Below are 121,024 nucleotides of genomic sequence, written 5' to 3' on the forward strand. Positions count from 1 at the left end.
TAAGTATTAAATCAAGAAAATAATTCAGGTTTTTCCAGCTCAGTGAAAGGATTACTGTGACATACAGTGATTAAATGTCGCAGCAATCCTTCTGAAACTGAGGTGCAGTAGTGTTCTGGTGAGGCATCGGACAAATAGGGTCTATTATGATGATGCATTGGTTTGTCTTTTGGAGATTATGATTGAAAGAAATATTGAAATATTAAGACATTTATTTAGAGTAGATTTATTGTTGTATTAATCAGGAATTCAATCAGGTTTTTAGGTTATTTGACTAATCAAAACAATTATTGTTGGATTGAACAATAAAAAAAATAATCGTTAGATGCAGCAATGTCATCATATTTCATTAAAAAAAACACATTAAATCCAGGAGACATATTAGATTTAAAACGTAATCTAGCTAAAAAGTAAACAAGTATTGTTAATGTGTGGACACTAACTGGACAAGTTGATGTGCAAAATGTGCTGAACTACATTGTGAAAAACCTCAAATAAAGCCATACAATTCTTAAAATTTCTTAAATCAAATTCAAAGTGGAAAAAGTAAGATTCAACTTCCCGAAAAAGAGACATATTTATATACCAAAGTGGAAACTAGTGAAGAAACAAACATAAAAGATCCAATAAGTCTAACAGATGATCAGCCCAAGGAGGACATAGTTGTCATATTGAGATAATTGCTACGACCTGCAGCATTAAAAAGCACATTACTGCCTGATAGATAGTTTAAGAAAACAACACTGGAGATTGTGTTGTGCTGATGGCCTGTTCTGCCCGAAGGCTTCTATAGTTTACCAAGCGCAGAGCTGCTCATTGCAGAGCTACAACTTGCTGACTAAGTAGCTTCTGTGGAGCTGATGAACATTCTCTGCCATCGCTTTCTAATAAAATCACATCTGCTGCTTTATTGTTAGCTCCGGATCTGACCATATTGCAGTGTGAAGCATCAGGCTGCTCAATCTAAAGATGATTGGGCCTTTTTTTTTTACAAGTTTTGTATTCATGGTCTTGAAAGACTTGGTTCGGTCGTCCCCGAGGACACAAAGGAGCCCAGTTTGTCCTGGTCGTCCTTCTTTCTCTCCATCTCAGCTGTGAGCTCATCGACCCAGAAACACTTCAGCACAGTCTGTGGCACAATAGATCTGCCCTCGCTTCAGTGGAAACTGGCCATCTGAGGTTATTAGAGGGGAGGGGGGGGGGGGTGTCAATGACAGCGTGACTTGGACGCAGTGAGACAACCTGGCAGAGGTGTTCTTACTGTATACGAGAGAGAGCAACACAATCAACCATCTTTCAACCCTCCCCTCGTTACATACATACTCCATATGCATGCACGTGCACTAATACACGTGCACTAATGCACACAGTTGCTTACGTCTTATTGTGACCTTCAGAGCACCACCCAATGGCGCTGTATGTTTGGAGCCACTAGTGCAGCATGTAGGGTCGTCTGCGTACAAAGAGAGCCCGTAAGAGGTAATGTGAAGGTCTAAATGTCCACGATGATGGATATCACTCCACTTCATGTCCCCCTAAACCTCCAATACACAGTGAACCAAGACTGGTCCAATTATATGACCAACATTTATCATCTAACCATTTTAAACTTTGCAGAAATCCAGCAGAGTAACTGCTACTAAAGCACTTATGCGTCCCTTTGTCCAGTGGAGACGATACAGAGAAAAATGTTTATTGGAACCAATGAGTCATATTCAGTCCGCCAGCTCACACTGAGCCGTAATAAACGTCTGCTATTAAACCGCATTAAATACAAAGCTGGACACCAGTGGAATCTACAATGATTGGACAGCGCGTCGACTCCTGCGAGGACATTCCCAGCTTGCCCAGGGAGCAGAAAATGTCACTTCAGGCTAGTAAATCTAGCGACTCACTTGCCCGATTGGGAGCGAGCTGAGCTGGTCCCAACTCTTTTAGAGGTCCAATGACGCGGTTAAGTGTCAACCAATCATATGTTTTGATTTACCCTGTCCTGTCCTGTCTAAATAAATACTATAAACCAGTATTTCAGTGCTATTTAACAACATAACTACGTCAACGAGGGCTTGAGCAACACTTCAGCGGCTAAAAGCACTAAAGCACATAACCAGTAGTGAAGTACAACTCTGTAAATATACTCGAGTGTTTTTAAGGCATTTGAAAACAAAGCCAGATCTGGGACGACTTTCATTTACACATATTAAGAGTACAACATCTTAAGAGTGATTTTAGGAAACAGAATAAAAGAAAACATTGTGATGCTGGGGTTGTTCAGAGTGACTGATGTTACTGATGTATTACTGCCTATAACTGCAAATTATGAAGTGATTGAAATTAACTCCACCTGACAAACAACAACATTAAAAATGCTGCCTTCAAGTTTATGCATCAGTAAACATTATTGAATAATGTAATATATAATAATATATCGATGTCAAGGGACATTCTGCAGCATAAGCACTTTTACTTTTGGTATTTTGCTGATAATACCACATACTTTTGCTTTATTTAGATTTTAAATGCAGGTCTTTTACTTGTAATTAGGTACTTTTCACTTTACTTTACTTTTATTCACTTAAAAACAAGCAGAGTAAGTAAAATAAATGAATTCACAATTGATACAAACGCAAATATAAGTTAGCTAATAGCATTAGCTAATACAGCTAGCAGCCTGATGTTAGCCTCATAGCTAGCTAAGCTAACGTTAATTTGAATCATTAAAGCACGAAGACGTCCATGTTAGTAATGTGACAAATACGTAATACTTACTTAGTAAACGAGTACTTGTACCCACTTGAAGTGGGTTTGATGCTACATTTTGAAGCTAACATGAGGGATAACCGATGAGTTAATAAACGTCGGCAGGTGAGCTAAACAGAGACGAATCAGAGCGGGTCCTCTAACGTTAGACCGCCTCATCACGACGGGTGCGTTAGATTTACGTTACAGAGTCTACCGAATGTCAGGAGGGGTGGGAAAAAATAAAGAATCCACACCGCTCTTATAAGTATGTATCTGTTGTTATTGATAGGCTACAGCCAGATAACTAGGTTTCAACTTAGGTTATAGCAGCTATAGATCCAAAATGTGAAATGGTAACGTTTTCCAACATTTTGTACTAAAATTGGTGACAATTGTTTAAAATTGTAGAAGAAGCAGCAAAAGAAAAATCTGATTCAGACACAAGTATAAATAAATCATTCTCAAAGCATATGGGTGTGGTTTATATTGACCCTAGGAATACAATAAACTGCTTTTTGTTTTTCGATTTGTAAAATCGTAAAGTTATGATTACAACAGCAAAGAAATATGCAATGTAAGCATGCATTTGCAGTTTTTGCACAAACAAAGACCACACCATTAAGAAGAGTGATATTGGGTTTATTTATTTATTTAAGTAAAATCCTGTTAGTGGAGACTCAGGGTGCTGGTTCCGTCTCCATTGAATGCTCCTCTTATCCTGAAAGAGAGAGAGAGTACATGTAAGGGAGCTTGAAATGGAATTATAAATACAGGAAGAAGTACCAGTACCTCAATATTATATCTACAGTCCTTGAGTGAATGTACTCAGTTGCTTTCCATATAACTGCTGATGGCGGAAGCTCAGTGAAGTTTAGAGTATTTCTCAAGGACACGAGGGAACATGAGGAGGCAGAGATCGAACCAGCGACCCTGTGATTAATGTGTGAACTACTGTACACTCCCAAGTAGAATCAATATCGTTCACACATTAATACCCCATCAAGAGGATGAAGGGAATACAATGAAATCTACACGTCATATACCGTGGCCACACATTCGATAGTGACGATTCATTCAGTGGACATCTTTCCTTCGACTGCGGGACTACAGAACCATGATGAGGGGACATCTTGGCCTCCGCGTTGCTCCACTGCCACTCAACTGGACAAATCCTGTGTTTCCATGGCAATGTGAGAGTCTGGAGACGACTTGCTCTTTATGGAAAGGTGCAGTCGGTCTCTGGTGAACTCTTGTTTTCCTCTGCTGTGTGTGTGTGTGTGTGTGTGTGTGTGTGTGTGTGTGTGTGGGTGGGTGGGTGGATGGAACGGATTTAAAACACAGGCGCACCGCTGAGCGCCTTCTGTGACTTTCTGCAGGGCCAAGAAATACAACCGACCCTTAACCGTTACACACACGCGTGCTTTGAGCTCGTAGACGGACCAACGTGGTGGCGAACAGAAACAGATTTACCTGCACTGTCAGGAGACTCAAGCACCGCGGTAAACGGGACCACGTATTTATATTCACACACATTAAACACCTGGTTTTGGTTGTTAATTGCTGCTCGACATTCAAAAAGAGACGATGGATGTGTGACTACTTCCCTCCTACCTGTTTACAAGTCATTACCAATATATCCCTTTGATTGATCTACAGGGTGGGTCGATGATGCTGCTGGAGCCCTCTCCCCTGGGATGGAGGTCATCACTGGTGGAAGAAGTACACTTACTTAAGTAAAAGGAGTATTACAACAATGTCAAAGTATTCCACTACAAGTGAAGCTGTACTCCTAAAAACACGACAATGGATTTGTTTTATGGATGTTGACAGTTCTGTCCTGAAGATATATTCTAATCAGCACATAATTAATAAGAGAATGCCTGATTTGCATATTCAAAGACACAATTTCTAAAAATATCTCATCTAATAATATCTATTAGTTCATTTCTTTACCTTGTTGACCTGTGGTGTCTCCCCTTCAACTGAAAAGTGACTAACAGCTGTCAAATAAATGCAGTCGAGTAAAGGTGTATAGTAGAAGGAGCATAAAATTGAAATACTCAACCTTGAAAAACTGCAGTCCAGTACAGGTACATCAGTAAATGTACTTGGTGACTTTCCACCACCGGAGGTCACAAAGAAAAAGTGACAATTTTAATCCAAAAAAGAGCTGAAGAGTTGACATCACGGTGGGGTGAGCAAAGGGTTAATGTCCTGTGAAGTCACACATCAAGGTGAGATATAGTGCACAGCAGAGAGCGCCTGCTAGAGGTCAAGTGTGTGTGTGTGTGTGTGTGTGTGTGTGTGTGTGTGGAGAGCGTGTGTGTGGGGAGGAGGGGGGTGTGTGTGTGTGTGTGTGGTGTGTGTGTGTCTGTGAGGGTAGAGTGTGTGTGTGTGTGTGTGTGAGGGTAAAGAGTGTGTGTGTGTGGGGGGTGTGTGTGTGTGTGTGTGGAGAGAGTGAGTGTGGGGAGGGGGGGGGTGTGTGTGTGTGTGTGTGTGTGTGTGTGGTGTGTGTGTGTGTGTGTGGAGAGTGTGTGTGTGTGTGGGGGGCGTGTGCGTGTGTGTGGAGAGAGTGTGTGTGTGTGGGGGGAGTGTGTGTGTGTGTGTGTGTGAGGGTAGAGAGTGTGTGTGTGTGAGGGTAGAGTGTGTGTGTGTGTGTGTGTGTGGGTAGAGAGAGTGTGTGTGTGTGGGGGGGAGTGTGTGTGTGTGTGTGTGTGTGTGTGAGGGTAGAGAGTGTGTGTGTGTGTGTGTGTGTGGGTAGAGAGAGTGTGTGTGTGGGGGGGGGGGTGGGGAGTGTGTGTGTGTGTGTGGAGAGAGTGTGACTCCACATATCCTATTAGAATTATTTCAGGTAATTTGATCTTCATTTGATAGTCGTAGCGCGTGGCAGACGGAGGTCGGTCAGCAGGGATGTGATGGTGAATGTGTTGAACCAGTGAAAGTGATTGAGGTCCAGTAAGAAGATGGTAATCACCTCAGCTCAAAGAAACAAAGAATATGACCGGATCAGGTCATTGAGCGTCTTGTGATTCATAAACATAAAGAGGCGAGGGATGAATTGTCTTCTGGGATGAGATCAGAGACTATACCTCTGCTTAGCAAAATAAAAGTATGACCGTGTCCCCCGCTATGTCTGCTCCCAGCCAGACCAAATGCTGCATCGCCCCGTCTCACAGTCTTGTCTCCTGCTCCCTCTTCTCCATGACGACTCTGCTCTCTATAAATACATAAGGTGCTGTTTCCAAGGTAACAACTCTATGGAGAATTGGCCACCTGAAATCTAGATGGAGTGGAAAAAGAGGGAAACAGCAGCGGTCTGCAGGCTCTCTGATCGTCAGGAAAAGACTTCCCCCCCCTCGTCGTCACTGCGCCACCGTCCGTCCAGCTGTGGCCCTCAGGGACCATCAGTCCTCGTTAGCCCAACATGTCATCAAGCTCTACCTAGTGCACTTTGAAGCCATGAAGAATTACTTATTATTTTTTGAACGTGCATTATGTTTCATTCATTTGTATTGATAACTAACAATAAAGAGATGTTCCTGGTTTAAAGAGGCGCATACCTGCGTAAAGGCAGATATGATGGTATACTATGACAATAACTGCACTTCTGGTGAAGGCCTTTTCCTCTTTTGGTTGCTTTATTTTTAAAGTATGTACCGGAAGTGTCTGTTTCTACTCGCTCTGTATCTGAGTGTACTCAGAATCATGAGTGTTTGCTGCCCTCCAGTGGCTACAGCCAGGAAATGCAAGAAAACATTAAATTTGTGCATTTAAATATATTTATATATCTAATTGCTTACGACATTTTTTATTTTCAAAATGTAGAGCCTTGTTGTAGGGAAGTTGCTTGAGTGAATAAGTTAAATGAACCTGTTTATTGTTTCCTAGAGCTCACAGGTGAAGTCTTTAACTCCACATCAGTGAGATATTATGATTATACTGAGTGTCATTCTTTAGAGGTATCAAAAATAATATTTATATCATTTGTATCTGTATTAATAACACTGATATTAAACAATATATTTTCATTGTCTTATTTTGAAAGTTGTTTCCAGTAGTACCACTTTCTGTGAGTGCTTTCAAAATAAAATACATATTTATGTATCAATTTTCTTAGGACATTATATATTGTTTTTGTTATTCATGATTTAACATTTTAATGAATATATTATATACATTTTCAGTCTGCTTCTCCAATTCGAGCACACTTTGATACAAATCCTTGTTTCTGATCCACACACGCACGCACGGGGTATGTATGGTGTATAGAGGGAGTATAAATACTAGCTTTTAAAGATATAGATGCTGAAAGATTATCTTCTCACTTAAAAAAAAAACCTTCTCATGAACAATTGCAATGTGATCGGATTTAATGATTTATTAATTAATCTCAAAGAAATCAGTAACAAACAAAAACAGAACTCTTAATGGAAACATCCGGCCTGATAAAATAGCCTCAGAGGACAGATGTGGGTTTACATCTGTTGATGATGTTTTACTGAGCAGGAAACGCACATTGTTGACACCCGTCACATCTTTGATAACGTTGAAAATATTGAAAAAAAATAATTATAAAATTAGATTAAATCCAAACTCGCAACTTAAACAGGTTAACAAAATAAGAAATACACATTTAATTTTTTAAGAGCAGTTATGATAATCCAAGCTATGGTGTATCTGCACAGTGACAAAAGTACCTAAATTCAAAATGCATTGACCCTCCCATTGACCGTCACTTTACTTTGACCAAGTATAGAAGAATATAAAATGATTATCTGTGATGCTTTTATTTCTCATGTGAATTATTCCAATGAAATTATAACAAATCATGCTACAAGATGAGCTTAAGACAAACATGTACATACACTTCTCAAAGGTTAAGGCTTTACTTCTGACCGAGGGCAGATGGATGACATCAAGCTAAAATACACAGAATATTACATACATTTGTATTTCACGATGTAGAGCATCAAACGGTAATGATGTTTAAAAAAACACCCCGACGGAAGGACAAAGAAAACCCAAAAGAACAGTCGATCGACCTTAAACTTCCCAAGAAAACATCTGAACGTCCAGCTGGTGTAAAATGTGATATTATGACTTTAGAGTCATCTTCCCTCAGTACAGGGTGTGAACAGCTGATGTATTGAGCGTCAGTGGCTGTGTGTGAAAACTATTGTGTTACTGGGTTAACTGGTGCAACGTTCTAACTGTCTGCTGGTGTAGGACTATGGGAGGGGCTGTTGTTTATGGGGTCTGATGGATTAGCCGCCGTCTTCACAGAGCCCCGTGTTGTGCAAGTCGATGAGGTTGTGCAAACGGCATCAGAGGGACATAATATCAATAACTCCAGGGGAAGCGCCCTGGCTGCATAAAGGGAAAACACCATAAAGTCTGAAGCAACAAGGAAGCCTTGCCAGCGCCGATTCACACTAGCTGGCCAGAGAGAATTTAAAACTACACCAATCACAATGAGCCCTCTCTGAATCTAACCATTTCCTCCTCGAGAGCATTTCACTCCAAAGACTGCACACCTGGCAAGTAAACCAGGTCGAGCGTGCATCAGCAGTAACGTTTCTTTTGAAAAAAAACACAGAAACAAAGAACTGTTTAAGACTAGAAAATAAGACGACCAGGAAATAAAAAGAAAGATTTGGAAGTAGCTGAAACCCACACAGCACCACGAGGACACACCTCCACACATGTAAACATACACTCTATCATTTTATTGCCTTTTCGACACCCAGTCATGATGGATCTTTGTGTAAAACACGAAGCCACCCGGTTATAAAAGAGGGAGAACATGAACTTAAAAGCTGAAGAAATGATTTAACAAATGGGGAAAGATATAAAGTATCCAGTGTTCACTGCAACAGTCGAAACTTAAATGCACCCAAAACGCATTTACACAGGACTTTCCTTTGTGGAGAACAACATGGCTGCTCCCACTCACATTCACCCATCCAAGATACACACTCCCACAGTACATTGATGCTGAGGAGCACTGGCCCAAAGGTCCAAGGCTTCAGAGGAAAGAGAGGAAAGGAGAGAATGAGACCAGGACCAGTACAGAATGAGACCAGGACCAGTAGAGTCTACCGTCACAGGTGGGAGGCGGAGGGACGGATCATTTGCTTTTCTTTAGCTGGGCGGACAGCCAGTCGAGACCCTCGTAGAGACCGTCTCCACCAGTGGCACACGTGGCCTGGATGTACCAGGCTCGACTACGCAGGGCTTGCAGGCCCAGCTGCTCCGTGACCTCGGCTGAATTCATGGCATTGGGAAGGTCCTGAAAGAGCAGCAAACACAATGCTCACATAACAACAAGAGACACCACTATTCCTACTAATCCACTAATCAAGATTTGCACAGATCACTTTTTAGAGGCCACTTAATTAGCATCATTAGCACACTACTGATGCGATATACTGGATGTGTATCAGTGTCAATCCCCTGTTAATGGATCAGTGGTTGATGGATAGTTGATAGGTGTCGGGTTCTCCCACTAATGATGCTCCATTTAAAAAGAACAGTGACACAAAATCCACCTGTTTGTTGGCAAACACGAGCAGCGCGGCGTCATTCAGCTCTTCCTCAGCCAGCATTCGCATCAGCTCGTCCTTCGCCTCACAGATTCGCTCCTTGTCGTTGCTGTCCACTACAAAGATAATGCCTGAGAAGGAAAACAGGTGAGGTTTGCATGAAGGAAGTGGATACAAAAGGTCTCCACGTGTAATGGAGGATTCAATTAAACAGTGGGCTTGAACAACAGACTTTGACCGTCAACATTAGGAAGTGTCTCACCTTCCGTGTTCTGGAAGTAATGCCTCCAGAGTGGCCTGATCTTGTCCTGACCACCGACATCCCACACTGTAAAACTGATGTTCTTGTACGATACCGTCTCTACGTTAAAACCTGCGGATGAAGGGAGAAACAAAGAGATGTTGGGTGGACGGAACAAAGAGGTTCGACATCTTGGCATTGGTGAGAAGAGGAAGAGGAAGAGGGCTCACCGATTGTAGGGATTGTGGTAACGATTTCTCCCAGTTTGAGCTTGTACAGGATGGTGGTCTTTCCAGCAGCATCCAGTCCCACCATCAGGATCCTCATTTCTTTCTTGCCAAACATGTTTTTAAAAAGGCTAGCAAAAGCCCCCATCTTGGCTCACCTGCAGAAGGAAAAGCATTGCGTGGTGGTCAGATCTCTAAAAAAAATATGGATCATTCATCAAGTTTTAATGTTACACATGCTGCTGTGGGCTGAACCCGAGGGTTTCCTGCAGAGTAAAGAGACTTCATTGAGCACGTTTGATCTATTTGGCCAATTATATCCCTCACAGCTCGGTGTATGAAGCACCATTACAACTACTGTACATCACATCAATTAATGTCCAAATACAGTTTACATTTCATTCAGTCATTTAATTTCTCTACAGGGATTTTGCAGGGTTGGAATGGAACTACATAGCACTCAGCTTGTGGTGCTCAAAGTGCCAAAAAAAAGACATTTGAAGAACTCAACAGCAATGTCTCATTACAGAAATCAAGACCCAGGTACTCAAAATTAGTAGTTAACTCAAAAAAAGTTATATAATTCATATAAAAGTCATGCTATGTCTGTATGCAGAGATCTGTGGTTCAGGTTCCCCAGTGAATGTTTAGCATCATTACTGTTTGTTAATCCTTTAATCTATGAAATGACAAGTGGCTATCACAAAATTAAAAATGTCAAAACAGTTGCAGATAGATTTTTTGTTGATCAAGTAGTTGATTAATCGACTAACCATCACAGCTCTAAATGACTTAAACTATAATAAAAAAAAATGTTGCTCTTTGTCCTGAATACAGTCAGAGAATTCTGCATCCTTCCTAGTCCGGTTACGCACCATGACAGGAAGACAAAACAGGAAATGAACGACCAAAAAGATGAGTACATTCCAGAAGTTGTTCAGTGAAAGCGCTGTGAATCCTGTTTTCCTGAACCTACCACCTGATAATAAATACTCTAGTTTCTGTGTCACAGCTCTTCTGAAGAATATGCACTCTGTTACTTATCATGGTGCTTATTGTCACTGCGCTCTTCAGCTGCATGTTGAACACAGCTGAGCAGAACAAGCTGAGACACGTCTGTCGTCTGTAGTTATCAACAGACAGGGTGTCCTCCTACTTAAGCCATCATCATGTGGTGCTGAATCAGTCAGTCACCGTGATGAAATAATAAACTGCCACCTGTGTTGATAATCAATTAATAACTGAAGTAAATTCATCACACAAAACAAAATGTGCTGGCAATTCAAAGATGAATTCACAAAAAGCGAGCTGGTACTTTTTGAGTTTAATTGCAATAAATAAGGGTCACATTTGCGAGAAATATAGTGAATGAGGTTGAGATTAGGATACTTAAACTCTTGGCAGGTGTCCTTAAACACGTGTGTTTAGTCTGTAGAGTCATGACATCATGTCTAGGGTGAATCTTACTGCCTCTGTCTGTCTGAATGAACAGGTGAAGGCCTAAACTCTGTGACTTTGCCCTGAGAAGCTGAGGGCAGACAGAGAGCAGCTCTTGAGCAGATAAGCCTAATGTAAGTATGAAATAGTAATAAGTGAATAAGGTTTTAACCTGCCAATACACCAGACATGTTTTGTATCATTATAAATAGAACATCTTTGGCTGGACAGTAAAAACAAATGGACTGTGAACATGTGATGGGTGTTTCAATATTTGCTCACCTTTTGTTGATTCAGATACTGATGAAAAAAATTGAGAAAAAAAAAAAACTTTCTTGGGTTGCAGAAAATCTTGCACAGTGTATATCATATATTTGACCCACATTAGGATTACATTATTTACTGGTAAATATGTTGGTATGTATGCTATGTGCTATTTAGAGGGTGAGGTTAGTGCCCAGCTTCTCACACTTCTGAGTGTGCTGGGTAATGGCTGCTCCTTTGAGTAAACAGGTATGTCAGGTGTATGATGGCGGAACAACATACCTGAGTGTCATTAGAGGTTTACTTATATTTATAAAGAATTAGTACTATAAATAGTTCTGATAGACGTCTGAGGGGCTATTTAAGTTGTACTTATAGTCAAATACATTTAAAACATGCATCTTGTGTTTTTTCCTAAAGCTCAGCCATAAATCAAAATGCTAACATTAGCAAAAATTACTTTTAACTGATATCATACAGTCACGTTAACTGGATACGTAGTTAACTGCCGTAAAGCAGTGTTAACGTTAAAAACGTTGGAAACTGTTAGCTAGCTAGTTTTAAGGAAGTAACGTTAAAATAGAGATTAACGTGAACAACTCATAGAAGAAATTCCGTCACGTAGCCAACAAAGACGACAGGGACTGATATATTATTGAATAATTTTAACTGATATCAAAAAGTAACGTTACGTTAGCCTGTAACGTTAACGTTAGCTGGATACGTAGTTAACTGCCGTTAGTGAGCGTTCACTCATTTAAAGCAGTGTTCACGTTAAAAACGTTGGAAACTGTTCGCTAACGTTAGCTAGTTTTTAGGAAACAACGTTACATTAACAACTCATAGAAGAAACTCCGTGATGTAGCCAGCAAAGACGACACGGACTGATCATTTAATTCATAATTTTAACTGGTATCAAAAAGTAACGTTACGCTAGCCTGTAACCTTAGCTAGCTGGCTACGTAGTTAACTGAAGTTAGTGAGCTCATTTAAAGCAGTGTTCACGTTAAAAACGTTGGAAACTGCTCGCTAACGTTAGCTAGTTTTTAGGACGTAACGTTAAATTATGGATAAACGTTAACAACTCTTAGAAGAAACTTCATCACGTAGCCTACAAAGACGACACGGACTGATACATTAATTCATATTTACAGATAAAATGTCTCAAAGAAAAAACTCCCTGAGCGAAACTTTAACGCGAAGTGTCGCAGCTTCAAACTTCCGCAATTTACAGCAAAATGACGACGTTAACGAGCTGTTGATCTCCAAATGTATTCGAATAAAAACAATATCTATGGCACACTAATGCCATAAGAACAATAGTTGCACACTAATGCCATACGAACAATAGTTGTACCTTTACTGGTGCTCCTCACGCCGTCTTTCCTTCCTGGTCCTGTTCAACTGTGATCTGGCTTATTTTCCGGTGTCATGGCCCTCTTGTTCCTGTCAGTTGTGTTTGGGGATTACAAATAAAAGTTGCGGTAGTGAAGGTGGGAAATAAAAATATATCAATATTAGCAAAGTTATTCTTAAATATTGAGAAAAAAAGTAATCTCCTGAACTTCTCACCAAAATACCTTTAAATAATAACTTTAATCAATCACTCTCGTTATAGATTCAGGGTATTTTATTTAGGCCTATTTACAAGCCTTTTTTAAAGTTTGTATATAGCCATATATAGCATTGATTAAAGTTCAAATGTGCTTATGGTCTGACTGTATTAAATCGTTTTGATATTATATATCTTCCATAAAACATCAGACACAGACCACGTCAGAGGAGGAAGATATGTCGTCACTGTGTCACGTGTCATTAATGTCTAACGGTGTATTTGTTGCACGTGTACTGGGGGATTAATAACTGAACACATATTTGTTTCCTCCCTATTCCTTGAACTTTGCAATCCTCTACCAACCAACCGGGTTTATACTGAGGAGATTTTTCGCAGTGTTTTTGACATTATACCGAACAAATGATTCACAAATCAATGAAAAAGAATCTGCTACATTTATTTACTAAATTAATTTAAAAAAATCCATTGATGTTCAAAGATTGAATTTCTCTATCGAATCCACTAGATGGGGCTCCATCCGTGGTTGTCTTTTCTCTGAAGGACCAATGAAGATTGAAAGTATGGAGTCAGGATATGTGTCCTTTAATAACATGTTTGTGTCCTTTAATCTCTTTTTGGCTACGTGGATTATTTGACTTCTTCTCTTAAATACTGTGCTTTCATATTTTGTGATGCTTTATTGCAATGAATATATATATTGCACTAACTTATATGTCTAAAATGGGGGGAATTGTCATTTTTGATGTATCCATGGTCAAGGACACTTCAGGGTGCAGGTGTGATGTCCATGTGGGTTGAAGTTGGGGTCTTATGGAGCGATCTGAGGTTTTGGTTCCAGTGCGTAACCAGGTTTGGTGGTAGACGTGAGCATAGTGACGGGTACCCGGGTGTGCTCGACATTTCTACATCACAGCAGGTAAACGCAGTCATGTTGCAGCTTCTTCCACCTGGGTGGCGTTAGTTACAGTGGGAGGGAACATACAGTAACAATATTGAGGGAATCCAATGAGGGTGCAGCAAGATGATGCGCTCCCACCTCCTCTCCCCCAAAGGGCCCTGCCTCCCAGCGGACCGCTGGGCCCAATGCACCGGATTTGAGAGTCTGTGTGCGTGTGGGGTCGCTTAAAGAGATGCGCCGACCAGACGGCACAGACTTTCTCCGTTGAAGAATCAGCGAGATGAAGAGCAGCGCCAACCCGGCACCATGCGCTCCAGGCTCCCACGGACCGCCTGCCTACTGAGACTCGCTGCGCTCTGCATCCTTCTCTCGCACACTGCAGCTTATTTTGGGTCAGCCGATTTTCCTTTTTCACTTCTGCCCATCGCATTAATTGATCGACTTTGTTGTTTTAACCCTTAAAGGGCATCAAAACGACAATCACTTCAAACTTTAGCCAAATTACGCACGCGTAATTGTGCGCAAACTATAGAGGTGCATTGCCATTGCGTTGCTCGAATTTGCTGTAGTTTTGCTAATTTTCGTGCTAATGTGTTGCAGTAAACAATAATCATCACCGGTGGTAATTTAAGATGCATCTCAAACTAATTAATGTCAATCACGTGGCTTTATTGCGTGTTTTCTTGGATTTGTTAAACTGCACTTTATCCTATCCGTAAACGGGTTTCTTTTGTTTACAGTATTATCATCAGCCAGGAAAACTCAAATATAAATAATAATAAAAAATAGCTTTAATTTACTGACAGTTGGCAGGACTCAATAAACCGCGTAAAACAAAGTCACATCTAATATGAAAAAATGATAGAGGGGAAAAAAAAGAAACGCTCACTTACATGCAACTCACCATATTTACAATCTCTTCCGTGTTTTTTTCTTTCCACTCTAAGACTGACAGGTCGGGATCCGTTGGTGTTTTTACCAGGTCCGTTTTCAAATGAAGCTCCGACAGGAAAGGCTCACCTGAAGCAGTGCGAGCAGATGAGTCTGACCCGGCGGCAGAAGAGGCTGTGTCGCAGGGAGCCCGGTCTGGCCGAGACGCTGCGGGACTCGGTGCGCCTCAGCCTCCTGGAGTGTCGGTATCAGTTCAGGAACGAGCGCTGGAACTGCAGTCTGGACGGCCGGGGGAGCCTTCTGAAAAGAGGTGAGCCTGAAACTTCGCCTCACATTTTTTTAGCGTTTAGTCAACCCGTCAGTCAAATCACCATCCAGTCACGCATTAATGCCTTTTTATCTTTATTTGTCTTTATCTTCACGTGCCTCAAATTAGCAGGTACATAGCTGCCCGATTTTTCTTTTAATCACCATCAGCCACTTAGAATGACATGCGGTATGTCTTACACGTCCTGTTGAAGTGTCTCTGAGCAGGACACCAATATGCCACATTTGCCTGCATGTGCCCTGACGCTCGTGGCAACATCACTTTATCTCAAACCCGAGTGATCATCAGCAACAACAAAAGTAGCGAGAGAGAGAAAAATAGGATGAGCCAATTGTTTCTCTCCAGTTGAGCTGTTACGACCTTTTGGGGCCAAGACTGGAGGCACTTATCAAACATGATTACGGTCTGCCTTTAATAACTTATTCATATTGATAGTTTTTCTTATTATTAATGGTGCGATGTGTAAGCCACACGTCAACACAGTGATGTGATCAAAGGTAAACATCTGAAGTTACATTTACATTTACAATGATCAAACTAATATCAGTTTAAAGACGTAATAGGTTACGTCTTTAAGAATATAAATGTAAACAATATAATTAGTTTTTGTTTGTATGGGTTGTTGCTGCCACATGATCACACACTTTATCCACATGTTTCCTTTCTGCCTCACTCATTTTACAAATTAGTTTTAACAACTCAAATCCTATTTAGTCGTGTTGCATCCAGAGAGATTGCTTGTATACGTTTTTTATATTTATTAGTTATTTAAAGTCATTCTTGCATATGTTACAATAACACCAGCTGACTAAATCATTTTTATTTTATACTGTAGTTAAGAAGTCCCTCAACTTGATACAACCACTAAAAAAGGTTTTCTAAAATGTGTGTACTTTAATACTTTTTTAATGACCTGATACAACCATTGATTAGCTTCACTTTGAAGATATAATAAATCACCGTATTGGATAAAGCTCAAGTCCCCTGCAGGTCTGCTGTGCACAGAAAATGCTTTATGCATATGGATATCTGTGTGGGGGAGAAGAACATGAACAGGTCAGCATGGAGGTAATGAGGGAGTAGAAAGCCAAGAAATGTGGTGCGGTGGAGTTTGCTCAGGCCCTGTGGTTATTTTTATCTCGGGAAAGCGCCCATTCCCAGAGGAAAAGGGTGGCACGATTACCCACTTTCATCTGGGAAAATCCTTCCTAGTCAAAATAATAATTAATTGGATCAAAATATACCCTGGTGACGGCTCCGGGTGAAGCAAATAACAGTGTGTAACCGAAAGGAAAAGGTCAGCAGAGGAATTATGACACAAGACAACTTGCAGAATAATATTGAGGTTGTAGTAAACCATGACGACGTTGTGAGCTCTTTGTAAACATTTTGGCTTAAAGGCTTTCTCAGTGGCACAAAAGACATGATGATGATAAACTGTGAATGAATCCCTTAAGCTATACAGTTTATACTCAGAACATGTGTTTTTATTGCCACAAATAGCATTTAAAGCTCTGTAAATATGTCCTAGATAAAACACAAACTGATGTGCATTTTAATACGTTTTCCAGCATTCAAGGAGACTGCCTTCCTGCTGGCAGTGTCCTCTGCGGCGCTGACCCATGCACTCGCCAAAGCGTGCAGCTCAGGCCGAATGGAGAGGTGCACGTGCGACGACTCCCCCGGCATCCAGCACCGAGAAGCGTGGCAGTGGGGGGTCTGCGGTGACAACCTGAAATACAGCACCAAGTTCCTCAAGAAGTTCCTCGGCCAAAAGAAGGTCAGCAAGGACCTGAGGGCTCAAGTCGACGCCCACAACATCAACGTTGGAATTCGCGTGAGTGTGAACAAATAAACCCAAATGTGTTGGAACAGAAATGTTACATCAAATGTGCTTCAGCAAAACAACCCCCCCCCCCCCCCCCCCCCCCTCCCTTCGTCTCTTTATGATGACATCACAAACACATCTATACCTGAGCCACACTTATCTCAATTAGTTGGGCTGAAATTTTACAAAATAATTACACCTCTAGCACACGCCAGCGCAATCAGAGGGTACAGAATTCTAATCCTCACCTGCATATTTTTCCCAGTGCCAGCCAGACAAACGCCCCCTTATTTGGTGCCGTCGTTGTCCTTGGTGGATAACACAGAGGCACAGGGTGAGGCAGCGGAGCGGGGAGACAAGCTGGCTGTGGGATCGCTGGAGCCAGGTGTTCTCAGACATGATAAAGCTTGCTGTGCGGGCCTTCAGAAAATTAAAGGTCTCATGTCGGAGAGAACGATTATAACCGTGGCCTCATTTTAATATACGAGCAAGCGTTTCTACTTGTTGGATCACCGTGCTCTTCATAAATCCACCTAATGTTCATAAGCACCTTTGCGTATAGCTCTGAAATTGCAGGGCCCCCGGGGTCCTACTCCTGCTGCTCACACCTTTGGTAGAAGCGGTGGAGACAAAAAGAAAAACAGGAAGAAGTGAGGGAAGCAATCTTATCTCATCTTCACCAAGTTAAATGTTTTCCGCACTTTATGTGGCCGAGAGGAGACCGCGAGCCGCGTTAACAAAAACATGAAGTGGTCGGCGGCCCCCTCGTCTCTCAGTAATGGTGCTCTGAAGCCCCTGAGGGGTTCATACCTGCAAAGGGAGGAACTGAGCGGCACTTCTCAACCCAGTTACCCTCTGGCTCCCTCTGTGTGACCTGTCTCTGGCCCCCGCCGAGACAGCAGCTCTCAGGCTGAGTGATCGCGCCCTCATCGCTGACCATCAAGCTCAGTGAACTATTAACCTGAAATCACGGTCACCGTTGCAAAACCGCTGCAACAATTCTAGTTTTTGTTTTTTTGGCACTTCTTGCGCAGAAATTCTTCAATGTTCAAAAATCAATGTTTTCCATGAGCAGGCATGTACAAAGAACAGGGTGGAGAGATTCCACTGTCTGCACAGTTTGTCACCTCTGCCTCGGGCTTTAGGAAGGAGAGACAGGTGAGAAGCAGACAGGAGCTAGTTTCAACACATTGAGTTAAAAAAAAAGAAAAAAGAAAATGGCAAAGAGCTGTCCAAGTGAGAAATGTGCGGTAAATGAAATACGACATTCTGAACAGTCCCCCTCAATCCATTATGTCAAAATGTTTGACTGAGGTGGGCTAAAGGCACCCGATCCGCAGACCACCACCCCTAACCTCCTACCCAGCCTGCAGGAAACTGTCTCACTCTGTCCAGATAGATCTCCCAGATAAGAGGCCAGGTAATGAATCAAACTGAAGGAACTGACACTTTTTCTCCCCCCGTCCTATCTCAGGCGGTGAAGAGCGGCCTGAAAACAACCTGCAAGTGTCACGGTGTCTCCGGCTCTTGCGCCGTACGGACTTGCTGGAAGCAGCTGTCTCCTTTCCACGACACCGGGCGGCTGCTGAAGTACAGGTACGACACCGCAGTGCGGGTGTTGAGCGTCACCAACGCGGCCACCGGGGAGACGGAGCTCGCCGGGCCCCGTCGCCACGGCCAGAGCCTCCGCACCACCGACCTGGTCCACCTGGAAGACTCCCCCAGCTTCTGCAGGCCCTCGCGCTACTCCCCGGGCACGGGCGGCCGGTCGTGCGCCAAAGACACCAGCTGTCAGAGTATGTGCTGCGGACGTGGTTACAACACGGCCATGCGCCTCACCAGCCTGTCCTGCCACTGCCAGGTGCGCTGGTGCTGCCACGTGGAGTGCCAGACGTGCGTGCGAGAGGAGGAGGTGTACACCTGCAAAAACGCATAGCAGAGGACGAGATGTAGGCCGTATGCAAAGACTTGATCCATTGGACATATTGGCTGAACTACAAACAACAAACACATTGAGGGGATCTCCCATCAGAGCAGATCTCCGTTCTCACCTGCATGTTATTTGGGGAGGAACACACTACATGTAACATTATAATATTGCTGGTTATTTTGCTAATCATCACCCGATTTGATACGCAGCAGCTCACTGTAGGTGAGGATGTTTTCAAAGCACTCTGCTTTACTCTCGCTGGATGCACTGAAATCCCACTCCTGTGGGACGGAGGGAAATGAGCTCTTAAAACAGGTACTGGACTGGACTGGATGTCAAACCCCCCGTCTGCAGGGGAGCTCTGGCAGTGACTTTGTTGTATTGGCCCCCTTCCACTTGACTATTTATTGTATCAGTCATTGTGTCTGTTGTACTGCTGCTTTATACTTTAACCTTCTTGTTATTGCCACTGAGGCTAAAATGGCCTTAAAAGGAATCCACCTGTCTGTCTTTCTGTCTGCTGTGGAGACATTTTAGGAGTTCATCTCTAAATTAAAAAAAGCACTTACTGTAAGTTGCTCTTGCTACATATGATGCAAAGTTTATAACTAATCGTAGACATTAGAAGAAGAAACATTTTTTAGTCTGAACAGAATCACTGGAAGCTTTGAGGGGTGCCACTGTTATGCATCGTAACATACATTAACAGGGTTGTCGTGTAAAGACACAAGCCGAGTTTCAGTTGCTCTTATGGAAATGTCTATGGAAATCTCTACACGTAGCCTAATGTGTGCTCAAAAGAACAAAGGGAAATGCCCGCGGTAATAGTGAGGGGGGGGACACCAAACACTGTGTTTGAGAAAACAAAAGAATGATAAACGCTTAATTTCTGAACACACACCGGCCCTGCTCTTGTGTTTTCTTCTAAGTATCGAAGCACGCACTGCGCTGTACTTTCAAGTTTAAAATTGCCTGAATGAACCGTTTGGTCTTTTAAGTCTAATTTAGCCACATCTTTGTTCTAAATGCCTTTGAAGTGGGCTAATCGTGCTCCCCGACTTTCCCCAAATTGCTAATCAAAGAAATTCCCCATGTTTACTCACTTATCCTCACATGTGTCCATGTGCGCGGGTCAAAAGTGCACGTCTCACCCAAAGGCTTTATTTTATTGGCCAGTTTGTGTTTTGTTTGAGTGATTCTGAACTGTATATATGATATGAATATAACTCATGTCGGGGCTCCAGGCGTGTGACAATGTGGAATCGTACTTTTCTACCTCACTTCATCTTTTGGCAAATATCAGTAAGATTTATGAGCTATGCAGAGTTATGTCCTGTCCTTTGTTTTAAAGATCGTATTTTAGACTTTTTGTACAGCTCTTTTGAATTTGGTTGTGCATATCACCAGGTCTCAAATGCTTTTATGAAATCTTGTTGCATTACACTCTTATTTAAAATAAATAAGGTTGATAAACGGACATGCATTTGCAAGAGCTATGTGTTTGTTTTGTCATGATCAGTTGGTGCAGGCGGTCACCCTCACACACTCACTCACACACACACACGCAACACGCAACAGCAATACACCTGCCTGAAACCACTTCCTGCTGATAGCGCCGCCCTCCTCTTCATCTGAAAGGACTGTGGTCTTGCTGCATCATCCTCAACCGCCCAGTGAAAAAAGGCGGGTGGGTTAGCAGGACACGCACGCAGGTGTTGTGCCTCTAGCACAACAACCATGATGGCAATCATAATGACAAAAGATGATGACTCAGGAGAATGCCGAGCAGAGCGTTTGACCCCCGATCCATCGTTAGAAAGTAACATCAAGCTGCTCCAGAACCACGACGAGAGCGGTTTACGTTCCATTAACCGTGAATCATAACTTTCCACTCATCTGCAGTGAACACACAGAGGGCTATTGTACGAGGTATTTATAGTGTGCGCTCTGGTGCTTTTGATGTTGCTCTCTAATTACTGTGATTACACATTATTATTCCTTATTAGAACATCAACCGAATACCCCGAGTATTGCAGTGAATTATAGGACAATTTCAAAATTACTAAGCCTTTTTTCCCTCACAGGTTTAATGACTTTAAACATGTCTATAATGGATGTACAGTATATTATATTATGTCTCAGTGTGATTAGTCTGCTGCATGGCTTAGGGGCAAAAATCAGCAAATTTAATGAAACGAAAAAACCGTGATGAAGCTGTGAGATGAGCCAAATGTCACTCAAATTCAGCCGTATTAGACGGGGTTAATAATCAAGGCTAAAAGGTTTTCTTCATGTAAAAGAGAGAATCCTCATCCATCTTTCTATATCTGTCTTGAAATCAAACATTGTTGATTATGTAAAATCCTTTGAAAGTTACTTTTGAACTTTTAAATATTTTTTTTATTTACAACAGAAGACCACATTCCCTGATATGGGATAATAAACAATAAATAAATAAAAAAGAAAGTTTTGGGGGTTTTTTTGGATTCCTAAAATGTGATCATTGCTTTAAATACAAGATAAGAAAGTGAAACAGAAAAGTATTATTATCTTTGAATGAAAATCATATATTTCAAAATCTGGTTATTTTCATTTTTCCAATTAATTGATGGATTCATTATTCATTTATAGGTTGATGTAATTCTCACGCTTCCAAAGTTAAACACACCATTTAAAAAGCCTCTGGATTGGCTGAAAAACGCATTGTCACATTGTTTTTTTCACTGGACAGCTACAACATAAAAACCTGTGCTTGTATCCTTCACTTCGATATTAATTTCCCCTCAAACTTGAAAACTTCAGGTCAGTGATACATAAATGCGTCAGCCGGCAGGTCAGACAAGTTCATATGCCGAGACTACTGACTCACTATATTAACTCCTCATATTATAATAGTGCAGATCAATATTTAACTTTATTCAACATCAATGCTGTATTTTTAAAAAAAGCCAGGGTGGACCGGGGTTGAGATATTGAGGGACGTAAAGGAAAAAGATGAGGATGGAGGGATGAGAGGGGATAGTTTTCGGCCCCAGGAGGCCGATCCCCCGCTGCTGCTGTTGTTGTTTTATAATGAACTCCTAAAGCCTTCATTTCCCTCGCTATCCTGAGCGGGGGGGGGGGGGGTGCAGCGATGGGGGCTGCTGAGTCCACAGCCGGATTCGCACGCACAAGCCCGGAGGGCGGCTGCTTTGAGCGGGGTGGGGGGGTCGGACGGAGCCGGGGTGCAGTAAGCAAGCTCCTGTGTGTGTGTGTGTGTGTGTTTGAAACAGTCCTGACAGGAGACAGGTGAGGGCGGAGAGGTTTTTTGCATATGTGTGTGCATACTTGCCGCTGTGCACACCTGTGGTCACTTCAGTAGGAGTGCGTGTTTGTTGTCAGGTTTTCCTGTGCGGGCAGTCGGCCTGCTGGAGCTGCTGGAGCTTCTCTCCTGTCACCCTGAGACACTGAATGACAGACAATGCAGGGTGACGCTGGTGGTAACGCTACCTCTTGTGTCTGCGTCGGCCTGGTTCAGGTAAAGGTTACCGGGCCGCGCTGCAGCGGAGCACCGCGCTCTGATGGATGAAGACGAATCGGCGTGCCGTGGGCCGAGGCACTTCTTTGAGATATGTATTATACTTGCAAAACCAAAAAAAAAAATATTCAAAGAGACATTCATAGCTTTCAGGTTTATACATCACTCATTTGTGTACGAACAGTAGATGTTAACTGAAGCGTGGGAGGCTTGGTCGATACTTTGCTCAAGGACACAAAGCGCAGTCCCGTCCTGTAATCGGAACCTCTGAGCCTCGGGTCAAACATCTAAACCCTACAAGACTTCCGCCTCTGTAAGAGAAGTTGCTCAGATAGCATCAGTGCCTCGGCCTAATCCCCAAAAAACAACACCCTGACATGTCACCGAGAGAAAATTAAATGATGAGGACGAGGAGCGACGTGGATTTGGTGCAGAAGAAGAGGGGAAAAGAGAGAGAGGGAGACAGAGTTGTGAATACGGCATGGGGTAGGAATTTGGAATGTGAAATGACTAATGCAATTGCTCAACCCACAACAAGAACATGCACTGCCTAGAGCTATGACAAGGCTGAGTGCATACCTCTATGGGGGGGCCTAACGCAGAGGCTCTGGACTGGGATGGTGGCTGAGCTGCTCGCAACGGGCGACGAGACGCATGACTGCAGAGAAGGTGTAAACATGTGTGACGGTCAATTGAGCGGCCAGCAGGGGTGAAATGATGGATTTTCACCTGACGACATAGAAACAAAATAAAAGATTAGACAAGAATACAACTTTATTACGAATATTAATGTAAGCAGACACAAAAAAAATCTAAATGTCCAGAGGCATCCTGTAGTGTCTATCAGAGCTAAAATGATTAGTCGATTCATTGATTTTATTTTGATAATCTTAAGACTTCAGTCCTTGATTTAGAATTTATATTTGAGTGGAAACAATGATATTGTGCTGACAGTTTAGCAGTCTGGAGTCTTTTTGTTGATACATGAGCTTCATATTTTTTAGTATTGTGAGCATAGCTCCATTTGTTGTGTATACGATGGAGAAAAACTGAACTACAGCATTTTTTCCCCCAAGAATGTCGCCCCCATCAGGGGGCCATTTGGTTTCTTTATGTCTCCATTTTAAGCAAAACTCCCAAAATTGTGTTCTTATTAAAAACATAAACATAGGCAGGTTTTGGAGTGTTAGTCGAAACATAAAAAGCAATTTGAATATGTCAGCTTGGGGCTTTAGGAAATTGTGATGGTCGTTTTTTTAGCCATTGCTCTACAATAAACGTCATGTTGATCCAGACTGACACTTCTCAACAACTGCCATAACATTTTCTGCAGACATTCATGGTCCCCAGATGATGGATCCTCCTGACTTTGATGACCTTATACAGCTGTTTGTGTTAAAGATCCAGTTGGCTGTGCAGTGCCGGTCATTTTGCTGCAGACATTAACCCCCTTAGTGAGTACATTCTTTGTGCTTCAACCTCGAGAGATTGATGCCTGCAGTTAAACGACAAAGTGAGCACAGACTCCATAAAAGATCAATAAAACATTGCGAGTTTCCTGAGACAAAAGAGACGCTGCTGGCTCTTATTGAGCACCATGTCAGTATTGCTCTTAAATGTCAGTTGAATGTCTCGTTCCCAAATACTCATAGGACTCTGTCAGGAGCAGCGTGACACGGCTGAAATCAACGCACATGTCTTTTGTCTTTGACACATTCAGTACTAAAAACGATTCACGACACCAAATCTGAAAAAATACTCAACAACAGAACCATGAACCATAGGGAGTTAACTCTCCAGTAAGTGTTCGATACGTACAACAGAGGAGAGAAGACGCATCCCCTCAACTCAGAAAGTTGACCATTTGCTTGTTGAGTCTAAACAACTATATCGATGTCCAACCCAAACTGGTCCGTGAGCTTCTGGACTGTCAGATGTGGCTGTACGACATTAAAGGCTTGCTTCAATACTTACTTAAATACCTGCTAAATATACGACATTCCCTTCAGCCACAGCTGAAGCAGCCAATTAGCAAATGCTAAACATCTGGTTGGAGTTGCCATTGTGAGCATGTTAGCATTTAGCTCGAAGCATTTCAGTGCCTCAGTAGCCTCACAGAGTCTCGCTGCGTTCCAAATCACACTTTTAGTTCATACTGCAGCTGCCCCGACAAAGACACAGACTGTTGCATGACTTCAACTGGGAAATACTCCTTCCTCACAACACTGCACCTTGAACTTTGATCCTCTTGCTCATATACCCGCTGTGCAAAGGATTGTGGGTCTGAATAGCGAGAGAAGCCTGCAAAATGCGACCAGATGCTGCACATCCTGGTACTTTAGACATACTACATTTGACATACTAAGCATTGGGATCTTTATCCGGCATACTATATATAGTTTGGTCGTATTGGTATTGGAACGCACAGTTTGAGTTGAGAGTCTGACATTTAATGGACCAAATAATGAATCAATGAATCCAAAAAAAATGAATCAACAGATTAACGGATACATTAGTTGACTGGTGACATTGACGAGTCGCTAGCTGGATTTGTTAAACAATAAATAAGATGTTTCCAAGAAACGTACTTGTACAAGTGAAGCAAAGACAAGAACAGAAAATGGTTAAATGAGGGCTGGATGCTCGTACAAGAGTGCACAAGTGCTTGTGAATTGATTTCACACAGCGAAGATGCCCCTGAAAATGTTTACTGATATTCCTTTGACCACTCCATTGTGAACCACACACACACACACACACACTGGGAAACTCCTGGGGGAGGCTGTTCCCATGCTGCTCCACAGAAACACCTGCAGCTCAAACAGCAGGGTTTACATTGCAGCAGCTGTGATAGGACATGATAAGACCTCATGCACATTCATAACTGACTCCCCATGCTGAATATATGGTACTCCTCTGCCTTTTCTCTCAGCTGCACACACACACACACACACACACACACACACACACACACACACACACTGACCTCCATTACAACTGAAACAAAACTTTCCCAGATCAACAATATCCGATGGAGAGAAAACACAGATAAAGGGAAGAGCGATGTGTTCTCTCAACCAGCAACATCTGCAGAAAAAAAGGGGGCAGGAATGTCGTCTGTGATTATTTATTTATCTACAGCTTCAACTATTATTTTTACTACATGACCCTGAGTGATCTAACTCATTAAATCATCACTGTCATTAAAAGATTCACAATAATGCGCCATTAACAATCCTTTGAGCTCCGTGAACCGCACACTCTCTGCGTGCCGTGTTGCTGTTTGTGTTCTCAACCTGGCTGAGCCCGTCATCCAACCGCAGGGCTGGACGGCATCTCTCATCCCCAGAGGTCTGGGTGTCACAGGTGGTATGGCCACAGGGCTGCATGTGTGTGTGTGTGTGTCTGACAGCTGTACGATCACTCTAAGCTCTTTGAGGTCAGACTAAATAAAGCTGGGAGGAAGAACGAGAAGCTGGAGACGACAACACTATTTTAAATATTCTAACAGTAAAGAATATCACTAAATAACCACAGTTTGTAACTCCAAACAACCTACAGCCAAGGACAGATTATGAGGCAACAAAAGGCCCCTGGACACAGACATGGAAAGGATCTCCCACCCCTCCTTTATGTAGGATCAAGTCACCAAAACTGAAAGAGAAAACAAAACAACTGCAGTAGTCGTTCAGTGTCTCTGTAGGCGTTTTGCATCATTTTGTGGTAATTTTGCATCTTTTCGTAGTTATTTTGCATTTCTGGAGGGTTATTTTGCATCTCTTCACAGCTGTTTTGTGTCTTTGCATCCTTGTATGGTAGATTTGCGTCTCTTTTTGGTCGCTTTGCATCTCTTGTTTTGTAGGTCTTTGCAGTTATGCATTGTTGGGGTTGTTCTGATTCTCCTAATGTCTGTATTGTGTCTCTTTGCAGTCAATTTGCATCTCTTTTTAGTCATTTTTTGTGTCTTTATAGTTTTGCATTTTTTTTTGAGTTGTTTTACTTCTCTTCACAGCTGTTTTGTGTGTCTTTGTCGTCTTGCAGCATCTCTTTGTGGTTGATTTGCTTCCCTTTTGCAGTCATTTTGCTATTTTTGTAGCTGTTTGTTGTCTCTTTAGAGTTGTTTGTAGTCTCTTTGTAGTTTTGCGTCTCTTTTTTTCTGATCGTTTTGCATCCCTTAGTCGTCGTTGTTTTGCACCTGTTTTGTGTCGTTGTAGTTGTTTGTAGTATTGTTGTAGTTGTCTTGCGTCTTTTTGGGATCGTTTTGCATCCCTTTGCAGTCATTTTTTGTCTCTTTGTGGTTGTTTGACTTTGTGACGTCACTTCATACAGAAGTTCTAATACTAACAAGCCAACTACCTGTCCCCTTCTTACTCTGGTGGGGGGGGGGGGCCATGCCACCCGTCTGGCCCCGCCTCTGGACCCCTTTCCCACCAGAACCCACTGAGACACTGGGAGCTTATGAGTTTCTCCTGTCATCTCTGACAGGCCCTCATTTGCTTTCATTCAGCGTCTCATCACGGCTTCAAAGACGAGTGGATCATCTCCCTCGGGGGGGGAGTGAGAAGATCTGTGTGCCTTCAAAAAATGACTGGCATCCAAAAATTGTGGACCCAAGGCGGTTTTGCTCCTCATAATTGGCTTCTTCACTCTGTCTGTCTTGGGCAATCATTGGAGAGTTATGATGTATTATATTGCCGGGAAAACATGATTAAGTTGTGTAGAAGTGATTCAATAACGTATCATTTTCTCTTGATGAACAAAACAGTGTAATTGAAGGGGATATTCACGGAGTACACTGAGTGCTTTCTTCCTCTACCTAACAACAACTCTGCTGCCACGTCGTCTAACCAGGACAGGGAGACTGATCCAGCGCTTCATTTTGTTCGGTTCCAGCTGAAGCCCCAAAAGGAGCGACGCCTCGCACCAGGAAACAGCATTCTTTGAGGATCCAGGGAGGCGGCCACCAAAGCTGCACAATCCTCTAAATACCTAAACATTCTGCATCTGGATCCTGCAATAGAGTACATTTAATGCTCTGCAATAACAGTCAAATATTAGCATCAATGGTGGAATGTGACTCTTGTAAAGCACTTAAGTACAATTTTATGATACTTTGTACATTTACTCCACTGCATGTGTTTGACAGCTAGAGTTACTTTTTCAGATTAAGATTTTATATTTAAACATGTTAATAGTTTCTAAAATATACATTATAGATTACCAATACTATATATGAAGATAGCTCTCCCTTGACAACATTAAAATACTAACTACATGTTCATGACTCTATAATAATAATTGAATGATATATTATATTTATGAAATGATAATATATGTACCATATATGATAATCTCAATACTTTGAATGGGGCCATTTTGCTTTTGATACATAAACTACTATTTTGCTGATAACACTAGTGTACTTTTACTTTTTAAAGTAAGATTTTGAATGCATGCCTTTTATTTGTGGTAGTAGGAGTATTTTAATACTGTGGCTACTTTTACGAAGATCTCAATACTTTTACACCACTGCAGCTCTAATTCAAGAGGAAATAGCAAAACATCTTGCAAAACTGGATTTGTACCAAAAAGGAATATCTAACTTTACAAAAAGTTAGACTGAAATCCATAAAAAAAAAGAAGGAAAAACACTAAGTTGAGTTACTGATAACTAACAAGCAGACACATGAACACAAATAGGACGTAGCTTCCTTGGTGGAGGCCACAACTGGACAGAACTCTGCACCACGCACGTGCATTCAGCGACAGACTAGGTGTAACCACATGCCATCGCTCGGTCAGTCGGAGTGGCGTGAGCCTGCTCCACACCTGGAGAATGGATTCCAGTTTGTGCCCGTGGTGCTCAGGTGTGGAGGACAACCAGTAAGCTCATCTCATCCTTTCCTCAGGGCTGAAAGATAAAGGACAGACAGAGAGAACCCCACAACCTTGAGAGAGAGAGAGGGAGGTAAACGTGCCTCGTGTACTGTTTGGAAATAGTTTGACGGGGGAGGCCTTGTTTCTCCCTTTCTCTACTCCGTCTCTACTCTGAGCAACAGGTTAAAGCTGTGCACATCCAGCCACTGCCCTGGGGATGTGTTATGACAACCGAAAACGGTGATCTGCGAGAGCAAGAAGTGGCATGAACAGACCTCAAGGTTTCTGACATGTGGGGGTGGGTGAAAAGGACCTCTGTTGAGAAGTGTCTAGCCCGAAGATACAACCATCAACTCAAGCACACATCAGGAAGCCACGGAGAAACTGTCTGGGCCCACGTCTGATCGCTGCGCTGGGTGAGGTAAACAAATACAGCCACCAAAACAGGAGCTGGTAACAGCTCACTGCACTAATTAGGTTGAAGGACGCTTGGATTTGCTTCTCATCGAGAGTCGATGGCGGGTTGGAGGAAGGTGATTGAGATGTGGTTTTGTGTCGATGCCAGGCAGCGCCCCAGGATGCTTTTCTTCCCGCTAAATCACCAAGGAACTATTGTGAAATGTTCACAGCTTGTTCTGGGAAATCCCATCATGCTACTTTCACACAGTCTATACTCGCAACTTCACAAACACACCTCAGACATCCTCCCCACAGTAATCCGTGACTTACTGAAAAAGTTTGATATCTTTAGTTTTTGGTGTCTCTGGCCGCAGGCAAGAAGGAAGCCTCCAGATGGACAGGCAGGAATATTCTGACACCTATCTGTGGAAAAAAAGAGAGGATAGTCTGATGAGACTGAATCAGGGGGAGCTGACAAAAGCGAGCCCCAGGACATGTTTCACAGAGTCTTTCCTGTCACATGTCTACATGTCAACAGATTATGCTACATGCTCTCAGAGTTTGTCTTGGGTTAGTGGGGGGAAAGGATCTCTGCTATCACACCTGTCAGCCACGCATTAGAGAATATCAAATATAATGGAAAATATAGCCTGCAGCCTAGATTTAAATTTGGGAAGTTTACCATCAATTGAACAACCTGGGCGAAAATGTTGACTTGTCCACGATGGGGTGTCAGTGCTAACATTTAGGGTCCTGGTTACTGATGTATCACAGCATTCAAAGTTAAGGACAATTCATAGAGTTTAAATACACGATTGGTACTGCTACTGAGCGGTGTTGACAGTAGGTGGTGTTTCTTAAGCCATTTTGAACCAGACAAAGATCATTAATTTAAAAAACAACACATATCACACAGTTGTAGTTAAAATAGGGCACTAACTATTTTATAAACGACGGGTAACAAACACCTTTAACTTTATTTGCCTCACAAAATTATTTACATTATTTATTTTTAAATTTCAGTGTCTCAAAATCGAGGCAGAGTGAGCCCTCTTCATTAGCTCCACCCCTCTCTCGCTCCCTCAGGTGTTACGTCACTTCCGCTTTCCTATTTCCGTACACAAACGCTCTACCGATGACGTGTACACTCCACTACCGTTAGCTGGCTAGCCAGCTAGCTTAGCCACCTGTCAGATTAACTGTGTAACGTTAATAGATTACGATCCTAACGGGGCGCGAGTCAACACATCGCTGAAGATGGAGACGCTTTACCACCAGACAAACAAGTGAGTGTGTTTCTATTGTGTTGGAAACTGTTTACATTATCAGCTAGCTGAGCTAGCTAGCTAATTAGCGGTGATTGAACTTTCATTCGTAGTTAACTGTAGCACACTGATACCATCATATTGGGGGCTATTGGTCATTAAACTCTCCACACAGCAGATTGTTGACGTATTTAAATGTTTGTCAGGTTGTATTTTGGCATCATGTGTTGGTTCTCATCCACTAACGTGACGTTTTATTTTGGATTAGGCAAATCCAGGAGGTGCAGTCGTATATGGGAGATCTGGAGAAGACGGATCGTGAGTCTGTACACTGTGAGTAGCGACGTTACATGATTTAAGCCACGTGACGCTGTGTTTGAATGGGTTCTTACCGTCTATACAGACTCCTTGTTATGGCTGCCTCTCTGAGATATATATACATATAGTGACTGGAGGGGAGGTGGTGTCTCCCTGGCTGATTGTTTTGTTTTCTGAGGCTGGTGCCAGGACAGGAAGGAGCAGGGCTGGGTGCAGGGACACAAAGTGGGAGGGCTTCTTCTAGATAATGGTTTGGAGCCACTTAGCCAGGCAGTAGACACCCCCGATTCTCCCCCTCCCCATTCCCACATTATGACATCAACATGTGTTTTAACCCAGAGGAGGATGTAGCACTCTAAAGTCTATACGCTAACTAATAAGGGAGGGTCAGCAACCTGAAAACGGAAGTGAAGTTGGAAAAAGTAGTAAATCCTCAAACAGATGTGTTACATTTAACAAGGGCACACTTTTACCTGATCACTGTCTTCCTTCCTGTAACTACACCAATAAATGTTCTCCTTTTTGTGTTCTTTAGTGTTAGAGAACGAGCTGCAGGCTAGAATCGACCAGATCTTCAACCAGCTGGAACGTCTCGAGATCTTGGCCAGCAAGGAACCGCCGAACCGCCGGCAGAACGCCAAAGTGTGAGTTTGGAGTGAGTCAGTGGTGACCCGAGAGCCCACCGAGCGGGCAGGGGGTGATAAACGCAGAGGGTGTAGGAGAGGAGACAGGCAGCTCTGTGAAAACATTTCCTCAGCAGCCACGTCATCACCAGCATTCCTGCTGCGTTGGGCAAAGACTCATTCTGAGCTGGGGAAACAGGCCTGAGGGGACACCGTGCACCCCGTCCCACATCGCTCCTCTGATCTTAGCGGAGCTCTAGTGGGGTCTGAGAGTGACGCTGAGGACTGTGAGAGGCTCTTCATTCCAACCGCTTGAGATCTGAGGGGAAAGAAATGTTCTCATCAGCCAGAGCAATTAGGAATCGTTAGAATCACGTATATGATGCTTCACTTCATACTAAAGGTGAATCAACAGTTTAACTGTGTTCTTTCCCTCAGGCGAGTGGACCAGCTGAAGTATGATGTCCAACACCTTCGGACCGCCCTGCAGAATTTCCAGCACCGACGCTACGCCAGAGAGGCCCAGGACCGAGAGAGGGAGGAGCTCATGAGCCGGACCTTCACTACCAACGTGAGTGAAACGCACCTTTTAAACGGGGTGTGAAGTGAACCGCGTCAGTGTTGCTACAGAGCTCAGTCTTCTGATAACAAGAGGGGTCGGTACAAACGCGATAGCGCTCCGTGAACTTTGACTCTTTGTCAGGTTGACATGCAGGCTAGTTTATCAGGATAGAATACGAATGTCTCAAGCTGAATAATGTGGAATAAAGAAAAAAAATGAACATTTGTTTTTTGTCCAATAGGACGCAGATACCTCCATCCCCATAGATGAGACCCTACAGTTAAACTCCAACTTGCACAACGCACACAGAGGCATGGATGACATCCTGGGCAGCGGCAGCGGCATCCTCAACGGTCTCAGAGACCAGAGATCTACTCTGAAGGTGTGTGCGCCTGATTTAATACAAGATCCTCAAATTAAAAATATCCATCTGCAGAGCACATCACTTCTTATTTCTAGATAAAGGAACCGGTATGGAAGGTAAGGCTGTCATTCAAATTCATCTTTGTCAATTGTGCGTTTTGTCTTTTTTTTTTGGCAAATGAATTACCCTCAAAACACGAGTGGAGAGAGTCTGTAACCATAAGCATGATTCATGAGCTCATATGTGTATTAATTAAAATGATAAGTATCAGTTATCAGCAGTACATCACAACATCCCTGATAGAAAGGTACTTTCCCTGGACAGCTACAGGGTAAACTGTACGTTCCCTGACCCGGTGTTCTGGTGTTGACACCGATCACAATAGTCTTATTGTTGCTGTGCTCGTGCTCAGAGGGTGAGTCCTTGTTTCCAGGGAGGAGACGGTCTTCCTGGTTTCGCTCCGGGCCTCTTATCAGGGTGCGTCCGTGTTGATCGGCTTGTCTCGCCATGAGAAACCTCTGACGGAGCGGCGCGTCGGGGCAGGGTGTCGGCGCGCAACGTCTCCCAAAATCTGACAAATTAAGGCTGAGATAATTACAATGCGTTCTTGTTATGCCTGCATTTTCCAAAAACACTCAAGCGTACTGATGGCTGTTAATAACTCAATCTAACACGTTGATCTTCGCTCTGCTCAGGGGACCCACAAGAAGATGCTGGACGTGGCCAACATGTTGGGGCTGTCGAACACGGTGATGCGACTGATAGAAAAGCGAGCCACCCAAGACAAGTTGATCATGATCGGAGGCATGCTGTTGACCTGCGTCTTCATGTTCCTGGTCATCAGATACCTGGGCTGACCCCCCCCCCCCCCCATCCCATCCAGTCCAGTCGTGGACGTTTCTGCAGCGCATCATCCCTCATGATATGAAAAGTGGCAGAATGCACTTTTTTAACATCAGATTTGAGTCGTTTTTTCTTATAAATCGTGCCATTATAGTTTGTTTTCCACCATTTAAATTATTTTGGGCACCTTTTGCAAAATGGTAAAGGTTGATGAAGACCTTAATAACAGTATTTTATTCCACTTGAAGCTCCGACAGAGCGTTGAACTTTGATAATAGATCTGCCGCTTTCCTCAGATTACTGCCACAAATCCAGAATCTGCTTTATCAAAACCACTGAAACTGTAAATCTCTCTCGTGACCGTTTCCAAAATACTTCAAACTGATCTTTATTCTCAGCTTCTTCCTCCAGTGAACAGCTCTGTTTTCTATCTCAATCTGTCCGCATCATTCTGCCTTGTTGGTTCATAGAGAAATACTGTGTTTCATTACAACTCAAGAATCGTTTGTTTTCTGTGTTATGTGCATAACATGTGGCAACAAGGATCTGTTCATAATTTCTCTTGGATTTAAGCTTCTGTGTAGTCTCACTATGTGAGTGACTTTAATTCTCTTAATAGAATAAAACTTGTTTCATTTCCTCTGACTTCTTTAAATGGTTCTGCTGCTGTAAAGCTGAGGGGCGTAATGACGGCGCCATCTAGAGTTTCATTTAGTCCCTGACCCAACAGAGAGAGAGACACAGATGAACTCAAAAGATTTTATTTGCTGAAACAGTAAGTTCTTAAAAAATACAGAGTTGCTACTGTTTGACAGATCACCATCTTTTCCATCTGAAGCGGGCTCATTTATAAACAAACGTGATAAAATACGTACACGCGACCGCCTTCCTTCCATCTCTTCATTTTCCAAAAACCAAAACCTCTAGAATGTTAACAGGTTAATCTACAGCAGTTTTATTTACAAAATTACACAAAAGCAAAAAACACAGCTCTTCTTTTGAAGAACATTCTGGAAAATAATTTAAAAACAGAAAAATACAATTATTGCAGTATACTACAATCTTATTGTTACATGATGCAAACGCACCACCTCGATGTACAGATTTTCAGTGCAATTTATTCAGGTGCACCCTCACCACGGGGAACATGAGCTCTGCCTCAGAGCATCAGGGATTCAAACCCCCGACGTCGCCCGAGAGAGGACCTTCTTATGTCATACCGATTTGGACACCATAGCTGTAATTTCATATGGTCACCATTGGTGGGATTCTTCACATTACACACTGATATATGTACAAGTTACTGCATTACAAAGAGAGAGAGACTGAGGAGCCAATAGAGAGCAAGTAGTCATATGAAAACAAACAATATCAGTAAATATAAGTACGTCTCTGAAGGTTACATTACAGAGTCGAAGCTGTTCGCCGACCACGTACTCTTAACATGATTCAGCCGTTACGTCTCTTTAGCTCCCAAAATGAGCAAAAACAGAATATTTTTTAACGTGGAAAACAAAAAAACAGACTCCAGTGGTTTCTCTGATTAATCACTGAAACACAAATACGTGTTAATATACCTCGAGCTGGAATAGAAACTAAAGCGTTGAGGAAGTCTTTTTTTTAAATCTACCCCTCCGGTTTACACATTTGGGGCAAAACATGAAAAAGAAAAAGTTGACGTCCATTGTGGACCCAACACAGGCAGCACCACTTTGTGGCTACAACGTCTGCGCTGTGCTGGCCGGTCAAAGGGAAGTTCATCGACAGCTGCCTGTCTCACTGCCTGTCTTCACTGCCTGCGTGTTGCTGCACAGACTTCATCTTAAAGTCCTGAACCAAGCCGGTTCAGGTGAAGTCTTTCTTCCAGTGATGCGGTGCTCGGACTACACTCCTTCACTTGTATCATTGCTCAGGAGCCGTGGTTGGGTGGGTGCTGGAGGTCCTGCCCTGAGAAGATCGGGTGTAGCAGTGGGTGGAGTTGGAGAGCTGCTGCTGCAGCAGCCTGAGACTGCCGGGGTGAGAAAAGGGTGGGGTAGAGGGCTGCATGGGGTAAATGGTGGAGAGCTAAGGGAGAGTGGTGGAGTGCAGACGCTGGGATAATATGGATCGGCTGACCAGAGAGGAAGGCTGTGTGGTGGGCAGGAATCAGCCCGGCGTGTTGCAGCTGGTGTCCCAGAGAGTGGCCGAGGGAGTGGCCAAATTGAGACAGGGAGATGGGGGTAAGGTGGTGGTGCTGGGGAATGTGGTGTACCTGGGCCAACTGGGCATGTGCAGGGTGTGGGTGGTGGGCGTGTGCCGGGTGAAGGCCCATGGCGGCGGCGGTGGCGGCATGGTGCTGCAGGATGGCGTGTTGCACCGTGGTGATCGACGTGCCGGACGGCATGGACACGGTGGGCTGCTGGATGTGGATCTGCTGCATGGCCTGGGGATGAGGAGCCTGGACCATCTGGGCAGCTGCTGCGGCGGCGGCCGCGGCGGCTGCAGCTGCGGCTGCGGAGGGAAACTGCTTGACCTGCTTAGCCATGAGCTGCTGCTGGATGTGCTGCTGCGCCGCCTGCTGCAGCTTGCTGTATTTCTCCATTTCCTCCGGCGTGAACGTGATGGGCTGACTCTCTAGAGGAGCCAGTCCGTCCTCCTCTGCCTCCATGACCTCCTCCTCCAGGGTGGGCGGTGGGTAAGCAGGGTAGGCGTGCATTGGCGGCTGCTGCATTTCTGTCATGAGCGAGTCCATCATGGGATTTTGAGAGGGGTCCTGTCCCGGTTCTACTTGGTACTGGGGCATCGCCATGGAAGGGTCCTGTTCAAACAACGGATGGGGTTCTTGGTGCAGCTGGACCTCTGTAGTGGGATGGGGTGCCTCCTCCTGCACCACTGTGACCTGTGGGGCCTCCTCCACCTTCTGGACCGGCGGAGCCGGAGGTGGTGGCGGAGGAGGGAACTCCCTGATGGGCTCCACCAGGATAACCTCTGGCTCAGAGCACTTCCCTGCTCCTGACTTCTCTCCCTCACTGGGTCGGGTTAGAGGAATCATCGGTTTCTTCGCAGCCTGCAGCTTACCAAAGAGCGGCAGCATGGCTTTGCTTCCCAGGGTCGGCGGTAGTTTGGGACCAAAGTATCCCTGTGGTGGGTCCTTGATCTTCAGCCCAGATTTTGTTCCTGTGGTAGAATCGTCAGAGCTCTTCTTAGACTGAACCTTCTCCAGCAGCTGGCGAGCAGTGAGGCTGTTCTTCTGCTCCCCTGCATCCCGTGACCCTCCTAGCCTCAGAGACTGCGAGCTGGATGAATGAGTGTTGCGGTTAAGGCCTCGCGATGAAGACGCACGCGGAGACTGGGAGCGGTAGATGCAAGAGCGGTTGAAGTCTTTGCGCTGTGCGTCGGCGTCAACTCGAGCCCTGGGGGCTCGTCGGCGAGACGAGCCTTTGGTGGAACTGGAGGAGCGGCTGGCGGAGCTGTGGCTGCGGCTGTAGCTGCGCCTCCAGGATCTCGCGCTGGTGCTGCGGCTCCAGCTGCTGGAGCTTCTGGAGCTGCTCCGATGGTGCCGCCGGTGCCTCTTCCTGCGGCTGTAGCTGCGTGAACGTGAGCGGGAGTCTTCTGAGGAGGAAGAAGAGGACCGATGTCTCCTGGATCGTCTCCGTCCTCGGCTCCCCCTCCGCTCATACTCGGAGTCTGACGAGCGTTTGGAGTGCCTCCGTCTGTGACCCTCTTTGCTGTAGTCGCTGTAGCTGTCCGAGTAGCTCCGGCGGCTGTAGGCGCTGCTTCCCGCCGAGGAGCGCTCGGAGCTGCTGGAGTACGAGTGACTGCGGGAGGCCTGGCCGCGATGGCGTCCGCGACTGCTGCCCCGTCTCTCCCCCCGTCTCGAGGAGCGGCTGCAGGACCGTCGCGATTCCTCACTGTGGTGGCGCCGCTGTTCCCGAGGACTTGACCTGTGGTGACGTGAGCGCCGAGCATTGGAGCCGCCTTCTTCTTCACTCTCGCTGCTGGGAGGTCTGCCGGGACCGGGACTCTTTTGGGCCGAGGTGGAGCAGGAGGCACTTTGAGGTGCACTGGAGTCCGTCTTTTGCCGCTTGGCGCCGCTGTGCTCCTCTGAGGAGTTGACCTTGTTGGTGCCTTTTCCGGCTCCTCCTTCCTCTGCTCCAGACTTGGAAGACACTTCCTTAGCAGCACGTTTCCTCTTCCCCGACTCTACTCCTGTATTTCCTGTATTTCCCGTAGCCCCTCCCGCTCCAGTTGTCAGCGTAACAGAGGAGGCAACAGCTTTTTCTTCTGACTTCGTTTTCTCTTTTTCCTTCTCTTTCTCCTTTTCTTTCTCTTTCTCCTTTTCTTTCTCCTTCTCCTTCTCAACCCCTGCTGCCTCTTCTTGATCCGGAGCCTTGTTTTTGCTCTTCTTCCGTTTGTGTTTTTTCTTCTTCTTGGGCTTCTCTTGCGTCGCCTCAGTCTCGCCCTCCGCATCGTCTTTGGCTCCCTTGTCTTTTCCTTTGCGTTTTGAGCGCTTTGCAGACTTCTTATGCTTCTTCTTTTTCTTTTTCTTCTTGGCGCTACTGCTGCCAGTTGCTAGCTTTTGCTCCTCACCTTCCGGTTGTCCGGGCTCTCCCGTCATCATTGGCTTGACTTTGTCAGCGCTGGTCCCAGCTTTATTAGTCTTATCTCCTTCAGCGGTGGAAGCAGCCAACTCTTTCCCCTTGTGATCAGATTCTTCACAAGGCTTTGGGGACTTTGTCGCTTTCCCGCCACGCACTCCTTTGTTGCGGGACAGCTTGAAGTCAAAGTAGAGCGGATTACAGCTGTAAGACAGGGAAGGCTGGGCTTTTGTGAACTCGAGGAGCTCAGAGGGCCACTGCAGGGTAGTGCTCTCATCTTTACTCAGGACTGGGAAGAAGGGACCTGTGGGGATTTTAGGACCCGAGTTGGAATCAGGAGCATCCTGTGTGCTCTCTGCTTTTTGTGGAGGTGAAGTGGGTACAACGGGAGCTGTGTCTGCCTCTAGCGACGAGACATCCTCCGTCTTTAATTTAGGCGATGGAGGAGCTGGCTCTGCGTCCAGAGATGAAGTGATGTTATCTTGTTCTTTTTCAGTCTTGCACTCTGTGACGTCGGGTTCTGTCTGTTCAGGAATATCTTCATCCTTCTTCTTGTTCTTCTTGTTCTCCTCCTCCTCCTTCTTCTTCTTCTCCTCCACTTCCTTCTCCACCTCCTTCTCCTCTTCTTCTTCCTTCTCCTCCTCCTCTTCTTCCTCCGCCTCCTCCTCCTCCTCGTCGTCGTCTTCCTCTTCCACTTTGATCAGACACTGATCAGTGGCCTTCATGAACAGCAAGAACTGGAAGCGAGGCTTTACCCGGCAGTGAGCCGGAGGTAAGTAGTGATAGTACTCTGGCTCCTGTCCAGCATATCCTTCCTCTTTTTTCATCATCATCTTCAGTTTGTTGAGAGTGGAGGCTAAAGAGGCTCCATCGTCAGGCTGCTGCACCTCCTCTGTCGCCTCCGCCGCCACCACGATGACGGCGCTCTCTCCTCCTTCCCCTCCTTCTGATCCTGATCCTTCCTTCGGGCTGTTTGTGCTGCTGCCAGATGTCTCCTCTTGCCCTCCGGCCTTTTCTCCCTCCTGGCCCTCCTCTTCCTCCATAGCTTCCTCTCCATGATCCGCAAACACCGCAGCGACCGTCTCCAGCTTCACTGGGGCTTTCTTGGCGAAAGAGAAGGACACACTGACTTTGGATGCTCCACTAGGTGTTGGGGAGGTGGCGCTGCTCTTCCCCAGAGAGAAGCTGATGGTTGGAGCTGGCTTCGGGGAGGTTTCCTCACTTTTGTCTGCAAAAGATCCTTCCAGGACACAGTCTGTCAGAGCCGTGCTCTCAGGCGTCAGGTCGCCATCTTCTGACTTCTCTCCATCCACAGCGACTGTGGTAGGTTTGAACATGGGCCCACTTCCTGGAGTACTGAAACACAAACGCATGATGACAATGAGATGTGGCGTCAAGTTTTCAAACTGAAAAAACACCAGACATGATTGACCCTCTGCTAAGCCTCGTCTTCAGTATCAGGATTCAGTTTTATCAACTAAAAATAGTCATTGAAGATGTATTAAAGTAGAGTATTTAACTGTCTTCATTTCAGGATCAATGTCTTCTAGAGAAGTCTAAAGAGTGTAAGAATAATATTAAATCTTTGTTTTGGATGGAACAAAGACCACATAACACAGCACACATGCTATTGTTCTACAACCACAGATACACGTTCACATCCAGCCAGCAGAGGGCAGTCCAGGAACAAATCCTTACCGGTCCTGTTGTTTCCTCTGCTCGGCCAGCTCATGCAGTCGGCGCAGCATCTTTTCATGCTTCTTCCCACCTTTACGGGTCCGGGATGAAACGTTGCGAGCGAACTCTCTCTGCTTGAGCTCTTTAAGCCGCTGCATTAACATGAAAGACGGGGAGAAACAAAAACCCATCAGGATTCTCTGCTCTCACAGGAAACAAAAGACAACAGATCTCCATTACGAGCGGACTGATCATCACAAGTACCTGCTTGTGAGCGTGGTCGTAAGAGTTGATGTGGTTGTCAAATTCCTGGTGTTTGGTGTACTGTTTGTCACAGAGCTCACAGTAGAAATTGGCTCTCAGGTCTTCCAGAGCCTTTGCGATGGCTTTCTCCTTTTCCACCTGGTCCTGTTGTTGATAGGAAATACATGAAGGAACGAGTGAATGTGTTTTTAATTCCACTTTTTAGATTGTACTACAGCGGCCCTACCAGTGTGCGTGATAGAACCAGCACTGACTCTCAGAATAACACACCGCTGAAGGACCTCACCTTGTATTTTTGCCGCAGTTCTTCTGTGTCCTCCTTCTCCACTTCGAGCACTCTTCTCTTCTCTGTGGCGTCCTCTGCATAGTCCAGCTGAAACAGGAAAGACACAGCAGTTACAGCACTCGCCCGGAAACAACAACGCCCAACTTCATCTGATATTCCATTCATGGTTTTAGTAAACCGAGCGGACAAGCTGTTAACGTCGGCACATACGGGCTACCGGGGCTCCGATTGGTCTGCTTTGTGTTTCTGATGCCGACAGATTGCTTCAGTCCGACTGAAATCCTATTTAGTCAGTTGACTGTATCAAAACAAGTCCGTCTACGTAGCCGCATTAATGCACAAGGGATTCACAGAGCGGATATTCACACTGTAGCAGACAAAAAAGAAATTCTGTTGAATTTCAATAGTGAACTCAGATAGATAGATGAATGATATTTACAACAGGGACTGAATTTCCAGGAACGTTTGCATTCTGTAGGCAGCAGATGTGAAGCATCTGCGTGTTTATTGAGGCAGCAAGTGTTACTACATCATATGATAGCTCGTGTTTGATGGGCCGTCCCATCTCTACGGTGTTTGTTGGGGGTCAGGGCTCTTTTAACAGACATCTTGACAAACCACCGTGCTTTGTGCTTTGTGCTCAGGATCACGGTCACGTCGTAACATTGAGCCGTAAGCCGCACCCTGAATCCGTCTCTACTGACCGATTAACATTCGCCACCCATAAATTCATTCAGGTGAGCGCTCTGCTGGCATCCGCCGCGCTCAGATGTCAGGCTGGTGGAGCGTGATTGATCTTTCAGGAGAATGCTTTTCGCCGCTCAACAGTTTAATGCTGCCGAGCTTTTACACCACTCCAGCTGAACACTCGGCTCTGTGCACGCCCGGTGCTCTGCAGCTCAGTTGTGCGTTTTCTGCCACAGATCTTCATGGATTTAAAATCACCCAACAATTCTTACAGAGATTGTTTGGCATGTCAGCACTTAGGTCAATGATCAATGGTTGTGTTACCACACGTTAAAATACCTCTCAGCAATCATTGCAGTGAATTAAGGTTGAAGATTGCATGAAAAGTGTCTTGTCCAACACAAACGTATTAATATTCTATTTCTGCTATTATATTCCCCGTACATGCAACAAGCTGCTGGACGCTGGGTTTGGATGATTCAACAAATATAGATTGATATCGGGGATTAGCTGAGTACATGTTATTCAATAGTCTGCCTCCAAAGAACAAGAGTGAAAACAAGGAGTCAGCATATTTCTACATCCGACTATGAATTAAGGTTTTTTCTGATCGAACCAGAGTTGTTGATTGTTGTGTATTTTACAATGAGTTAACAAAGCAGTTAAACGATCCTTAAGCTAACTTTAGTCATAGTGTACAGTTGTATTTTTCTGTTCAATAACGTAAATAGGTGTGAGTCAATTAGACAAAAAAAAGCTGAAAAGGACACTAATGTGAAGCAGCAACCAGGACATCTAAGGACTGCTGGATGCTTCTACTACGTCCTCTTTAAGAGCGATGGGGATCAAACAAACGGCGTCTTACCTCCATCTCCATGCGTCCCATCCCCATGACATCATATTTGAGGGTGATGGGCACGGGGTCGGTGCGTCCTGAGGGAAAAGAGACAGAGAGAGGACGAGGTGAGTCTCTGAGACGGGGACGGGGGGCCAGCTCGGAGACAGCCTGCTTTTAGAGCATAGGGTGCTGGGGTTAGAGAATTTTTTTTGCCTTGAAGTGCAAAGAGACCAGAAAGCTACAGTGAACCAAACACCAGCCATTCTCACAGCTCACTGCAGCCACCAGGAGGAGACCAAGTTATCCTTTAGCGTACCTTAACACTGGACCCGGCTGCTGATCTGCATTTTGATTTGAGTCAAATTAGCTGCAATGATTTAAGTAAGTGAAGGGGCAGTAGAGGCGGATAAAGTTCACTAGAAACATGACGGTCAGCTTGGAGCCGATCGGTTTACTTATCTTTTCAGTGTGGTCGCACCGCCCACCACCCCTCCTCCTCCACCACCACCACCCGCTCACTGCTGCAGTCCCAGAATACCAAATGTATCAAGGCTTGGGGGGCTGTGCGTGTGTGTGCGTGTGTGTGTGAAGGGAGTTGCAACGGGCCGAGCAGCTGCTGCCACTACTCACTGCGACACCCTCCATGAGGAACAAAGCCTCCCGATGTTATCAGAGGCCTGTTGCATCATCTGGCTGACCCTTTGCAAGTCCTTTCAACTGTCCCGAGTCCCAAATTTGCTCCCTTGCCCCCCCGCCCCCCATTTGTCATCATAACTAGAAGCTACAAAGTTATTTATTTTTCTACGTTACGTAAGCTGTGAAAAGAGCTGGATCGGAAGGAAATTAACTGTAGGAAAATAAACAAACCAAAGACAACCAAAAAAAAAAAAAAACAGAATGAAACATTAAAGATATAAAATATATATATATATTAAAAAAAAAATTAAAAATCAAAACTACTTTGGAGATTGACACAGAATTGCTTAATCCACTCATAAATCAGCCAAACAAAGCAGAGAGAAAGACAAGAGTCAAATTAAGAAAGGACACAAGCACTGAACTACAGCAGAGTGACGTCACAGGCCAGGTATCGCCATGGTGACAGTGCAAGGGATGGGGATACTTACCTGGTAAAACATGGGGAAGGGGAGGGGGGGGGGGGGGGGAGAGAGAGACAGACAGACAGGGGGGGAGGCGGGGCTCAAAACAAAGAAGGCATATAAATAATTTGGACTAGTTCTGCTGCTCCTGTTGCCAGCCAGAGACAATAATCTGATTATCAATTCAGTTTGGTTTCAGTTTTTTTCTTCTTTTTTTTTCTCTCTCCCACATATTTCAATTTGTTTTCTTAATGAATTATTATTGTATGTATACCATTGGGCATATGGAATAACAACAAGCATTGGGCTTGGAACATATACAATCGACGTCTAATTGCTGTGACGGATGAGCCAAGTCGGGCCACAGAGACAACGTGTATAATGTGCTAAATATGAGGCTTTAAACTACGAATTTATGACTTTAAAATTGAGCTACTTCCTCCTACCTTCCAGGACGGAGGAAGGTAAGAATATTACTCAAAGCCAATATCTGTGTCATCCCTCCTCCGTGAGTAATTTTAGTCATCACAGCCCAATGACATGTTCATTGTGAAATCATAGATGCATGGGCATTGGAACATATACTGGCCTAGCTGGACCTCTCAGTCCCACTGCAGTGTCCGTCGGCCGGAGAAGCCGGCTCTTTTATTTCATGATCGCATTGAGAGAACGGATATGTGTGATATCCAGATCACTGATCTACTGATAGACGCGTGCGTGTTCGTGCCCAACAGCGGTAGAGGAGTGAAACCTTGGGGTCTGTGCGTCAGCCACTGCAGTGGTCTGTCTGAATGGAGTCACGAGCCAGGCCCAGAATTAAAGATTAATGAACAATTACAGTCATCCCAAACTATCACCAATCTTTAAACACAGTGACAATACTTCCACATTACCCATTCCAGTGGAAAAGAAAGGGACCAGACAAAAACAATGTGCATCTAAATCACAGGGAGTGAATCACAAGGTTTAAAAATTAAAAAAAAATTAAAAAAAACTGAAAACAAACAAAATGACAACGTTCTAAGAGTAATACATACGCATGATAATATACAAGCAGCAGAATGAGGACTAATACAGAGAGAGTTGTAGCATTGGTGCTCTGATGAGAGGAAAACAAAACAAATGGGAGAAATTAAAAGAAACAATTCAATTGGGGGATAAAATAACATTTACCACTAAGTTTACCATCAGCACAACATGGGCAGGATCAAATCGCTGTAAAAAAGAAACACCAATTGGTTAAGCAGGAAGATTGAGGCACATAGAGAAGGGAGGGGTGGGGTTGGGAGTGTGGTTTAGGGGGGTTTAATACCAGAGGGGCTTCAGTGTGTCACCCTTCAACTCAGGGCTCGGTGCTTACAGGGGTCTCCTCTCACCACTCTCTCCCAACCACTCGTCCCCGTCCCCAGGCTCCTAGCCGGGCGTCGTCTCCACCACAATATGCCCCCCAAGTTACCAAAAACCTTCACTTTTTACCTTCACCGAGCAGAGCCAATCAGAATCCCCATCAGTAGTATCTTTGGAGGAGCTGTACTGGGTGGTGCAATGGTTAAAAAAATAAGTCTGATGGCGTATTAACTCTGATAGGTAAAGGAAAAAAGGAGACGTCTCGTCTAACAAAAGCCATAAATCAAAAGTAACATCTACTTTCTGATTGTCTTATATATATATATATATTTTTAAATATGTGTCCAAAACCACTCTCTTCTCATTTTAGTGGATTCAATAGTGAGTTCGCCATTTTGTTTGCCGCCCAAATGTATGGTGAAAATTATTAGTACACCCTATAGTGGACTCAAAGTACCCACAATGCACCATGAAAAAATAGTGAACAACCGATTGTCACGAACCAAGAACTACGGACCATCATGCAGACGGATGAGAGGAGAGAGAGAGAGCTTCACAACACAAACGCCCACAAAGTATCTGGCGATTTAGGAAAATAAGCCCCCACAATGACAATGACAGCTTTACCACTTCCTTTTTTAAGTTTCACAATAAAAGCCCGAGACATAAAAGCTGCATCACTACTGACCGGGGTGAACTTAAATTCACTAAAATATGAAACTCAAGTAAATATCTAACAACATGTATTTAACACAAACATGCATGTCGGTATTTATCATGTATGTATTGTGTATTTATCATGTAATTATCGTGTATGTATTGTGTATTTATCATGTAATTATCATGTATGTATCGTGTATTTATCGTGTATGTATTGTGTATTTATCGTGTATGTATTGTGTATTTATCGTGTATGTATTGTGTATTTATCGTGTATGTATTGTGTATTCATCATGTATGTATTGTGTATTCATCATGTATGTATTGTGTATTCATCATGTATGTATTGTGTATTCATCATGTATTTATCATGTATGGTCCAACAGCCGACATCGATCCGGCACGTTTTAATTGCGCGACAGCTATGACGTAATTAACGACGCAGAGAAAATGGCCGAGTAGTTTTACTGGTGAGCTCACTATGAAGTCCAACTAGACGTCCACCAGGAAGTAGTGAGTGAGTGAATGATTTCGGACACAGCTGTGGTTTAATATCTAGACTGAGATGACAGACGCCTCTAGGGACGACCACCATTTTCCCCCTTTCAGCTTTTTTTTTTTTTTATTATTTTTTTTAGCAAATCTCCCTGAGATTCTTTCATTTCCTCCTCGCTCGCCTACAGCCAGCAAGCTTGTTTTGGGATGTGCTCGACTCCGGAACAAGTGAACACATGACACACATAAAAATGTACCCGAGCAAAGAGCCAGCAAGGCTTTGAGCAGTGCTTAGAGTGGGGTCTGCGTTGCTAAGTGGCAGCAGGTTTTTAACCAAAGTACACTTGGAAATGTCAACTGTGCACCCCGTGTGGAGCGTTACAGTTCACTCTATGGTGTGAAAGTGGGAGTTCAGCGTGTTACCTCCAACACTGCTTAAAGCCCCAGGTGAGTGTGGCGGATTGAGGCAGGCAGGAGTGCACCTCTGGGACAAACATGCTGTGCAGGAGGGGCAAAGAAACGGGGGGGAGGAAGGGAGCGTTTAACCATGGGGACAGAGACAGTCGGGGGTGTAGGAGGGTGGTGAGATTCTCCCTGTAAGTTGACTCTATGGCCCGGTCAGTAACAGACACACACACACATCTCAGTCCCACATAATGACCACAAACATACAAGTTTCACAGGTTTGGAGGTAGAAACAGGCAAACAAGCAGAGAGGGGGGGGGGGGGGGGGGACTTTGTCTACTCTGCAAGCCATTCAAAGTCTGAGCCGTGGTTACAGCCAATCAGATACCCGACAGCAGCAACGGAAACTCAAAGAGGAAACAATATTAAAAATATATATACGTGGAGACGATGATTCTACGGGATGTGATGGAATCATGGCTTCCTCAATCTACCTTGATTTAAAATGGATTTTTTGTTCTTTGTTCAAATCGAAGCACGTCATTCTCTTTGTGCAGATAGAAATAAAGGTTTAGTGATTATGAAGCAAAGAGGAGGAAGCTGACAGAGGCCATTAGCCTACGGTACACTGTAAAAGGGTGTTACATTGAGGTCAACTGCAGAGTGGGAGAAAGAAAACACACCCACACACACACACACACACACACATACTGACATACAGAGGGGATCCAACAAACCTTACCTAAAAAGGGGCAAAAGGACAAAAGAAGAATAAGAACAAAGTCAATACAGTGAAAAACTTAAAAAAGGGGACACAATGCTTTCACTTCAAAAATGTAAAAAAAGAAAAACCTTCTCTTCTTGCAAAAGAGGACAGGAAAGGAGAGGAAGATTATAATGATTATCCAGCACACTTCAACGTGATTCAAGGGTGCAGTTGTGTTTGTGAGCGGACTCCTAAGTGCATTAATTAGAGGAGCGATATAGTGGGCTCCGGCAGTGGGCCGGTAATTCCTACAAAACAACTGGACACACTTTGCCGCAGTCTCATCTGCCCACAAAGCAGGAAGCTTACATAACCACACATCAGCGGTGCCAGCGGCAGAAACAAGAGCACAGTCAGCCCCTGCAACTCGCTCTCTCCTCCACACAAAGGCTCACATCCTTAGCACATCAAATAGATGCTGCTCAGCCGTTCAAGGCCAGAAGGAAATGTACAACGATGCACACCAAACGCTCACAAATGACTGCCGTGTTGGTACTCTTCATACGGCCTGAGTAAAGCGGCGTCCTGGTCTACTCTGGTCTACTCTGATCTGGTCTACTCTGGTCTACTCTGATCTGGTCTACTCTGGTCTACTCTGATCTGGTCTACTCTGGTCTACTCTGGTCCCTGGCCATCGTCAGGCCGAGAATACCTAGCAGACGGCACCGGGAGCCGAGGCCATATATGCACATGAAGAAGAGGTGCTCGGGCAGCCAGGGAGCAGCTCACCAACACACGCAATAAACATTTAATGTCTCAATGTCTGAACACAGTATATCATGGCTCTCAGATCAGACAATGTGGAGAGCAGATATAAACAAAGATACGAGGTATTTACAAGAAAAAACGGCCCGTCGGACTGTTTCCCCACTGAGTTAAATAAATCCACCAGAGACGCTGAAACAGATAAGTTTCTTCTTCCTCCTCCTCTTTTGATCAGCAAACAACGTAACGAAGCACCACAGCAATCATCTGGTAAAGTAAGGACACGTCGCAGCACGGTAAAGCACTCCGAATGGGCACGTACACAACACTGTTTTAATTTAGTCGAGCACACAAGTCAGGAGGTCTCGTACACAGTTTTCTGCACAGTCTCAGTACCTGAACCACAAACACGAGGACGGCACGGACTGCTCAGTAACCTAACTGCTTCCTACAAATTGAATTAAGCAGAAGAACACGGATAACTTGTGTCTTTAGATTTACCTTGTGAATTTAAGCGACTCACTTACTTTACTAGCTCAGCGTCGGCCCTTATATGTTCATGTGTAAGACTAACTTGTCTTGAGTTTGGGCGTGTGCTTGAAACGGTCCGTTCCTCGTTAAAAATGTCTGATATTGAGCATGCTACAGCCGGGTTTAAAGGGAGAGCGATGCACTCGAGCAACAAAGAGAAACGAAATGGATGACAGTGACAGCGTGAGGGTTATAGGAATGAAAGATCTGAGGTTAAAATGGTTTGGGTTGAGAGGATGGAGAAAAGAAAACTCGGCGGGGGAGGAAAGACAAAACCAAATGCCAGAAATGATGCGCAAAAAAAAACAAGCTGTAATCTTAGCAAACTGCAAGGACACGTTGGGCTGCCAGCGATGGCATCACTCACGGACAATGCTATTCATCACCCTCTGTGGAGAAAGAGCAGGGAGGGGCGAGGCTATGAGCAGGGAGTTACAAAAGTAAGAACGAAAAGGGAGGATAAGAAAGATGAAGAGAGAGGGTGAGGAGACAGGAAGAGGCTCGGTGGAAACACGCCAGGCTCTGCACCACTGCCTCTGAGCCAACGAGCCTCTGAGCACACAGCAGGGTTCAGCTAATGAGGCGCTGACGTTAGCCAAGACAGCCAGCCCACACACTCCGCTCTGCTCAGCCCGCAGCGAGTCAATATCAACCGGGCCATCCGACTACATACGTCTTCAGGAAGTAAACCTCTCTCTAGATGAAAGCACTCTACAGCTTATGGAGTTAATTCATTGTGCAGAGCTTACGGAGCATTTTGCTGCTAACGCTTTCACTAAAAGAGACGGCGATCCTAAAATAAAAAGAAAGGAGAAAGCTTCTAGTGTACAGATCATATTAATAGATTAAAGTAAATGTTATACAGACTCTAGAGATTTGCACAGAGATTGCAAGTCTCGTAAAACCTGAAGACACAATGCAAACAGACCTAAATCCAGACAGTCTCGTGTGTCTTGGTTCTGGATGAGGTCCAGTGTCATTTCCACAGGAGCCTGTTCTGCTAATTGGAAATACAACCGGCCCGGACAAGACGCGAGAGACGCCTCGTACTTTGCATTCCTGCAAAGAGACAACCACTGGCTAACACGTCTGCTGGTTTGTGCTTCCAGAGTAAAACATGTGCTCTTCGTTATCACTTCTGCATCAGCGCCCCGATACCGAATAAACAACCCGTGTTTAGCTCCCGTAACCACGATATAAACCCGGCAACGTCAGCTGATCAGAGGACGTTTGTTTGTAACAGGGTGAGATCTGGAGAAGGTACGAGACAGCAATCCAAGTCCATAACCACTTTTAAATCAAAGCTTGCTGGCTAGAACTGGAAGTAAACATAAATTATGTTTTTGATGGGGGGGCTAACTTTAATCTGAATAGCTGTAAACTAAATGCGTAATTTAAAGATAAATAAACCCCTCACTTCTATCTCCAAACCCCCCCAGGATCCCTGCCCTCAGTCTGAATCCTTTACAAGGCCTCTGGATCGTTCTCCTCCCTCTTATAAGTAACGAGGGAACAGCAGCACGAGAGCGCCAGGAACAACTGGAATGACGTTTGTTTAAATCAAATTTACCCAGCAACAGACACAAAGGGAAAGATCAGAGAAAGAAAGAGAAAAGAAAAGCTGCTGATACAAAAAAAAAATAAAAACCTGGAAACGTGAGGGGGAAAGACAATGGCAGCGTTGTGGCTCAGCACCACCAGCACACATTGAACGTAGGTGTACAGAGGAGGGATCTCTTACCCTGCATGGATTTGCCAAGACCTTGCCCCAACTTCCAGCCATGTTTCTGAAGCAGCTTGTGTCCGATGTTATCCTAGCAGAGAGAACAGAGGAGAAAAAAACCAAAAATATTCCAATAATAAGGAGGAGCTTTTTCCCTGTTCGGGTACTGATCAAAAAACAAACAAAACAAAACAAAAAAACACTCAAAAATCACACTATCATCATCAGCACAACCACCACCACCACCATCATTATCGTCATCCACATCACCTACAGCGTGTAACATCAGTGTCTTCCAGCACAAGGAGTGGTGGTGGGGGAGAGGGGGGAGAGGGGGGGGGACTGAGAGAAAGGGAAGGCTTTCCACTACGATGGACACATGAGGCTATGTGTAGCCTGGAATCTACAGGACAACCTCCAACAATGGGAGTTCAGATTTACTTTTTAAAGTAAAGAAATTGGGCATTTCTATTATTATTAAAATAACACATCAAGTCACATCCACTAACTTGAGAAGTTAGGAGGAGTGGGAGGAAGGAGGGGACAATATATGTATCACACACACGCATACATATATGAACCACTACAGAGCAAGGTCTCTCTGGCACACACATAGAAAAAGGTGACACGGAAACAAGGTATGGAAATCTTGCAATTAACAAAAACGAGGACCAGAAACTCCAAGCTTGCTGTGATTCCGTAATCATGACAAGGGGAGCACCATGAAACATATGCAGCTATCACACAAAAATAAATATAGATATATATATATATAGCGAGAGGAAGAGACAGAAGTGGAGCTAGTGGGCCTTGGATTACCATTACAAGGCCCAGGGTGGACAGAGTGTGCACGCGTGAGGGGATATGTGGGTGTGCAGGTGAAAAAGAGGGCGACATTGTGTGCATGTAGCCCCATTCCATGTGCTACAAAACGGCTATTGTGCACGTTTTTGGACACCTCAAGCATCTCTGGTCTGTCATCAATGGCCTGGTCCCAACCATGTGCACACTTTTGATTTAAAATCATTATTAAGACACCAATGTATGCCTCTAGTTTGAACATTCTCATAGATATCATTAGTATTCATCAAGTAGAAATCATACGTTACAGACCGTCACCAAACTGGAAGGTTGCTTTTTGCTGCTAGGATGAGGTAAAATAACTCTGACGTATTCATTTTCTGCTTTTCTTTCAATACCAATGATTGCTTTGACAAAGTACACAAACACTGTACACGTGGAGACGATCAGGCGACTGACGACACATCACAGAGGCCAGAGGAGGAGTGCGAGAACATGCACAACATTATCTCTCTGGGGCCAAATGTACACGTCTGAGACCGTTATATCACCAGTATGAGTCAGCAAGAAAACGAAAAACATTAAGTGAAATGCAAGACCGTCCCACCACTACACACTACAGTACATCCTCAAGCACAAATAAACAGGGAACAATGAGAGCTCTTAATAAGCAGCGTGGGTGTTTGTTTTTTTTCTGTTGTGATTATAACTATTCCAAGCTTGTCTAACATTCACCAGAGTGCTGCATTCTACCAAAAAACAAACAAACATACAAACCCAAAATAAATATAAATTAAAAAAAAAGGATATTTATAATCACAAAAGATCGACTTTCACAAACAGAAAGTGAAGGGGTTGGAACAAAACAGCATGCGGCTTTTTGTTAAAGAGCTTTAACAAAAAGGATTCGTCGGTGTTAGTAGCGCACTGTGAATGGTACACATACAGAGGGGTGGGGGGGGGTGGAGGGGGGGCGGTGGAACAAAACTTTCAACTTGTGTTAGTTTCGGGTGAATCAGGCACAGAGAGGAAGGTGAAGGCTCAGATAGTTCTCTTTGACAGGACGGGGGGAGGGCAGGCTGAGCCATGGTGGAGGTCACTTTGTGGGGGGGGGGGGGGGGGGGGGGTGAGCTGGGCTTGAATGGGTTAGTGCATGTGAAGGGGAGCGGTAGTCACACACGCAGCACGCACTGCATCTCCGCCAACAAGGCCTCGTTTGGGGGTCCGTTTGAAGTTAGTTTTTGGTTCAGAACAGACTGTTGCCTTCATTTGCCCCATTTAATATATCTCTGGAAGGGAAAAGTATGTCAGTTGTAAAAAAAAAAAAAAAAAAAACTAAAACTGATCACTATCACGGTGACTGGAATAAATCTATCCAAAACATCTGGCTGATGCTTGTCTCCAGAGAGCGAGAGAGAGGCTGAACAGCTTCACTTCCTGTTTTTTTTTCCTTCTCCATTTCGTGGATGCCTGAGCTGTGAGAAGAGATAAGAAAGGAATCTGTGCTGGGCCTCACACGGGTGGCGACGGCCTCCCTGTGTCCACTCATAACCGGGACATTAAAGGCTACTTTAACGTCCCAGAGACGTCCCGGCTGTGTGGCTGACAGTGTGTGTTGCCTCCTGCCTGGTGGACAACGTGTCCCCCTGAAATTCACTGTGGAGGAAAACACTGCAGAATGTGCTGCAGTGAAAGCCTCCCCTCCCACCGACATTGGGTATGCTTCTGTCCCTTACTGCAGCATTATGCTGCAACACTCATAGTGAGCATTTATATTGATTTGGGAGATTAGCTGATCTATGAGGCTTGGAGAAAGGAGCACAATAAAACTCGCCCTAAAGTAGCCGCCTGAGAAATACTCCTGCTCGCTGACCCAGGGCTGTGTAAGGAAATGGTCTGAAAGATTAGAGAACATAAGCTCCTACCTTAAATTAAACATGTTTCCTCTTCCAATTCTCTTTTTCATCTCAGTAAGATTAAAAAAAAATAGATTAAAAACAAGAAGGGCAGGTTGGCAACAGTCGCAACTGCAGACACTAGTAAAGAGATTAGTTTAAAAAAAGGGCTCGGTGAAGGTTCGAGGGCGGAGATGAGGCGCAGGCTGCGTGTTGACCAACAGATGAGTGCACCAAAAGAAGAGACAGACAGACGGATGAAAGCAACGACGGCGAGTCCAACAGCAGTGCAAGTGGAGTGAAGGCATTTCCATACGAACCTGGCTTTAAAATACTGGGCTGTCAAAAAAACAGTCACACGTGACACAACGTAAGAAACCGGCCAAACGCTTTCAACTGCAATTCTGCTAGCTTCTCTAAGTTCTTAACAAATGCAAAACATCTCTCTCTGCTCTTAAACAAACATAGTACTGTATACAAACAGAAAAAAGGTAGGCATGTCAATAAATCCACCAACTGACTGTTAACACAGGAGAAAGGAAAATAGAAAATGTTATCCAAACAAAAGAGATCTAGAGGAGGGATGGTTGGGGGTTTTTTTTTGGCAGAAAGAATATGGGTAAGAAGTGATATGCAGGGGACCCCACCGAGAGACCTCAGAGGATTCAGGAATCAGATGGCTTCAGTCTATGCAGCCATGTGCATGTGCACAGTGTGTTTCTGTAAACAGGCGTATTAATCCACGTCAGGGACTGAACCTAAATTAACCCAAATTACATATTTGATGTGCTCTCCTTTGGATGACCGCAGATCTGAGCTTTTGCATGTTCTGAGAAGAAAAACAGACAAACCCTTTAGGGGGTTACTCATCGTCCTCCCTGGTGTCCCTGAGGAAAGTATTTTGGAGAGTACTGGTGGAGGACATGGCCCCTCATGAACCCGTGCAGCTCCCCCCCCCCGTGTGTGTGCTGCTCTGCACATTCCTGTAGTGATGCAGGTGTGACTAAATGGAAACAACTGTCTCAGTGCATCAAGAACCAAAACGACTAAAACAGAAGGCTCCTACTTGCCGGTGTAATAGAGATGAAGTGTGGAAGTGTCAGATTGAACGTGAGGGGATTCAATAGCTCATCATAAGTGATGGGGGGGGGGGGGGGGATGACAGAAGCAGAGTCCAAATATAACAACTTAGAAATACATACTTACCTCAATTCTGAAGGCCCAAATCATCAAGCGGACGTTTATCAAAGTCAATCAAAGTCTGAAGGAGGTCTCCAACGTAAACAGAGACCGCTAACGCTCGCATTCCCATTGAAGCAAGGTGGTCAGGCAAGGTGCCGACTTTAAAGAGAACATTTGGAGGGCCTCAGCCGTGAGCTAACTTCAGTGACAGCTGGTGCACTACTATCCTAAGAAGTCTCCTTTCTGTGACACAGAAATACACAACAAACGTTTGACGATGAACAGAGTCTTGCGGTGGCCTGTGTAGCGGTGTGTCGTGTGATTTGTGGTGTGTATGTTTGGCGTCTGTGGCTCTGAGGCTGCCCGCTGCATATCGCTCTGGGACCGGGTCGGGAAGGGGAGGAGGGGAGGTTGGAAGTTGGGGGGGAAGAGGACGAGGGAGGGATGAGTCTGGGAGGAAAATCGTAGTAGTGATTAGGACAGACTGTTGAGATATAATAGTACTGAATGCTACCAAGTTAACACATGCAATGCAAAAACAATGTTAGAGAGAAAGAGCAAAGGCCAAAAAGGGGGAAAAGACAGAAAGAGAAAAAAGATCCCAATAAAGTACCACAGACCTCTAGCTGCCTATAGATCACACACAGAGAGTGGCGGGGGAGGGGCTCCGAGCAGCTGGGCTGAAGCATCCACGAGCAGATCACGGATGTGACGCGTGTTCAGGTTCAAGAGGCCTCTAACAGCACGGTCACACACACACACACTATGTGTTTTAACATTTCATGTAAGGTTTCGGTAAATCATCGTCTGCTGCGAGGCTCACGTTGGAACATGCTGCCTTTCGAAGAGGAGCTGCGTCCTTTGTGTCATGAAGCACCTGATGTGGCGACAGGTGAGACCAAATCCCCCTAAAGTTATCTTCAGGATGAACCGTTTTAAAATCGGTGGCAAACCTTCGTGGTTACTTGCCTGTGGATGAAAAGTCTGCCACCTTCTTCACCTTCCAAAGAGACTGGTGTGTGTGTGTGTTGTTTTGTTTCTAAAGATTTGTGAAGAGCTGTGTCATGCTGCAGCGCGGCCCTCAGCGCCCCTCCACAAATAATAGCGCAGGAGCTAAAGAGCCACTCAAGCCAGGTGAGCCGGCCACCACCCCCACACACACACACACACACACACACACAGTGGGATGTTTGTGTGCCTGTGACAAAGTACGTAAAACATAAAGCTCATCCAGGACGTAACATTGTAATGTTCTTGGTTCTCTAGATTTAGAAAGGCTACAAATATGATCAGAAAGTGTGAAAAATACATATATGTAAATGTGTTTTTCCTTTCAAGTAGGACTTATGAATTTTAATATAGTCAGAGAGGACTATTTTTTTTCCTGCTGCTGCTTAAAAACACAAGAATGATTTTAATATTTATATATTTTATGTAAAACACTTTAATTTGTTAGTCTAATCGATTTTTTATAAAAATGTTCTCAGCGTGCTGTTTCAGTTCTTATAATTGTATCTCTGATACCAATCATTTACTTTGGTTTAGCTGTGCTGCCAATGAGTCACATCATTTGTTTGAATAGAGCTCCAACTGAAGAAAAACATGCATTTTTTTTATTTGATAAGCTTTTAATGATTAAGCTATTATTGATCATTACCATGGCTGACGACTGATTACGTTATATAATGCATTCGTTTCAGATTGGGAAAACTACTCCATTATTTTTGATTTATGCTCGGTTGCTGATCCTATCGGCTCACAAAGCTCACCCATAGCGTTGAGCAGAGGTGAGCGACACTGTGTAGGTAGGAGGAGGTTGGGCCGGCTCACCACAGTGCTTCAGAGACAGAGGAGGGAGGGAGGGGGGGGGGGGAGATTGGGAAAGACAGAAAGAAGTGAGCTTCCTGCGCTATTATCTTTGTGCCTCTTCAGCGAAAAAATGCAGTCCCAGTTGCACAAGCACCATGCCAGCACAGAATGACAGAGGGTACTGTACACCGAATCACTGTGTAGTAGGGAGGGAGCGAGAGAGAAGAGGAGGTAGAGAGAGAGAATAGAGGTAGAGTGTGACAGTAGTGAAACAGAGAGAGAGAGAGAGAGAGAGACAGTCAGAAGCGTTACAAGGACCCTAAAGATAGGAGTAAGAAAGCAGAGCGTGCAAATACAAACCGGGTCATTGCTGCTTAGCTAATAGGGGCCAATTCGCTGCAGGAGAGAAATGTCGAACACCCCAAGTTGTGTACAATAAGATAACTGTCCTATAGACACAAACACTAACAACATGAATTCTAGAGCTACATAGACACACACTCATTCAAACACAAATGTAGCCATTCACACCATCTTATGTGCGCTGTCTTGTCTGCTGAGTGGAGTGGAATAAGCACCGCCCCCTTTTTATTAACAGGAAAATAGTCAAGATGTATAAATGTAAACTACATAATCAGGCTGCTTTTAAATCAAAATCTGCCCGGCAACATGAGTTTGTTCTTGTTTAAGAGGGTTTTATTCATGATCACACCCCACACATTTTAAATCAGAGTGGTTGAATAAGTAAATCACCTAATAAATATAATAAAACTACAGGGATCTGTACAGCAGACTCCCTCAAATCTATATCTAGTATCCAGAGTACAATCGTGTCATTACCAAATGTCTTCTGAATGATAGCAAGTAGCCGGTGATGACGGTGCTTTGTCCACTCCACGCCTTCAGAGTCCTCTCATAGTGCTAAGATGACTAACAATGACTAATGAGAGATCAAATGTTTATCTGTACATAAAAACAGGAGGATCTAGCATATACATGATCATTTTAACTGTCACACAGGAAATGGAGTAGGCAGAGGACATGGGAAGTGGAGAGGGGGGGGGCCATTAATGGACATGAGACAAGTGATTCTACAGGTTAGGTGGCAAAGTGTGTTCGAGAAAACACGGGATGCATCTAGACAGAATGAATGGAGTAAAAAGTTGTGGTTCTTATTCCTCCCTGGACCAATCATCCACTCTCACAGCTGGTCCAATGGTGCGGGATGATGGATGCAGCCTTACCGATTCGATGGGCTTGTCCAAGGACGCCTGCTCCAGCTCCAACTGGCCCTCTTCATACTGGTCAAAGTGATTTCCACCCTGAGGGACACACATTTAAAAGGAGTATTTTAGAAGAGCTGAAAGAATTACTCGATTGTAGGGCTGTTGTCTTTTCCTGGCTTTAAAGACTGCGTTAGATTTTCTGATCTTACCAGTATTATTGTTCCATTATTTGTATCCACATTACTGAGGATTATCCATCACAAATCATTGTGTAAATATATTGTGAACGCACCAACAGTCAACCCGACAATGTATAGCTTTCCCCTATTTTCTGACATTTTATTTTCTTCTTTTTAAAAGAAAACATATAGTTTCTTGATAGTATTTAACTCTAAAATGAAAGTAATACACATTACATTAACATACTGTCAGCCTTTACAAAGAAATATTTATGATTTATATTTACTGTATATTAAAACATATGAGAAACATCACAATAAAGCAAAGCAAAGCTCCACACAGCAGGAATATGCTGCAACAGGAAATATGTGACTATGTTCGTCCCATTGTCCAGTTATTATGATATGAAAGAGCCTTTGAGCATCAGTTTATTAAAAGCTTTGATTGAAAATGTTCCTGACAGAGTTAAGTTCTGTCTCTTTATTTCCTGGCACATGTATTCCAGGAGTGACAGCGGTGAAGGACGACTTCCTCCTCGGGCTATTTGTTGCCTCAATTTGAAGCATAGCTTTACTTTTACAAACGTATTTTGAAGTCCGTGCCCTGGGAGGGACAGAGAGTGAGTAATGGGCTTACAAGCCCAACCTAAAGCAGTGTGTTTACACAGCAGCCTGTGCTCTGGACAGATGGCTTCCTCTCTTTAGCGGCAGCGGAGAGACGAAGGTCATGTTTGTGAGTCCGTTCTTCTCCTGACCTCAACACGAGCTGAAAACTGAAAGATTCCAAAAATAGTCTGCGGTATATTATTTACTAGACGCTTGCAGCTACTAGCCGGAGGACATGTCTATTTGAGAGATGGAACACGCGCGGCAGGATATCTGCTTGTATCACTGTGGACTTCTTGATTTACTGCAAAATGCTCTCCGGTCTACGGTTACAGCTGCAGCACAGTGCAGCAGACGTTACTGTAAGAAGACAACGCTAACGCGGGCTGGGCCATGCGAGAGGCTTACGCCCCACGTTCTCTGGGGGAATCTGGTTTTGCAGAGATAAGCAACTCCTCACATCAGCCCACAATAATGAGGTGATTTGATGCCACACTGACAGTCATTAATTCAGATGAGACCGGACCCCTCATCAGCCTGAGTGAAGTCGGGGATTATGACGAGGGGAGATGCGGGGAAAAGGCAGAGGCTTTATTGATGAACAAATCAATGGCTGCCTGCTCTTCCACCGCCATCTCTCTTCCTCCTGCTGCCTCTCTGCTCAGACCACTTACTGTGCCATCAGCACAGCCCTCATCCACCACACCGACTTCTTATTTGCATTGCTGCATCCCCATTGCCCAGACTCTGGCACACAAACAACACAGCAATGCTGCATAGAAGTGACCGTCGCTCTGTTCTCTAGAGGATTACAGGAGCAAATTTGCAGTGAAAAAGTGCACAAACGGTGAAATAGATGCTCCACACAACTTGGAATTAGGAAGTGAGAGAGCTACAGCCAGTCTGAGTCTAGAGGCCTGCAACTCCAAATCAGCTGCATGCTAAAGCTCCAACAACAACAATGTAAATAAATAGAGCAGACAAAGCTGTTGGACTGGTTGTGCAGGAGATATATGAGGAATACCGTCTGTGGGTGTTTCCTGCGCCGTGTTGCTTGGCTGCAGGCTTTAGTCCGTAGAGTCGGAGAGAAACTTTCTGAATACTGAGCATACGAATGCCCTCGCAGCAGATCTCGCACACAGAGCTCCACTGTGCTGAGCCGGAGCTGCTCTCAACAGACTCATTCAGACCACACAGCGATTCACCTCTCTCTGACATAAGACAGCAGAATACTGAGTTCCCATCGGGCAGCAACACAGTGCGTTTAGAGGGGGAAAAAAACGAGCAATTTCCAAAGCAATTACACATGCTTAAACTTGTAATGGGTTTCATTGTAAGTCTGGTAATTCACCTATTTCCCCATGGCGTTTTTACAAGGAAATAAAAGACTGCTCCTAAAACAAACAACTACAGCGATTGTAGTAAAGTTCACAGCTATTTTCTACTGTACCAAAAGACCCCGAAAAAGCTTTCAAACCAAGCCAGCGCATCACTGGCTCCTTGTTCAAAAACACGTGCCATTTTATGATGTGAAAGATCAAACTGCTGTCAGAAAAAGATGTACGGGTGAGGGGCAAATCATTCATCTATGCCCTTCATCTGACCCTCACTGTTCATACAGCCGTTCTTTACTTCCTTTACAAATCACTCGGGGGAAAAAAAATCCACACAAGGTCACACCGATCAATGAAAATGCTACGATGGGCATCAATCTCTGTCACATTATACGTCCACTATCTAGTAATTACCTCAACATTCCTAATACTGATTATGTTTGTACAATACCATGACAACTTTTCTACTTGGACAATGTGATGTGGGAAAAACAGTTCCTGTAAGAAATGTTTAGAAACTGTTGCGACACCTGCATATGAAACAAGAGCCCCCAGGTAATCCCATAACTCCAGACTGAAGTTTGAGGCTGGTTTCATTTGATTAAAACACAAATTACTGCAGAACACTGTACTTATATTCAGAAGGGAAGGATTCTGACACATCATCTTGCTTCTGAGGCAGCATGCGCAGCAGCATGACACCTGTGTATTTGTACTGCCAGTTGGTAGATTACACGCCAACAATAAATGTCAAATAAAAAACATGTTTGGCGGCATTAACAGATCATTATGGACACAAAGTACGACTGATGCTGGGTAAAGCAGGGAGATTATAATGTCAGCTGAGGAATTTGGATGAAAATAACTGAGGATTTTTATGGTGAGAAAGAAAACAAACAAAGTAACAAACTACACATATGGATTAATCTTATTTTTGTCTAATCAGTAATGTTGTGTTTGGCTTTTGCTGGGTGTGGTCGTAGATAACAAGCAAGCGACAGACAAACTGGTCAATATGTGGGCTTGTGAAATTAAGAAACTCTGCTCTGGCACTACAGTTGTAAATACACAACCTGAAATAATGTCTCAACACAAAAATAATGTTATTATTTTGTGCAGAAGGGACGGATTTATTCGTACAAATGATGGTTAACTTCACACAACTTAAGAAAATAAAGATCATTGTTAACATCTTTGTGCTGCTTTGTTTACAATGAAAAATACATTTAACTGGCATTATAGAAACAAACATAATCCAGGTGAGCTAAATCAGCAACGTTACAACAACAACAGAGATTAAATGATGTTTCCTTTACAGAAGGAAAACACAAGTTATAAACAGATATATATATATTCGCAAAATCAGCAAATTAGTGGCTAATGATGTTATTATTACGATATATTAATGGCAGTTGCATCATTAAATTACTGCACCAACATATATCTCGCTGTTACTAGGTAGATTATAACCCTGCTAACTGGCTTCTGTCGTTGTATTCTAGTTGTCAAAATGATACAGCCATTTCTAGCTAGTGCTACTAATGTGCGTACCAGTTAGCTACGTGCTAACGTTAGCTATAGCTATCCACAGTTAGCATATGTCGATAAATAACCAGACTACCCAAGGTCACTAACAAGATAGTTGGACTTTAATATCTGTCTTGCGTGTTGCGTGGCTTAAGAGGGCTGCAAGACAGCTCACAACCCATGGCAGGAACCAAATATAGCGCACAGCACAAACACGGAGACGTAAAGGGAAGTTAAATACAGAAGAGCCGCAGTGCACTAGCGTTAGCTTAGCTCGCAGCGCTAGCTGAGCGTTATCTGGACCGAAATGCACGAGGCTGTTTGAAGTAATACAAAGGCGCACGTGGCGTTTCATTCCGTATTTAAGTGGTAAATGATGGATGTGATACAAATATGTGCAAGGCGTCAATCTGTCTCACATGCATTACCTGGAAATCACGATCTTCGTTAAACCTAGAAAATCTGTCGGCCATTTTCTGAACAGAGCAGCAGCTTCTCTATCGCTCCGTCTGTGTCCGACTGAGGAGCTGAGCTGCTGCTGCTGCTGAGGATGAGGATGAGGAGGAGGAGGGGGATGAGGATGTGCACTTCCAAAACCGATGCGGTCACTTTTAATTGACCCTTTCCCCAAATAATTCCCACCAAGATGTCACAATTTCACATATGGGAATGAAGTGACGCTCTATTAATACTGTAATGTCTGTAAGTAATGTGTACTTCAGTATATTCCACTTGTTTACAATATTGTTCTGCTGACAGAGCTGGATTTAGTTTTTTTTTTTTTTTTTTTTTTTTTTTTTTTAGAAATGGATAAAGAATGGATGAAGGAGGCAACGTCCCGGAGCTCCAGACCCATTGCACTTATTTGATTAATTGCATATTTGTTTGGAAAATTGCACCAGTAAAGCACAATAGCAACAACTGCAGGTCCTGCATTATTATGCAATCTATTTTAATTGTCTGCCCCCTTGAAGGGTTTAAAAATCTAGTTTTAAGATCTTTATTATTCTACTTTATATTGTGCTCACGTGTTGTACATTTAAAAATAAAGATATGCTTATTCATATTACGACTTACCAACTGACAGAGTAGCCTGTTACTCTAAACCTTCTAGCGTTTTATTTATTTATTTGATATTATGTGTCATACAGCCCATGTCCAATTAACGTCATGTGTAGTCCTTTGTGTGACAGGAAGATATATTTCTTGCTATTGATAAGTGGAAGTTCCACATCATCAATATCTTCTTTGGCCACATTCACAAGTGATGCAGACTCAGCACATTTCTGGATGAAGCCGCTTAAACGACTTACAGTGAATCTGTATTGATGTAAGGAACATTGATGTATTTTAGTCCAGTGTTAATTCCACTGCCTAGTTAATACTTGTGGGCTAACTAAGCAAAGACCATTTTAAAACCATGGTCTTTGTGATACATAGTCAAGTTCACTATGTTCATGTTATGTTGTTTTATATTAGCAAACCTGCACATTGTTTATATAACTCCCCAAAAACAGACCGTATCATTCCTTTATTAAAAGTTGTACTAGTGTGAATGAGGTTCCCTTTTACATGTTATTTTCCTAAACTTGAACATGTTGGTCATATCTTCAAATTATTCCCATTACAGTATGATTACCATTAATGTCAGCTACATGTCAATACAGACAATAATACTGCAATATGCCTTTTGTCAGTAGTTTATGACTCCATCTTGTGGTGAATATGTGTCAGTACAGATAATCCTATTTAGAAGAAGTATAATATATGTGTTGAATTCAAATTTAGATATATAAAGCCATGTAAAACCTTTGGGACACTCTAACTTTATTTAAAGCAAAGAATCGTTATCATTGTAGGAGCAGACAGCAAGTAACAGATAAAGAAGGCCTATTGCATAAAAGTACTAAAACATAGATTAGAATCATACATTTAGCAGGGGATTAAAATGGGTAATTTGTCTAATTTATAACAGCACTGGGGCTATAAAAGCGTTTAAAAGTCGCTTCAGTCTTCACACCTCCTCTGGCGAGGCGTTTACCGGAAGTCCAGAAAGTTCAGCTTCAAATTAAAAGCATAACTGTCATTTACAAAAAAAAATGCTTAACATGTTACTAGTACTCAAGATTCTTTAAGTAAACAATTAATAATAGTAAGTATAATAACAGTGACAAATAGTTTGTCTATCATAGGATTTTGATACCTTTATTGTAAAATTGACTTAGTTTGAAATGAGAACCGGAAGTCATAATTCTCGCTACACACTGATCTGATCGCCATCGGCCGACGCCTACTAATTGGAGGATCGGTAAGTAAAAAGTCTCCTGTACATTTATCGTTAAATTAAATAGTTTCACCGCTTTTATGAGCCTCAGTCTTTTATAATCTCCTTTTAGACGACGACTTGTAAAGTCTCAACTTCTTCACGAATGACAAACGTGATGTAAGTTTTATGTGAAATGGCGGTGAATCTAGAAGGAAGTGAGAGAGAAACACTCGCACAACAACACAGCTAACTGGAGGATATAGTTTTTATGATCGTATTTGGTTTGTGACAATAGCTAAACAGAATAAAGGTCCGCACAGTAAACGCTAGCTGCTGTTACTGTAAGTTTAACTCTAATGTTAACATGTTACAACACTTTTTCATAATGGCTGAAGCCAGATGTCTGCGATTAAAACTGCTGTAACGCTTCTCCAGCTTCTACTTTTTCCAGTGTTACTGACTGTATGTCTAAGACAGGACTTTAATAATAATCATAATAATCTTAAAATAAACGTAGCATGTTACAACTAGTGCATGCACAGTTATACACATGTAATAAGTAAGAAAACAAAATAAATGTGTTATTACTAACTACCTAGAAGTTACCATAAGAATAGCTATTAACCTAATTTAATGTGTTCTATTATTTATGTATATTTCATGCCATTATCTGCTCTTTTGTGCCTAGTTGACATATTAGACATTACGCCCTTATTGGCTCATATCTAGCAGATTGAGTTGTTTTACATGTATCACCCTTGACACACTGCACTAATACATGCCGGACCCTTCCTGGTCCTGGTCTAGTGTCAGACTCCTGGTCTAGTGAAGACTCCTGGTCTAGTGTCAGACTCCTGGTCTAGTGTCAGACTCCTGGACTAGTATCAGACTTCTGGTCTAGTGTCATACTCCTGGTCTAGTGTCATACTCCTGGTCTAGTATCAGACTCCTGGTCTAGTATCAGACTCCTGGTCTAGTGTCAGACTCCTGGTCTAGTGTCAGACTCCTGGACTAGTATCAGACTTCTGGTCTAGTGTCATACTCCTGGTCTAGTGTCAGACTCCTGGACTAGTATCAGACCCTGGACTAGTATCAGACTCCTGGACTAGTATCAGACCCTGGACTAGTGTCAGACTCCTGGACTAGTGTCAGACTCCTGGACTAGTATCAGACTTCTGGTCTAGTGTCATACTCCTGGTCTAGTGTCATACTCCTGGTCTAGTATCAGACTCCTGGTCTAGTATCAGACTCCTGGTCTAGTGTCAGACTCCTGGTCTAGTGTCAGACTCCTGGACTAGTATCAGACTTCTGGTCTAGTGTCATACTCCTGGTCTAGTGTCAGACTCCTGGACTAGTATCAGACCCTGGACTAGTATCAGACTCCTGGACTAGTATCAGACCCTGGACTAGTGTCAGACCCTGGACTAGTGTCAGACTCCTGGACTAGTGTCAGACTCCTGGACTAGTATCAGACCCTGGACTAGTATCAGACTCCTGGACTAGTATCAGACCCTGGACTAGTATCAGACTCCTGGACCAGTGTCAGACTCCTGGACTAGTATGTCAGACTCCTGGACTAGTGTCAGACTCCTGGTCTAGTGTCAGACTCCTGGACTAGTGTCATACTCCTGGACTAGTGTCAGACTCCTGGTCTAGTATCAGACTCCTGGTCTAGTGTCAGACTCCTGGTCTAGTGTCAGACTCCTGGACTAGTGTCAGACTCCTGGTCTAGTGTCAGACTCCTGGACTAGTATCAGACTCCTGGTCTAGTGTCAGACTCCTGGTCTAGTGTCAGACTCCTGGTCTAGTGTCAGACTCCTGGACTAGAACAAACAGTGAGACATGAACATTTTCATTTCTCAAAGTTCAAGTTGACACCTTCGGATTTCTTGTATTGTCAGATCAACAGTTCAAACCCTGAAGAAGTTCCCGTCTCACTGATATAAAACAAAGCGGATCACATTGCAGCCCACGTCTCCTTATCTAAATCAGGATTGTCACATAACGTACAGAACACGATGAGTTGAAATGAAATGTCGGGAACCGAGGACTCAGATTACTGTAACGACACCTTTGTCTTCATTGTCGTTAATTATTGAAGAAACAAGAAAAAGGGGAAGTAAGAAGAGACACAGGTGTGTCTGATTAGTGGGGTCATTGCATGTTTTCCTAAATGCTGTGGGAACGCGTAGTCCAGGTCTGTGGGACGTTTTCCTGCGTCTCCCTTCAGGAATGCTCGGCCGTGTGTTTTGTGAGGCCGACTTCAGGTTGAGACCCTGTTCCCATCCTTACTAAAGGCTCAGGAATGTCATTAATCTGTGTGGGTGTGCAGCAGCAGTCGGCTCAGTATAGCCACTGACTGGATGTGCAGTTCTCAGCACAGCTAGATTAATATTGACTGTACCGCAATATGTATTAAGGTTCATGTTTGTGTACTTATCAGGTTATTAGCTTATTATGTCTACAATCTCATGTCGTCCAATGATAACAACTCTATCTGTAAACAAGCAATTTGTTGACATTACTGTGGGAAGATTGTGATGGGTATTTCTTTTTTACTATTATTATTTCTGATATTTTCGAGCCAAACTAGAGCTGCAACTAATGATTGTGTCCATTAGTGATTCATCTTCCAATTATTTCCCCCAATTCATTGTTTGATCTCGACTTTAGAATGTCAGCAAATGGCAGAAAATAACATATCTTATCTTAAAAAGTTAAAATATGTTTTATTGTCTCCAATCCTGCTCATGCAGGGGCATTAAATACAGCTGCAATCAACTTAAAACATGGCGGTACGGTAGTACACCAAAGACTGAAACAGATATGTGAAATATTGCACATGCCGTGAGATAAAATAAATAAATACTTAAGCATTATGAATATTAGGAAATAAATCATAAAGGTCATAAACAACATACAGATGTCTTGTGTAGTCTAACAGTGAAAGATATTCAGTTTACTGTTATAGAGGACTGAAAAAACAACAATATTCACATCTGAGGAGCGTATAGTCGTGATGTTTTGCTTTAAAAATGACGTGAATGATTAATCGATTATCAAAATATTTTGGGATTAGTTCAGTCGATCGACTAAAAGCATCCGGACGGTTGTATCTGCGTCACGTGTGTTTTATCGGCCGTATCTTCCGATGAAGTTTGGAACTTGAGACCTTCCCTCATCCCTCTGTCTCTGCTGGCACTCGTCCTCTTCTCTCGATTCATTCGTTGAACGTGTTGTTGGTTTCGCGGCGGCTTCTCTCAAGTGGTGTCCTTGACTTCCTGTGTGCTGTGGCGGTTTTTATATGACTAAGTTGTTGTTTTTGCTGCCGAGAAGAAAAAAAGCAAGAGAGAGAGAGATTGTTTCAGATAGACGACAGAAGAAAAGTGACATCTCACACGCTTTCTCCTCCATCACAAAAGATTTCCACGAGATCCTCAGAACATCAGAAATCAGACGTCTGCTCGGTTGTTTTGTGTTTTCGTGACATGTCGTATAGAGTGTGTGTGGGTGTGACAGACTCATATATATATATATATTAGCCACAGGGCACACATGCTCATCAGGGTATCAGATCACACGAAAGGTCACACAACTCTCTCACATTTCATTTAGCAGTGTGGGGGACAGTTCTGTGCTGTTTGTGACCCAATTACAGAAGATCTTATTTGTCCTTATTCTGCTTTTTATTGATTCTTCTTTAGAGTGACAGGCGTAGAAACACAGTGCTGCCCACACTCGGTCATCAAAAGCATAAGCGAACATGTTATCCTTTCATCTAGTTAGAGGGAAGAGCAAGCCCCGCTGGAGGGAGGGAGGGAGGGAGGGAGGGAGGTGAAATTTGGGGAAGTGGAGATTCATTTCCCATAAGTCCTTGTCAGTAAGCTCCTCCCCCTCCCCAGGCCTGGCTGAGAGCCAGCATTGAGCAGAGCAGGAGCGACGGAGTCGTGAGACGTGAAGGACGAGGCGGACAAACAGCTAGTTTTACTGATGTAGAGGACCGGTTTATTATACACAGGAAAGAGAGAGAGAGAGAGAGAGCAGCTCAGACTGTCATCTGTCGGTACGTCTACACGCCCCTCTGCCTCACACACACACACACACACACAGAGTTGTTTTTGTGGTTGTGTTTATCTCAGTGGGTTTTTTTTTTCTCTACTTCCTTTCCACGTAAAGTCCTCTGGGTGTGGTGTTACGCCGGGCTTTCTGAGCACCGGCAGCACCTTAAGGAGGAAGTGACAGTTGAGCTGCTTTATCACGGTACTATATCTTGCAGTGCGTGAAGTCGGCACACACCAGGTAATGGCACCACGAAACGGCTTTCATTGAAACATGACGACGGTTTGATGTCAGATCCTCTTTACTTGTGTGAGTATTGTCGGGAGCGTTACCGGGCAGATGTTTTGTGGCAGCTGTGCGATTGTTTTAGTCGAGATGTGAGGATTGATCCTGATAGGACGTCTATGAAGAATATCTATAGCGGCATGTTTATATTGCAGAAAGAGGCAGAGTGACGAGGAAGAAGCTGCGGTTAAGTGTGAGGGACACACTGGTGCAACTGTAGCCCCAGTTTGTGCCTTTCAAACTGCATTTAATGCTCCATGTCACCAGCGCTGAGTGAGCCGGTTTTACACTCCTACATGTTTCCACGTTCTGTAACCTCCGAGCCGTCTGCAAGTCAATCGTGCAAATCTGCATCGTGAATCTAGCCTCGGCCCGTGTGTCTCATGTGCCGCGGTCGACTTCCTCTGAGTGAAACGGAGCACTTTGCATTCAGCAAAGTTTGCAACTGTCAAAACAAGGCCGGGGTTGAGTTTCCTGTCTCATCTGCCCACCGCAAAGTTTCAGTTCAAGCGATCACCGCCATCCAGAGCGCACTCGGCCCAGTCGGAGCGCGTTTAACTTCAAACCTACCTATTAATGTGTAGTTAACCGCGGTATCATCGCAGTGTGTTACCCGTTGACGAGAGTAAACATCTTATCTTAAGTTGACTCAACTGGTGATCTTTGAAAGAACTAAATTAACTTTTCAGCCCCTTAAAACTGAACAAGCATTCAAATTAAATACAAATAAATAAATAAGACTTGTCTTTGGTTGTCACTGTGCAGTGTTTCCTCTTTTTGGGCACCGTCACTCACACATAGTCAGATAGTAAAAAGTCCTCTGTTGCATTGTGGGGAAGTAGTTTTCGGAACGTCACGATATAAAGGTCAGTCACTCAGATGATGGGCAGCAACGTTGTGTTGCATAACATGGAACTAAATGTTGTTTGTTATTGATTGCTGCTGTAGAATATTAACTATTATGAACTAGAGCTGCAGTGATGAGTCGATTGGATGAAAATTAAGCAAAATGTGCTTTCTTGTGTTTCTTGTGGCACATGTGTTTTCTTGGTGACAGTGAACTGAATATCTTTGTGTTTTGGACCGGTGGACGGACAGAACGTGACATTTAAAGAGTCATATTTATAGATGAGAGGATTAATCTAAAGTTGCAGCCTTGTTATAAACTCTCATCAGGCAACATGGCAACTCCATTAATCTACTAATTGATCCATTTATTCTCAGACACACGGTGCCATTGAGGGTTTGGGGAAAGAGCTGCTTCCGGCACATATGATCAGTTATGATAAATATGACTGATTTGACATGAATGATTAATGAGAAAGCACTGGACTTATCAGTTTGCTGTGATCTTCTCTCTCTCTCTCTCTCTTCAGATCTAGCAGATGAAATGGCGGTGAGGCAAAGGATCTTCAACTCGACAGCACCGTTCTCCGGGTCGTCCCAGGCCAAGCTGAAGGGTTCTTACCCGTCCTGCTCGGCTGCGAAGCAGGAGGCGGAGGAAGAGGAGGAGGAGGAGGGCGGCAAGGACAGCAAGATGGGCTACATCGCCTGCCTCAACCCGTTGATCAATAAACTCCTCACACATGGGACCGCAGAGCAAGTGGGAGAAATGCCCCTGAAGACCTCGACCTTCATTGCCCAAGCTGAATGTAAATATGCCCTTTTTTGAGTTTTTTATTTCATAATAAATGAAACACCTGTGTGGACAGAGAGTTGAACCCCCTGTGCTCTCCTCAGGTGAAACCCAGGACTCCCAGGAGTTCAGTCCTTCCTGCTCCGAGCGCTCCTTTCTTCCCTCCCCGAACTGCTTCACCAGCAGGTTTGTTGTTCCGTCTGCATTTCACCCTCCGTGTCAGTTTGCAGAGGTCGTACTGCTTTCTTTGATGCCGTTTTAACATCGTTGCCGCACTTCAGTCTCCCCGCAGAGCACAACAATGTGGCGTGCCCCACCACGGCCTGCACCGCCCAGGAGCCGGGCAGCTCATCGGCACAGCTCAGCCCGAGGAAGAAGACCAGGAAGAGGCAGAAGCGCAAGAGCAAGAAAAAAGTGGAGAAGAAGAAGGAGAGGCAGCGGCACAGACACCGAATGCGCTCCGGAGTCCCTGAACAGGAGAGTGGAAGATCCCTGGTCCGGATCCTGGTAAGAACTCCGGTTATTCTTCACATCTCGTTGAGTCTCACATATGAAAGACATATTGAAACTGCCATTAAGGAGGACTTGTACTCAAAACAACCGAGGGAGCCTGCAGCGTTTTCCTTGTGAATCATCTTCGGAAGCTCGATCTGCAGACATTCCCATGCAAACATGTGTTGTGACAGTGAATCAGCGAATTACGACAACGCTGCCCGTCCTGGCCTTGAGCGTCCGAGCCCTTGAGCAACCTCACCTGAGAACGTCCACATCATGGCGTCTGATCTGTCGGGCTTTTTTGCTTGCTTTGTAGGATGAGTCGTCTCTTGGGGGGAGAAGCGACCTCAGTACTTCCTGCTGTAGCAGCATTGAAAGCTCAGAGGAGCAGGACAGAGGGCCGTCTGTCTACAGCCGACAGGTCTACAACACAGGCTCCAGCTGCTCGCCCCTCAACTGGGGGGACCCGGTCCGCGGACCCCTCTCCGGCCTCCACTCCTACGGGCAGGACAGCGACTCCTCGGACTCCCTCGGCAGTCTGCAGGGAGACTGCTCGCTGGCTCTCGCGGGCCTCAGAGGCAGCGTCAGTCAGGGGGACCCGTGCTACGCGGGGCCCTTTTTCAAAGACGTGGAGAGGGACGTCAGGGAAGAGGAAGGGGAGCGCTCAGCAGCCGACTCTATCGGCACTGAGGGAATCATCTTCTACAACGAGGTACGTTCTGCTTTTACGTCCCGTCTGCTTTTCTGTCTCATGTGCCTCAGCCAAACTAACGTGTTTCTCTCTTATTCTGTCAGAAAATCCAGCCTGTGGACTCTGAATACAAGGAAGGGAGGGAGTACGTCCTCACAGAGTTCATCAAGGAGGGCTCCTACGGTGAAGTACACAGCGCTCAAGATGTCAACACAGGCTTCAAATTCGCAGTCAAAAAGGTAACACAGAGCCTCTTTGTTCATTGTTTTGTCTCCGCTGCCTAGTTTTTTTAAAGTGCGCTCACGCTGTTGTTGCGTCCTCTCCTCACAGATCGCCCTGAAGAGGTTCAGCAGCGAGGAGGTGGGTGCGTGGAGTGCCCTCAGATCTCCTCGTGTGGTGGAACTCTTTGGAGTGGTCCGAGAGGGGCCGAACGTCGTCCTCATCATGGACCACAAATCCGGTAAACAAGCCTCCCGTGTGCCTTTTTTACACACTTAAAAGATTAAGTGGTTTCTGTGAGATGTGATGAATTTAAGTGCAAACACATGAGAATGATAAAGATTACAGAAAGACAGATGAGATGTGGGCGGTTCCGTGAGGCCAGAAATGACTGTTGAGCTTCCTTGAAGCGTAGCGATGGGAGATGCCTGCTTGATAAACACAGCGACATACCTCACACTTTTCCTTTGTCAGCATATTCCAGGCTGTAATAAAAAAGGAATAGTTGAATCAGGCAATGCGTAGAAGTAAATATTGACAAGATATCTCTGACCCGGTCTGACCGTATCTGTTGTTCCAGGCTCGCTGGGCCAGCTGATAGCGGAGCGCGGCCGGCTGCCAGAGGACCTGAGTCTCCACTACCACTCGCAGGTCCTGACAGCACTGGAGTACCTACGGAGGAAAAAAGTGGTGCATCTAGACATTAAAGGTACGTTATACAAGTGGATATTATATTAGAATGTTATAAATCATAGGAAAAATATAAAAAGTCATAACTACAATCCCTCTAACAGATTTTTAAAAACTGACAGACATAAAAAGACGTGTAATGTAGCACTTTTATTTGTTTTGGTCCTGAATCCACTATGTTTAATCTCAAATTAAGCATCATCTTTAGGCTGCGTTAGATCACAAACATCAGTGCTCCCATTCATTTGAATGCGGGTAGTGCGTTTAACCTGCGGCGGTGGGGACGCAAGGGCTGCTGGGAAATAAAACCAGAAACCTTCAGGCGAAAAGTTTAAACTGAATTAAGTTTTGGAGAGAAGCCAGCCGACGTCACGCTATAAGTCCAAAACTGCACAACCCAGCCATGAGGGTAGGGCTTGGAGATATTGCCGAAATCCTCAAACATAGAGGGTCATTGAATGCATTTTATATTAAAATATTTTTGTTCTGCGTTTCTGAAATGCAACAAAAGCAAAGCGAGAAGCAGATTTTGGTACTTTACCCTCCTAACAAACACAGTAAACAGTAGAGCTAAATGGGTCAGCCTTTACTTGTTGGGGTAACTAGTGGAAAACTAAAATAATTCAGATTTCTAATTAGTTCTCATCAGAGGATTTGGTGTCTTAGTGTTGCAGCTGTTGTGTGGAACACAAGTGTCATCGATACAGTAGATCTGATCCTCAGCACCTGTGTTGTGAAACCAGACTGCCACAGTGAAGACGACGGGCTGGGAATTTCCCACAGTGTGACTCACCGCTGATCTTTAGAGGCGGCGCATGTGCACAGAATCAGGAGAGCAAGAAAGAAAAGGGAGAACGAAACTGAGCGGGGGGATGGGACGAGGAGCAGGAAGTAGTTAGAGAGACGGAGAACAAAAGCACGACGACAGAACAGAAAGCAGAGGATGAAAACAAAGTGGAAAGAAGTATGAAATAACAAAAGAAGGAAAGAGAAAAACAAAAATGAGAACTGAGTTAGAGGAAGAGAATGAAAACAGACTGGAACAGGAAGACAAACATGATAATGCTGCTGCAGCTCAGGCGCCACCTGCTGTCTGTTTGATGCTCCACGCTCACTCCTTAATAAAGTGTCTCCAGCAGCAGCTGTCCCTCGATGACATCACAGCTCCCTCTTATTTGTTGCTCCTTTATCCGTAGACTGCTTTGTGTCTGCGCAGCTGCCCTGTTTCTAATTATGTCTCCCATAAACTACACGGCACAAGTCATGGAAATCAGCGGTAACGCTGCGGATCATTGACTCTTGCTTGTTTTCCCTCACAGCTGACAATGTGTTGCTGTCGGAGGACGGCGGAGACGCCTTCCTGTGCGACTTTGGACACGCAGAGAGACTCGACAACCAGGGACAGAGCCTCAGCGGGTCCACCGGTAAACACCGAGCAACTCTAGTGCTTCAGTTAGGAACGTGAAACGCATCCACTCGTGTGTCTTATTGTTTTCCCCCGGTGTAATTCGATGCAGATCTGAAGGGCACAGAGACCCACATGGCCCCTGAGATCGTGAAAGCGGAACCCCGCGGAGCCAAAGCAGATGTGTGGAGCAGCTGCTGTATGTTACTGCACATGCTCAACGCGTGTCAACCGTGGACCAGATACTACAAATGCAGACTTTACCTGAAGGTACGCCTCACAGCGACACACACAAGACACACCACACCCGGCCGCTTGGTCTCTTCACGGCGTGTTCAACGTCAGCCTTTGACCCGAGTCCGTCTTTGCGATGGTAACAGATTGCTAACGAGCCGCCGCCACTGAGGGAGATCCCACCCAGCTGCAGCGCTCTCACAAAGGAGGTTATCAAGGCGGGACTTCAGAAGGATCCGGCCAAGAGAGCGTCAGCCTCTGAGCTCAAAGGAAAAACTGCCAGAGCTCTGAAAGAAGGTAACTAAACCTGCACGAGGTGCATCCATACAGACATCCATAAACACAGTCAAATCTATGTAAATAACACATTGTGGTGAATTTGGTTAACCCCCTTGAAAGCATTGGTCATCTTCAGTTTGTGAAGGCTTCTTGTGTTTGTGTGGTTGCAGTGGGAGGACTCACCAGTCCAGTGAGGGGACCCTACACAGAGCCCTTTTATATTTCCAGCAAGCCTCCCGACTCCCTGCAACGCATCAACAGCAGCGTAAGCTACGAGGAGGATGAGCATCAGGAGTCTGTTAAGGAAGTGATCACAACAGGGAGCCTGGAGGAGGAGGAGGAGGAGGAGGAGGAGGATGGAGAGGCCGACTGTAACGAGTCGAAGCGAGGCTCACTTTTCTGTCCACAAACGCTGATCCCTGAGCCCAACTACAAGAGGGGCCACAAGATCACCACTGTGCCTGAACTGGAGCTGCGTAAACTGGAGCGAGGTGAGGTCCCCCCCCCCCCCTCACAGCTCTGCTTTCTTTCTTCTGTTAACCGTTTGAATTCCGCTCATCGTTTTCGTCTCCGCTCATCTCTCAGATTTCTACCTGAGCAGTCTGTCCCAGCTCCACTCGGCTGAGATGCAGGAGCAGCTCTTGTCGTGTCTCAGCAGCGACCCTATTTCCACCTGGGAGCCGTGGGACAAAAAGGTGAGCCGACATTCACAGTTTATCAGTTTAGGGCAAAAGTTTGCGCTTTAATTGCCATCGTCTTCTTGCAACACGTAGATTAAAATTGTTTTCCTGTTATACATCCCAGTTTTAAAGCTACGCACTGGTGAGATCATGACCGGTTACATTGATAACTTAAACACTTATTTTTTTATCATTTATCTGAGCTGTGCAGAATAAGACATTTCCAAATCTTTATGAAATGTATTAATTTGACCTGTCCAAATACTCAAGATAAGAAAGAGCTTCTTTGGTGTTCCTCCATTTTGGCTGAAGTATTAACAGACTCACTGTTTGACTTCCTCTTTTCTTTTTTTTTCGTGTTATTTTAGGACTCTGGCCGCTGGTCTCTGAGTCCAGGAGAAGACTTCAGCTCTGGTGTCTTCTCCTACAACAGTCAGCCAGACGTGCACGTCTCCAGTATGGACTTGCAGCTACCACCGCCCTGCTGTTTTGAAGGTGAGATAAAACATTAACGTCTCTCTCTCTCTCTCTCTTTTATAAAAACTATTTAGTGCCGTACTAAACTGTAACACGTGCACCTCTCTGCTCTGTGATCGGCTCAGGGGTGGACGTCTGCATCAGAGACTTCAACAGGAGGAGCATCCGCATCAGGGAGACGCGCCGGGTGAAGGTGGGCCACATCGCCACCGGAATCAGTGATCAGGTGAGGAACAGCAGCCTCACACACACACACACACACACACACGTGTCTGCTTCTGTGGTGTTTAAAAGCATCTGTTCACATCTGTTTAATGCTTACGTGTGCTCCTTTTTTTTTTTTTTTAGATCACTGAGAGGGTTTTCACCCTGGAAACCCAGCAGGGCCAGCAGGTAGCTCACGATGAGGAGGTGCAGGAGTCCGGTCTGGAGCTCAGCTGTGTTCCTGCTCCGGACTTCAGCTCCGCCTGGAGGTGGAGGATCAGAGACGGAGTGCTGGAGACCAGATAGACACCACGGCTCCTTCCGTCCATCGGCCGCACTGCCTCCGCAACCGTCCCACACACACATGGCCTTCTGTAGAATTGTTTCAAATATTTGCCTTCAATTTGTCTCAATGTGGGAGGACTGTGCTTCCTTTCATATGGGCCAAAAATAAATCCACCAGTACGTCCTCGGTCTTAAGCACACGTGTCCCGTGTTTTGATGACATATTGGGGGCTGATGTGTTACTTTTTGTCTCTAACGTGCTCATTATTCAGTCACTGTGCTGAGCTTTCTGGACCACTTTCATGAAGCCTTTTTTATTGCAAGTGTGTATTAGTCAATAAACAGCGTTTGGAACTATGCAGTGTGTGTGATACGTTATTGATCTCACTGATTCACGGTCCAGTCTATAATACAGTATTTTATTTAATTAACTCGCAGTGACCGTGATCATTTCTGATGTTTTCTAACTACTTTCCCAGGTTCTAAATACCTTCTGAACTCTATTTCAGCCTGCTGGACTAAAGTCTGGAGAGGACAACTACCGGTCAGGTCTTTATATTTGATACATTACATCACTATTTGAACTATGTGATGACCTTCTGACCTTTCCTCTATCGCCGCTGTGAGAACAGAAATCCCCCTGAACCACAATTTAAAAAGTCTTCCTGAAAGTGACTTTGAAAGTGCGGCAGTGACTGGATTTCCATGACATTTGCACATTTGACATTCTTGAGCCCTTGAAGTTGAGTCTCAGGAGTTTTGGTGACCCCAAAACACAAGCAGTATCATAATCTAACCACATCATTTACTCAGCATATTAATACTCCTATCATGAAGCCTGTCCACTTTAGAGTCTAAAAAACTTCCAACAGGCTATAATATCTTTCTATTCTATAATATATTTACGAACTGCTGATTGTCATTTAATTTGTAGAGCAGAAAATTACCAAATTTACATATTTTATCAACTCAATCAATACCTCCCTCGAGACATATTGTATACTGCTCCACTCATACTGTTAATGCCGTTAAACAGCTCTAAGAATCTACTGCCGTGCTAGCGGCTGTGAAGATGCACTCAGGCACAGCACTTTTTCGAGCTAAATGCTAACATTAGCATGCTGACATGCTGATTAGTTAGTTTATGATCAGGTTTATTTTTCATAGTGATGCCACTGATTCCTCCACAAATTACACATAGCTACAGTCAGCGTTAAAAGATTTATTTTTCATATTACAACAGACAAGATCACAGCAAAAAGATTTCCCGGGGGACTGGAAACTAATTTCAGCTTTACAAATGTGATAGAAAAAGGTGAAAATCTGAGAATATCAAAGTGATTTCATAGTAAAAAAAAAAAAAAAAACACCACCAAGGCACTGACAAACAAGAAGGATGTATAAAAAGCCAGCTGTATTTAAGATTGCAGTTTGAATACCGCCAGTAGGCGTACAGTACTTTGAATCTGTGTGACGTGAGGTAAGCATCTGTGAGCGACCCGGTGCCGTCTGTGTCTGCAGATCATCGTCCACAAACAGGAAACGTCATGAGACGTAGCTTCACTCACACCACAGACAACAACAGGCAGGGCTTGTTTTTGTTTTTAAGTGGGAGCCACATTAAGGTCACAATGCTGGTCAAAATGTCCCAAAAGGAGCATAATGATTAAATGTTGCACAGCTGAGATCATGTGACTGTTTTATTACCGTGTGATGATTCATGTTGAATATAAACATAACTTTGTACATAAATCCCTGTTGTGGCCCTTAAGTTACCCACTGAAAATAAGGCTGAGCTGTGCATTCAAGGGGAGAAATGACTTGGGGTTGTTTTGAGCCCAAATATTATCGTAGATGAGATTCATCTACATCTTCCGGCTTAATCCAATAATTGTTTGCAAAAATAACTTTTCTTAACTCGATGAGATGTGACCACCCTCCAACATTGGCAGCAGATGGTTACAGATTTACACCAGTTAACACTCACAAATACATATGAAAATGGATTCTGTAGCACCTGATGAGGTGGATGGAGAGAGAGGAGATCACAAAAGCAATCCGAGTGGAACAAAAGAGAAATGATGCAAAAAAAGAAAAATTAACTTTAGTCCATATAATCTTTCAGGGCAGATAACATAAATGCCATGTATGTTTTTTGTTGTTGTCTATACCGAGTAAAAAATAAATTACTTAAAATGCATTCCCTGTTAAAGTCGTACAAACTCTCCCCCCCCCCCCAAACACACACACACACTATGTGCATGTAATCATGCTCCGCCAACTTCCTCAGTGGCGTAGGGATTATGGGTGTGACAATGCGTTCAGTCTCCCAGTCCTTGGAAATGAAAGGGAGGCAGAAACGAAGAGTGGCTCTTCGTGTCCAAATCCAAGCTCTCCCTGTACAACTTGTTCACTCTGCCGTTAACTTCTTTCTGCTCACATTCAGATGTTCTTTCACGTGAATGTCCCCATGAACCTCAGGCGTACTTCTTTCCCATCTCTCACATGTCTGCTCATCACAAACTCCTCACATCTTGCGAATGACTAAAACAGTGGTGAGAACTCCGGCCAAGAAAACTCCCACCGTCTGCCATGTGGGCGTGCCCAAGTGGGATCGAATACCCTCCTAAAAAACAACAACAGACACGAATATTAGCATGTGCCATGCTAGCAATCAGGAGCAGAAGCTTATTTACTTAGAATATACAAGTTTGAGCTAGCTTCTTACCCAGCCACCCTGCTCCCTGATCCAGTTGATCACATTTTCCCGGAGGTAGTCCATGGTCCAGCTGATTATTGTTCTGATGATATCAGGAACTTGGGTCACGAGAGCCTGAGACGGTGTGAAAGGGAGATGCGTCAGACTTTGCTCAGGGCTTTGTTATTCAATCATAACTCTAACTTTGTTTTGATTATGAGGCGACATACAACAGAGCTGCTGAACTCACTTTGATGACGAGTCGACAGGCAAAGTAGAACAGGGCAACCACCCGTCCCCAGTTGAACTTTCCATCTGAAAAGATCTCAACGGCAACTTTCAGGAATATTTCTTTTGTGGGACTGAGCGAAGAGCTGTTTATCATTCTGGGGAAAACAACATTTTGTGATTACAGACAGGCTAAACCGGTAAAACACGCTCATTAATAACTCATCAGGCCTGACACACAGGCAGGCAGCTCACCTGCGGAGCTCCACGTTTCCATCCAACTCATCTCCAATCTGCTGCAGGCACATGGCCAGCTTCTTGTGGTTTGGGTCACTCAGCTCCACTCCGCCCAGCTGTGTCCTGGTCAGGGCAGTGTTGCCATCTCCATGCCGCTGAACCCGCTCGTAGATGAAGCTACACAGGGAGACACAAACAGGTGGTAATAAAGTATGATCTGACTTTGTTCAATCATGAGAAGCCCAACCGTAGAGTATATACTCACTCTTTTAACAAAACAGCTCCTAGTTCCAGTATCTGGTCTTTGCTATTGCCTGAAAGACAAAGGTCGGTGTTAAATCACCCAAATACTGATACCATTATACAACCAGTTATCTCAAATCTGAAATAAATGAGGGAAGAATTGAAGAATGTGTGCTGCTGGTATAACTTCAATCTGAATACCGTCACTGTACCGTCAATCTGAATGTTTGCCACACTTTACAGTGACGTCACCTACATTAGCCACACTTTAAATAACAGATCATTTTAAAAAAGCTTGTTATTTTGTTTATAATTTGTGTCTAACTGTATGTTTATTGTGCTGTATTACTCATTATATCCGCTGTGTCTGTGTGTAAAAGAACCGTTTGAGGGACAGTAGGTAGCAGTAGCGTTTATACATTAGTTGTCATCTAAGTTAATTGGTGCTAACGTTAAGTCATTATGAAGTTAGTCAATGTTGTGGCTTCAACATATTTGACGTCTAACGAGCCCGAGACTTTGAAGTTGTCAGTGTGAAAAGACATAACGATAGTTTCCCGATATGTGTGTTTCGGTTTTGTCACGTATTTGCTAACTCACTCTTCTACAGCTATCAGCTAACCAAACTAGCCACCTAAAGCTATATACAAACGACGAGTAGCGGCTAACGTTTCAGTTAGGTTAGCTATGTTGCTAACCTCAGTTCAGCTAATGTTGCTGCTAGCAAAGCAAACGAGGCACAGGCGCAAAAAACAAGAGCTAATTGTTCAAGTGTGAGAGTATCAATGTCTACCACACTGTTGGTGACACTGTCACAGTCAATTTAATTAAAAAAACATTGCCGATGCTAGCTTGTTACCTTGATCGCCTCCTCCCGGGTGTGATGCCATCTTGTTGTCTGTTTAGATCGCTCGCGACTCGAGGCGCTTCCGTGTAATCACGTGACAAAATTATATTTGCGGTAACTGGTTTTCAGACGTGCTAACGGCTGATGTGATATGATGACGTCATATAAGTGGAGGTGATGTGTTTTATAAATATATTTTATAAATAATGAACAATTTAAATGCTACTTTTACATAATTTACCGCGTATATCTGTTGGTGAAGTAACGTTAAACGACACAAAACAAACGTGTTTTGCATTTTTTGAGACCTCGCCCTTTTTTTGTTAACGTCATTTCCTGTTCCTCGCGGTCTTCATCAGACCGTCGCGCGCAACCATAGGCCTCTTTACGACTCGGCAGGCAAAGATGGCGGATGCACAAGTACGTTCGGGAAAACGGCGTGGTGAATTTAAATTGTTATTTTTACCATTTAAATGAACTATTTATCGGGATGTATTAAGTATGTGCCGTTACATGGTCTTACTACACAACCACGAGCCATTTAAAGCCACAGAGAGCGTCTTATATCTGGCATTTTGTTGTTAACGTTCTGCATACCCTCGTGTAGCGTAAAACTAGCCGGAATGCTAACTAGGTTAGCTTAGCCTGCTACCACTTAACGTTAACTCTTAGCAGAACATTGCTTTGTATGTACTGTAAACGGTAAAAATGTTGTTCTAAACCTACCCCATCTAATTGTGTATCAATATGTCGTTTCAGCTAATTTGAGTCTCTTATTAGAGGAAGTCGACGTTGAAGTAGTCATCTTTGCTAGGCCGGGCGGAGTTATATGGATGTGTCCTACCAGCGCGTGAAAGTGCGGATGTCCAAGTTAACGTGCTTCCTGCTTCACGTGGTCTCACCTCGATGATCTCCTTGTTTCACAGACCGAGAAGGCTTATCAGAAACAGCCCACCATCTTCCAGAACAAGAAGCGTGTTCTGGTCGCAGATGGTGGCAAGGAGGTCAAGGAAAAGCTCCCCCGCTACCACAAAAGTGTTGGGCTGGGCTTCAAAACTCCAAGAGAGGTAACTTGAATTGGTCCGAATATTATTCAAACCATGTATAATAGTTGTGCTTTTTTCTTTATTAGCTGCAAATGATGTCTTTCTCACGATGGTCTTCCAAGCCTTCAGGGTTCTGACGATAATGCCTTTGGGCAATGCTGATGCAGTCACATTAGTTATAAAAATCACCTTATAGATATACCTTATATATGCTTTTATAGCAAAGCAATATGCATGGGATGCCACTAACCATATATATTTTTTGCTTTCACCAGGCTATTGACGGCACGTACATTGACAAGAAATGCCCCTTTACTGGAAATGTCTCCATTCGTGGCCGTATCCTCTCTGGTGAGTTTAACACTACAGTATATTTAAACACTAGCCCATTGACACTGGCTTGGGATGCTGCAACAGATAACCTGCTGTCATTTAAACATCACACTCTGCTACAATAGTATAAGAACACTACAAATTAACCTGACGTAAACACAACTAAAGGTGCATACATTTTCTGAAATATGTGCTAAAGGAACCCATAATGGGCATTAGTTTTGACAAGGCGTGACTACATCTAGTGTACAGGAGACTTGAAGTCTCGAGAGTGAAATTGGTTTAAATCCAGCATTCCGTTTGTTACAATGTCCACCATGGTACTGTGAGTATTGATGTCTCAATTGTAACTGTTGAGCACAAGGTTAGCAATGTTCCTGACTGCAAATCAACATATCCTTGTACAGGTGAAGCAACCCAAGCCAGAGCCAGTGTCTTTAACATGGTAACTTACTACAAACTTTACATTGAATTTCCTTTTTTCTTGTCACTGTCGTGCAAATGATGTTTTTCTCACGATGGTCTTCCAAGCCCTCTGGGTGCTGACGACAGTGCCTAATGGCAACACTGATGCATTGCCGTGACAATCCCATTTAAGATGAACTGATTTCAGCGTTCACTGCAATGACCATAGAATGCCATTCAACACCGTTGTATTTAACTTTCTTTTGTGTGTTTGGTCTACAGGTGTGGTTACCAAAATGAAGATGCAGAGGACCATCGTTATCAGACGTGACTACCTGCATTACATCCGCAAGTACAACCGCTTTGAGAAGAGGCACAAGAACATCTCTGTCCATCTGTCGCCTTGCTTCAGGTACGACGCTGCTCACATGCTTTTAATTCAGGGCTCCGCCGTCCAAGCAAACAGTCGTAAATGTTGTTCTCCAGACTTGGAAATGTATATGTTCAAGGTTTGAAAAATAGTGCGCCCCTGGACAAATTTTATTATAAGTCTGTTGTCCAGATGTCAGTTAATGTTTTATCAGCCCCAAAAAGTAGATCATAACTTGCTGCAAATGATGTTTTCTCACGATGGTCTTCCAAGCTCAAGAAGCTGTGACGATAATGCCTTTTGGCAAACACTGATGCAGCTTTGCTAAACACCACCTACTCCATCATGGCTGAATCTCTATCGTCCTGGTCAGATGTTCCCCTACCACCTGTTGACATATTCTTTTTGTGTATTTCTACAGAGACGTCACAGTTGGAGACAATGTCACTGTCGGAGAGTGCCGACCGCTCAGCAAGACCGTGAGGTTCAACGTCCTCAAAGTGACGAAGGCTGCTGGAGCCAAGAAGCAGTTCCAGAAGTTTTAGGCGTGCCGGTGAACGGGAAGGCTGTCGTGAGCCAACTTGTTCCACTGTCAAATAAAGAAAACCTTGTTTAAAATGCTGTCTCTGTGTTTTGTCTTATCATCCCGTAACATCAAACAATGCATGAACATAACCAGCTCTGGTGTTTGACGAGGAGTTGTATATGGCCGACTCATTGGAATAAAGGGAAACAATCCTGATTAAATCTATAGATAATTAAGAACATCAAACTAAGTCTTTGATAAAAGATGACTACAATATAATATCTGGTCTGAACACTTGGAGGAGGACTTGAATTAGTTTTTTTTTTTTTTTTTAATTTGTAGAATATAGGTTTATGTTGGACAGTGGGCAGTACTGGATCTACATTTGCTCAGAGGTAGTGATCGGGTAGCTGTTTGTTAGGGCCAAACTATTAAGAAATTATTTTATTCGTAGACTTAATAGACGTAATATGAATCCCAACAATAGAAAAGCTGTTTTTTTCTTGAACTTCCTACTCCTGACATTGTATTAAATAAGTATAAGCACTACCAAGAATGCAGTAATGCCCAGGATTTGCAAGTAAATACAAAAAGACCCTCACCTTTGTTCTACCCAGATAGTTTGATTTGTATTTCCTTAATGAACACTACCAATTTAAGGCATTATGAATGCTTGGATGATTTGCTTATGTTAGACACCATTACAGAAAAAGACTATCTAGCTAATAGGGTTGGCATAAAACCAACACTTTCTTCACCTGTTATCTGTCAAATTGTGAGTAAAGCGATGTAAAGAAAAGATTTGTTCTACAAAGGCTCAGAGTTGAGACCGCATTGTTTAATGGTGGAGGCTGCATGGTGGCTCCTCAGCGCCTCTTAATGTTTCACAAAATCATTTTTCTTTCTTCCCGTAAATGAAAGTTGTCCAGCAGATGGTGACAGATGACTGTTAGAGTTGAATCCAACACATGATGCATCTGTAGAGGAGCCACTTAGTATATTTGTAAAACCTTGTGAACTAGAAGTTAACTAGTATTGATGTCTACATTACTACAGGTAGTCCTGTGTAAGCATGTGTGTGTAAATGATCTAATTATATTACTTTATTTACTTGGTTTTCTTTTAAGTAATGTGAGACGTATTTCATCTCAGTGTCAGTGAAATAAAGACGCATAAATATGATGGTAATAAACCCAATATGTGGGTCTAAAGAAGAGCACAATGCAGGATTTAACAGTATTATTACAACTATAAATACAGCAGTTATTCATCAGCTGAGTTATTATTATTGTGAACACAATTCTCATGTTGGAGTTTATATTTGAAGGCATTTAAATGTCCTCCGTCGTGAATGAAAGTCTGCTGGACTCGGTGGTCAGAACAGGAGGAGGGATTATTAAGAGAGAATCAACCGGATGGATCACCGTCATGTGTGTGATGCCGTCACCATCAGAAGATGTGACCTCCTTCCTTTGTACACTTATAGCCGTGATGATGCTCAGTCTCACATCCAAATAAACACATGTAAATAGCCTGTCTGCATCAGCTGACTCATTTGCATGTGTCCTTATTTCAGATGCCCCCCCCCACACACACACACTCATTCTGGGCCTCTTGTCTGCTGAGTGCCACAACAGAAGCGTCAGCATTACCATAATGATGCTGTACATGTTGCTCCAGTGAATGTGGACCATATGGTTGATGACGTGAAGAGGAGAAAGTGTTGAATGTGAGCTCAGCCGTGTAAGTGGGCCCATCGTTTAATGATTAGCAGGCTAAGCAGCCGTCGTCGTGAGAGTTTTGCTTTCAAACAACAACCGAGCATTTTCCTCAATTACAGTTTACGCGTTTGTATTTTTTGTTGTGCTAACAGAGATCCCAGCTCTCCACCCCATGCTACAATATTTACATAAACAGCAGTGTCTCGGCTTCTCACCACAAATTGTCCTCTCTTGTACGGGGGCTTTCCCAGCTCCTTCCCTCCGTAGACACTACGGGAGGGTGGGAGGCCCTCTCACGGGCAGACACCCCAGGGAGCGAGGCAGCCCAGCAGGCCACCCAGCCCACATGAGTGCATGCATGCTCCCACATGAGTGTTTGTTTGAGGGCAGAGGTCTAATCCCTCAAAAAGTCCAAGCAACCATAATCAACCCCAGGCTGACAGCGTTGGACTGTGATGAATATGTGCAGTTAGAAAAGCCTGTTGGTATAGCTGGTTATCAGCTCATCTCTATGTGTGTGTGTTTGTTGTTTCTACATTTTAAAAATAAAGATAAGACCATTGGAGCAAATTTGTGGCTTTTAAAAAATGTAACATGGGATATAAGCTTAGAACAAAATTCATCTTTTCACAATTCATTTTGTACCGCAGGCAAAGTCTTGTGGCACAAAAGTGAAGTAAGTGATTTTCTGTGTTTTCAGGTGTTACCAGGCAATAAAACAAACACTGTCTATGTGTTGTGACACAGTGGCGTCTTGCAAGCCACAGAGTTGTATCATTTCTTTATAAAAACTAATTTATTTATGATATAACTCTGATAAACATTCGGCTGCCAGTTGTAGTTTAAACCATTTCATCAGATCTGTGACCAAGCAAATATCCACAGACATCTTTAATCTGCTCCTCAAAACTAAATGATTCAAAGGTTGTCTTTGATTAAAGCAGTTCTGTGATTGTTGAAGACCAGCTTAGCTAACTAAGCTAGCTCATGATAGCTGCCTGTGGCTAATGAGTTGCTAATGCATCATTCTAACGTAACATAACTGTTTATTAAGCTACTGTTGGTCCGACTGTTATGTATGTTGCTCTCTTCCTACTTTTGCCTTTGTGGACTCAATGTGTCTTAGATGAATCACTGTGTTTCCTTCCTATTTGAACTTGGAGCTAATTTGACAGCTAGGTTACGTTTTAGCTATGCTAGTAGCATGAAATATCTCAAGATCTTTTTTATTTAATGTTTGATACTTTATTTATTTATTTTTAATACAACTTTAGTAATTTTTGAACGATTTTTTTTCTTTTTTTCTCTGAACATCACCTGGATGTCAACTGGTAACAGCTGTGAGCATGTTAGCATTCTGACATTAGCATGTAGCTCAAAGCACAGACTGCTGTCATGGCCATTTTCCTTGTTTCTGTGCTGATTCATTTTTACAGAACCCTTTGTCCAACTCTTCTTTATGAAATCTACTCATTTTCTCATATTAAATTAGATAATGAGGAGACTAAAGTAGTTCACTACGATTATCATAGTTTCACTGTTTAATTGGAAGTGTGTTTAGCTCCTTGTACAGCAGTGCACCCACACGTTGATGGCAGACCATGAAATAAATGTGTTCGGCTCTGTGAAATCTGAACAGTTCCATTTATAACCCTTTGATTTTCACCTCTGACTCGGATAAAAATCACCGCCCGGAAAGATTTTTTGGGTTTAACTGCATGTTATCGTAGATTATAATCTAGAATATTCAAACAGCACACTTCCTCCCTCACGTCTTGAAACACGAGCCCTGTGCAGTTCTCCAGGTGGTGATGTGAGTTTCAGTGATGGAGAAGCCAGTCTCTCCCCGTCTCCATCTCCTCTGCTTTATTACTCTCAGTTTTCCATTTGCAGGCGTCGCCAAAAGGTGAAGGTGAACAGCGTAGATTGAGATTTAGAGCTCCAGCCGTCACAGGCCGACGACCCGCCCAGCCCAGCGAGGTCAGAGATACAAAATAAATCTATTCCGTAAAGAGGGAGTAAAAAATGCCCAAACCATCTTTTTTGTTTTTAGCACTTGTGTGTCATGAATCAGAACTCTGTCTGTGGCAGCAGACAAACAGTCTTCTGAACTGGCTCACTTCACTTGCCTCCGGTTTGCCAACATGTTTACCCAGTGTCATGGAGCATACTTGGAGTCGTGCTTACTTGTGTATCTAATGGCAGGGATGTTAGCTCAGAGGGTCAGCTCAATGAGGGTAATGGCCACTATCAAAACAGAGGCCTTCTGGTGGCCCAGCAGGAGGTTTGGGCAGCAAGGGGGGGGGGGGTCGTATAGTCCCATGCTGGACCCTTGTTCTGGGCTGTTTGGAGGATGTCAGCAGCTTTCAAACTGTTTTTCCAGCAGAAGCAGCAGCAGTAGAACTGATGGGCTGAACAGATGGAGGCCATGTTATGTGCGGAGGAGCCTGAGCTGTAACAGATAAAGCCCCTCATCCTCCGGCCTGTTTGTCAGCACTGAACAACGGGCCGCATTTTAGCCAGAAAGTGACATGCGTTCAGAAGTAAAAGTACGAAAGTTTTAACATCAAAATGCACTTAAAAGTGACAAAAGTAGAACTCATTATGCAAAGTGGTCCATTTCAGAATAATCTATTGTTGGATTATGAGGATTAAATCTTTAAGGATCAATTAAACGTTGCAGCTGTTGAAGGTGGGACTCATTTGCATTACTGTATATACTGCTGGGTAGCTTAATCCATGATAATGCCTTAACTTATGTTAAGGTATTATGATCTAGAACAATTATTCCCACAATCCATTTAATGTCGAAAGAGGTGGATCAGCTCAAATGTGAATGAGTTCTCATGCTTTCATTAACACAGATTTTCTTCTGACTAGTTTGTTTGACTGCAATATAATATGCAACCATCAAACCCATCACTATCAGCATCCTCACTGCTGGGGGGGCACAACAGGACCACTGTGGGCTCCATTCAGGGTCAGCGCGGGGTCACCCTCCACATCTGGACGTGTCATCAGCCCAACAGACCTGCACAAAGACTGCCAATGTTCAGTGCACCGAAGACAGACCGGTGTCTGAAAAAATCATATTAAAATAAACACGTGGCATCACATTCAGTCACAAACAAACGGCCATGTGTGAGCTGCACACTGTAGCGACACGTTATAAATGAGGTTTGGTGAGGCCGACCGTCAGGGGGTTGGGGTCAGGATCTGGTGAAAGTAGATATGGAGAATAATTAGCATGTCAAGATATATTACTTTCAGGTTAAGAGGTTGTGGTCACAGTTATCGGTGTCTGATATCTGCAGCAGTGAGCTTCTTAACTGATTGTAAGTGATTCAACAGATGTGGCTCCTGCTCTTCACTCTCACACCTTTTGAGTTGCGTACTTTATGAAAACAAAGTTATTTTAAACTGCTGATTTTGATTCACTTGTGAATCAACGCAATCTGAACCCAGCAGATATCCAAGACCGTCGCTTACTGATTGACCGTTGCTCACCTGGCCTGTCCGGTGAGCCGTGCAACACATCAAAGTTTTGCACGACAGCTCCTAATTCAATATTCTCGTGTTCAGCCGTCTTCGCGCCCGTCTGTCTGGCATGTGTGTGAGTGTGGTGGGCATCTCCAATTTTACACCGTGCTGTCAGATCAAAGCGAGGGGTCTGGCGCTGGCGGGTCACGGGAGGGGTTGTGTTGCACGCAGCGGCGTTCTCGGGTCATGTGTGAACCATCCAGCATGGCTGTCATCGGAGCATCCCCGGGGTGTGCTCTCGCTGACTGATGGCCTCACACTGGAGCCCCGGAGCAAACAGGCAGGATCTGGACTGCATATTTTCCGTTCTTTACGCTGACTTTGGTCTGCAGATGGAATACGTTTGCACACACAGACGTGCTCTGTTACAGCGATAAAAAGCAGAACTTTACATTTTAAAGCACAGAATTACTACAAAAATACCAGAAGTTTTAGTCTTTTGTTCGGGAGGCATTTTCCGAGCTTGTGTTTGAGACAAAGGAACTGTAAAGTGTAACACTTCTCTCTATAAAAGGTAACAGGAGGAACTCAAAGCAACGCCCCACAGCAACAGTTTGCGCTGATATCGAGCAGCTCCTCTCCAGCAGGAGGAATTCACCCTGGCAGATGGCGGGGCCGAGGCCCCCGAGGCCCCAGGCAATGCTACACCCTGGGACCCGGATACCTAATCGCTCCCCGTTGAGCCTCTCACCTGCTGCTCCGCCGCTCACAATGTTATCTCATCTCCCTGACCTATTGTGGCTCCCATCGGTGATAAAGACAGTTGAGAGACCCACGCAGCGCCGCCGCAGAGGCTCGCTCTCCCTGGAGAGCGGCCGGATCATGGGAAACCTCGGTGTAATCGATCTCTCCATCTCGCCTCCTCTGGTGGATCTCATTTCTTATCATGACCCGCAGACAGCTACTGTGTTGTCTGCGTTTAAGGCACAGATTGCTTTGATTTCGGGGAGGCTATTCTTAGATTTGCATGCTCGGCTGTTATTTTTTATGAGCTGGATGGGGTTTGGTCACTCAACCTCTTCGCCCCTTGTACACTGCAGAGGATGCAATGAGAGCAGAGGACTTTTGTAAATTAGCTACTGCAAATTTTTCTCAGACGGCAGAACAAATCAGTGTCTAGTATCAAAAATGACACATTTAATGTTTATTTAAAGTTTTCTGGTGTCATTTCTCAATGGGAGAAGAGTTTCGCTCTTTGACTTCGTCTCCCCACATGAACCGTCAGACCATAAAGTTGCTGCCTTGGTTCACCACAGTTGCAATTTGAAAACCCAGTTCTTAACCAAACCACAGTGAGAATCTTGTTGTTGTTGTTTCTTTTGTTGTTGCTCTGCACTGTTTTAATTTTCCCTGAGAAAACACCATCCAGTTCCTGTGTGACTTCGGTTCCCACCAGCTCAGTCAGATGTTGTTACTGCGGCCCAGTTCTCACTGAGCTTTGCTGAATTATGAATTAGACTTTCGCTGCTTTATTCTGAATAAATATGAGACAAATGACTTTAACCTTTTCTAGTAATGAGGGTCAGAGATAATGGACAGCACAATTAGCTTTTTAGGCCCAGTAAATTAGGCCCATAGTACGTTGCTGTATAACATTAATCCTCCCTTAAAGGTATGTTACTTCTACAAATGTTTTAAAATGACTAGACCTGTGTTATGTATTTTGCTGAGCTGTGTACTTACACTATGCCAAATCTTTCCAACAATTTTCCAAAAAATCTGAAATTTTAATCAAGTTAATTAATTTGGTGACCTGTCAATGGCGTCACATCCCCTTACGCATGCGTCAGCATCGTGGTTATCTGCCAAAAGCTGTCATAAATGGATGATTTATCTAGTTCTAAACCACATTTTTACTATAAATATTTCAGATCTTGGTCATTTTAAACTATATATGCTAACCGGAAGAAGGATTAATTAATCACGTGGTCTGTTTTTAGCGAGAGAGAAAACTTCAGTGGTAAAAACCTCCTGAACAGTGAACACTGAAGGAATCCTAACCAGGAGAAGGTGTTTGCAAAGAAGACAACGCTGCTTCACGACGTCGCCAAACTCCGCGACAAGAAGCGGCAAAAGATTAATTATTGTGCATTTAAACTCGTTGGTAATGCACCTCTAAAAAGTTCACAAGAGACAGATTAAAAAAGGATGATGAAAATTAAAGCAACGGATAATGCCCATAATTTCCCATAATGCAATTCAGTAGCTCAACCGCTTCAGCATGTGGATGACTTAGATCTACTTGTGTGCTGTAAGAGTGATAAAACACGTGCAGGCTACAAATCACACTTGTACCTTCACAACCCTGACAATACAATTACATGAGGATGTATTTTAAACCCTGTTGTGCTCATGTGCTGCAAATATAAAAGGAAAGGAAGTGAAGGGAGTTTCACAATGATCTGTTTCATTACCTGTTTCTATATGAAGAGAGAAAAGAGTATCTTCTGGTCTCGGTCTATTGCAGCTGAAGAGAGAACAAAAGAGATGAAATGCAAAGAGAAACAGTGTGTTTTGTTCTCACATTAGAACTCAAACAGATTCGACCTACTAACCTTCTAACTTTCCCACTTTTGTTTTTGTTTTCAATGTATGAAATTTGTGATTCAAGAAATCTGGAAGATATTTTCTTCCTCCCCAGCTTGGCAGACACATGTGTGTAAGTTTAAAAAATCTTTACATAATCATAAGATTATGAATATTTTCTTTAGTTTAGAAGAGTCTCAAACAAATTCAGAAAGCAGAGATGGCTGAACTTTTCCACTGACAGAAAAAGTTGTTTACAGAGTTGGATTTTCAAAATAGTGAGAAAGCTCACGTTTCCTCTTGATGGCAGCTGTCTAAATCAGGGGTCTCAAACTCCAGGCCCGCGGGCCGAATCCAGCCCGCCACGTCATTTTATGAGGCCCGCCAGCAAAAAAAATAAAATGTAAAAAAAAAAATATATATAAAAAAAAATTAAGTTAGACTTGATAATAAAAATATCCCCACAGTCGAAATTATGAGATAGAAAGTCGAAGTTATGAGATAGAAAGTCATAATTATGAGATACTTAAACACACAGTCATAGAAGCAGCTCTTTGGCTGGTTACTGTACATTTGAAATGGAAATGTTTTGAGAGTACATTGAAGACGACTTTAAACGTGGCTTTACAACACATGAAATACTTCACGTGGGATTGTGCAAATGCACCCTTGAAAGGATTTTAAGCATTGAACATTGTGTTTGATATTTGTCTTTAAAAGTTTGATCTTTGATAGAGTAATGTGGGTTTCTTAACCCTAAATTAAAAGGATTTAAGTTATAATAACAGAAATGTGCTTAAATATATTTTTTACATTTATATAACTGCATGTACAATATTTTTACACTTGAATTAACAATAATCAAATGCAGAGACAGTTATTTACCAATATGTTAGGAGTAGTTACATTTACACAGAATTACATTTACAACCGGCCCTTTGAGGGCGACCATGATGCTGATGTGGCCCAGAGTGAAAATGAGTTTGAGACCCCAGGTCTAAATGGTGTCTTTGTGTGAAAAATGGAAGTGGAGAAAAATGGAGATCACGACCTCCCCATCCTCAGTGGAAGTTACGGCCCCTTGCTAACATGCTTTTTCTGCTGGCAAAACACATTTTGCAGCGAACCCCCTCTCTCTGAGAAACATGGTGGGGGGTTTCACCGCGAGAGGAGCTGGAGAAGTGACACTGCTGATAACCCCGTGCCATTGTGTGCCTGTCTGCCAGAACATCTCTGTTTCACTGCTGTGTGTAAAACATGAGGGAGATAACAGCAAATCCCAAACATTCTTCAAAAGACAAAATAACAAATGATACATTTTCCCCTACCCTAAAACAAACAGTAAACCTTATCTTAAGATAGATTGCATCTGTGAAGACCACCACAATTCAAAGAGAGGGAATGCAGATTGTTTGTAATGTTAAGCCTCTGGGGACAAAGTGGCATTTTGTAATCTTTATGGAAAATATACTTATACTAGATACTAAATATACTAGATAAGACTGATATGCGTTTACAGACTTAATACAGCCTAAATGCACGTTATGGAAATTCCTTAAGGCCTATTAACTGCATCATACACTGGCAAGTGGCAGAGTTAAGCTAGATCCGCTTTAGCTAACGTTAGCCCCCTAATTAAGCTAACGTTGGCTCTGTTGGTTCAACCCCAGAAGTCCTCTTTAAATTCCTTTGCTTGTTTGTTTTTTCATTGTTACTCCACATCTAGTTCCCTTGTGCCTGTCTGTCGGTATGTAGGTTATTGTACTAGTACACAGTTAGTACAAAAAAATAACACTATAAATTGGGAAGAATTACGGTGTACATTTACTAAAACGCTGGGTTGTTTCTACTGTCGGTACTGGGCTAGTTAGCCAGACATGCTAACGTTTGCCGCTCTCATTAGAGCAGACAGACTGCTATCCATTCCTTACACTTCCCATGTTATGTTTTGAGTTTAGAAAGGCTTAGTAAAGATACACCATCCAAACTCTTTACAGGTGCTAAATTCAATATACAGAGCATTAATATAGCAGCAAACACCTGCTAGCTATGTAAAGATATAATGGAGTAATGTTGTCCGAGCTTATCCTTGCTTTGTTGACATAGCCGGGCCGGCCGTGCGTGTTTTTAGTGCATGTGAGCTCGTCCGTCTGGCTCATGGCTGCACTGCGTTCGTATGGCGGTTACAGCTGATAACGCCAACGGCATCGTCATGGAAGCTTAGCACCCATCCTTTGTTTCCCCCTCAGGTAAACACTGTTATCGCTGCAACACCTTTGCCGTTGTTTGCGATGTTGGCGCCGACTCATCCGTCTCCAATGTTGAAAGCTGTTGAGGCAATAGATATGCTTCCAATCTCGTAATAAGCACCTTTAAGAACCGAGTATTGCTCTTATCCAGTGGCGGGCCGTGGATTTTATACCTGGGCCTTCAGTGCTGTTCTCCACTTCTAATAACCTCATTATGACGTCACAGCTATGGGTTATTTGTTTCGTGTAAAAGCCGCGTATTCACATAACACTGCAACATTTGACAAATAAAATAAAATGTGCAGATACATGAATACGAGCATGACGGGACGCTGCATCATTAACGGACAATATAGTCCAAATCGATGTAACACAATGACAAGCTCACAAGAGCAGTCACATATATTCATATGACAACAAAGCAATTAATCAATCCAGCAGACCTGCAGCGGATCCACGCATTCCACCACACGAGCACGAGCCATTCAAATACTATTCATAAAAACGCCACGATAGACAAATGAACAGTAGAGGTAAACAAACGAAGTTCACTTACCAAATGCTGTCTATCCTCCTTTCTTTGTTGACAAAGAGTTTAATCCCAGTACATCAGTTCCAGTAAGAAGTCCAACCGGATCCGCCGCTGGTCGGTTGTCCGTGGTCCGCCGCTGTTCAGTCGTCGTCTTCGACCGACATTCGGTTGTCTTCCGCTGCCGGTCGCTTGTCCGTCTTCCGCGGCCGGTCGGTTGTCCGTTTTCCGCCGCAGTTCGGTGGTCGTCTTCGACCGCGTTCGGTGGTCGTCTTCGGCCGTGGACCGGCGAAGGGCGGGCCGCGGTTGTGAGTTGTAGATCCACTCGAGTCTCTCCAAAAGTACCGACGCTCAGTTAAAATGAAACACATTCACAGCCATAATATGTGCAACGCTTCTCCGACGCTGCATACAAATCCTTTTCCTGGCTGGTCAGGGCTGCTAGCTGTGGGGTCGTTTCTTACTGTCCAGTTTGTTCAGAAATGTCCTTCTTGAGAAAAGCGTTCCCAGTAACTCCGCCACTAAATCCGTTTCTCCTCCTTCCGCCATTTCATATTAAAAAAACAAAGCTAGGTAAAATGTCTTTCAAATATTTCCACTTGAACTCTGTCTGCTACAAAGCTCTGCTAGCAATCATGTTTCGCGGGCACATAGTCACGTGCCCGCCCACTGACCAATCACAGCACACTCTGCACCTTGCTGGCAGAGAGGCATCTGGACTCTGAGCTGACGTAACTAGGCCTGCAAACTGCTCTGGTGGGGCCATGAATCCCAAACTAAAGATCTGATTGGTTGAATCAACAATATCGTCCCCATTCAATTTAAACTGCACATGGCAGCACTGGGTGAGTCTGCAGGCTGGGGCCTCTCTTCTTACTAGAGACACAGAGGTGAAATCTGATTGGATAAAAGCTCTACTTAAAACAAGCTGCACTGGAAGCAGAGCAACTGAGGAGCACAGTAGCTGTGCAATGAGAAAATAAGATAATGTGAAAAATATTTTTATAAATTATAATACATATAAGAAAAAATTAAATGTATTTAAGAAAAAATATTAAATTATAAAATAGCTATAACTTTGTGATTCTGTTTAGGCCAGCAGAGAAGGCTTTGCAGGCCCTGACGGCCCGCCACTGCTCTTATCTCTCTCTTATCTCTCTTATTAGGGCTCCACCGCTTCTGCATGTGGAGAAGCTCAGAACTTGATGAAGCTACGAAAGGACAATCTCTGTTCAGCTCTTTATTAAAGTTTTATATCATTATGATATAAATGTTATATATTGTTTTTGAGTTTGCTGCACAATAAAGTTTAGCCTGGATCTGCTAGAGACACAGAGGTGATTTCAATGACCGTCTTCTTGTTACATGAGCTGAGCAAATGCCCAAACCCAAGAGAATCAGTGTATTGTTGCTGTCATGACAGCAAATAACCTCAACACTGGTCTATCTGACAACACTAAAGTCACAGAGGAGGCTTCCCTTCCATCAAACACATCTCTGTGGTTTATCCAAGAGCCACATCCAGCGCTCCCATCAATAATAACAGAATCAATTTGTTTGCTTTGCACTTATCATGCGGAAAAAAAGTGACTCATTTAATGACACACACATGGAAAGAAAAAGAAAATTAAAGCCACTCTGCATCCTAGCGAGTTGGCCCCAACATAAACAGAGATCTGTGGAGCGGGAATAAACTTCCTTTGCTTGCACTGGTGCACACACTTCCTGAGGGGATTGAGCGATGCATCAGATTGAACCCCGTTCTCCATGAAGGCTGGAAGTGTTTGACTCTGCTGGCAAATGAGCCAACCAGGCAAATTCAAGCCACATGCTGATCCATGTCCTCCTGTTACTGTATGTACAAAACAAAATGGATGTTTTATCTACGGCTCTAGGGAGCCACTAGACTGAAATATCTCAACAACTATTTGATGGATTGCTACAGATATTCAAGGTCCCTAGAGGATACATACTATTGATTTATGATCCTCTGACTCTTCTTGTAGCGCCACCAGCAGGTCAAAATGTTCTCTTATTCAGGAAGGATTGGCAAAACATTTTGCATGTTGGAAGGACTTGGTACCCACATTCACGGTCCTAAGAGAATGATTTGTAATAACTTTCATCTCCTGACCTTTCATCTAGTGCTGTAATTGGTTCAGCATTTCAATTTGTCTAATACTTTGGTTTATGACCAAATACCTGCTCAACTAATGACATTGCTGTCTTCTATAAGCGTCTTTGAATCTTTTCCTCGGTGCTGTTTGCTTAAATTAAAGCAGCCAATGAAACACAGCCATGGCTCGGTTTCCCACAATGATGATTTTCCTCTCTGATACATGATCTCAGCGCTGAGATGTTTGCTGAGAAACATGTCTGTTACTTTATTGTTATGGCGAAAGCGGATTAACTAGCTGTTTCTACTAATTCAGCGTGTTCTACAGCTTAACTTTGATTTCCTGCTCCATCACTGCAGATTATTATCGCCGGTGGCAGCAGCCCAACCGCAACAAAACCTCGACGACGAGGGTCCATAACCTCAGCACCCTGAGAAACACTATATCCAGTCTGAGAAGGCACAGCACCGAATAATTGGAGACATGATTGGGGAACAGTAGATATGTGTGAGTTTTAGCGGCCTGGGGGGAGTCCCACCCAGGGAGACTGGAGAGGAAGCTTTGCAGATGGAGGTCAGAGTTGGGCTGCTCACATCCTACTCACTATTTGTCCTGGTATTCCAATCTCCGCCAACACACAGACAGGATTGAGGATCCTATCCAGGGAATGATCTCAAAAGGTCTTCTTTTTTTTTCAAGCTCTGCAGGAGATTTTTTTACATTCAACACAACTTCATGAGGGTAAAAGCGTGAAATGACATGCAGCATACCACAGGGGTTTAAGAAGACCTGTCAAATTGTGGTTATTGGGGTAAACTTGAGGTCTTATACAAGTCAAATAAAGCTGTACAATTAGAAATAGTTGTTTTCCATCTACAAAGGACTCCGGATGCAACATACAACAGAGCATGAATTGTCAAGTGTTGACGTCCTCAAAGGCTCTGAAGACCCTCCAACTGATGTTCATCATTCCCATACACGACTTCCTCCTGTGATTTATTTGCAGGACTTGTTTTATGTTATTTCCAAGCTGCTGCTGAATTCGGCTTGGAGAAGATAAAGTTGGCCAATGTCATGTTTTTCATGGCTTTAATCGGCCATCCTCAGATGTTAAATGTACTCAGGACTCAGATCAGGAGTAATGAAAAAACTGTGTATTCACATAGCTCTGTGTACGTATGCGATTCAACCAAAAGTCTATTCATTCCTATGGGAACCTCTGTGATCTTTGATGTGTTTGTGCTTATGGGTTTTTTAAATGTAGAATTTGCCTCGAGTATGTTGACAAATTGTAACTTTTGTGGAAGATTTTGGACATACTGGACATTGTGCATAAAATGATAACTTGCTGTGGAATAAGCCGATTGATAACTGATTGGCACTAGTAATATGCTAAACTTTTCACGTTGAAAAAACTTGTCTAACGTTAGACTGAATGGCGAAAAATACACAAAATTAACGTTACTCCCGTATCTGTGGTGGTGTTTCTATCAGTACAGACATGCATTTCCTTACGTTGAACACTATAGTCCTACTATACGGCATTACGGACACGAAACAAAACTGTGTGGTAACGAATGTTTACTAAATACCAACACCACTATGATATGTAGTTTTAGTATTTTCATATTAAAGTAAAAAAAATATCTAACATGATATTTTAAGACATGCAGCTACAAAGATAAAATCAATCTCTTCCTGGTGATGTGACTGTGTTCGCGTTGGTCATGGGGAGACAAGTCAGGCTAACGTATAAGGTCAACACCAATGGAACAGCGGCGATGACCTGGGAAACCAGGATCTCTTCCGTCAATACTGCAGAGACAAAGAGATGTCAGAGGACGACCGACCCTTTCCTGCTAATCAGAGGGAGGAAAAGACTCCTCCCTTCACCTCTGCTCAGACCAGTGATGAGGTTTCCATGTTTGTGTTGGCTCACGGAGGCATGACGCTACCTGTATCCTTTCTGGCAGAAGACAGGGATACAGAGACATATTTTTAGGCTCCAGTCAAGTTTGTTTATCATCCCCTAAATTTTTAGTGAATTTCCTTTCTGTCGGTGATGTTCGATTTGTTTGGGCATGGTACGAAGATAATTGTCGGCGTACAATGAGTGCGGTTATAATTTAGTTTCCTGCCACATTGTTTTGTCCACATTCTTACATAATTTAATCCATAAACAAAGTTCTTGTGAAACACAAGCGACCATACACAAGAAAAACTGTCCCAAATCCATTTCACATCGTCGTGTTTTACCTGCTAGCATGGCTCCACCACTGTGATCAAGAATGAAATACCTCAACAACTACAGGATGCATTGCAGTGGCTGTACGGACATGCAAGGACCCCTCAGAATTAAGACGACATGTCTTGACAACCACTGGATGGGTTGCCGTGAAATTTGGTACGGCCATTCATGTCCCCTTCAGACTTAATTTATGACTTAATACCTGCAAAACTAGTGACACTCGCATCCCTTTATGTTTAGCGCTAATTAACAAACGTTAGCATGCTAACATGTTGAATTAAGATGGTGAGCATTATATCTTCTCAATATTAGCATCGTCATTATGAGCATATAAGAATGCTGATTTTAAACATTTTTGTAAAACTCTGAGCCAGCCTTAAAAGACAAGTGAGAGTCACGAGAATGCAAAAAAAAAGAAAAAGATTAGAGATTGAGAACATGCTCATACTCTTTTGAATCCCTTGATGGATTCACTGATATGATATGAAACTCTTTGTGTCCTCTTTCCTTTATCTTCTTCAACAATAGCTCTATAGAGAGACGACCAGAGACTTTGAGGAGTTCTTTTCAAACATTACGGCCAACCATTGGCTGAAGATGGATATCTAAGTATGATTTGACCTGGGCTTCCTTCATGTCGGCTGAAGTTTAAGATTTTCTTTCTTTCATTTGACCCGATCAGCTTGGCCGTGGGGTGTGACCCCGGTAATGTTATACAAATGTCATGTGTCACAGCACTGATAGGCGGGCCTTTGGCCTGCGAACCACTATCGCAGAGAGGGACCTTTGTAGAAACACAGAGAAACGAACAATGGTGTCTTTACGGACAAGGTCAGGAAGAAAAAAAAACATCAAGACTGTTGGGGAAAGTTTTCTTCCCCTGCAAATTTTACAGCTGAAAGTTTGTAATCTCTGATGCAAGCTATATTTATCACTCGAGTTAGCTCTTCCTTTATGCAATGCTAGAGAGGAACAAAGATCTTTGTGTTGCAGTTCTGTGTGGTTCTGTTTTAAAATGTATCGCATGCCCTTTATGGCCATTCATTCTGTAAGCTTTGATGTTCACGGTCCGATGTTAAAAACTTGAGATTGTGAAAAGGTGTACGTTGTCCCCGACATGCTCTGTGTTAGCGTAAGATGTTGCCACTAGGATGACATATAATCCTGTCCGTTAAGGATTTCAGATACAGTACGCCTATATTGAATAAAAAACACGTCTTCCTAACATTCTGTTGCAATAAGGATGTGAGCAGCTCACCAGAATCAGCAGGATATCCTTTAGCCAATTGAAGCGAATGGTTTATTGCCCATTTAGTGCACACTGAAATAACTTGTGATCAAAGACTTTAGCAGAGAGTCACATTCCTCTGCAAGCGTCACCTCAAAGGAAATGACTCACAGTCCAGCTACAGTAAACAGTGAGGGCAACAAGCTGTGCTTTTTATCTTGTCTTATTTCTGCTGCACCCTGAGGCTTTGAAGCTCCACAGCTGACACCGTCCCCAGACATTAAAGTTTCTTATTATAGTCAATGTTTATTGGTCAAGATTTAGCAGAAAAAACCCCCCAATGTGAGCACGGAATGATGCCCAAATATTGTTCTTAAAAAGTTGTTCAGATTTGCCGTAAATCTGTAGAGATGAATGAATAAAAACAGCAGTTTAATGGTGCTGTGCTTTAATGATGGAAGAAGTATACAGATACTTAGTAGAAGTACCAATACAACTATGTAGAAATACTTCATTGTTAAATAACCACCTTTGTCATCTGACATGACTCAGGCAGAGGGTTCACAGATGAGCAAACAAGTAACACAAGTAACATTAGCTAACAATAGATACATTAGCTAACAATAGATACATTAGCTAACAATAGCTACGAAGAAAGTTCTACACAAATCTTCTTTCATCTTTTGGATTGTTCTGTAATCTTTGATTTTTACAAAATATATTTGATAATTTGACGTCTTTTGGCCTCAAACCCCTCTTCTCTCTTTGGTAGAAAAAACAACTCACAGACATCTGACACACGACACGGGACATGACCAGCCGGATAGCATACTGTTTTTGTAATGGTTTGAAACCACTGATTTAACCTTTTTATAAGATCATCATATGGTTTTTATGTAAAACATGTTGGGAGAGGTATAAAGTACCATGAAATGGAATTACTCCAGTAAAGTACCTCAACATTTTTACTAGTATTTACTTGTAAATGTACTTAAACTGAACTACTGCTTGTTTGTTTGTTTACCTTGGAACCATCTAATATTCAAATTGAACTAAATCTGATCCGGACTCTGATTCTTAAGCGGATTCTGGAGTTGCTGTGCTATCAGAAGCAGAATAAAGGCTTGTTTTGTCACTGATCCCAGAGCCTAAAGTCCTATTTTATGTCCTCAAGAACAGACGGCTTAGTGATGCAGCAAGCTGCCATGGAAACTGGAGTTGTGTGTTGTGCTGTTTGTGTCAGAGATCCGCCCTTCTGCCCTGACCCCTTCCCTCGGTGGCAGCACACTTTCCCCGGGGGATTTCACATACAACATCTGCCCCGTCTCCTCCTTCTCCTCCCGACCCACCCACTACAAAAGCCAGAGAGCTTCTGGACGGGCTTTTCTCAATAAAGGCCATCCTCCACACACCTGCTGAGAGGGTCAGAGGTCATGATCCAGGCACACCATCGTGACCTGGCATGACATTCTCATACAAGACAGCAAAAGGAGAAAACATTCTTACACTTACTGAGAAAAATACCTAAAAGTCCGCTGAGAACAGGACTGACCTGGTATTTATCTGAAACATTACATCGGCTTCTCACAACACTTTCCCTCATGTTCCCAGGTTGTAGCGTCTGGCTGCTCCGTCACCACTGAGTGTGGAGACAGAAGGAGAGGGAGTTCCCTGTGGTGTCTACTCGGGCTCTCCGCGCTGCCTGCTGCCTCGCCGGGCCCTAAAGGAATCACCCGGCTCTCATCAATCTGCCTCCACATTCCACAATATCTGACAAAGGGACTCCACTCTCTCCGTGGCAGATGGCTTCGCCTCGGGCTGTCCACGCCAAGCTCCCATTGTCTGGGCTCCGGGGTTTGATGCGGGGACCTTTGCTCCTCCTCCTCCTCCTCCTCCAGTGTCACAGAAGGATACTGGGGTGCAGAGTCAAACCTCTTAAGTGTTTGGATGGAATCAACAAAACATCTGCTTTTTTTTAAAATATATGTTTTGATATAGCTGCACTGCATGTTGCTGCATTTATAAGAACTTAATGTAAAGAAATCTGTTTGGGTAAATGAATGAAGCATCTGTGCTGTGATCTCCCTGGATTATCCTGATTCCCACAGGAAAACAGGAGGAGAGCGTGGCCCCTGCAGGCAAACAGCAACACGGTCTCACCATTTGCGACTATACTGGAAGTCTTTCGTTGTCTGCAACTGAGAAAACATCGAGCCAAAATACAGACAGATTTTTTAGGAACATTATAAAAAAACATATTTGAGGTGAAGTTTTTTGGTTTTTCAATCCGATCCCACGGCCAGAATCGTGATCTTGGATGGATCGTAGTTTTTTTTTGTATAAATCATAATGAAGCAATAAGACTTATTAGTATTAGATCCGCCTACCTATAGTACAAACAACCCAAACCTTTGGGTTTTAAGATGCAGTTTGGTTAAATGTCTTGTAACAATTTTACGGCCTTTTCTTTGCAGCTCTTCTTTTCCTGAAAGTGGAGGGAAGTGAAGTCTCCTTTATGAAGAAGGGATTGATCCTTGAACGTGCTCACTAAAAGCATGCTGGAGCCTTGACCGACTCCATTCAGCAATTAACATAAAGCTGTCTGTCCATTAGAGAGCATGCAGCCCCAGTTTTTATTTTTTTTGTGTGAGGGAGCCGGCTATGTTTAACACATCTGTTGTCTTCTATGTCTGAGCAACCCACAGACAGGTCTGTTCACAGTGATCCTTTTATTCATGTCTGAAAAGACCTATAGGGGCTCCTGATAGATGGCCTTCCTTCCAATGAAAATGGCAAGCCGGATAATGGGAAGAATGGGGAACCAGCAGTCCAGCACACCCCCGTCTCCAAGCCCCTAAACATCCTTTTAAAGGGCTGCTTTTAAACAGTCTGATGCTGAGCCTAATCACGTTGAAAGGACAAACCGTGTTGAGCAACTTTTATTTCCCGCTTCTAGAGCTGGTGCTTTTTCCTTTAATATCTCAAACAAATTAGGAAACCTTCGTTTGCAAAAAAAACAAAAAAACACTTTAACTTCCCGTACAAATTTAGAGCAAGTCTTCTGTAAAATAAAATAAAAAAGGGTCAGTGTGTAGCTTTTTTTGTAGCTTTGGAATATAATATTGATAACTATGTTTTGATTCGCATATAATCACCTGAAACTAAGAATTGTTGTGTTTTCGTTAGCTTAAAATGAGCCGTTTTATATCTACATAGGGAGCGGGTCCTCTTCACGGAGTCCACCATGTTTCTACAGTAGCCCAGAAGGGACAAACCACACACTGGCTCTAGCAAGAGCCTTTCACCTCTTTATGTTACACTGAAGACCTCCGTAGTCCTCTGACACACTAACTGCGTTATCATGAGCTGTTAGAAACTGTTTCTATTGGTGTTCAGATTTTTCTTTTGTCGATACACCAACTTTTCTGACGCAGCCAAAAGTATAAACATTATTTTTGCCGATATTTTGAGTTTTTTTCTTTGGTGATTGTTGTGCAAATAAAAAAAGTGCATTAAAACAGGTGCAATGAAAAATACTTGTAGATATAGCTAGTTTCCACTGGATCAAAAAGGGCAAGGGGTTGATTCTGAGAACATGTCCTCATTCTGTAGTTTTTTAAATCCTATCAGCAAAACACAAAGTTCAACTCTAACGTCTACAACCGATATCTCGTGTTTGAAACAGAAAATGCAGGCCACATTCTTAAAACAGAGGCCTGGGTAGTGTAACTGAGGATTAAGAACATGAGGTCAGAGTCGATGGGAGAGGAGGGTTCGGAGGGTCAGAGGATGTTTACCGCAGCGCTTCAGCATCAGTGATCAGGACAGCTCTGGGATGGAAAGACAATAGACAAAACAATGTCCTATTTAAAGATGGGTCACTGGTATTTATAAACCAGCGAAGAGGCCAGAGGAGGTGGGATGGAACTTGTAAAACGACATTTAACGCTTTCGGTTTTCAGGAATTGTTCGGTTTATTGTGGTACATTCACTGCTACACCCAGTCTCTAAATATATTGGATTAAAGATATCACAAATTGCACTTTCAGGTGATTTTATGGCGCTTATCTCTCTCACTAACGAGCGCTCTAATGCTCTTATCAGAGTAAATCCAGGGATCCGGCGGTCTCATCCATTTATCCCACTAAGCTCTTATTTTGACATCTCTAAGGGGCCCAATAGAGCTCGTTACACCAGATAAAAACAGAGATAAATTCAACCTGTCAAAACAGCTACAGCAGACATTAGCGTGCAGCCCTGGCAGCTGATGATATCTTTACTTCTTTGATATCAGCAGCAGAGCGGCGGCTCTTATCTCGAGGACGATCCCGACACGCGGGGCTTGTTCATTTTCACGGTGGTGTGCAGTCCCGAATGTGTTACTCCTGCAGACAGAGATATTCTCTTCATTGTCTCTCTACTTGTGAGATCCTTCTTTTAAATCAAAATAGACACTTGTGGACCGAACACAATGGGCGGCATTGTTTCTCCCTGAAAGGGGAGCATGTGCTTTGCTAACGCCGCACTCGCAGTGGCCAAACCTCCGGGACAACTTCGACATTCAGCCTTTGATTAGGCAGCAACGTTATGCATGGATGACTTCCTCCAAGGTGCCTGGAGGTTGTGGGAAAGGGCCACTGAGTAAGTGTGGCCTCAATCGGGGGGCCGGTCCTGCCTCGCTGAATGGCCTACACAGACTTTAATGATACTGGGCCGAGTCCAGCCGAGCCAGCGGGGAGAGGGGAGAGGGGGGCTCACCAGGGATCACATGACCAAGACTGTCGGAACCTGACGGGAGAGACGTAACTCTGCTTCTGTGTGTTTAAATAGACATCTAACCTCACTGCCAAGCCCACCCAACAAACACATTCACATATGCATAAGCACACATTCACACAGTTGGGTGGCATGCATGTTAAAGACAAATAAATAAAGACAAATTTATGTCATGTTGAAGACAAGCTTCTCTACAATATAACGTGGGTTGCGTCCATGGTAATGTGAATAAATGTGGACATTTTGAACATTTTAAGACAACACAATAGCTTTGCAGAACATTTTCACAGTTTTTTTGAAGCCCAAAACAATAGAAAAATCTCATTCTATGTTTGGGGTAAAAATAAATGAATGAGGTCAAACGCAAGATGAATCTCAGCTTGGCTTTCTGACTTCTGTCACTAGAGCACACATTCCTGATAGCATCAAGATCCGCACTGAGGCCTGTTGGCTGCAAACAGACTAACACAAGCTAACAGCGCAGGGTCCTGGATCAGCCCCCTGGTCTCAGCATATCTGCGGTGGCGTGAGGGCTCCGCCGCAGACGGCCTCCTATTAAACAGCGCGATTAGCGCGGCGCCCGTATGGAGGCCTGCGAGGGTGGCGGGTCGGCTGCCTTCAGAAGGAGATTAAAACAGCAGCGCAGGCCGGGACGAGCACCTGCCGTCTGTTTATTCAAAGAATGGGCTCGAGATCTAACACTGTCTGTGTTTGAAGTCCTCAAAATGACATGAAATAACTTGATAGATTCTTGGCTGAGGTACAGCAGTGATGTTCCATCTGACAATGAATCCAGAGTATAAAACATCACACTCTTCATGTGATTTATTCCCTGATATCTGTGACATGATCTCTTCTATCCCAGTCATGCCATGCAGCATTTGGGTCCCCGACCTAACCTGCTCCGGTCATGGATGTGTCCCATGGGAAATCAAAAAGGCTTGTAAGCAGCACTAATGCTACAGTTTCCCACGGATACTACAGGAGCTGGACGCGGCCGATACACTGAGAGGTCAGCTACGAATCATGTTTCTGACACTAGTGTGCGGAAATACTTAAACGTTTCAGAAGCCCCATGGAGAGCGGGCGGCAGGATTTCTTTTCAATGAGCACATGATTTACATTTACAGTTTGAGAATTTTGGCAGACGGGGAAAATGCCGACATGCTAAATCCCTATTCTTTTCACGAGCTCCTGACAGCAGAACAAGGCCTCCGCTAATCCATTTAATATGAGAGGATCAGCCCCAGTTGGACCCCACCGCAAGAGATAAACCGCCGCTCTGTGGGACGAAGGCTAGTCTTGTTCCCCCACGGCTGGAGCTGGGCCAAGCCTGGTGCCGGGAACTAATCCTGGCCATAAAAAGAAGGGATTCCCTCAGCTAACCAGGTTGGACAGTCTGGGAGGAAGGTGCGTGTTTTTGCGGAGTCTGTAATAAAGCAGGATTTCCTGACAGGTGTTCTCTTCAATACACACCATGTGTGCAGCCCCTGCATTGGCCCATTTAGCCATTATCCTTTAATACTGAGTCCTGCTGCTGTCATTTAACACCACATATTAATAGCAATTTACGGATCATGAAAATAAATAACAGCTGGCAAAGCTGGGAAAATGATGAGAGATCACAGACAAATGACACAAAAGACAAGATAAATAAACATCTGTTCTAACTTGTGTATTAAGCGCTAAATGTTCACCTATTTACCAGCATTTAGCACATCGTCTCTCACTGTTTTCACATAGCAGTGAAGTGATTTAACGGCCCCACAGTCACATCTGCTTTTCATTGTCATGGCTCCTTAATGTTGCAGTATATCAGCCCGCTCCGTAAACAATAAGACCACGACTGAACTTTGCCGCTCCGCGTTACCAAAACATGAATTGAAATCCACACGAGTCTTAAAAACAACAAGTAAAAAAGGTTGAAATCTTGTAGACGGTTAATTTGATCTCACTGGTTGCTAATAGACCTCTGGCTGCAGAGAAAACGTGCATTCAAATCCTAACTAGATGCAGATGGAGTTGTATCGTGGAGATGATTGACGGAGGGTGTCACAGTATCAGAAGAGCATATTGTGATAAAAGCTCAGGGGGGGAACCAGGCACCTCAGAAATGTCCGGGCCTTTCCTGATGGGGAATGTTCGCGGTAGTTTCCTTTGGGCCCGCTGGGAGAGACCACAAAGGCCCCGAGGCCCCGAGAAGCGAGGAGGTCGCAGAGGGTTGGTCGTTTCTAAACAGATTAAGTAACAGGACGCTCTGATGAGGGAGACCCAAGGGAGTCCACTCGCCTTTTTCTTTTACCTGTGGAGGAAATGTAGTGTGAATGGAGGAATCACAAAAGCCTCACTGCACCGACGCTCCATGTATCCTATGACCGAGATAGTATTCATTGTTTTAGAGATGATACATAAATTGCATTGTCACTGTGTTAAACATTCAGCCCGTTTGCCCATAGATTATCCATTGTTTTAATCCTCAGGGACGAGCAAAGTCTTTTCTTATTTCATAACTCTGCAGCTCAATGATTCACTTCTGTAAATATTTGACTCTTGTCAGAAGCACGAGGGCGTCATGGATTTGAACCAGAGACGTCGTGATCTGCAGTCAAATGCTCCACCACCACCTCTGATAACTTCCCTGTGATAAAGGAAGTTGAATACTGACAAAAACTCTGCTCAAGCGAGTTAGATCCTTCACGGAAACTAGTTTTCTCCAAAGAAGAAGTGAAAAAGTGAAATAACACAATGTGTGTAACGCCCATATCCATCTCTCTCTCTCTCTCTCATAATACACTCACAGATCAGAGCTCTGCACCTCTTCTTGCTCCACAACACAAAGCCTCACTGGGGAGAAAAGAGATCAACAGATAGGGAGAAACCATGCCAGTCTCATAATTTGGGGCCTATTTACCCCCTAAATGGACCTCAGTTTGAGTTGAAAGTGTCGACCAGCGTACGTTCCTAGAACAACAAGAGGAGGCACAAAGACAGAGAGAGAGAGAGAGTGCTGGGAAGCATTAGGCTGACGGAGTGGAAGTAGGGCAGGAGCAGGGGGTGACGAGCAGGTCTGAACAGTTATGCAAATAGCTCGTGTTCGCCTGGTTATGGAGAGAAGAGTGAAAAGGGAACAATTATAAGGTGGAGGGGGGGGGGGGGGGGGGGGGCACTTTAAAATAGGACATCAACCACCAGCCGTGAGTTTCCTGTTGTCTTTGGATCTAAAGAGTCGTGTCTTTCTTCTCGACTCGGCTTATTTATTTAGCCTAGAAATTAAGAGTAAACTTTATCGCTGCCGACACATCCTCCGAAATATCTGAAGTCATCCTGTGCAACTACATCCTGTGATTACAGAGAAAACTAGTCCGATTATGCACACCGCCTCTGCAATGGCTCACCCATTTCTATTTAAATGAGAAAGGGCCCGATGAGAGAACTCCACCACAAACAATTAAAAGTACCTCCATGCCCCTTTTCTTTGTCTGCTGAAGCCTCCCATTGTTCATCTCAGTGAGGTAGCTACACCGGCCACAGACAACAAGAGAAAATGGCCTTTACTTCAACACAAGGGACCTTTTCACAGGCTTGTTTCTAACGTACATGCAACCACCAACCTCTTCAAATTCACATTATAAAATGGAAATAAGTCAAAGTTGTGAGCAGCTTTTAGAGGTCCCATGAGTTCAGTGAGCTCTTAGTAGAAGCTGAAGGTCTCCAGTGAATATCTAGTTTCCAACACGTGGTTCTGTAGAGTAGAGCGGTTTGAGCTGTTGTGAAACAGAGAAGGCTGGTACCTGATTTATTTGATTTCTGAGTGGCTCACAGATGAATTACAAATTAAAGATGGCTTACATGTCTTTATATTATTACTGAACAGAATAAATGACGTTCAACATGCCCAGGCTTGTCAGCATGTAACCTGACACTCTTCAGCTCCTGGTTGATCATTTACAGTTCAACTAAATCAAGCTGCTTTACAAAACTAAAGGAATTTGCCACAGTAAATAAAAACAGTACATATGTGTATATTTCTGTGACCGTATGAGTGTCGCTGCCGTTTTTATTATATAACTGTTTTTATAGCTTTACAAAGTAAGGTTTTACACACAAAATACACGATGAACTGATGATCTGTTGTTATAAATTAAACCAAATAACAGTATAAACTCTCTCCACAATGACCTCGTCCAACAATAAAATGCTGCTAACACACAGATGCATAATGGAATAATAAACTTATACTCATACTTAATTAAGTGACACTTTTTTTCCATTTGCAGTATTGCGACTTATATTTCAGTATCTGAATACTTCCTCCACTGCAGCATGATGCAATATTGTGCAGTATTGATCCTTCAGATAGAAAGAAGAACACGTATGCAGCCTTTTGCATCATCACTATCTCATGCAATATGAAGTTTTATCTCAACTGCGTTTAGCTGAAGGAAGTCCATTCAGACTCTCTGCAGGTCAATGGGAGCCGGGGGTATTTATTTGTCTGTCGGGCAGCTGAAGCGTTCTCAGCCTTCGGTCCTCAGAGAGTTTCCTCTAATGTTGCATGAGGAGGGAAACTGACACCGAGATCTGAGGACGACGCTCGGTCCCCTGGCTCTCGCTTCTGGTGTGAGCTGTAATCCAATCAGAGCCGGTGTGTGCATGCTGGGAAAATAAACAGAACCGCAGACTGATCCCGGTTCGCGGTGCCGTCTCATTCAATTTGTTCTTTAATATATATATCACACTTTTCATCATGTTGCTTTAGTTACGATGAAAAGAAACGACCGTGACTTATCCGGACATGCGTTAAAGACACACAGCGAGTCTCTGAACTATCTTTAAATTAATGAAACACACGTTTACATTAAGTTAATGACTCTAAAGCTCCCTGTTTGATGTTTTACAGAACAGTTATAACTCTTACATTTAGTTAGACGCCCTGAAACACTCATGTGATCCTGTATGAAGGAAGGAGATATGGCTATATTTAGGAAAGGATCCAAGAGTCTAGCATTGCAGGAGACCTAAGACTCATTAAAATATGAAAGGCTGCAATTGAGTAGATTTGAATCCGTAATAAACAAAAGCTTCAGAAACGTACTGGGGACCATCCAGCATGAGGAATGTTAAACAGACAGAAGATAAACGGAAACATGAGTTGAAAAGAACGATGTGGCTTCCAGCTAATGTCTTCCATGTTGGATCCTCAGAGTATCGAGTTATAACTGACATCTCACAGAGCTCAGTGCGCACATGTGTTCTCGGCGAATAATAAAAGATATTTAGTGCTGAAACGATGCTTTCTGGACAGTTAGTGGGCTGCTGTGACACTGTGGTCCCAGTGCATGCTGGGAATCGTTTACCTGCTGTAGGCTATGTGCATCACACACGTCAGCGTCTTTGTAAAAGCAGGAACTATAAATAGCTTTACAGACCGCTCAGATCCCCCAGCGTGCTGATACGATCTGGGGGGGAAGAAACCAAGCACACTGGGGTGTTTATTCGTGGGTTTGCGGGCTCTCTGGTGAGGAAGTGGGCTTGTCTGAAGACGCTGGATTTAATCCAGCAGTAATGTTAGATGGACGGGCCGTCAAAGACGAGGTTTGGGTGATTTTCAAAAGGGACAAGAAAGCATTTTTTCTGCTGGTTTCTGTGGAGGAAGCAAAAGGCTGAAATAAACTGAACAGAGAGGGAGGTTGGAGCCATTTTAACAGATGACATTGTCTCCACAAGTCCAAAAGGACCAAAAAGAGTTTCTGAGGGGCGACGAATGCCCTGCAAGAAAGAGAAGAATGAAGGCCTCGGAGACAACCCCCTCTGCCTGGTTTCTTATACTTGCCTTTAGAAGCCTTTCTGTGCTCAGTTTTAAAAGAGGCACAAAAGACCTTGTCAGCAGCAACAAAGCTCAGAGGTAACTTATGTCCTGGATGTCCCACAACTAAAAGAATGAAACACCTGCTGTGGAAAATACATTTATTTATCTTGCAAAAGATTTGCTTAATATTTCAGGTGCAGGTAAAGACAGAGGAGTTAACATGATGAGTTCAAATAGACATGAAAGGTGTGACTCAGCCTCAGTATCGACTTTTTAGGAGTTGATCCCAACATCTAGATTGAGACCAAAATCATCTGTGTTTTCGGCAGCTTTTTTCGACCTTGTGCCAAACTTTAAAGACGTCTCTTTAACCAGACATTTGTTGCCCGGCGTCGGGGAGGTTATTGAGGCTCCACCAGCTGCATGTGGGTCTAAATGGACTCTCGTGTCTTTTGGTCGGCCTCCCGGCACCAGACGGCACTCGGGTTGTGAGAGCCAGAATTTGAATAACAAGTGTTTTCAGGAATGGCCAACTGTTTAGAGTCCTCACAAGGTCAGTGAAGAACAATAGAGCCCGTTTCTCTGGTGAACACCCGGCAGAATTCAAATAGCTTCACCTTGAAAAGAAGAGAAATGCAAATTTAGATCTGGAGGATACACTTTTTCTTCCTCCAGGTGCATTTTGAAACACACCTTTCCTCGTGACCACCTGCAGCTCTGTGTTCTCTGGGTCAATCTTTTACTCCTATTATCTCTGTAAAAGCCAAACTGAACTCTGCAACACACCCACACACACCCACAAGCACACACACAGACAGACACACAAACACACGCACACACATACACGCACACACTTAACCACGCCCTGTTGCTGTCATGCTGCATTCAAGGCCCTCCCACGAGGCGTGGCCAGCATAGAAGCTGATATATTCTCCCCTGTAACAAATTACTTACTTGCGATTCCGCTACGCACACGGACGGATCTGTTCATCCTTTTCTTTTATTGAGAGAATAAAACACCTTATGGACTTTGCATTGGGGATTTGTTGCGCCGCTTCATAGTTTTTTTTTTTTAGTCTTTTTAAAAAAAAGTTGAATCATGTCGATGAATAGCAATAAGAAGACAGCCATCTCTGTCACCAGCACAGCGTGCCTCTGCCTGCTGCTGCTGGTCCTGGTCGCCGTGCAGCATCACCGCGGTCAGGTGGACGACGAGGCGACCGGAGGGGACGCCGGCACGCGCTCTCTGCTCCAGGACGCCGCGCGGGGCGACGAGAGCGACGCGCAAACTAAGAAGGGCTTCTCGGCGTACTTCACCAAACTCACGCGGGGTCGGAGGGAGGCGGAGCAGCCCGCGCGCTCCTCCGCCGCCGAGCCGCCTCCAGCCGAGGACATCAGCGCGGACGACGTCTTCATCGCCGTGAAGACCACCAAGAAGTTCCACCAGTCCAGACTGAATCTGCTGCTGGACACGTGGATCTCAAGAAACATGCAACAGGTAAAGGGAAATGTGGGATGCATGTGTGCAGCTGGAAGTGTAGATGTGCAGATATGATGGGGGGGGGGGGCTTGTTTGGGGGCTGGCGTCCTTGTTGCCTGGGCTGCAGAGCTGGACAATAGGTGATGCAGGTGATGCCCGTTTGATGGCTGCTTACAGTGCTGCATTGTTCCCCCTTGTCACCACACCACACACTGAAATAGCCACACAAGCCCTGTTAACCGTGCTGAGTCTCCTCGGCTCTGTCACTTTTTATTCTCCTCTGAGTGATGTCCCTGAGAACGAGAGGGAACCGTTTCAGGACTCCCACTTCTCCCTCTCTCACCCCCCTCTCTCCCTCTCTATTATCCCTCCTCTCTTTGGGTGTCCCTGTGAATGCCCCCGGTGCAATGGATGCTTCACAGCACCGACTCCAGCGCTGTCCCCCTTCCAGCACTAACAAAGCGTCTTTCTGAAGGGGAAAGAAAAGCTTTCCCAGCCCCTTGTCTCCCCTCTCTCCATGGGAACGTGGGAGCCGAGTCTGGGTCAAGCTCACTGGAGGGATGGGAAAACGGGGGGCTTCGTTTGAGGGGATGCCTGGGACAAAGGGGTGCGTCTATAGGAGAGTTTATGCGGCACGCTGAGTGTGAAAATGTGGCCTTGAGAAGCAAGAGGGTGCACAAAGACACGCACGGCTATAATGTGGAGGAAACAGCTGCTATTCAAAGTGATTTTCTCCTGCTCCCAGATGTGCATTTTCAAAAGTCGTTTTAATTGGCCTCGGCCGCTGTCACACACAGGTTCTCCTCTCTGGTAAAGTTTGGGGTTTCTTCTCTTGTGTCTGTAAAGATCACCTGCACGGCTCACGTTAATGCCCAAACCTTGCACCGCAACATCTGCTCGGATGCGAGTTGACTGTGCTAATTGGTTGTAATCACTGCACTGGATGATGTTAGTTAACCCAGCCGACAGAGTTAACAGCAGGGCTTGCGGGCGGGCAGCTGGTGGGTGGCTGCGTGGACAAAAAAAAAGAAAAGGACAGAGCGGGACCCACAATGCAAGAGGGAGTTCCTGGAGGAAGGGTGCCAGGTGGTCAGGAGAGACGGAACAAAGGACGGCCCTAATGCCAGCCATATGATGCTGCCGAGTTCCCACCGTGTACATATGGCCATCCTCGTTCGATTCTCACGCTCAGCTGATGGACATCTGTGGAGTTTGGATCACTTTTGTAGCGGCGCACACGAGGGACAAAAGTCTTATTCATGCAAACGGCCCTTTAAAAGACTTCTTGTTCTGCTCCTCTTCCGCTCAGAGGGACATCTCTTTCTCTCGTGTGCAGATGGAGCCGCTATCTGCTGCTGTTTACATGAGAACAGAGAGGGAAGATTATCTCCACGATAGATGTGTTGACACAATAGCGCCCGTGGCCTCCTTAATCTTTGAGCCCATTCAGAGCGTTAACAGCCTTTTTTGTAGTGTCTTTATGTAAAAGATTACCCTCTGAGGCTATTAAACGCCAGACCCACTTTATCTGTGAAGTGGTGCGTTTGAAGCAGAAAGCCTCTTTCTCATCAAAAGTCATTATATGACTTTTTCTTGTACAAAACGCCTTCCTGTTTTCTATGAATCACCCTTGAGCAATATATGACTTCGTACTGAGAGCATGGGCCATAAAACAAGAAGAAGAAAGTGGATCACGACATGTCCAGAGAGTAGATCGGATTGATTTGTAAAACCTGCACGTACAGTCTTCAGATGCATTCAGCAGCTGGCACCGGCGTCTTCTTGGTGTGCCATGCATTCCTCTCTCAAGAGTATGATAATTAGCCAGCACTCCTGACAATGGGCGCTTTTTAAAAATGTCTTCGCTGTGAAGTACAAGTGGGAGGGTGTCATTGATGAGGACAGATGGGTTTAAAAAAATGTGACTATTATGTGCACGCCATTTAGTCCATCCTGTACAGCGGTGCTACAAATAATTTGTCCTGATGAAATGGGCTACAAAGGCTTTGAATCGGGGGGGGGGGGGGGGTCTGATGCCTTTCCTTCCCGTGGAGCTGGAGACAGCCAGCCAGGCACCACGTTCAGCTCAGACAGGACCGTGCCAGGTCTTCCTGTGGTCAGGAGTGCAGCTCTCATCTCCCTCCTCTCCTCTTATCTCTGCTTCACAGACGGCCATCTGGTGGTTTTTTTGTGGTATGAATTAGTATTCAGTGAAAGTAAGTGTTCTCTTTAAGTTTCAGGTCAGAAACAAAGACGGAGGGGGAGAAAAAAAGCCTTCCCAGGGAGGTTTCTCTTTAGTTAACTCCTGCAGCTGTATGCAAATGCTGGCAAACATATTTAGACTTTACCCAGTGGAGACTTTACCCAGCATGAAAACTCACAGCATTGTTCTATTCAAGAGGCTCTGTCCGTGTACGTGGGCCTAAGGGAGGGGGGGGGGGGGGTTGAATGGCCACACACGGTTTTCAATTTACTAATCAGCAGTGAGATTCCTCCCCTCTCTCCCCCCCTCCCTCTCTTTCTGTCAGTGCCCTGGCAGCTCTGGCAGCTGCCTCGGTGATTAGGCCGTCTATTCAACGGGCTTTAAAGCAAACAGCGCCAGCCTCTGATCCCTTCTCCTCTCAAACCACCACTCTTCCTTAAACAAATACCGGCTCATGGCTTCAGCATCGAGCAACATCTGCTTCCACGAACCGTTCGGGGCGGCCCGGGAAAAGGAAAAAAGTAGAAAGGATGAGTCTCTTCATCCGAGGGAAGTCAGCGGGCCTTGTTTCTGGATGCAGAGCACACACGTCACAGTTGCTCGGGCGGCAGCAGGGCAGAGAAGTTGCAGGAGTGCGAGTCATAGTTGACACAAAGTTGACACCGGGGCGTGTAGGGGCACGTGGCTCAGATAAGGTAGCGTGACGTTGGGCAGGTGCTGCCTCACCTGAGGTGAAGAGTAAACACGAAGCTCGGGGCCCCTTTTCAACATCAGTCGCCATTCACCGGCTTGCACCTGCTCAGTGCGAGGCGTCATAAAGAGGAGTCTAATCCTTTTGTTGTCAACTCCTTTTATGAGTAACTGCTACATTTAACAAGCGCCTGCAGTCTCGTGGCTCGATTCACGGGTTCTGCCGGTCGTGCAGCGGCGAGCACACAGAGGATCGTGTTGGTAGTTTATCTGCTGTTTGCTTCTGTTTTAGCTGCATTCAACACGTTGAAGCCCGGCAGCAGGTCCGAGGGGGGGGGGGGGGCTCGGCATGGGATACATGAATGGGGTGTGTGTGGGGGCGGACAGTCTGCCTCCTGCTTTGTTCCATGTCTGGGATGCTTCGGGGCGGCAGCACAGTTGCCATGGAGAGAGTGCAACGCGGGACAAAAGGCCTTTCTTAGAGCCGGGGTTGTTTAACTCGATGTGTTTTCCGCTGCATAAAAGGCATGTTGATGGATGCTAATCACAGCGCACTGGATGGACGTGAGGAAGGAGGGCTTTGGACACACCGTCGAATTTGATCGTGTGACCGGGCGCATCACATGATCGTCCAACACGCTTCTCGTTTGTGTGGATTTAACGACCACTGATCTGAATTCTCCCTTTGTTTGTTTACAGACGCACATCTTCACAGACGGAGAGGATGCGGAGCTGAAAAAGAAAATTGGTGAGCATCATGCTGGGAACTGAGATGCTCTTTGTTTTATTAGAAAGGGCACGCTGAATTAATGAGAAATCTTATTTTTAGAAGGTCATTTTTCTGTGAAAGCCTCCATTCATGGTGTCATCTTTCATTAATAACCCGTTTCTTGCATTGCCGTCACAGGAAGTCACGCAATCAACACAAACTGCTCTGCAGCTCACAGCCGACAAGCTCTCTCGTGCAAGATGGCGGTGGAATACGATAAGTTCATAGAGTCGGGGAAAAAGTAAGTCCTTGATATTTATTTTAATGTGATTTTTATTTATTTATTAGTGTGAATATCTCAGGAGCTAACGCTTCTTCTGTTTCTTAGGTGGTTCTGTCACGTAGATGACGACAACTACGTGAACGTTCGTTCTCTGGTGAAGCACCTGTCGCAGTACCCCCACACCCAGGACATGTACATCGGTAAACCCAGTCTGGACCGGCCCATCGAGGCCACAGAGAGGCTGGGCGACAACAAGATGGTACGCAGAAGATTCTTATATTTGTTGAATTGTAAACTTCAACGTCATACAGGCTCGTATTTGTCGGATGATTCTGCATATTGACCAACTTCTCCGTGTCCTCATAGAAACCAGTCAACTTCTGGTTTGCTACTGGAGGAGCAGGCTTCTGTGTGAGCCGAGGTCTGGCGCTGAAGATGAGCCCGTGGGCCAGGTGAGATACCGACACACACACACACACACACACACACACACACACACACACACACACACACACACACACACACACACACACACACACACACACACATCCTGTGTTATCAGCAGAGAGCTCAGTCTTGAGGGTGAAAACAGCAAAACTCAGCACTGACCAAGTGTGTATTTTCTGTCCCTCCAGCGGCGGCCACTTCATGAACACGGCGGAGAAGATCCGGCTGCCCGACGACTGCACCATCGGCTACATCATCGAGTCGGTTCTCGGGGTTCCTCTGACCCGCAGCAACCTGTTCCACTCCCACCTGGAGAACCTGCAACAAGTGTCCAGATCGGAGATACACAAGCAGGTGAGAGGCTTATTAAATACACAGTCCGTGTCCAGTATTCTTGGGTGTTTTTCTTCTTCTATGTTCTAAGTTTCTCCTGTAATTTCTCTTCCAGATCACCCTCAGTTATGGGATGTTCGAAAACAAGAGTAATATCATCAATTTCAAAGGGGCTTTTCCTGTGGAGGAGGATCCATCGAGGTGAGAGATTGTTCTGGATTTAATGACACAGATTTAAAATCAGTTTCAACACTTTTCAACAAGTCTGACTCCACCACTGTATTGTTGTCTTCCAGGTTCAAGTCGGTGCACTGTCTCCTGTACCCAGACACCCCATGGTGTCCCCCTCAGGTTGCCTTCTAGGGCGACCGCTCCTTTCTCATCCTCGTCCCCGTCGTGCCTCGGTATCTGAAAGGCTCGCGGGGACCAGTGTTTGTTGTTAGACCGCACGGCTGCTGTATTGTTGCTGTGCGGTCTTTAATAGTTTTACTGGGCTGCTGTGCGGCCCGCCTCGGGACTATTCCTTCCTGTCCGGAGCCAGGACCTCGCCCCATTATGTTCTGGTGGAAGGACCCCGGCTCTCGGCAGGAAGTAGCTTTCAGCGTTAAGCTTTGCAGGCAATCAGTTGAGCTTTGTGATGTATATGTTGCTTGTAAATGTATCTGCAATTCTCATAGAATGTATTGACATATATTCAAGCCTTTTTGCCAGCTTCACATTAACATTTTATTTTTTTTTTGTCGCTTTTTAAAAATGCAAAGCCATACAGGTCTTTGTTTGTAGGCTTTTGTTGGCTTTTATCGCATATAATTGGCTTTTTTGTTTAGATGTTTTTATTCCGATGACTCCGGACAAATGCGCTAATATGAAGATTTTGTTGTGCTTTTAAGTTAACAGTGTTATTTCTCCCATGAACTGAGCTGGCAGACTCCCTAATGCATCCTTTGGTGACCTAATCTGAGGTATATCAGGACTAAGCACTTTTCCCTTTGCGATAGTTTTTTGGTCAACTGACCTAATTTACGTCCTTTTTAATGACATGCCTCAGATTTATGTCCAAACTATAACAAAGAAAAGAGAACTAACCCGTCAAAATCTCGTATCCATTCATGTTTTTGATAACACTCCTTGCATTTGTTACAAAGGAGGATGAATAACGAGTGGAAGAGATTTTGATTCAGGGTTACAATCAGCTTTCGAATTGCTTATGAAATGTTTTTTATTGTTGTTGTTGTTTGACAAATTGCACAGCTGAGTTTCAAATGAGCTGATGATTGCTCCTGAAAAGTTGCTCACCTCAAAAACAAAAAAACAAAAAAAGGTTCAACAGTGAAGAATTAGTGAAAAGCAAAGAAAGAAACAATGGCATCTAAATAATGACCACGTGTGTAACGTGAGCCACAGTCTATAATAGTTTGCACAAAAGACTGCTGTTGTTCTCAACATGAATGTTCTTTATTTACACATAATATTTATGGGCTGGTTGCCGCTGAGGTGAGAACTTTACAGGAGCAACATGAGTGTTTTGTTCATGGAGGGGTCCGTTCCCTCCGTGTCGTCTCTCACCCATATTGGGTGGCCCTGTACATTTTGACTGCAGTATTGTGTACTGTGCCCTTTTTGTTTTAAATTCATAGTATAATGTGTAGGATGGAATTTCCCCTTCGTGGTTTACATATGCGTTTATTGACCCGGACATGATATTTTTGTACTGCTTTGAACTGCGTTGAGTGACTGTGGTGTTTATTCTCCAGTATCTGGAGGGTTCGAGCGGTTCATTCCCAATACTGGCTTCTCAGGGATTATGAGCTGATCCTGGTATTAACTACCATGGGACCCACGGTGGGACCGACAACTTTGAATAAAAGTGCATAACCACTGAGAAACATTACATATTTGTTCGTGTTTTTATTTGACTTTGTCTTCCAAGTTCAAAATGATGGATCTTCTTTTACTGTTATTGATTTAATGCAGTGGTGGGAAGTAACAATAGCCTACATTTAGTAAAGCACTGACTGCTATATAAATAAAGTTATTACTGTTCTTAAGTATTTGTACTTTAGCATTTCCATTACATGCTTCTTTAGATACATGTATGTCTACTCCACTACTTCATTGGACAGTTGCAGACACTAGTTACCTTTAAGACAATTTCACATAAACATGATAACCTTATAAAACAATGCATTAAAGATTAAACAACTCTTTTGAGTGACGTCACCTTTAAACCGCAGGTTCAAAGAAGCAATAATTCAAATTTAACACAAAAGAAATGTAACATCAGTGATTAGTCCAAAAATGCTAACTTGTGTAGCAGGACTTAAAAATTAAACCTCCTACATATTTCATATTCCAACCTGGACTAATATCACTGTATATAAATGATTATTCACTTTCTTTCATTCTGGTATTTAGATTTTTGACTATTTTATGCTTCTACTCTGAGGAAAGTATTCTACTATTTACTCCACTACACTTATTGGAGAGTGTAGTTACTAATCTATTCGCTGATTAAGAGTTGAAATATCTGTATTAAACATAGAAAATATGATTTCTTTTATTATACAGTAAAGTAGCCAACGATCAATAGAAATGGGTGAAATTTGCTTCACAGCAGACAAATATAACAAAACACTGCTTACATGTTAATGCATCAATCCTATTATATAATACATGATAAAGTAACACTGTCAATCCTCTGACTTTTACTTATAATGGACTACGTTTCCACACTATACTATCATCTCTGAATGAATTTTAGGGTTGAATTTTTGGTCGAAATAACGGCCTCACAAGATGTTACTCTGTCGAGAATATAATTCTGACTAAAAGACAGATTACTTGCAGTTTTACTAATTATCAGCACAAAAGTGCAGTTTAAAATGTTATCATCCTGCATGTGCAAATGCTGGCTGAACTCTGACACACAGAGCAGAGGATCCATCACCAAAGCCTCGCATGGGAGACAAATTACTCGGCGCAAACATCCTCACCACAAACCCATAACCACAGCTTTGCCTTCCAGAGACGTGAATTGGGAAAAACTGCAGTCTTTCATCTAAATCTCATGTTCAAACAGACATCTGCAGCCTCTCTTCTCTCTGTCGACTTGTATAACGTTTACAAAAATCTGTGCAGAAGTTTCCAATCATACATGATATGACAAAGAACAATGAAAGCAGTCTGAGCTATAATCACCTTGTATTCGGTGGCAAACGCTTGATCAGCTTCACAGAATAGGAAGAGAGAGAGATGCCTCCTCTGGCACTGCACCCATGGGAAAGAAGGGCATGAGGCTTAGGTTAAAACTCTTGTCTTATTAAACTGGCAAGCTGCGGATGTGCAAACAGTAATCACATCTGCAGCACATTGATCTTTTCCTACAAAAGATAAAGGTTTTTACATACATAACAAATCATTAAAGTGTTGGTCTAACGTGCCTCTAATCTAATTAAACTCAAAACTGGCACTTGGATGTAACATTTTTAAAATCATAACAGAAGAGATGTGCACACTATCACAGAGTTAAGAGTGTTTTTGTTCTCTGGTAAAACATTAAAAAGGCAAGTTTGTTTGTGTACTATTACAAAGAGAGGAAATAAAGTATATAGTCTGAGATTTAAATTAGCCTAAAACTGTTTCCTCCCACTCATTTCTAATCCCTCTGTGTCAGTAATCATTCAAACACACTAATCTGTCACATCTACGAGTCAATGAGTTATTATGTGATTACTGTATTCTGGTGCTTTTCCACTGTTTATCTTTTCTTAACGTTTGCTACTGCAATTATGACTGTTTCCATACCAGAAGACGCAGAATAACATACAGTAGGACTGAGCTTTGAAGTGTAGCTACGCTATTAGCATTTCAATTTACACTCCGAGCTGAGGCCAAGATTTCAGCTTCACACAGGGAGACATGGCAGCATTTCTATTACTGGTAGTAGAGTGAATCAGTTGCTAGTATAGATACTTAAATTAAAGTACACAAGTTTGTTAACGTTATTAATTCATACAAACTGAAACATGTGTTGGTCTGGGCCCAGTTACCCAATGACCAGCTGCACATTAACCAACGAAAAACAGCCAATTGATGTTTTTACATTCCTATTTTTATGGCGGTTTAACAAGCAAGATACAGCTTTATAATTAGTGAGCTTTAATGGTGCTAACAGGCCGTTTTCTTACCTTTGGACAGAGCCAGGCTAGCTGACTCCCCCTGTTTCATGATGGCAAACTAAGCTAACCAGTTGCTAGCCGTAACGTTAGCTTAACATTTAGCGAGCTAACTGACAGATCTTATTTCGCTACCATGTTTAACTATTCCTTGAAGTACATTTTTTAATGGAGTATGTTAACATTGAGGTATTATAACTAAATTAAGGTGTTTCGGTAGTTCTTCCACGGTAAATTGCATTGTTTTAGTATATATAGACAGTGTAAAATATGGACGTGAAGTCTGTGTTAGTTTTTAAACGGCGGTTGTGAGGCTCAAAGTGGCTTGGTGCGGTTGCCGCCGCCATCTTGGCAGTTACGACGAAACCCAACTGTCACTCAAAGCGGCCACGCCCACAATTATGCCTAACTTTAAGCCTTTCATTTTATTTAAACGGGTGAGCTGTCTAAAAAGTCAACCCCCGTACAGTTGTCATGAACGGGGATATTGGCTGTAGAGGCCAAACCCGTTTTTTGTACCAGTCTGTTAACGTTTATTTCAGTTGTAGAGTTGGACATTTTAACATGGGGGTCTATGGGGATTGACTCGCTTTTGGAACCAGCCTCAAGTGGCCATTAGAGGAACTGCAGTTGTCGGCACTGTCTTCACTTTTCAGCACAGGACGCTGCCGCATGGTAAAAAGTTTGTATATTGGTAAAAAGTATAACTCAGTTTTAACGTCTCCAAAGATCTGTCCTTCAATGGACTGATTTCAATATTTCCAGCTGTTTTGCATACAAGACAGGTGAGAGATTAAAAGAACACAAACAGCCAACTGCAGACATGGCTGACCACCTAACTGTCAGCGAGCCGCACATGGTGAAATATGACTGGAGGCTGTTGCTGATTATCTTCCAGTGATAAAGGATCCAGTACCCAAAAAGTCAATCATGTTCTGTATACAAAACATAAAAAGTCCTGCATGACTTGTGTCTGTCTCAGTTTGAGTCACACTTGAGGAGAAATCTTCCCGCCTACAGTTTTCCGCCTCAGGGAGAAACCAGGTCTGTCACCCATGTAATGACCCGGCAGCCTGAACGCCGTTAGGAATTGAGTCTTGTTGTGACTGGTTGTAACCCATGAGCAAGAGTAAAACTTTAAATCCAACAACAGGATGTAATAGCTCGCTGACATTACAACTACATTTATCTGTGCAAATACCAAAAAGTGGTGTCAGAGCAGGAATCTGATTGGCCACCACTAATGCCTGCTCTACCAGAGTCAGGTGGTGTTAGTTGGCTTGTTAATATCATGGACGGATTACTGAACAGGTTTATCAGACACCGGGCCAGCGGCCCCTGGATCAGAGTCTATATACAGTATATGAGGTGACTGTTGCTGGAAAGTCAATCAAATAAACCACAAAGTCATGCAAAACAAGAGGCAAAATGATTAAAAGGGATGCAAAGTCACTAATGAGACATTAAATGACTGAAGAGACACAAAATAATCACAAAGAGGCGCAAAACATCCAGAAAGAATAAAAAAAAGAGTATTTTTGCATATCTTTCTGTTTGGTCTACAATGAGCCTTTTTCACAGCAGCACTCATTCTGGCCTGTCATGGTAGGAAAAGCACAGATGTTACTAATAACACTAACGATGGCTCAGATTGAGTCAGCGTGCTCAACACCAGCAACCTGAAATCCAAGCAGCAACCATCAGTCCTGTGCTGTTCCTACTGTGACAAGTCAGAATGTGGCCTATTGATATTTATTGATATTTTATGCATATTAAAGTATAGACACACCATTAATATACTGGATATCGAGGCTTCACAGGTCTTCACAATGACACCATTTCAGCCCTGCTTCAAGGTGGACTGACAGGAAACACTTAAGTCTGTTAACAGTCCGTCTCCTGCTGATTACAACACAAACACCTGGGTGTGCTTTCTTGCACCTCCCATCAGTGCAACATGTGAAATTTCACAACTCTGCAAAGTCGCTCTCTTTGTGTTTGTTTTGACTCCGAAACAGCGACTCTTAACTGTCAGTAAAAGGGAAAACCCCCGAGTGGGAGGTGAGGAGTGGGAGTGGATGTGGTGGAGTGTGGATGGCTGCCACAGAGGGACATTCCTCACAGTGCAGGGGATTACAGAGACGCTGGCCACTCGCACATTGTCTTCATGACTGCCCTCTGCTATATCAGTCAGTCTCCAATTAAGAGGCAGCATTGTCTGCAGGATTAGGAGCGGCGGGACACAGAGACATCTCACAGCAACTGGCACAGGCCTTAATCCTGCTCTACATGTGCTCTAAAAGTGGGAGTTTACCATAATCCAGGTATCACGTATCCCTGCTGGAGAGGGACTTGAACGTCCTTATGAGCAGCACTTGAGTGAAGGACTTGAGGAATTTGGAGGAAGGCATTGCAGGAAGCCATTGATTTTCACATCAAGTGTTGTTGTTTTAAACCAAATTCATTTCATCCTGCAAAGATCTGCACAAAATGTATTTAAGATTTAAACATTAAGACTTTTAACAGAACACCATGAAGGCCAAGTATGAAACAATATATACTGTTTATGCATGTTAAATGTTAATGATTCTAACCAAAAGGTTATTTAAACAACTTTTATTTCTAATGTCGACACCTTTGACCACAGTGTTTAAGAAGCATGAACATTGACTTATTGTTTACGTATCAGTTGTATTAGTTTCACTTATATTAACTAAATCATTGTGTAATATTCCTCATCCTGCTGGTTTGTTTCTTTAAAGGAAAAGGTCAAACTGTGACATAAAAACAACACATTGTTATCTAATGATATCCCGACATTAATTACAGTTTATATTGTCTGTAAAATGTGTTATTTGATGGTCATTTGCATCAAAGTAAAATAACTGAGTCATGGTGCTTTGCAGAAATGCAAATCCGATGCAAATGAGGTTGTAAAAGTCGTGTTTGCACTTTTTGTATTTTATTTGCATCGTGTTATGCCTTTTAAAAAGCCCCTTTACATCCTGCAAGAAGAGGTGAAGAAGGTTTCACGACAGATGTGCAACCTGAGTTAGAGATAACACATCACTGTTATTATAAGAATATGGAAAATACTTGGACTGTGTCTGAATGCAAAAGCCTCGATAACGTGGTGAAAGCGCTCATGTGGTTCATTTTTAAAGGTGCTGGTGAACCACTGGGATCAAGACAGATTCTTCACATAGATGACTTTAAGAGAACAGGAAGGAGAGGGAAGAGCTTTGAGAAGGTCCTGAAGCATCAAGGCGAGGACGGGGATAAGCAGACCGCTCCATAAATCCTTCATGTACGTGCTCCCTCTCGCTGGAGGAGGTGAGGTGTGAAGAACTTGAGCGGCGACTCCCAGGACACAGCTGCCTCCCTCTGAGCCCGGCCACAAAGGAGACAAACCAGGCGACACCCCCCACCCGACCCCCCCGACTCCCTCTCCCTCTCCCTCGCATAAGCATGGCAGCAACAAAGCAGCAGGACTCCCTCCACAAGCGGGACACGAACGTCCTGTGTTTGCATTCAGTGTTCCGGAGCCTCATCCGTCCTGCGATGACACGGTGGTCATGTCGAGAAACGGGAGCAGAAAGTGAACATTATGAGCAGTGAAAGGCAGGAGAGACGATCGTACTTCTGACTTCATCGCATGTCTGTGACATCTGTAGTCACTAGTGCTTATTAGTTACCTTTCACATTGAGATGATGCAGACAAAAATATGAAAGATTATCATTATTGTTGAGGATTAAACCAGTGGATCTGAATGTGTGTGTATGCGACCATATACACACACACACACACACACACACACTCTATCTAGTAGG

General features: G+C 43.8%; 8 protein-coding genes across 17 annotated transcripts; 5 read left to right on the top strand and 3 right to left on the bottom strand.

Moving 5' to 3' along the window:
* Window positions 1-7,100: 7,100 nt before the first annotated feature.
* arf2a (ARF GTPase 2a) lies at window positions 7,101-12,899 on the bottom strand. Its single transcript, XM_079177435.1, has 5 exons — window positions 12,811-12,899; window positions 9,756-9,910; window positions 9,547-9,657; window positions 9,291-9,415; window positions 7,101-9,031 (listed from the first exon to the last, which is right to left on the bottom strand). Exons 2-5 carry the CDS (start codon window positions 9,898-9,900, stop codon window positions 8,870-8,872), a joined length of 543 nt encoding a protein of 180 aa, XP_079033561.1. The 5' UTR covers window positions 9,901-9,910; window positions 12,811-12,899; the 3' UTR covers window positions 7,101-8,869.
* Window positions 12,900-14,174: 1,275 nt separating this feature from the next.
* wnt9b (wingless-type MMTV integration site family, member 9B) lies at window positions 14,175-20,341 on the top strand. Its single transcript, XM_079177434.1, has 4 exons — window positions 14,175-14,319; window positions 14,875-15,128; window positions 16,718-16,983; window positions 18,449-20,341. The coding sequence occupies exons 1-4, from the start codon at window positions 14,234-14,236 to the stop codon at window positions 18,908-18,910; spliced, it is 1,068 nt and encodes a 355-aa protein (XP_079033560.1). The 5' UTR covers window positions 14,175-14,233; the 3' UTR covers window positions 18,911-20,341.
* Window positions 20,342-29,825: 9,484 nt separating this feature from the next.
* Window positions 29,826-33,317, top strand: gosr2 (golgi SNAP receptor complex member 2). Its single transcript, XM_079177587.1, has 6 exons — window positions 29,826-29,983; window positions 30,231-30,295; window positions 30,816-30,924; window positions 31,342-31,474; window positions 31,707-31,847; window positions 32,525-33,317. The coding sequence occupies exons 1-6, from the start codon at window positions 29,955-29,957 to the stop codon at window positions 32,684-32,686; spliced, it is 639 nt and encodes a 212-aa protein (XP_079033713.1). The 5' UTR covers window positions 29,826-29,954; the 3' UTR covers window positions 32,687-33,317.
* Window positions 33,318-33,417: 100 nt separating this feature from the next.
* Window positions 33,418-59,806, bottom strand: gpatch8 (G patch domain containing 8). Of its 7 annotated transcripts, XM_079177577.1 has the most exons (9): window positions 59,721-59,791; window positions 51,750-55,742; window positions 48,752-48,824; window positions 43,275-43,316; window positions 41,029-41,096; window positions 39,477-39,563; window positions 39,191-39,334; window positions 38,948-39,078; window positions 33,418-38,605 (listed from the first exon to the last, which is right to left on the bottom strand). In XM_079177577.1, the coding sequence occupies exons 5-9, from the start codon at window positions 41,053-41,055 to the stop codon at window positions 34,582-34,584; spliced, it is 4,413 nt and encodes a 1,470-aa protein (XP_079033703.1). In that variant the 5' UTR covers window positions 41,056-41,096; window positions 43,275-43,316; window positions 48,752-48,824; window positions 51,750-55,742; window positions 59,721-59,791; the 3' UTR covers window positions 33,418-34,581. The 7 variants fall into 7 exon arrangements, with proteins under 7 accessions (XP_079033703.1, XP_079033697.1, XP_079033698.1 ...); XM_079177571.1 differs by lacking the exon at window positions 43,275-43,316 and having other exon boundaries at window positions 55,665-55,742; window positions 59,721-59,806; XM_079177572.1 differs by lacking the exon at window positions 43,275-43,316.
* Window positions 59,807-61,560: 1,754 nt separating this feature from the next.
* map3k14a (mitogen-activated protein kinase kinase kinase 14a) lies at window positions 61,561-73,556 on the top strand. Of its 4 annotated transcripts, none has more exons than XM_079177431.1 (16): window positions 61,561-61,600; window positions 67,279-67,554; window positions 67,643-67,724; window positions 67,820-68,045; window positions 68,350-68,745; window positions 68,829-68,963; window positions 69,055-69,184; window positions 69,524-69,652; window positions 70,953-71,057; window positions 71,151-71,308; window positions 71,419-71,569; window positions 71,722-72,042; window positions 72,137-72,246; window positions 72,600-72,726; window positions 72,834-72,934; window positions 73,057-73,556. In XM_079177431.1, the coding sequence occupies exons 2-16, from the start codon at window positions 67,293-67,295 to the stop codon at window positions 73,216-73,218; spliced, it is 2,595 nt and encodes an 864-aa protein (XP_079033557.1). In that variant the 5' UTR covers window positions 61,561-61,600; window positions 67,279-67,292; the 3' UTR covers window positions 73,219-73,556. The 4 variants fall into 4 exon arrangements, with proteins under 4 accessions (XP_079033557.1, XP_079033558.1, XP_079033559.1 ...); XM_079177432.1 differs by lacking the exon at window positions 61,561-61,600 and adding an exon at window positions 65,495-65,621; XM_079177433.1 differs by lacking the exon at window positions 61,561-61,600 and adding an exon at window positions 65,838-65,857.
* Window positions 73,557-74,399: 843 nt separating this feature from the next.
* baxa (BCL2 associated X, apoptosis regulator a) lies at window positions 74,400-77,539 on the bottom strand. The gene is made up of 6 exons (XM_079177427.1): window positions 77,463-77,539; window positions 76,626-76,674; window positions 76,379-76,537; window positions 76,146-76,281; window positions 75,926-76,030; window positions 74,400-75,823 (listed from the first exon to the last, which is right to left on the bottom strand). Exons 1-6 carry the CDS (start codon window positions 77,491-77,493, stop codon window positions 75,725-75,727), a joined length of 579 nt encoding a protein of 192 aa, XP_079033553.1. The 5' UTR covers window positions 77,494-77,539; the 3' UTR covers window positions 74,400-75,724.
* Window positions 77,540-77,811: 272 nt separating this feature from the next.
* rps11 (ribosomal protein S11) lies at window positions 77,812-80,222 on the top strand. The gene is made up of 5 exons (XM_079177049.1): window positions 77,812-77,870; window positions 78,377-78,517; window positions 78,772-78,847; window positions 79,517-79,646; window positions 80,026-80,222. The coding sequence occupies exons 1-5, from the start codon at window positions 77,856-77,858 to the stop codon at window positions 80,147-80,149; spliced, it is 486 nt and encodes a 161-aa protein (XP_079033175.1). The 5' UTR covers window positions 77,812-77,855; the 3' UTR covers window positions 80,150-80,222.
* Window positions 80,223-107,972: 27,750 nt separating this feature from the next.
* On the top strand, window positions 107,973-113,462 carry lfng (LFNG O-fucosylpeptide 3-beta-N-acetylglucosaminyltransferase; the record flags this gene model as incomplete). Its single annotated transcript, XM_079177104.1, has 8 exons — window positions 107,973-108,371; window positions 111,946-111,994; window positions 112,154-112,256; window positions 112,344-112,497; window positions 112,605-112,690; window positions 112,874-113,039; window positions 113,134-113,219; window positions 113,315-113,462. 8 exons carry the CDS (start codon window positions 107,973-107,975, stop codon window positions 113,379-113,381), a joined length of 1,110 nt encoding a protein of 369 aa, XP_079033230.1. The 3' UTR covers window positions 113,382-113,462.
* Between the last annotated feature and the right edge of the window lie 7,562 nt (window positions 113,463-121,024).

Source organism: Pholis gunnellus, assembly GCF_910591455.1.
Source record: "Pholis gunnellus genome assembly, chromosome: 17".
In the NCBI taxonomy this organism is placed as follows: Eukaryota; Metazoa; Chordata; class Actinopteri; order Perciformes; family Pholidae; genus Pholis; species Pholis gunnellus.

Excerpts from the sequence above, each read along its gene's own strand:
- arf2a (XM_079177435.1), bottom strand. The coding sequence starts at position 9,900 with ATGGGGGCTTTTGCTAGCCTTTTTAAAAACATGTTTGGCAAGAAAGAA. Across the intron at positions 9,658-9,755 it reads TACCACAATCCCTACAATCG|GTTTTAACGTAGAGACGGTA; the intron begins GTGAGCCCTCTT and ends CTTCATCCGCAG. Across the intron at positions 9,032-9,290 it reads TCGTGTTTGCCAACAAACAG|GACCTTCCCAATGCCATGAA; the intron begins GTGGATTTTGTG and ends CTGCTCTTTCAG.
- wnt9b (XM_079177434.1), top strand. The coding sequence starts at position 14,234 with ATGCGCTCCAGGCTCCCACGGACCGCCTGCCTACTGAGACTCGCTGCG. Across the intron at positions 15,129-16,717 it reads GGGGAGCCTTCTGAAAAGAG|CATTCAAGGAGACTGCCTTC; the intron begins GTGAGCCTGAAA and ends TACGTTTTCCAG. Across the intron at positions 16,984-18,448 it reads ACATCAACGTTGGAATTCGC|GCGGTGAAGAGCGGCCTGAA; the intron begins GTGAGTGTGAAC and ends GTCCTATCTCAG.
- gosr2 (XM_079177587.1), top strand. The coding sequence starts at position 29,955 with ATGGAGACGCTTTACCACCAGACAAACAA. Across the intron at positions 30,296-30,815 it reads GGATCGTGAGTCTGTACACT|TGTTAGAGAACGAGCTGCAG; the intron begins GTGAGTAGCGAC and ends TGTGTTCTTTAG. Across the intron at positions 30,925-31,341 it reads CGCCGGCAGAACGCCAAAGT|GCGAGTGGACCAGCTGAAGT; the intron begins GTGAGTTTGGAG and ends TCTTTCCCTCAG.
- gpatch8 (XM_079177571.1), bottom strand. The coding sequence starts at position 59,765 with ATGGCCGACAGATTTTCTAGGTTTAACGAAGATCGTGATTTCCAG. Across the intron at positions 48,825-55,664 it reads TGGACAAGCCCATCGAATCG|GATAACATCGGACACAAGCT; the intron begins GTAAGGCTGCAT and ends TCTCTCTGCTAG. Across the intron at positions 41,097-48,751 it reads TCTTGGCAAATCCATGCAGG|GACGCACCGACCCCGTGCCC; the intron begins GTAAGAGATCCC and ends CTTTTCCCTCAG.
- map3k14a (XM_079177430.1), top strand. The coding sequence starts at position 65,905 with ATGTCAGATCCTCTTTACTTGT. Across the intron at positions 69,653-70,952 it reads GGTGCATCTAGACATTAAAG|CTGACAATGTGTTGCTGTCG; the intron begins GTACGTTATACA and ends TTTCCCTCACAG. Across the intron at positions 72,043-72,136 it reads GCTGCGTAAACTGGAGCGAG|ATTTCTACCTGAGCAGTCTG; the intron begins GTGAGGTCCCCC and ends CTCATCTCTCAG.
- baxa (XM_079177427.1), bottom strand. The coding sequence starts at position 77,493 with ATGGCATCACACCCGGGAGGAGGCGATCAAG. Across the intron at positions 76,538-76,625 it reads GGAGCTGTTTTGTTAAAAGA|CTTCATCTACGAGCGGGTTC; the intron begins GTGAGTATATAC and ends CTCCCTGTGTAG. Across the intron at positions 76,282-76,378 it reads GGAAACGTGGAGCTCCGCAG|AATGATAAACAGCTCTTCGC; the intron begins GTGAGCTGCCTG and ends TGTTTTCCCCAG.
- rps11 (XM_079177049.1), top strand. Across the intron at positions 78,518-78,771 it reads GCTTCAAAACTCCAAGAGAG|GCTATTGACGGCACGTACAT; the intron begins GTAACTTGAATT and ends TGCTTTCACCAG. Across the intron at positions 79,647-80,025 it reads CATCTGTCGCCTTGCTTCAG|AGACGTCACAGTTGGAGACA; the intron begins GTACGACGCTGC and ends GTATTTCTACAG.